The sequence below is a fragment of the Lampris incognitus genome, chromosome 4, assembly GCF_029633865.1.
Source record: "Lampris incognitus isolate fLamInc1 chromosome 4, fLamInc1.hap2, whole genome shotgun sequence".
NCBI classification, from domain to species: Eukaryota; Metazoa; Chordata; class Actinopteri; order Lampriformes; family Lampridae; genus Lampris; species Lampris incognitus.
The window spans coordinates 10690789-10819511 of record NC_079214.1 but is presented as its reverse complement, the minus strand read 5'-3'; the positions used below and the strand labels follow the sequence as shown (position 1 = coordinate 10819511).

Below are 128723 nucleotides of genomic sequence, written 5' to 3'. Positions count from 1 at the left end.
AACCTATTTATTATCTTTTTTTTTTTTTTTTTTGTTCATTTGTTTTGTTTTTGATCCTGACACCTGTGGTATGTTCTTGAGTTGAAGTTGGTCTCCGCTGTGTAAATTTTCCTCCTTGTGATGTGTGAAAGAGACATACTTGTACATAGCTTTGTAAATAAACCTCCCAGGACATTTTGCACCCTCCTCTTTGTACTAGTCTAAAACTTGCGTAGAATGTGCGGTTCGAACAGCGACGAGTCGAGCCGAGTCTGATGTAACGATGTACCTTTTTTTATTTGTACAATGTAGTTAAAAACTCTGTACATATTGTTGGAGCAGCTATGGGGGCGGGGGAGGGGGGGGGGAGGGTATCTGAGGTGGGGAGGGGTCGATGCTATTGTCAGTGCTGTAACAGAATCCAGTACTTTCACCTCTTAGCTGTTGTTGATTTCCTGCAAAAAAAAAAGAAAGACAAAACTGAAAAAAAAAAACAAAAAGAAACGCGAGAAACCTTTGATGAGGATGGGGAAAAAGAAAAAAAAGACTAAATTGTTATTTTCTACAGTTGCATGTACAGAGAGCGCAAGAACTGCTGTTGTTCCTCAGAGATTATGTTCGTTAATAAAACTTTTGAAATATTACGCCCCCGGGCTCCTGGCGCTTTCTTTTGGCCTCCTCTTCTGTTTCTCAGCAGGTCCTCGGCTTCGTTTCTCCTTTGTCTGCAATCTTTTTGAGATTGTCGTGGCGGGCGGTACTGGTCCGTGAATATCCACATTGTGCAGCAGCTCACAACTGAAAGTACTGTTGGACACTGAGGGCGGCGCAGTGGTTAGTGTGGTCACCTCATAGTAAGATGGTCCTGGGTTCGAGCCCCGGGGCTGTCCAACCTTGGGGGTCGTCCCGGGTCGTCCTCTGTGTGGAGTTTGCATGTTCTCCCCGTGTCTGCGTGGGTTTCCTCCCACAGTCCAAAGACATGTAGGTCAGGTGAATCGGCCATACTAAATTGTCCCTAGGTATGAATGTGTGTGTGTGTGTGTGTGTGTGTGTGTGTGGGCCCTGTGATGGCCTGGTGGCCTGTCCAGGGTGTCTCCCTGCCTGCCGCCCAATGACTGCTGGGATAGGCTCCAGCATCCCCACAACCCTGAGAGCAGGATAAGCAGTTCAGATAATGGATATATATATATATATATATATATATATATATATATATATATATATATATATATATATATATATATATATATATATATATATATATATATATATATATATATGAATACATATGCTTGCACCTGGTCACCCATAAAAACTGATGGATTGCCGGACAGAGGCGAGACACGGGAATGTCACTGTTCTCCCCTCCAATTTATCCACATTTGCTGTATTTCTCGTACATAAACGAGGTGTCTTGTCATTTATTAGGCTGACCCTCCTGTTTAGGAACGTGACAGCCGATTGGCAGAGCAGCGCAGTAGGCTCCCATTTGTCATGCTGAGTCACAGCCCGAGGAGTCAGGAGGTCACCTGATTTCAGCCGAGTGTCTCAGCGGCATGTGACGTAGTGACGTTAAGTGTCATCCCAGTCCCGAACATACTGGACACTAGTGGAAAATTCTTTGCCGGCTGATCATTCGTATTCTTCAGAACTTGGCGTGGTCCAACTGGTAGGCCGGACTTTGGTTTCAACACCTTCCGATAACAGCCAATAAAGGAAAACCAGTTTTAAAAAAAATTAAAAAAAATTCTAAATTCCCAGTAATGAAGGATTGATGAGAGAAAAGGTGTAGAGGCCTCTGCTACCCCACCTACCCATCTTATTTTGTTTCGGTCACCTGACAATAAGCACTTCATGATTACGTCACCGGTCTCAGATCAGCAGTCCGACAGTTGTTATAATGGCCCTTAAAACTAGAGGTCCTGAGCTTGTTTCCAGATGTTTCATTGTTCTACCCGCTGTCTACAAATACCGTCACTCCCGTTCGGTAACAGGAAAGACTGACGTCACCTCCACTGACCTCCGTTGTGCTGAAAGGTGCTGCAGTACCCTGTTTCTACCACAACGTCCCCGGGGCGCAAACAATCGGCAGTGAATTGAGATAAACGCTAGAAAATCAATGTCACATTAGATTTCCAGAATTCCCCCCCCCCCCCCCCAGTCGTATCCGGCCAATTACCCCGCTCTTCCGAGCCGTCCCGGTCTCTGCTCCACCCTCTCTACCGATCCTGGGAGGGCTGCAGACTAACACATGCCTCCTCCCATACATGCGGAGTCGCCAGCTGCTTCTTTTCACCTGACAGTGAGGAGTTTCGCCAGGGGGAGGTAGCGCGTGGGAGGATCACGCTACCCCCCCCCCCAATTCCCCGAACAGGCGCCCCGACCGACCAGAGGAGGCGCTAGTGCAATGACCAGGACACACACCCGCATCCGGCTTCTCACCCGCAGACACGGCCGATTGTGTCTGAAGGGACCCCCGACCAAGCCGGAGACAACACGAGGATTCGAACCCACGATCCCCGTGTTGATACGCCCTTGTATCTCCAGTATTAATGAGTGGCTGCACCATTACTGTGTTAATAACACAATATTCCAGCATTTGTGAGCCCATGTTTTCTGACATACAGTCCTTCCCGTGTTATGATATACATTTAAAAGTAATTTCCTTGCCGTTGAGGCCACCTGATACTGACTGGTTCATCACCAGGTGTCAGGAATAATAATTAGCTAATTACCAAAGCGCCGCCGACAGTCTGGCGAGATCCACGAGAGCGTGGCTTGTTAGCTTACAGCGGAGATGGAGTCCGTTTTTCAACGCAGACCAGATGTCCTTCATCCATCTTTATCTAGCAAAGCACCGAGGGTCTCTGCCGTAAACCAGATCCACACTGTGGCGAAAAGCAGGCCTTATGAATATTCAAGATATCCTGAGAAAACGAGAGGTTTGTACCTAAAATGGTACGTGAAATGAATTAATCACACAGAAAATCACCCTTTCACACCAACTGTGTATGAATGTAATGGCATTTCTAATGAAAAAATAATAATATTCTTTACAGCTCGTTTTGTGGAAAAGTACCATTGACTCTCGTCCATTCTGCTGTGTATTGTGTTCTTGATATTCGGCTGGTAAAACAAGATCTGTGCTCGATAAAGGTCCTCTGATGTTACTCACATTATTTTGACCGATAGAGGGCGCCAAAATGTTTATATCGCATAACGTCATATTTGTTACACATGGATTGGACCAAGTATGAATAGACCAAGTTTTGTTGTGCAATTTACATTTTTCTTGTGCTGATCTTCATTTGGAGTCAGAATTGATTCAATGCCAGACCAAGGAATCCGAGCCAGAGTCAACTTCAAAATATTTGAAATCGTTCATCTCTAAGGGAACACAAATAATAGTGGCCATTGTGGGACAGCAGGCACTGCCTTGTTTGCAGGCTAGAACCAGGGCGGAGGAGGAGGAGAAGGTTGCAGTTTAAGGATTTCCGGAGCTGCACAATCCGTTACTGCTGTGAAAGCCAGTTGTTTTAAACCGCTGTCTTCTGGAAAAGCCAGACTTTAGTGAAACGTCACTATGTTTATATTGTGTTAAAAAAAACAAAACGAACGATGAGTTGGACAAAACACGAACTAACTTTTATTGCAAGCTGCTGGTTAGTAATACGCAGAAACGCCCACAAGAGGGCAGTGTGAGGTCAATGGCAATCCCGATCGGATCTATCGCTCGCAAGCGTCCATCGCGAAGTTTGCAGGCACATGACGTCATTCAAATGACGCCCTCCCCGCCTCATTTGAATGAGAACAGGCGTGGAAATCGTGCAGAGGATTATGGGAAGTTTAAGTAATCGCAAGTGAAGCAGCTAGGGAGGGGTGTTGAAAGTAGAGCAGGTTTCGGGAGCAAATGGTAGCAAATGGCCTGTTTGATGTTTGCTCCTAAAGCACACCCATCCATCTTACTCCTGTAAAAATATATATATAATAATAATAATGTAGAAGAAACTGAATATTGCTGCTTCAAGTCATCCTATCCTATAAGATACAGCAAGTGGACAGTGACACATTAAACTGCAGAAGCTGTGGGACGGGGTGGTCCACCAGGCACACAGGGGCTTTAGTCAGCTTTGAAAGTGGATGGTTTTACACCTGATGCAAGCCAGCCTTTGACCCCCAGATATGGTATAGTGTACACTCAAACTTATACAGTGTACTAAAACTTGTAAGTTAATGGACGAATCGTAAAATAATGGACGTTTCAGGTTTTAACCCACATGGTATGGCACTCACTGTGAACTTGTTTGCATTGAATAAACCATTTCCTCCCTTTGGTTTCAGGGTGGGCCGAGCAACCCGACCACGTGGTTTCCCCAAACAACTTACTTTTCGTTTGATCACAGGAAGTGGGCTGTGAGCGTGAGCCCGCCACTGGGCGCTCACGGGAGAAGGTTGCCTTCAGGGCTTCCTGTCACAAAGCTTCCGGTCTAAAGATTGAGGGCGTGGCTAAATCGAGGGTTCGCTATTAGTTAGGTTAAGAGCACATAAAGTTTAGTTAAAGGTAGAACGAGCAGGATTTTCTTAAAAAACATAAATCAATCAGTGTATCGATCATATCCTCTCAGTCATCACGTATGACCCACCAGACGTGTGGTTGTGTCTGTGTCAGCAGGGACCTTGCCGGGGGATCGAATCCCCATGTGACCTCCGGCTTGGTCGGGCGTCCCTACTGACACAATTGGCCGTGTCTGCGGGTGGGAAGTCGGATGTGGGTATATGTCCTGGTCACTCCACTAGCGCCTCCTCTGGTCGGTCGGGGCGCCCCCGGATCGGCAGACAGGAGGTGGAGCAGCGAGCGGGACGGCTCAAAAAGAGCAGGGTAATTGGCCAGATACAAATTGGGGAAATTGGGAGGAGGAGGGGGGGGGAAGACCCTTGTCCTGTGTATTTTCTTAGTTTGCTGTGTACGGGACGTTTCTGGGCGTTAACCTTCGGGCAGCGGGACTCTAAAAACGCAGCGACCAGGTGCCAGATCGAGATCGTAAGGACGCATCCACGAGGACGCATCCACGAGGAAGCTACGACTATGGCGGACACAGCGCCGAAGAGACCCACCTATAGCGAGGCGAAACGCCAAGCGGACATAGGTCGTCCCAAAACCAGAGGGAGTCTGGGGTTGGCTTTCACCCGCTAGGAGGGAGGGGATGGGGATGAAGAGCGGCGGAGCCGGCCGGTACACCACGTGTGTTCTGGCGACTGTGGTTAGGGGGCGTGTCCTGATGGTGTCGTTGCGCCGGGGAGGAGAAGAAGAAGGGCCAACCGTGGACGTTGTTTACAAACCACAACCGACAAATCAGACTCGTCCGTACCTCTACATTTAATCCGAGCCCGTTTTATTTGTGTAGCACAATATTGCAGCGAATTCGGGGGACAACGCAACCACAGGAACTGCCGCGGCCGGGAAGCGAACCCGCATCGCCCGCACCGCAGGAGGCATCGCTAACCGCTAGACTAGAGGGTCAGACCCGCCTGCCAGCGGCCAGCGTGTCTTCTTACCCATGCGCGTTACAATATCACATATTACACATTTATCTCCAAGTGCAATCTCCTGCCTGCCCTTCCGCTGTCTGCTTGTTAGCGTTTTCATAGCCGCACCCTGGGCTCGGCACCGCCCAGAACGGTTCTGATTTGTTTAAAAAAATACAAAAAAAAAAAAAGCGAGAGCGTTTTCCCTACCCCAGCACAGGTGCAGGGTCTGGCTCGTGCGGGAAAGTCTGGCTCGTGGGGGAAGGTCCGTCTATGTAAGACTAATTAGGGTGGATCCCAATTCCTTTCTTAACCCTCAATCTTAACCCTCAAGCTCAACCCTCGGTCTTACTAGCCCTCAAAACCAAGTGTTAAGGGCTATCTTGCGACTTAGAAATGGGACGCCCCTTAACTGCAGTTACGTCATCAAAAGTCGTCCATTACCGTCGACATAAAATGACGCGGCGTTTGGGCAAAGCAACAGAACCAGCAACAACGCCGTCTGCAGCCGAAGTGATTTCTTTTGCGTGGGCTTAAATCATAAATCATTTTCATACCCAAACCGTATTTTGTGTTTTCTTCTATATCATGGCAATGTTTCTACTGGCTATGTGAGAATCTAGTATGATTACATAAGAACACTCACAATCTGTCACACTCAAACTTTTTATTAAAAATAGAACATTTGTCAAAAAATACAATATATATATATAAAATTGAATAAACAATGTAAACAAACATATTTATATACATGTAAAAAAACTGGCAACAAATGGTTGAGAAAATGTAATTGGTCCTCTAGAAACTTCTCATTGGAGGCCCTGAAATCAGGGCCCGCGTTGCCTCTGTGGTCCCTGAAATGAAACAGACAGAAATGACCCTTTAGCCGAGCGGTTAGTGATGTCGCCTTGTGGTGCAGTACATGTCGTATCGAATCCCGCACTGGGCAAGAAAATAAGCGGTTACATTGGTGGCAGCGGTGGGATCCGGAAGTGTGCAGATCCTCAGAAGTCTCTTCGGAGCGCGGGAATAACAGAGGGCGCGCTTCCGGGAGAGGGTGACGACTGTAAACTACTAATAAGACACGTTAGTCCCTAGTTAACGGGTCTGACCCTTTAGCCGAGCGGATAGTGATGTCGCCTTGTGGTGCAGTACACCCCGTATCGAATCCCGCACCGGGCAAGAAAATAACCGGTTACACTGTCAAGACTGCCAGCGTAATCATAACTCACAAAAGCAGCTATCGTCGATTCTACATTATTGATGCATGGGTTCAAAAGTTTAGGAAATGGTTGTGGGCTACCTGTAATGTATTAGTTACATTATTAGTTTTTTTTCTGTAGCTTACAAGTTCATTGAGTTCGTTATGAGTTGATATTCAACCAAATAACCCGTATAAATACCACAATATTCAGCGGAAAGTCACCGCATAACACGGCCTTTTGTTTACGTTAAAGCGAAACAACAGCTGTAACTATCGTTAGATATTGTAACCGCTGATTTTGTTGCCCGGTGCGGGATTCGATACGAGGTGTACTGCACCACAAGGCGACGTCACTAACCGCTCGACTAAAGGGTCAAACCCGTTAGCTAGGGGCTAACGTGTATTATTAGTAGTTTACAATATCAATCTGTACGGCTACAGGAGACACCGCTAGCTCGGCCATCTTATGAAAACGTCGGGGCAAACATGTCATGTCGGCTGTATCTTGATAAAACAACTTCATAGCTACATTAACACCGAGAAACAAGACTTCTGTAACACCAGGACGGCAATATATCGCGTGTCCGCACCCGGCACGGATATCGTAAAAATAAAAATAAATGTTATGCTACACAGAGGTATATAATCCATAAAATGACATTAAACTAAGATAATACAGTGGTTTTCGTAATTTTTAGATCCCTATTAACAAAGAAAATACTTACATTTATAGCTCGCCGTCTTGCCGGAGTTCGCCGCCATCTTGCTTTGAATGTTGATACGCAAGGCATTGTGGGATAGCACTCACTGCCAAGGGAGGCGCTGGAAAATCTTAAAATGGAGGGCTACACAGCCCCCCAATCTTGTCCCTCAACTTAACGCAATTGGGACGGTACTAGCACTTCGCGGGAGCGCGCGTTTTTGAGACGAAGGGTTAAGATTGAGGGTTAAGATAGGAATTGGGATTCGCCCTAACTTTAGCTCAAACGTCCGTGTGACGACATTTTTGAGTGGCCAACTCTTACCTTTACCAATCAGGGGCAGGTGTTCCCGGACCCTAACCAATCAGGGGCAGGTGTTCCCGGACCCTAACCAATCAGGGGCAGGTGTTCCCGGACCCTAACCAATCAGGGGCAGGTGTTCCCGGACCCTAACCAATCAGAGGCAGGTGTTCCCGGACCTTAACCAATCAGGGGCAGGTGTTCCCGGACCCTAACCAATCAGAGGCAGGCGTTCCCGAAGTCGTTTGGGGTGGGGGGGTCTTGCGACCCGACACCTTCCTGACTACACCCAGATATTATTCGGGAACAGAGCAGCCCCCGGTGAGTCTGCCCACACTCATTTCCACACCCACAAAGGGTCCAAGATACAAACATGGACACTTACCTGATGCTTCTCTGGCGCACTACGGGCCCCCGGGCAGCTCATTAGCCGCAGACAACAAACCTCGAAGTGTTTTAATAGCGGGCTCGTCTGTTGACCCGGGCGGGAGAGGCGCGCGAGCGTCAGTTAACGTGTCTGCCGCGCGCCGCCAGGCGCGTCCCCGCCTGCCCTCCTGCGGTTGGTCGCCTGGTTGCGGGTTTCGCCCTGGAACCCGGGTTCTTCATGACGCCGACGTGGAAGGAGGCGCTCCGAGAACCGTTGAACTGATCCCGCGGAGGTTTGCCCCGTCTTAACCCCGCCCTCCCTGCCAGCTTCACCTGCCGCCGCTGCGCCGCCCGCCCCGCCCCGCCCGCAAGCGTGTCCACAGAGCCGAGTGAGCCGTCGGGCGTCGGTCGGGACTTCTCCGCGTACGATGGACTACGAGACCAAGGTGCTCCCCCAGGTCGGCGGGTACGGGCGCTACAACAGGGTGGCGGTGTTCTTCAGCTGGTTTCCCAACTTCGCGGTGACGCTGAACCTCTTCAGCGACGTCTTTTACACGCTGATCCCGGACTCGTACCACTGCAAGCCCGACCCCAAGCTTCTGCCCTCCGCCTTCCTCCTCAGCAACTTCTCCAGGGAGGGATACCTCAACTTCTCCATTCCCTGGGTCAGCGGCGCCGGCCTGAGCCACTGCGAACTTTTCAAGTACCCGACCAACGTGTCCGACTTCTCCCCGAACGTGCCCAAGGAGAGGGTGTCGTGCACCCGGGGATGGGAGTACGCCGACGCGGCGGGGCTGCGGAGCAACTACGTGACGGAGGTAAAGCGGCGAAGCCGCCGGTCGGCTGGGTGTTGGTTGACACCTTCCCTGCACAACATGTCCCCCCCCCCCCACCCGCACCCCCACCCGCTGCTGATATGCGCTGTTGTTGCCGGGGAGAAATGTTATTCTCATTTCAGCGTAATGAGCGCCAATCAAGTTCGACACATCTGTCGTAACCCGGCGGGCGTTTCATCTCACCCCCCCCCCGCGAGGCTCATAACTCACCGTAGCTTCGTGTCGAACGGGAGTTTGTTTGTTTGTTTGTTTGTTTGTTTTGTGCTTCAAACGTTTATACGACTTGGCAAAGCCGCCTGCATTCACCCGGCTCTGCTCTGGTTGTGAAACCAGGTTGACGATCCATCCATCAGTCAATCAATCAATCAATCAATTAAGCGGTCGGCGCGTTGCTATTGTGCACGTGCCCAACGTTAACTGGGGAATGTGACAACCGGCGTTTGCGTTAACTGAGTACACGGGATACATATTATGTAGGGGGGGGCAAAGTTTGACAGAACAGCGACTTGATTAAAGTTTTCCACGCCGAGTCTAAAAAGAGTTTTCGTAGGCCGACGTCGCCGAGACGCAGCAGCACGGCCCCAGTACGTGTGCCAGGCTGAGAAACGGACTTGTCCCCCCCCCCGAGACAGACGTCATACTCGTTTGAAATAGTTGAGTTTTTTTCGCCTCGCACGAATTCGCTGAACCGGCGGCCCCGCGCAGCGGAATCTGACCAATGTCCGCGTGCACAGGCTGTTTATCTCGGTGCCCACGTGACCGGGGCTGATGAATGGGGCGTCACAGCGCTCAGTCAATATTTGTTGCCGTTAAACTGCCGCGCCCCCCCCCCCCCACACACACACTTTTTAGAGCGTGTTTCGGATGGTCGGTCGATGACGGCGAGTCGGAAAACAAAACCCCCGTCATCATCCATAACCAAGACCCCCGTCATCATCCATAACCATCATCCATAAGCAAGGCCTGCGTCCTCACTGAGCATAGAGAACACGTGGAGTCTAATGCTGCCGCCGCCATCTGTGGCCCTGCATGCGGCAATAAACCAACACACAAAAAATAAAGTGTTCAACTCTCCTCCGTCTGGTTTAACAGACTTGTCGTTGTTAAGGACCATCCCATTAAGCAAATATGGGAAGAGGAGCGAGAAAGTAGTGTAACGTGCATGGATGAGTAGACACGATGGCCGCTGCCTGGCGGGTCTGACCCATTTAGCCGAGCGGTCAGCGATGCCTCCCGCGGTGCGGGCGATACGGGTTCGCGTCCCGGCCGCGGCACTTCCTGTGGTCGCGTTGTCCCCCCCGAATTCGCGACAGTATTTCCAAATCCGGCTCAGGGTAACGTGCGTAGGAGCACACTCCCCGGTACTCCCGCCGTCACACAGTGCGTGGCGTCGCACACTTCTGCGTGATTGGTGGTTTGCGGCTGCACCAGATGGCTTCGCGAGGCCGAGGATAAACGGGGCGACGTGACCAGACAGTGGGGACGAGTATCGCTGCCAACAGCCGAGGAGGAAAATGTGTTGCTATGACATCAAGTTGCCATGGAAAACAAAGGTCGGCGTAAAAATAGTTCCTGGAGGGAAAACACTGACAAATTAGTTGCATGTTTTGTCAAAATGTCCTGTCTAACCCCCCCCCCCACCCCCCCGTGTGTCCCCCCCCAACCGTATGGAAATGGACGCTGGCCGTGAGGCGCGTGCTGTATTTCCATGCTGTGTGTGCGGCAAGAAACTCCCTGACCCCCCCCCCCCCTACCTCTCTTCCCGAGACCCTGACTCCTTCCTTCCTCCAGCAGCAGCGTCCCACCGCCGTGACGTAGCTAACAAAGGCAAGACTGAATAGGGTGTCAACAATAGTGGTCACTTTGAGACGTGTTTGTATTCACTTTGTCTCTAAGAGGGCAAAGAGTGTGTGTTTGTTGGGTTTGTACAGAATGACCCGCCGCCACGGTTTCGTGCAGTGACCCGCTCTTGACTTAATGTAAGAAAACTCTGGAGGCGAGAGGGCACAGGGCACGGATTCTGAAAGGAGGGGGGCATCGGGAAGTGGACTCTTCCAGTGGGAAGGGGACTAAAGCAGGCGTCTGGAGCTGCTGGCAAACTGCGTGGAGCACAAGTTTGCTCTAATGTGATAATGCTGTCAGCAGACACCGTGATTCAATTACCGTGGACATGACTTCACCACTTCTTCTTCTTCTTCTTCTTCTTCTTCTTGGTCACCGAGAAAGAAAGGGGGGAAAAAAAACAAACCGCATCGACGAGTGTCTTTTGACCCACAACCCCTCTGCGCGTTATGCAACCAAATTACAGTGAATGCCGCGTCGCCGGGCCGGTGAGGAGCCTCGGCTTGCGTTTCTGCACCCGTCAAGGCTGCACGGCGGGTTCTGTGGTATCACTCTGAACAAACACACTTTTACAGGCTGATATGAAGACGGGCCGTACGGCCTCTAGGACCCGGTCTTCACATGTGTTTAACTACTGTCTCCTTTTTCCTCTGTGTGTTTTGACTACTCCCCCCCCCCTGCCCCTCCCCCCGTCCCAGTGGAATCTGGTTTGCAGTAACTATTGGAAGATTCCTCTGCAACACATCTGCTTCATGACAGGGTGGATTCTGGGATACGTCCTCTTGGGCGCCCTGTGTGACTGGTAATTATGACGACTGTTTTTACGCGTGTGTCTGCCGGGCAACATCTGTGTGATTATAATGCTGTGGGAACGTCACTTCAGAAAGGCGTCCCTGACTCTGGATGTGTGCCCCTCCAGGTTGGGTCGGCGGCGGTGCTTCCTGCTCTCCGTGAGCCTCTCCAGTGTGTTGGGAGTGGCAGTGTGCGTGTCCAACAGCGCTGTGGTCTTCCTCCTCCTGCGCCTCTCCCAGGGAATCATGCTGGCAGGGGTCTTTCTGTCCTCCTACATTGCCAGTACGTACCCTCCATGCTTATCACATACTCACACTTTAAAGAGCCCTCCTGTTTTCCCGGCTGCGGTCCTGTGACCTTTGTTCAGTCTTTTTTGACTGGCCCCCGTGCTTATGTAAGCCCTTAGTGTGTTTTCCTTTTGCTGCGTTGCATATCCTCCAGACATTGTAACGTCCTCCAGATAAAGTCCTAAAAGTTTGCCCTGTCTTATCAGAGAACTCAAACATGAGAAAGAGGCCATTTTGCCATTACAGGGGCAAATCCTGACCGCGTCATGGTCGCCTATCACAACTAGCTGGATCATGTGACGTTATGCGCTTGTTGCATCCCGTGTGCCGTCTGAGAATGACGTTTCCTTCCGCCCGGTGACACAAGGACAATGTCCGTGCCTTGCAGATAGATGCTGTTGAATTTTGGGGAAAAACAGTTTTCAGCCCACCATTGCACATAAGCGTTATTCCCAATAATCAATTACCCCACAAGTTTATCGTTTTGCATACTGGATAACGACGCTACCTACTCTTGGCATGCAAATGAACACTCGTAGCACAAGTGAGGTGTGAAGGTTTTGGAGATATAAAAGGCAAAAAAGAAACCAGTATATTCATCATAATTGTTGTTAAAAAATCATCTCGATTAACTTTGCACAATAGCCTGCCGATGCACGGGGTGGACGGAGTAACAGAAATGCCGCTTTCATAAGAACTTAAACGTTGCAGTAGCTAATTAGTGTGTCAGACATTACATGGGATTAACATTAAGCTAAACCACAATTAGCAAACAAAAACAAAAAAAAGGTCAAGCAATCAGATTTTCATGAGCAAGATGTCAAAATAACATAATTATCTAGTTACATAATTATGTTCGGGCGGCACGGTGGCGCGGTGGTTAGCGCGGTCACCTCGCAGCAAGAAGGTCCTGGGTTCAGGCCCCGGGGTAGTCCAACCTTGGGAGTGGTCCCGGGTCGTCCTCTGTGTGGAGTTTGCATGTTCTCCCTGTGTCTGTGTGGGTTTCCTCCGGGTGCCCCGGTTTCCTCCCACAGTCCAAAGACATGTAGGTCAGGTGAATCGGCCGTATTAAATTGTCCCTAGGTGTGAATGTTTGTGTGTGTGTGGGCCCTGTGATGGCCTGGCGGCCGGTCCAGGGTGTCTCCCCGCCCGCCACCCAATGACTGCTGGGATAGGCTCCAGCATCGCCGCCACCCTGAGAGCAGGATAAGCGGTTTGGATAATGGATGGATGGATAATTATCCATTAGTATTTCAAATAGGCCACGTAGTAGTTCAGGACACAACCACATCCGGCTTCCCACCCACACACACGGCCAATTGTGTCTGTAGGGACGCCCGACCAAACCGGAGGTAACACGGGGATTCGAACCGGCGTTCCCCGTATTGGTAGGCAACGGAATAGACCGCCACACTACCCGGACGTATCTGCCCTTTCTGACCAGGAAAACCAAAAAATGCCTTTTAATTTGTGGCTTTTGAAATGAAAATCAAACCTCTATTCTGTTTTCATCCCTTTAATATCTGTTTTCCAAAACAGAACAACAAAACAAACATCACTTCTATTAGCCTGCACATTGCAATACATTGTCTCAGTGTACTACTCCCTATACCCCTGAACCCCAATAAGCGGCCCGTGGGCCAGGTCCGGCCCGCAACAGCCAAAGTCATAACCTGGGAAATAGCGGGCAACATGGGAAACAAACTGCATGCTGTTCTACTTTGTTTTGACCTCACCCCACACCGTCCACATGACCTCTGCTGTAGAGCGTGCGTAGACGTAAGACGTACTCCACGCTCTCTGCGGTCCTTGACTAGACGGCGCCACTCGCCAGCTGAGACACAGGTGATCAATAACTGTCCTCGACCAAGAACGTGGCCTGCACAAGAAAGTGCAAAGTCGACCAGGAACCCCGACAGTTCAAGTCTGACTGCACTGGTCAGTTTTGTTTTGTTTTACTGGGCCTCGCCGGTGCCAGACCAATGTTGGGGTATGCACACAGACCGTAGCTGTCTGCCAAGAAGATGGCGGCACTTCAACCCTCCGCATGCTGCCAGTTTTAATGCCAACTTCCCTTCAAAATCAGATCGCTGCAGACATAAAATAGCAAATGTGATGACATCACACAAGCGCTCGGTTTCTGCTATCTGCAAATCAACATCGGCATGAGGGAGTGCAGCGGCTGCACCGCCGCACGTCTGACGGACCCTTGCTAAGGACGAGGAGCCGTTCACTGATGCTGAGGCGATTAAATGTGCGCAGCTGATTTGGTTGGCGAAGTTTTAAGTGACGAGGAGAAAAACAGAAAAACGGTTGTGGCGCTGTTGAGGCAGGTGCCAGAAGAGCAGAACTTTTGGCGGGGGAGTGTTTTTCCCAATCTACTCGCCGACTTGAAGAAAGCAGAGGCCATATCGGTAGCGATAGACCGGACCGATATGGATCAGCTATCTGTGGTTGCAAGATTTGTTTGATGGGAAGAGTGACTGCGTTTGCTTCCCCTGCCTGGGCGCACAACTGGGGAAATCGTCTGTAATGAATTAGCGCGGTTCTTTGAGGAGAACGGCTCGGATGTGAGCAAAATTGTGTCCGTTGTCACTGATGGGGCTCCGTCAATGGTGGGACGAGACAGGGGCTTGGTAAAGCAGGCTTGCCGCTGTTAACCCAGCGCTCTTAGCATTTCATCGTATTATCCACAAATCTGTGCTGTGCACTAAACTGTATGGGGAAAGGAAAGAGGCGATGATGTCGTGGCGAGACTGGTGAATTTCGTTTGTGGGAGTTGTAGTCTGCAGCATCGCCTTTTCAGAGCATTGCTGGAGGAAATGTCGGCGGACCACAAGGATCTTTGGCTGCATAACGATGTTCGCCGGCCGAGCAAAGGCCGCGTGTCGGGGTGTGCGACCTGCGCGATGAGCTTGTGTCATTGTTATCCGCACCGCGGAGCCAAAAAGCCCACGAATATCAGAGGTTTTTAAGTGACAATAAGGATGGCTAGTATTATTTTTGGGGGTGACATCATGGCTCGTCTAAATCAGCTTAATCTGCAATTAAAGGCAAGAACCACACTGCTGCAGACATGTACGAGGCGGTTGAAGCTTTCTGGTCAAAGTGGAAACTTTTGGAGAGAGACGCTTGCTGCAGAAAGTTGCACTTTCGTTGTCTGTGGGAGCATTGCGAGAAGAACGAAATGGGGGAGGATCCAGTGATGAAGGATTTCGTGTCAAGCCCGGCAGAAAACTTCAAGGAACGATTTGAAAGCTCTGTTAAACTCTCAGGCGACATCCTCCTCTTCCTGAGACAGCCATTCTCCCTTCTGGTTGATGGCCAGTGGACTGCAGAAACCAAAAGGCTGGTACCCTCCATAGATGAGGCAGCTCCTCAGATGGAGGTCTTGGAGATGGGAACATCTGGTTTGCTCAAAGCCCAACACAAGGATGTTGGGGTGGGTGACTTTTGGATCAAGGCGGTTCCCCGAGCTTGATTCAAAAACATGAGAGCTATTGCAGTGCTCCTACTCACAACCTTCCCCTCCTCGTACACATGTGAGTCATCGTTTTCTTCGGTGAAGAACCAGGAAAGAAACAGACTCTCCAGTGCACGTCTTGGCCAGTGCCTCAGGCTTGCCCCAACAGAATACAGGCCGGACATGAGAAGGACTGCCTCCCCCCGTCGCCCTCACCTCTCTCACTGATTGGTGAATGAACGTCCATTTATTTTTGTACATTTTCCATTATTAAATGGTTGGTTTTGGACTTATTTTGTTTCAAGAGTACATTTTTTTCTTGTGTGACCCTCAATGTAGGCTTTGAGAATCCCAGGCCTGTATTACTACTACTACTACCACTACCACTACTACTAGTACTACTACTACTGATGATAATGATAATAATCCAAACAGCAGCAACAACATCTGCACATAAACAACTTTTACTGGCACCATGGAAAAACAAACCCCCGGATGTTTTGGCCCTTGGCTTGGCGTGCCTGACATGATTTGGCCCTTGGGGGGAAGTAATCGGGCAACCCTGCCGTGTACCTTCACATCACCTCACCTGACGCTCTGTGGTTATTCAGCTGTTACGGTTGCGTGCAACGGTTGTTATTGGGCTTGCATGACTTGGTATATGGGTGTGGTGACTTTTTTAGACATACTCTAACGGTTTGGCATGCAGGCCTCATACAGGGTGTTTATGATGAAAGTAACAGTTAGCATGACGTGTTGCGTTGGAATGTGAGTTGTGTTCAGATTTGAGCGTCGGTGTAAGAGCTAGGATGGCGGTTGTGGGCCCGTGTCTATCTGTGGTGTAATAAGTGTTAATCCGAGCTTGGCAAAACACATGTGTAACAGAAGTCCGGTTTGACTTCCAAATGCCAGTGGTGGCAGACTAGCCTGGGCTGGTTCCTCTGGGTTCATTTTGGGTTTGCAAGGGCCGATATCAACGGGCACAGACCAGAATGCCTCTTGATGCCATTGGATAGACGTACAATCAGTCAGGGCAAGGAAACGTCAAGTGAATTTATTTGTACAGCTCAATATCACAAATTAAGACTTTGCCTCGGGGGGCTTCGGGTAAGGAACAACTCCCTAAAAAAGAAAAAAAAACTGTAACAGGGAGAAAAATAGGAAGAAACCTCAGGGAGAGCAACAGAGGAGGGATCTCCCTCCCAAGACGGACAACGTGCAGTGGATGTTGTGTTTACACAATTTACACAATACAACACTGAGAGAGGACAACAGAATTATAATGGACTTATAAAATATACGAAGAAGACGATGAGGAGGATGCCAAGCAGTGTCCAGATGCCACCGGAACAGCCCAGGACCTGAACCACATGACCTCCATCACCATGTAGAGCTGACCGGAGGACAAACTGCACATGCACACGGGGGGAGACTCGCATCACACCATTCACACACACACACACACACACACACACACACATGGGAGAAGAGACGAGACATCGGTCACACATCAGAGGGAGAGAGGAGGAACAACATTGAAACAGGATGACTAAATTATATGGATTCACAAGATATATATAGAATCTGATGTGGAGGATGTCAAGCGGTGTCCGGGTGGTGACCATCATCACCATGGAGACCAGGTGGGAGGACAGACTACACATGCACACAGGAGACTCGCATCACACCATTCACACACACAGAAGAAGAGACAGGAGAGGACCTCATTCAGAGAGAGAGAAAAGGTGTGAGAGAAGAGAGCAGTTTGCAGTAGTCAATAATCTATAATCTATAATCTCGTCAGCAGAATATCTTATCTATCTATCCATCTATCTATCTATCTATCTATCTATCTATCTATCTGATAGATAGATTATCTATCTATCTATCTATCTATCTATCTATCTATCTATCTATCTATCTATCTATCTATCTATCTATCTATCTATCTATCTATCTATCTATCTATCTATCTATCTATTATCCGAACCACTTATCCTGCTCTCGGGGTTGCAGGGATGCTGGAGGCTGTCCCAGCAGATGTTGGGTGGCAGGCGGGGAGACATCCTGGACAGGCCGCCAGCCCCCCCCCCCATCCCCCCCCCCACACACACACACACATTCACATCTAGTGGCAATTTAGTATGGCTGATCCACCTGACCTACACGTCTTTGGACCGTGGGAGGAAACCGGAGCCCCCGGAGGAAACCCACACAGACACGGGGAGAACAGGCAAACTCCACACAGAGGACGACCCGGAATGACCCCCGAGGTTGGACTACCCCGGGGCTCGAACCCAGGACCTTCTTGCTGTGAGGCGACCGCGCTAACCACTGCGCCACCGTGCGGTTCTTGGTAAGCTCACTGAGACAGAAACCGACCCACCATGCAGGACAGGTTGTGAAGCGCTCAACTTAAAGACAACTAATTGTAGGTTAAGACAAAAAGACGAGTTTTAAGTTTGGGTTTAAAGGACTCAACAGACTCTGATTGTGTGATGGCAGCAGGCAGGTTGTTCCACTAGAACGGGGCCGATAGGAAAAGGCCCCTGCCGCCGGCTGACTTCTTGCACACGGGCGGCCTGTATCTTGAGAGCGAAGAGCTCGAGAGGGAATGTGTAGTTAAAGGAGTCCAGACGGGTGAGACGGGGCAAGCCCATTTAGGAGTTTATAAGTCAGCAGAAGCCCCTTGAAATCTGATCTAACACGGACAGGAAGCCGGTGAAGGGAGGCAAGAATTGGTGTAATGTGGTCATATTTTCTAGATTTACTTTGGATTCTGAACCGTCTGAAGACTTCCAGTCCTAGCACGTGGCAGACCTGCAAACACAACATTACAATAGTCAAGTCTGGATGAGCGAATGCATGTACTGGAGTCTCCGTGTCAGCCGCGGACAGGAAAGACCACGTTCTAGCCCCCCCGGCTCTGTTACATAAGTGGAAAAGGCGGTCTGGGTGATTCCTTTACAGTGCTTATCAGAGGAAAGGCTGGGATCAAACGTAACACCCCGATTTTTGGCTGCCGCGCTGTGAAATCCAGTAGCATACCGTGGGGTTTCAGTCAGGGCCTTCAGTAATGGACTGCAACCCCCCACCCCACCCCGCGACCCCCCCACACACACACACATGAATTTCTGATATTGGTGCTGATACAGTCAACACAGCCACATACAAAATACACACTAGCAGCTGTTGCAGCATCGCCATCAGATCTTCCTTTGTGTCACTCAGCAACCAGATTACACACACACACACACCACATGGCACAACAACAACTAGAAGAGTGCACTCAGACGGCGTCCAGGTGGCGTGGCAGGGTATTCCGTTGCCTACCAACACGGGAATGACCGGTTCGAACCCCCGTGTTGCCTCCAGCTTGGTCGTGTCTGTGGGTGGGAAGCCAGATGTGGGTATGTGTCCTGGTCGCTGTCCTAGCGCCTCCTCTGGTCGGTCAGGGCGCCTGTTCGGGGGGTGGACTGGGGGGGAATAGCGGGATCCTCCCACGCGCTACGTCCCCCTGGTGAAACTCCTCACTGTCAGGTGAAAAGAAGCGGCTGGCGACTCCACGTGTATGGGAGGAGGCACGTGGTAGTCTGCAGCCCTCCCCGGATCGGCAGAGGGGGTGGAGCAGCCACCGGGACGGCTCGGAAGAGCGGGGTAATTGGACGGATACAGGGGAGAAAAAAAAAGGGGGGGAGGGGAGAAGAGTCTCCACCTGGGGTATCTCCCCTATTCTGGTGCTCCGACTTGGTGACAACCCCCCCCCCTTGTTTTGCCACCCAGGTGAAGGGGCCCTTGCGTGTTCCAACGTTGGCGGTTTTCGTGATATAAAATGAATGTAGTCGAAGACTTTCATTCATTCTAAGGCAGTAAAATAAGGGTAAGAACACATGGCTGGGGTTGTGTCGTAGCTACTGAGGTGATTTCCAGCTCTGACTGGGATTAATCCTACTCTTACAATTGTAATTTAACATTGGAGTCCGGCACCCCCCCCTCCTTATCCCCCCTCGTGATGTCTGTTAAACAAACACGGCGGCGAGGTGAATAAAGCGGATTATTTGTGGTTCGTCCGGTGCTCCTCCAGTTCTCCTGCTTCGATGGTGTTTTAAGCCGCCATCGTACTCTTCCAGGCAGCGCTGCATGGAAGGCACTCCCCGCCCCCAACAGTTTCATCCAATCACAGCACTGCTTAGGGTTAGGGTTGGCGCCAGTGCTGTGATTGGTTGAAACTGTTGGGGGCGGGGAGTGCCTTCCATGCAGCGCTGCCTGGAAGAGTACGATGGCGGCTTAAAACACCATGGAGCGTTCCCCTGTGCGGGGATCAGTAGTGGACGATTTGCTGATCTGCGAAACGCGATCGACGTCTCGTTTACGTTCAGCACTCGCACCCGGACACATAACGGGCACCGGCGCGCTAAATCAGCACTGCGCATGCGTGCAGCGTTGGTCGAGCGAGCTAGAGAACGAATGAGGGGAGAGAGAGGCGATAATCCAGAGGTTTTTAATCACCGCACCCACAAGAGTTTCGTCATCGCTCAGTCATAAGTGTGCGTGAAGCGCTTCAGGCTGGTGGGTCCAGTAGTGTGCCAGATTAGCTGCGGACAGCCCCTCCAGGCTTCCGGCGGAGATGACGGGTTTCCGCAGGTGGCGCCGCTGTACAGCCAAGCAGTGGCTAAGACAGGTTGTGCAGGAGGAGCTGGAGTTGAAGAACTAGTTTTGTTCAAGACCTCATCCACCTTATTGCAGAAAAACTCTAGACAGAGCAGCTAACAGACGGCTGCCGTTTAGTCAGTTTAGCTACAGTTCCTAAGGGAAATCTGGGGCGACGTTTATTAATTAATGGTGAGTAAGTGAGAGAGAGAGGGGCTGTTTTTGCAGCAGATAACTCACACTTGTATTTCAATCAACACTCGGGGGCCAAGGTGGGTAAAACGTCCAGTTTTGATTTTCACCATTTACGTTGCCGTCCCCCGCAGGCCGGCTTAAGAGCGCGTGTCTCCCCATTAAACCAGGGTGTAGGCCTCTGTAGTCGCCTAGCTCTGCTAGTGAGAGGTGCAGCTGAATCAAGGGGACCAGAGAGGGCCACATTTAAGTCACTAGTGACAGTTTCATCAGTCAGTCTCTACAGCCAGAGGGGCCGAGGCTGCAGGCCAAATGCTGCCACAGCGGAGGGGCCAGTGTGGCGAGTGGCAATTACATCTGTGCCGACATTAACGGGGCAGGTCAGTGATGTGTAGTTTTTAAATTTCCCCCCCTTTTTCTCCCCAATTGTATCCAGCGAATTACCCCGCTCTTCTGAGCCGTCACGGTCGCCGCTCCACCCCGCTCTGCTGACCCGGGGAGGGCTGCAGACTACCACATGCCTCCTCCCATACATGTGGAGTCGCCAGCCGCGGCTTTTCACCTGACTGAGGAGTTTCACCAGGGGGACGTAGCGCGTGGGAGGATCACACTATTCCCCCTCAGTTCCCCCTCCCCCCTGAACAGGCGCCCCGACCAACCAGAGGAGGCGCTGGTGCTGCGACCAGGACACACATCCACAGACACGGCCAGCTGTCGGGACGCCTGACCAAGCCGGAGGTAACACAGGGATTCGAACTAGCGAGCCCCGTGTTGGTAGGCAACGGAATAGACCGCTACGCCACCCGGACGCCCCGTTGTTTTAAGTGTTTAAGTGGAGCGGTGACCGGGCGGTGTTTTCCTCACTGTCGCAGCATGAGGAGCACGTCACCATCGCTCATTTATTCCTCTTGATGGCGCCGCTGTTGCAGAATACACAACACGGCCCTTCATCACACAGGGTGTGTGTGTGTGTGTGTGTGTGTGTGTGTGTGTGTGTGTGTGTGTGTGTGTGTGTGTGTGTGTGTGTGTGCTTATGTAAGACAGCAATTATCAGCAAGGCCGAGGAACAGAAACGGGGATTTTCAATGGTATGGATGATTGACAGGAGGCAGCTGGATGGCAATTCTCCTTTGCTGATACCCCTCAGCTGACTCCCATCCCACCCAGGGGGCTTTCCAAGGTAAACACACACACATGACTTGTGTGACTCGGTGAATGGGCATAGTCCCAATCACCGATGCATGTTTACCCCCCTCTTGCCCCCTCACAGAGGTCGTTTTACAGAAGGACATACACATGAGTGCTGGAAGAGCCTTGAAAGTGTCCATTGTTACGGGTGGAGTGTTTTCCCTGGAAACTGGTTGGGATTGTGTGTGCGGGCGTGTGCGCATCTGGAAACTTCCTGGGATTGTGTGTGTGTGTGTGTGTGTGTGTGTGTGTACATAGTCGTGTAGGTGGGGGTGAAGCATGCGGAGGAATCTAGTTTCAGTCTCGATTTAGGAGACCGCACGCTGCTAAGCGGGTGTGGGAGACGGTAGCGCCTGGTACTGCTTCTTCAGTGAACACACACACACATACACACACACACACACACACACACACACACACACATTTTTTCTCTGTTTTTGCCATATGTACACACTGGTACACTCCTGCAAGGTCAGGGCTAGATGGAGTCCAGATTTTCTTTCATCAGTCGGACGGCCCTGTGGTGGCCTGGCATCCTGTCCAGGGTGTCCCCCCCCCCCCCCCCCCCTGCCGCCCAGTGACTGCTGGGATAGGCTCCAGCATCCCCGCCACCCCGAGAGCAGGGTAAGCGGGTTGGATAATGGATGGCTAACGGACAGTTGGAATGCTGTTGGACTCTTGATGGGTGTGTGTGTGTGGGGGGGGGGCACAGGAAGTAAGCCCCCCCTTTTTCCTTCACTTGTCTGTGAGGAAGGATGCACCAGTTATTTCTATGAGCCCCTCCTGACCCGCCTCAGTCATTCAGTCTTCAAGCTGCTGTTGGGCCCCTTCCCGTCTTCCATTCATGTTGCACTCTGCCTGTAGCTGTTGGAAATGCATATTTAAAAGTGTAACAGGAAAAACATATTTTTACGTACAGCTGCAACATGAATTTTCTAAATCCGTGCAGCCATTTGCAGCTTCTTCTTTTTTTATTTTTGTCCTGCAGTGCAGAGGTGTCGGACCACTAGCCGATCAGCTATGCTTTACCTTGAATTACAGTACTTTCTCAGGTTTGCTCATAGCGCTCCCCCTCTGCTCCTCCTCTTGTGTCTCCCCCCCTGCAGGGTTGGAGCTCTGCGACCCTCCTCATCGCCTCATGGTTGCCATGGTCAGCGGCTTCTTCGCCATTTGTGCAGAGCTGCTGTTGCCGGGGATAGCCGTCCTGTGCCGCGATTGGCCCGTCCTGCAGGCGGTGGCCACGTTGCCGCTGCTGCTGCTGCTTTCTTATTGGTGGTGAGTCAGGAAGCCCCGCCCACGCTTCGCAGGATGGCGAGACTGTGCGAGGGCTTGTAGTGTTGTAGAGATTAGATTATTCGATGGCTCAATTAACCAGAAAGTTAGAAAAAAAGAAAAAAAGTCGAGCCTGTTTTACCATGATTGCGTTTCATTCACATCTTTCTACTTCTGGTTTTATTTCAACTGGATTTTCTGAGAGGAACGACGCCCATGGTAACCCCAGGACATGGAAATACGGGTACTTTGTCCCCGTAGATGATATTGGGGGTCTGTAGGGCTGGGCAGTAAATTGATATTATGGCTTATCATGTTTCAATGGGGGCGGCGCGGTGGCGCAGTGGTTAGCGCGGTCACCTCACAGCAAGAAGGTCCTGGGTTCGAGCCCTGGGGGGTCGTCCAGCCTTTGGGGTCGTCCCGGGTCGTCCTCTGTGTGGAATTTGCATGTTCTCCCCATGTCTGCAGGGGTTTCCTCCAACAGTCCAAAGACATGTAGGTCAGGTGAATCGGCCGTACTGAATTGTCCCTAGGTGTGTGTGTGTGTGTGTGTGTGATGGCCTGGCGGCCTGTCCAGGGTGTCTCCCCGCCTGCCGCCCAGTGACTGCTGGGATAGGCTCCAGCATCCCCACAACCCTGACAGCAGGAGAAGCGGTTTGGATAATGGATGGGTGGATGTTTCAGTGGCATTATACGGTTTTATTGTCTAAATGAATGATTATGAGAATCTATTAACTAAAGTTGCTCAGAAAATGAGGTCTGAAATGTGTAATATTCATCACGTGAAAGCTGGCTTTGGTTTAATACTGTGCTCTGCATCGCCGGACAGTTCAGTGTGACGAGCATCGGCTGCATGTAAAATTCCCGGTGGTTGTCGTGACAGTAATGTTTTCCGTTTTGCCCAGCGCCGGGTGTCCGTGTTGTGTGTTTCTGCTAACGTTGTGCTGTTCCTCAGCTGTGCCTCGGTGTTCCCGGAGTCTCCGCGCTGGTTGCTTAGCACAACCCAGATCCAGCTGGCAAAGAACAGCATCCAGGAGTTTTCTTCCAAGAACGGAGTGTGTCTGAGGGACGAGCTTTACCCCGGCGAAGCCCTGCTGTCAGGTACACACACACACACACACACACACACACACACACACACACACACACACACACACACACACACACACCTCACTCGCTCAGAGAGAAATTCACTCATTTAGTCGCAAACTCAGTCCTATCTCTCTCTCTCTCTCTCTCTCTCTCTCTCTCTCAATTCAATTCAATATGTGCTTTATTTGTGTACATATTGCCAAAGCATGTAAAACAACAACACAATACAACAATGATTATAATAATAACAGCAACAACAACAAAGATTATAATAATAACAGCAACAACAACAATGATTATGATAATAATAACAGCAACAACAACAATGATTATAATAATAATAACAGCAACAACAATGATTATGATAATAATAACAGCAACAACAACAATGATTATAATAATAATAACAGCAACAACAACAATGATTATAATAATAATAACAGCAACAACAACAATGATTATAATAATAATAACAGCAACAACAACAATGATTATAATAATAATAACAGCAACAACAACAATGATTATAATAATAACAGCAACAACAACAATGATTATGATATTAAACCACAACAGTAGCAATAGGTGCCGTCCCCCACTGTCTCTCAGGTTGTGGCAAGATAATATAAATCTTGCTGCAGTGCTCGCCACCGGCCCCCCTCCCAAGACCCCCCGCAGCTTACCTGCGTCGTCCATTTCCTGCTACTCTGGAGTCACATGTTCCAGTTCCTGGACAAAAGCCCGGCGCTGTTTTTCAAATTTGTCACATTTAAGGAGGAAGTGCACCTCTCTCTCTCTCTCTCTCTCTCTCTCTCTCTCTCTCTCTCTCTCTCTCTCTCTCTCTCTCTCTCTCTCTCTCGCTCTCTCTCTCTCTCATGCCTGTGAATTATTGGATTCACCGGGTCCTTTGCTGATCCTGAGCCTTACCGACAGAATTGACTGCACACAGCAACTCTGAGGTGGTGTTGTGTGGTCATGTCGTTGTTGGTAAACGATCATCTGTGTGTCGTGTGGAGCAAATAGTCGCACTCTTGTCTTCCATCACTTCAGACAAAAGGTCTCGATAGACGACGGTCGTGGAAATCAGGCCATGGTGCATCCACTGTATGGCTGTGTCTGTTGGTGTTTTTTTAAATTTTTTATTGCCCCTCGCTGCTCCACCCCCTCTGCCGATCCGGGGAGGGCTGCAGACTACCACATGCCTCCTCCCATACATGTGGAGTCACCAGCCGCTTCTTTTCACCTGACAGTGAGGAGTTTCACCAGGGGGGATGTAGCGCATGGGAGGATCACACTATTACCCCCAGTCCCCCCCCCCCAAAACAGGTGCCTCGACCGACCAGAGGAGGCGCTAGTGCAGTGACCAGGACACAGACCCACATCCGGCTTCCCGCCTGCAGACACAGCCAGTTGTGTCTGTAGGGACGCCCGACCAAGCCGGAGGTAACACGGGGATTCAAACCGGCGATCCCCGTGTTGGTAGGGCGTCTGTTGAAGTTTAAGAGCATGAATGTAATATTCGTGACCGTGAGCGCTGCCGTGTGGATGATGAGTTATTTAAGAAAAGGGAACGATTAAACCTGCAGTGCGGAAGTTTTGTCTCCCCCGTCTGACAGTGAAGAGTTTTTACTTCTCTTTTTCCAGAAGTCTGAGGAAGAGCTACACTAACGGTTATTCGTGTTTGTCCTCATCGTCCATTACTTTTGTTATTTGTTTGTTTTGTTGGGTTTTTTTTTTTACTTTAATCCTTCCTCTGAACGCTGAGGTTTTTTTTTTTCCTCTGGCACATCAGAAACTTTTTTCTTGGTCGGTATTTAGGTTTTTTTCGTCATAACTTCCAAGCCCGGAAGCTTTCTGGCAGAAAGCCCAGCAGCCAAGCCAATCAGAGGCATGCAAACACTTTCGTCAAAAAAAAAAATAAAATAAAAATCCTTGCTTTTTTTCCCCCCCTTTCAAATTTCACCCTTTTCTCTCCCCAATTGTATCTGGCCAATTACCCCACTCTTTTGAGCCGTCCGGTCGCTGCTCCACCCACTCCCCCCCCCCCATCCCCCTCTGTCGATCCGGGGGGGCTCCCCGACCGACCAGAGGAGGCACTAGTGCAGCGAGTGTCACTGACATTCATTTATATGGAAAGTCCCACATTCTAGCTTTAAGTAGATTTGTGTCAGCGTGGTTTGTTCTCTGTCTGTCTGTCTGTCTGTCTGTCTGTCTGTCTGTCTGTCTGTCTGTCTGTCTGTCTGTCTGTCTGTCTGTCTGTCTGTCTGCCTGCCTGCCTGCCTGCCTGTCTGTCTGCCTGCCTGTCTTCATCGTTCTTTTTTCTCTTGTCTCCAGACATAGATGCAGTGTATGGGGAGGACTGCCAGCCAAAGTACCACACAGTTCTGGAGCTGCGTCGGACACGGGTCATCTGGAAGAACTGCCTCATCCTCAGCTTCACTCTGTGAGCTTTTTTTATAATACACACGGAGGAAAATATGAGGATCACATGAATGTTGTTCAGATTAATTCCAGGCAAAGCTTTAATCTCTCCCTAGCTGAATGCACCTTTTTAAAACTCACTTTAGTCATGAAGTGAATCGGAGCAGGACATTGAAGCCTTGAGATAAATTATTAGATTTTGCAAAGAGGTGGTGCAACCCTTTATCAGGGGGGTGTTTTTAATTTTTCTGGGCATGCGGTGCACATAGTGTAGGCTACGTCACGTAATGTTTAAGTACACCCAGAAGAAATCTTTTGCATTCCATGCAGTTTGTATGATTATGTTGACTTTCTCATCGTTTCTATACTGGCATAAATCACGTCTGCACAAGCTCTTTTTTTTTATTATAATTTTTCTACTTCAGGTTAATTGGAACAGGCATCCAGTACTGTTTCACCAGAAACCTACACAGCTACTCCGCCAACTTCTATTTCAGCTACTTTCTCCGGGTGCTAACCGGAGCGTTGGCCTGCCTCTTCCTTTGCTTGACTGTCAACCACTTTGGCCGTCGCGGTATCCTGTTGCTGTCGGCTATCATCACCGGCCTGTCCTCACTGGTGCTGCTGGCCCTCACTCAGTGTAAGAAACACCTCGTTATTGTTCGCGGCCCTGGCCACCAAGCCACCTAAACCGAAACTCGTGGCATTTGTTTATTTTCTGAGGACACAAATCAAAATAACAGTAAACGGTAACACTTTCTAATAACTACACACTATGAAGCATTAGTTAAGCATTAGTTAAATGTTAGTAACTACTGAATTCCTCATCTATGCTAAATGGTAATCTGTGCTTATTTGTCTGGTTGTGTTTTAGCATATCACTGCTTAGAGTAGATCAAGTTACTTTGGCAGCACAGTGTGTAAGGCAAAGTGCTTTACATAAAACATAAAAGGCATCAAGACAAAATGTAAAAGCAACATAAGGCAATAAAAAGATATTTAAAAACAAATGAAAAGTTTGTGCAGATGATAATTAAAAGCTTCAAATTTGATTAAAAAAAATGCAGCTGCAAACAGGAAAGACTTCAGCTTTGATATAAAAGATCAGACCTGCAGTTTACTGGGAATTTGTTCCAGTTATGTGGTGCATAAAAACTGACAGCTGCCTCTCCGTATTTAGTTTTGGCTTTGGGGACAGAAAGCTGACCTGTCCCAGACGATCTGAGATGTCTGGATGGTTCATAGCGTTGCAGAAGATCAGAAATGTATTTTGGCCCTAAACCATTCAGTGCTTCAAAAGCCAAGAGCAGTATTTTAAAATACATTTTTTTGACTGGAGTGATGTGATCCATTTTTTTTTGGTCTTAGTAAGGACTTGAGCAGCAGCATTCTGAATCAGCTGAAGCTGTTTGATCAATTTTTCTTTTTTCTTTTTGGAGAGACCTGTAAAGATGCTGTTACAGTAGTCAAGGTGACTGAAGATAAATGTAGAGACAAATTTTTCTAAATCCTGCTGAAACATAAAACCTTCAATTCTTGATATATTCTTAAGGTGATAGCAGGCTGACTTTGTAATTCTCTTAATGTGGCTATTGAAATTCAGGTCTTGAGTCCATGACTACACCCAACATTTCTGGCTTGGTTTGTGGTTTTTAACATTACCGGTTGTAGCTGAGTGCTGGCTTTTAATCATACTTCCTTGGCTCCAAAGACAATTACTTCAGTTTTATCTTTAATTGAAGAAAATTCTGAGACATCCAATCATTGATTTGTTCAATGAGCTTACTCAGCACTTATATAGGATTATTGTTCCCTAAGGATATGGTTATGTAAATCTTTGTATCGTCTGCATAATTATGGTATCATATTTTGTTGTTTTCCATAATCTGAATAAGTAGGAGCATATAGATGTTAAACAGAAGCAGCCCCAGAATGGAGCCTTGGGGAACTCCACACGTCATTTTTGTCTGCTCAGATTTGTAACTACCTATAGACACAAAATAGTCCCTGTCCTGTAAGTAGGATTCAAATCAGTTTAGCATTGCGCCAGAAAGTCCCACCCAGTTTTCGGTCAAGTAATATGCTGTGGTCGACCTTTTCAAATGCAGCACTGAGATCCAATAATACCAGGACTGAGATTCTGACACTATATGTGTTTAAGCAGATGCCATTAAAGACCTTAACAAGAGCAGTCTCAGTGCTGTCTTGTGGTTGAAATCTTGACTGGAAGAAATCAGAACAGTTGTTCACTGCCAAGAAGTTGTTCAGCTGCTGGAAAATGGCTTTTTCAGTTATTTTACTTAGGAAAGGGAGGTTTGATATGGGCCTATAATTGTTCATTTGTGAAGTGTCTAGATTATTCTTTTTTAAGAGTGGCTTGATGCTTGCAGTTGTCAGGGCCTGTGGGAGTAAACCTGCGAGAAGAGATGTGTTGACAATATGTAGAAGATCTGAGGCCATGTAATTACAAACATTTTGGAAAAAGCCTGTTGGTAGAATATCAAGGCAGCGGGAGGAGGATTTCAGATGTTGCATAATGTCCTCCCAGGTTTTTATGGTTCCTCTGTCCTGGGGGTTGTCAACATGGATGTTTAAATCACCAGCAGTAACTACACAGTCGAAGTCAATACAGATTATAGACGGCAGTTCAGTTAAGTCATCAAAAAAAGTTTACATTGTATTTAGATGGCCTATATATATTTAGAAATATAACTCAACAAGAGGAGTTCAACTGAAGAGACACATATTCAAAAGAAGCAACATTTCCATAAGATAGCTGCATTGGAATGGATCATTAAACAAAATGGCAACTCCGCCTCCTTTCTTATGCGCTCTGATTTCGCTCTCAAAACTGACGTTGGGAGGGGTTGAGTCGATGAGAACAGTCGAGTACCGCTCGTGGAGAAGTAGCGAAAGTAACAAAAAAGTAGGAAAACTTGGAAAATCAAAGAACAAAGTGGAAAGCAAGAGCGAAAGCGTGTGCACTGTAGCGTGGGTGGGAGCAAAAAGTCTTCTCATCTCCCAGCGTTTCATTCATGATGTGCTAAAATATGGTTTAAAAATGTAGTTTTCACGGACTCTTCTTTTTTTCATCAAAAGAAATGAGGAACAGATGCCCGGAGCAACTGCTATTTGTGGGCGTTAGGGGAGCCAGATTTTCATTTGTGCATGTGCCATCCATGCACTATAGTTTTACACTCATAATTACAGATATGTTTAATTTATTATTCCATTTGGCATTTAGACAGTGTCGGTACAGACCAGTGAAGAAGTAGTAGAATGAGTACTATGACAGGATAAAAACCCAAATGAGGACAGATAAAACTATCAACTTCCCAACAACCACCAATTTTAGAAATTAAAATGACAGAGGAAAGAGGATCTAATTGTTTTTGCCATAATACACTTGACACTAGGTCTTGAATACATGCCTATAGGCTATTCACAACGTGACACTGTTTTGTTTGTTTTTGTTTTTCTTTCTGATTACCATCCATGCAAATAGTTGTTATTCTCAAAATGGGTGCTGTCACTTAGCTGTATGATGGATTGAAACCCAATTCTAAGATTATGAATTCTGGAATGAAGAAAAAACCCAGATCAGATGTGTGTGTTTTAGACTTAGGAATTGTAGATATCATCTGCGGTTATTGTGTCACTGGTCAAGTTAATGAATTGTCCTGTGTGTGTGTGTGTGTGTGTGTGTGTGTGTGTGTGTGTGTGTGTGTGTGTGTGTGTGTCAGATCTGCGTGGAGGCCTGGTGCTGATGCTGTCTGTGATGGGTCTGCTCTCCTCCCAGACTCTGGCCATGCTCAGTGTGTTCTTCGCCTGTGAGGTCATGCCCACTGTAGTCCGGTCAGTACTGTTCCACTAACTCTGTGTGTGTGTGTGTGTGTTTTCCTGTACTTCTATCTTTTTGAGGACTCGTTTGATTTTTTTTTTTTTTTTTACCCATCAAAGGGAGGATATTTTGGCCGGTCCTCACTTGTTTTTTTGGGATTTTTTTCCCTCCCTTTTTCTCCCCAGTTGTATCCAGCCAATCACCCCACTCTTCTGAGCCGTCCTGGTCGCTGCTCCACCCCCTCTGCCGATCCAGGGGAGGGCTGCAGACTACCACATGTCTCCTCCGATACATGTGGAGTCGCCAGCCGCTTCTTTTCACCTGACAGTGAGGCGTTTCACCAGGGGGACGTAGCACGTGGGAGGATCACGCTATTCCCCCCCAGTTCCCCTCCCCCCTGAACAGGCGCCCCAACTGAGCAGAGGAGGCGCTACTGCAGCGACCAGGACACATGTCCACATCCGGCTTCACACCCGCAGACACGGCCAATTGTCTGTAGGGACGCCCGACCAAGCTGGAGGCAACATGGGGATTTGATCCAGCGATCCCCATGTTGGTAGGCAAAAGTATAGACCGCCGTGCTACCCGGACGCCCAGTCCTCACTTCTTTGAGGGTCTATTTTAGGGTTAGGACTTGGGTTAAGGTTAGGATTAGGATTAGGTTAAGGCTGGGGTAAGGGTTAAGGGTTGGCATGCAGTTCTGATGGTTAGGGATAAGGGCTAGAGAATGAATGTCGTAAACGAGGGGTCCTCATAATGATAAAAGTTACGTGTGTGTGTGTGTGTGTCTCACGGGTTCCTATGCATCCTGGAAGACCTGTAGATTCACAGCCTCGTTTTTCAGTCACGGAGAACACCTGGAAAACGGCAAAGTCGATCAAATAACCTGGAAAGAAAACTGAGGTCATGGAAAATGAAGTTATAAAATTGTATTTCGACATGTTGAGACTGCTGCTTTTAGCCGAGATCGCATGTTTTCGGACACATGTTTTAACCGCTGAGACGTCGCATCACTGCGTGAAGTTTGGGTGGCATGTTCAGTCCATTTAGAGACTGTTGAGGCTTCAACTGATGGTGAATACTGAATAATATGACCTCCTCTGAGCAATGGCTTCCAGCTAAATCCAAACAAAAGCCACAGAAGCTGTCCTTGAGAAGTCCTGGCGAATGACTTCCTAAAAACAGTGGGAGCAGTGTGTGGGTCCATGTGAAGGGAAAGCACATGTCTCTAATGCAGCTTGCTGAAGGCCATATATTGTTTTGATAAAACAATAATTCTGTGTTGGTACTTCTCATCCGGTTAAACCTACTCACCACATCTATCCACTCTCTCTCTCTCTCTCTCTCTCGGTCTCCCTATGTCCAACTTGCATGCAGTGGTGGATGTCTGGGACTGGTGCTGGCGGCGGGCTGCGTCGGCATGGCTGCCTCCTCTTTGATGGAGCTCCAGAACAACGGTGGGTACTTCCTCCACCATGTCATCTTCGCTTCCTTTGCGGTCCTTTCCGTGCTGTCCATTATGCTCCTGCCCGAGAGCAAACGCAAGCCCCTGCCGGACTCCCTGAAGGACGGCGAGAGCCAGCGCCGGCCGCCACTCTTCCTGACGCGGGCCGACAGGGACAGCCTGCCGCTGCTGTGCACGCAGCCCCGCGTCTCCGAGTACGACTCCGACAACTACTCCCGCCTGGTCTCTGCCACGAGGAGGATGCTGAGTAAAGATTCTTTGCCCTATAATATCGCTGTGCCGGCACACCCGCCGCTGCTGGCAGCCAACCCAGGGCCAACAGAGGGGGTGGGAACGGGGTGCTGAGGGATGAAATATCATAGCAGCTCTCCCCCTCCTCTCCTGTACAGACTGTGATTATCCAAAGACTACATTCAACCAACACTCCTGGTATCATCCAGTGAATTATCTCCTCGTGTGTCAGGTGGTTGTTACTCACCACATGAACTGACAGCTCACTGTACGTTGGGAATGGTGGCAGTTGGTGTCAGTGATATGAGTGTGGGTGTCAGTAATATGAGTGTGGCTATGTCAGTCTTTGTGTCGTATGTGGTATTTTTAAGCAATTATCCCAGGCATAGGCCACCATGTGCCATAGAGTGCCATTGAGTAGGCAGGGTTTCCATCCAGCCAATCGCAACAGCAGTTGATGTCACTGAGGAGCACACCTTCGGACTCGGAGGACAGAGTCACCGGTGAAATCGCATCATGTAGTGACTGGCTGGATGGAAACCCGCTATTCTCAAGGCACACCGTTGCATACACCCTATTGTGTCATTGTGCTGTGGCTCCTCTTCAAAGTAAATTAGAGTTCTGTGGGGCGAAACGACGCACTAAAACTAAGGCAGACTTCAGTTCCCCATTTCTTTGGGGGCCGAAAAAGACCCTCTGTCAAAACATAAAACAGCATTTGCCATTTCGTCTTAAGAAGCGCAACCCCATTAGAACGAGTGCGTTGTCCATAATGCTGGCCGACAAAGTAATGAGGAAGTGAGGTCACACACATTGAGCCGGGTGGTTTGTCGCCAACCTGAAAAGAGAAGAGCGTGGTCACGCCATGCGCGGGTTGCCGTCACGTGAGCAGTGAGGCCCGTCCACTTAGCTGTGACTCACACACTTCTCGTTGATACACAGTCTTTGTTCTAATGACCTACCTGGTTTGAGGAAATGGTTAATTCGGTTGGTGAGTTTTGGGACATGGCACCGTTGTAGCCGGGTGAACGAAAAAATTCTTTTAACAGTGATGATTATGAATTGTTTCCTTGAACATGGTTCTTGAATAACAAGGAATCTCATTTGCCAAGTATGACGTTCCGTATTCCAGCAGCTGAAGAACTTTAAGAGGACGATCTCAAGTGAAGGGCATCAAACATTTTTACAGCGCTTCACTTAGTCTGAGGTACCCTGAATTTGTTTTTCTTTGTTACTTGTCTGTCATTTAATGTACTTTGTGTTCAGCATTAATGCTGCTTATTACCATCTTGTGCAACATAAGATGTAATACACTGAACTTTATTTGCATGTTTACTTTTTACACCAGTGGATGGCGCTGTTCGCTCAGAAATGTGAATTTAATGGTTGCCAGAATTTGACGTGTAGGGAGTAGTTTTTTGTGTTCGTGTGTCTCTGCAATTCAAATTACAATCAGTATTTGTAAATTTGTCTAAAAGTGACCCCACAATAACGTACCTTTATTCTGCCTCTCGTCAGCTAAGATGAACCTGATGCAGAACAGGTGAAACCAGGGCTCCGTGTAAAGAAACCTGACTAATTTTGAGAAACCTTACCATATTTTTTCATGATCCCGATTAAGTACCACTACCACGTGTGACTTATGAGGATGTTTTTTCTATAAACCTTATCCTGAACATGTGTCCAACAGCTGGGAAACCACTACCAGGTAGTCTGGACTGTCACAAGGGGAACTCTTACTTGAAGTTCAGAGTTTCTAAAGAGCTGTGATGTCTGGAAGAAAAGTGTGCCATTTTACCTCCAGGTGTCCTGCTGCACAAAATAAACGAACTACAGGTGACAAGGTCCTAATGTGTGCTTGCTGCGTCTTCATTCAAGCTGCCTATTGTACACTGCTGTGTAAAGAAACTGGGTAGGTTATCTAACAAACCTGTACACATTTTCGAGGCCAAGGCCGGCGTGGCTTTTGAGCAGGAAGCACATCCCACTTGTAGCTACAAACCAGCTGAACTGCATTTCCGCTGCAAGAGCACTGCCGCTTTATAAAAGATCTGGGGTCTTTTTCTACAATTACCCTTTTAGACTTTATTTGCTGTATCTTTACACAAACGCACATGTTAATCGATGAGTGCAAGTGATGGACATTTACACAACCTGTGTGCACACAGTGAGACGAGGTACTCAAGGAGTCTACAGGGTGTCTGTTAATGTGATGGCGGTGTTGGAAGCCAGGGTGAGCAGAAGAGCCAGCAAACTGAGGGACGGGATGGCACCGGCATTGCCCGGGTCAGGGTAACCATAGCTGGTCCTGCAGGAGTTCTTCACCTCATCATACGGGATGGGAACATCATCTAGACTGGTGCCACTCAGGCTATCACGGATCTACGGAAGAAAATAAGACCGTAAGACACCAGATTTATATCCATATTTTTTTAAATTTCTCTTTCTTGACTCATTAGTCGAGTCAGGGCATGTCAACTGAAGTATTCAGTAATAACAGACCCGTGATGTGTGATAGGACGGACAGGCTCAGCGACACAACTAGCCGTTGAGCAAGACTTACGGTCTGCTCCATTGCCAGCACCTGTGGTATTGCAGTCTTACTGCCTGTTTACATCCTGGATATCAAGTGTGTCCCGATCCCGGAAACTACATAGCTCAGCAAATTCAACACGCACCTGATATGCCCCTCTGCAAATACCGCTCCGATCCGGTCTTGTGTGCCAAGCGTGTATCTCTTAGTGGATCGCCTCTGTGACATTTTAAGAAAGTGCGGTGGATGTTGCAAACGACTTTGATCAGCATGGCAGCTAACAGTGATGCTGATATGGTCACCGTTCTTGCAGGCTCGTTTCCACGGCGTCCGCTACTTTAAGGCAGCATTTGGTATGCGATGTCATCAAAGCGTGTCCCAACTGTTTGGTTTTCCTCACAGCACGATGGCTACACATGTAGACTGGAGCGCTTCATGGAAGACAATAAGTTTCCTTATACTGTGTGTGTGTGTGTCTTTAATGTGTGTGTATCGTTAAGGTAAATGTCCATGTCTTTAAGGTAAGTGTCTTGTGTCTTTAAGGTAAGTATGCTTGTCTTTAAGGTTAAGTATGCTTGTCTTTAAGGTAAGTGTCCATGTCTTTAAAGTAAGCATGCTAGCACTGAAATCCAAAACTGCAGGTGTGGTGAAATGGAACAGGGCATAAAGCTGCTCAGCCTGCAGTTCTGGTTCTGGTTGCAGTCCCCATACTAACGTGCGTCATTACCACAGCAACCAACGCTGCTGGCTAAATATTACTGTTGACATTAATAATTACTCAACAAACCGATAACGTGGTGTTCTGTTGTGTTCTTATGTTTGCCTACTTCAGTATTTTATTTTTTTTACATAAATCAATCGGCATTGAAAGTGTTGCTGGTTGGGACCAGAACAGAGCTGGGTGTCGGCCATAAAGAAAACCGAAGTAACTAAATATTATTTTAATGCAACATCTTCTGAATTTCTCTCCAAATCATTGCTTCTAACACATTCATGACTTTGAAAACACAACATTAACATGCAACTGCACTGTGCTGTAGGCTGAAAGGCATCAGGCACCTTAACACTTGTGGCAGTGGGGATCAGCGGGTTTCATACACTGACAAGCTCACATAAGAGACCCTATATATTAAAGTTTGTTTTTTTTCCTTAAGGCAAGGTTCCGTTTAACCCGAGCTGTACCCCACCAACATCTTTCATAGCCTCCCCTATCCGTGTGGTCTAGAACTGGGTCCAGTTGAAAGTCGGCTAAAGAAAGGCAGCAGCATGTTCGCTGTTTGCCAAAAATGGTCCGTCTCCTGAACCAGCTCCTGCTGTGGCCTACTGGTTATCATGAGTTCAGACATTCTGTCAGCATGTGAGCAAAGAGCAAGATCACCTCTCTGATGCATTTGAGCACTCGATCGTTCTACTGTCTTGTCAGTACATTCGATACGGTTCGGTGTGTGTGTATATATATGTATATCATGCGGACGTACATTTGAGGCCCAGTTAAAATCAAATCTGAAAATGATTCATTAAACATGATTCATGTATTTCTTTTGCCCTCCACTAAACCTTTAGATGACAGCACATCACATAGGGGAGATGACAGTCGGGCCTTTGAATAGCTAATGACAACCAAATCTATTCTTGCAAGAACTTGAGCAAAAAAACAAAACAAAAAAAAAACTGATAAATAAATAAATCCGGCCCACAGAATAATTTTCCTGAATGTCATATACTTATTGGTTGCTACATAAAGACGTATCTGTAACACATTGCTATGCTACATGTGGTGATTGCATCAGGTTTTGAAATTGTGATAACACAATTGCATCACCTATGCATTTCTACCTGAATATCCAGCGGCACCAAATAACGGGGTGTTCCCGTGTTATCTATAATCATCATTCTGCCAGTTTTCTCCCTAAAATCCAAGAGGAAGAAGGCTTATGCCACCCTGATAAACCCCCCCTTTTCTCCCCATTTGTATCCGGCCAATTACCCCACTCTTCCGAGCCGTCCCACTCGCTGCTCCACCCCCTCTGCCGATCCCGGGAAGGCTGCAGACTACCACATGCCTCCTCCCATACATGTGGGGTCACCAGCCAATTCTTTTCACCTGACAGTGAGGAGTTTCACCAGGGGAACGTAGCACGTGGGAGGATCACGCTATTCCCCCCAGTTCTCCCCTCCCCCCTGAACAGGCACCCCAACGACCAGAGGAGGCGCTAGTGCAGCGACCAGGACACATCCGGCTTCCCCCCTGCAGACACGGCCAATTGTGTCTGTAGGGACGCCCAACCAAACCCGAGGTAACACGGGGATTCGAGGATTTGAACCGCTGATCCCCGTGTTGGTAGGCAACGGAACAGCTACGCTACGCAGACGCACCTGATAAACTTTTCTACCATTTTGTTTTCCCTTCTAATTTACTGGCTACTCACAGGGAGTCTGTAGCGAGAGGAGCAACTACACTTGACAGAAACACATACAGTAAGGGGAATGAATGGATTTGGGATATTTCAAATTTAAAATGAAATTCAGAGGATGTTACATCAATTTTTTTTTATTGATATCTGTATTTCAACACGTCACTCGTGGTTTGTGAAATGTCTAATCCTTGAAAGCCCGCAGTGTGCAGAGTCATGCCAGCATTGGGGTGATGTTGGTGTTTTGTCCTTACCGTCTCTACCTCTTTGAGGACCCGAAGCAGGTTGTTTCCCAGGGCTGCTTTGACCTCCTCATCCGTCCAGCCTCTCCTCAGCAGCTCAGCCACCAGGTCAGGCACCTTAGACACGTCCTCCAGACCCATGGGTACACTGAGAGGAGGGCACACTTGGGAAATTGGGTCCAAACATGCTATATGTATGTACACATGCGTGCGTGCGTGCATATATGTGTATGTCTGGGTGTGCATGCATGCAGGCATGCGTGCGTGCATGTACGTTTGTCTGTGTCCACACACACACATACAAAAGGATATATCACACCATCATGGATTGCATTTTGTGGACCATTGTTTCGGTCCAGCTAACTGGGTTTGTCCGAAGAGAATATGCTTTACTTCTGTGTCCCTCGCTCTCGACCATCTGCCAGTGTGCGTTCATAATAGCTAACTTCCTCGCTCTTGTACTTCCCACCCCAGACGTCCACTGCTTTGACTTGAGCAAATGTTTAAGACACAGGATTTTCCCATTTACCTCGACACCCCGTCATAGTCTCCACCAAAACCGATGATATCGGCTCCAGCCACTTTCTTTATGTGGTCAAAGTGATCTAGAAAAGAGTAGACACGAGTGTTTGCAAAGGTTTTTGAAAAAGAAAAAAAATTCTTCTGGTTTAGTTTTAGGTTGACGTGTTGACCGTGTGACGGTTACCGGCTACATCAGAGAGGTTGGCGGTCCCGCTGCAGGTGATGTACGCGTTGTAAAAGTTCACCATGACAATGCCTTGCTTTTCTCTCTGGAGGCAGAGAAATAGAAACTAAAACGTCAGTCACCAACAAGAAGAACTTGCCAGATGCTGCTCTTTGTACTTATTTTGGAACAACTCAGGATGAGAAGGTTAAAAAAAAAAATCACATAAAAACAAAGAGGAACGCGCATGTATACACATACTTGCATACGACCCCCCCCCTCACACACACACACATATAAAAACCAGAGTCACTAATCCACATCAGACTTTACACACACACCAGCAGCCTCAAGGACTCTGACTCTGAGTGCAATACTTCATATCTGCCCCATCTGCGAAGCGATCTACTTCCATTCACAGGCAAAATTAACCCCAAATTTTCAGATGATATTAAAACTAAAGACAAATTAGCGGTTGTGGTACCCCGACAGAGTGGATTTCTGATTTAAAAACAGATCGGATTTGTTAAAGACCCCCTCCAGTCGTGTTTTAAGACATATAAAATGCTCTGTTTGATATAATAAACTGTCTGACGTGTTTTTCTTTTCTGCAAAATAAATCCAATTATCTTGTTAAAACCCTGAAAATCACATCTACTCCTCCCTCATTAAAAAGTTCAGAATCTACGAATATGCAAATTATCCCCGCCTGCACCTCCCCACCTGCTCACCGTCGACTCTGCTCATCAAACAGTTAGTAATATGGTTTTCTTTTTGTACGCTACACAATGGCAAGCGGTAATATAGGAGTAATTCAGCCATACATGTTCGAACCAGAAACAGGAGAATGAGAAGAAAAAGGAGAAGAAGAAGAATGAGGAGTGTAGGTAGACAATCGGTATACCCTAGAGTAGACGATCCACATACCCTTAGGGTTAGGTGTGTCTTCACGTTTATTAATAGCATTACACGATTATTATTGATATTATTAGTATTACACTATCAATGTGCCATTGGCTACTACTACTACTACTTTGCCGGCAACAACCACTCAAAGTAGGCTGGAAGGCCCCTTTAACCGACTGACCAATAGAATTGCTTGGTAACAACATCCGACTTCCGGGGTTTACCGATTGTCTACCTACAAGGAGAAGAAGAAGAAGAGGGAAGAAGAAGCGTACAAGAGGGCGTATCCGTTATCGGTCAGCTAACAATGTGTTGCTAATGTTAGATAAATCTTGGCTTCGCTCGCCAGCGCAGACAAGTTATCTGCCTTGTGAAGACAAACACTCAGATGTGCCGTTAGGAAGAAACGCTTTGAACACCAGAGAAGGTCTCTGGAGAAAGAGAAAGAAAATAACTACTTTTTAGATAGATAGATAGACAGAGATGGGTGACAAATGAAAGTAAAAGCCTGAATACTTGACCCCTACAGTGAGGGGGTCTAGGGGCTCTGTTATGCTGTGGGGGCATTTTCCTGGCATGGTTTGGGTCCACTTGTCCCCTTCAGGGATCAGGAACAGGAACACTTTTTCATTTCACCTCATGTACTTGTGCACATGAAGTGAAAAGAAATGCCGTTTCCCCCAGCCCACAGCAGTGCAACAGACAGACGAACACACATATTCAAACTAACACATATAGCCAAACTAAAAAAAAAAAAAAAAAATAAAATCACTGTCCAAGGGAACAGTCACCGGTCTGCATGGGCTAGCAGTTAGCGTAGCCTGCCCCGATTATGCGTTCTGTCAGATCGCCCTCCGTGTCTCCTCCTTGGGCACAGCTCCAGGCGGGGGCTGTGGTCCCTGTGGCAACCGGACAAAGCAGACCAAGCCCTCCCCGCCGACCCAGCGTCAGCTCTCCCAGGCACACACCCTTGACACTCCACACGACGACATCAAAAACACCAGTCAACGCCAGGTGAGGCCACCGCCAGACTGCCCTCTGGGTCACGGGAACTGCCAATCTGCATGGGCTAGCAGTTAGCTTAGCCTGCCCTGCTTCCGTGTCCTGTCAGACCGCCCTCGTTGTTACTTCCTCAGGTGCAGCTCCGGGCAAAGTCGCGGTCCCTGGGCCCACAGCGCAGCAGACCGGGCTCTCACAGCCAATCCAGCCAACAAACGAAGGCAAAAATTTAGACGTAGATGTGGACAAAGACACTGCACCGACGGCACTGGGTGAGGCCGCTGTAAATATGAATTCGCACCGCCATCTTACCACACCGGTACTGGGTGAGGCCGCTGCGAACGTGAATTCGCACCGCCATCTTAGAGGGAAGGGTCATTGCAAATCACCACAAAGTTATTCTGAGGCATCACCATTGTCCTATGATGAAACATCTCTATCCTGATGGGAATGGTCTCTTCCAGGATGACAATGCCCCCATCCACATGGTCACTGGATGGTTTGATGAGGATGAAAACGATGTAAATCATATGCTGTGGCCTTCAGTCACCAGATCTCAGCCCAACAGAACACCTATGGGAGATCTTGGACCAACGTGTTGGACAGTGCTCTCCACCACCACCATCATCATAACACCAAATGAGGGAATATCTTTTGGAAGAACGGCGTTCACCCCTCCAGTAGAGTTCAGAGACTTGTAGAATCCATGACAAGGAGCACTGAAGCTGAGGCTCGTGGTGGCCCAGCACCTTACTAAGACACTTTATGTTGATTTTTACTCTAATTTGTCACCCGTCTGTAAATCTGACGGAGTAAGAAACACATTAAGCACACAGAGTCAGATTCAAGGTCAACACAACATCACACAGCTCTCGTCTTGTTTGTGAGTTTTTCACCTTGTGCAAAGAACTTTGAAAAAAGGTTGAAAATTAATCCTTTTGCCTCTAATATAAAGATAAAAACAGAAAGTTTATATTGGATTGATGGTGCTTCTGAGTTGGAAAGCTGTGATCTGTTGCAGTAAACACATTTACCATCATCCTATATATGATAGTTATGCAATGCCCTGGGAGGATGTGGTTTTTAACCTGCACGAAACGGCTGCAGAAGTAGTCTGCTGTCATTTTATCACTGTCTCATCATTTCAAGGCACTCGTTTGTCCTCTCTTCCCCTTTTTGCTTTCTACCAGTCCTTCTTTCAGTCACATACGCTTGGTTTCAAATTACGCCCCCCCCCCCAGAGGAAATGTTCTTTTCTTTATTTAATTTCTTTTTTTTAGAATTGTAGACATGGAGTATATGAGGATAATCACCAAACTTGACAGTAAAGAAAAGAGGGCAAAAATCAGCGACAACAAGGGATTGATGCAACAAACACAATATGGGGGCTTGCACGTGTTTGGAAGTGTGTCGGTGTGTTTGAAGATGTTACTATGTTTGAATTACTCTTTAGTCTTCCTCAGCCCTCTTCTTCCTTCCTGTCTCACAACCCCCCCCCCCCCCAAAAAAAACTCAAGACATACACACACTCAGACACACACTTACCACTCTCTTAAGGATGTCGTCGGGGACGTTCCTCTTGTGCGGACAGACAGCGTAGGCAGAGGAATGGCTGAAGATGACCGGTGCTTTGGACATGTCCAGCACCTGGTTCATGACTTGCACGGGGACATGGGCCAGGTCAACCAGCATCCCCAGACGGTTCATCTCCAATATCAGTTGCTGTTGTACGTACACAAACATTGTCACCAGGTATACTCATTTTCATCACATGCATTATATATCACTTCTTATTCAACATGTGTTTTTGTCTTCTTTTTTTTTTTTACATTCCTAGATGTTGAAAAGCAAAACCTGTGTATTTCACTATTTATGTTTATTCATCATGATCATCATCACTATCATCCTTATCAATGAATGACCCTTCTCTGACGAGAAGTCTCCGATGTTTTGACCTACACCTGGAATATGCAAAAACTCTTTTGCGGAGGGGGAAACGATTTCATTTTTATTGTAAGACTATCCGTCTTGATAATAAGATCGAGTTTCGACACAGTTTTGATGTTTTTTAAGGGTTTTTAAGAGTCCTATTAAAGATTAATGAAGACTTTGGCTGTTCGTGCCTCTGATGAAAGCGTGAGCAGTGCTTTGTATTGTGCAAATGCTTTTCTTATGGTATTTTGATTGCAAGTGTATTCAAAATAATCTAATGAGGAGCAAAATTGCATTAGGATTAAACCAGTATACTCTGTCTCAGTTAACAGTTTTAAACAGATAATTAATCATCTGTAACAGAGTGCATAGACTAACCTTGCCAAACGGAGACAGTCCATTGTGTTCAGATGGCTCTGATCCGGTGTCAACGAGCCAGTTATCGGCCCTGAGGGGACATTGTCATCGTGAGTAAACCAATCCCATAACAGAGGACATCGGGTGAATTCTGTGCCGTGGGTGGAGGTAGCAACACAACCGTCAGTCACATCAATGCCCTGAGACACCTCAAATTTGAACATACAGCGTCTCACTGTTGTCTTTACTCCCCAGTGGATTTGATGATTTTAAGACCACTGGTCAACCCTGATGCTTTGCGAAATGGAGTAAACACATGTACAACATTGGCGTTCATACAAACATACATAAATATGTAATGTGTGTTTACAGGGCCATGATCTGCACGCTGCGCAGCCTTCTGGACCTCTACTACTACTACGACTACTACTTTTGGCTGCTCCCGTTGGGGGGCGCCACAGCGGATCATCCGCTTCCATCTCTTCCTGTCCTCTGCATCTTCCTCTGTCACACCAGCCGCCTGCATGTCCTCCCTCGCCACATCCATAAACCTCTTCTTTGGCCTTCCTCTTTTCCTCTTCCCTGGCAGCTCCATATTAAGCATCCTTCTCCCAATATACCCAGCATCTCTCCTCCACACATGTCCAAACCATCTCAATCTTGCCTCTTGCTTTGTCTCCAAACCGTCCAACCTGAGCTGTTCCTCTAATATACTCGTTCCTAATCCTCTCCTTCTTCATCACTCCCAATGAAAATCTTATCATCTTCAACTCTGCCACCTCCAGCTCTGCCTCCTGTCTTTTCATCAGTGCCGCTGTCTCCAAACCATACAACATAGCTGGTCTCACAACCATCTTGTAAACCTTCCCTTTAACTCTTGCTGGTACCCTTCTGTCCCAAATCACTCCTGACACGCTTCTCCACCCACTCCACCCTGCCTGCACTCTGTTCTTCACCTTTCTTCCACACTCCCCGTTACTTTGAACAGTTGACCCCAAGTATTTAAACTCATATGCCTTCATCACCTGTACTCCTTGCATCCTCACCATTCCACTGTCTTCCCTCTCATTCACGCATATGTATTCCATCTTGCTCCTACTAATTTTCATTCCTCTTCTCTCCAGTGCATACCTCCACCTCTCCAGGCTCTCCTCAACCTGCACCCTACTCTCACTACAGATCACAATGTCATCCACAAACATCATAGTCCATGGAGACTCATGCCTGATCCTGTCTGTCAACCTGTCCATCACCATTGCAAACAAGAAAGGGCTCAGAGCCGATCCTTGATGTAATCCCACCTTCAACTTGAACCCATCTGTCATTCTAACTGCACACCTCACCACTGTCACACTTCTCTCATACATATCCTGCACCACTCCTACATACTTCTCTGCAACTCCCCACTTCCTCATACAATACCACACCTCCTCTCACAGCACCCTGTCATATGCTTTCTCTAAATCTACAAAGACACAATGTAACTCCTTCTGGCCTTCTCTATACTTCTCCATCAACATTCTCAAAGCAAACATCACATCTGTGGTGCTCTTTCCTGGCATGAAACCATACTGCTTCTTGCTAACCATCACCTCTCCTCTTAACCTAGCTTCCACTACACTTTCCCATACCTTCATGCTGTGGCTGATCAACTTTATACCTCTGTAGTTGCTAAACTTGTCAGATAGTTCTGCAACTGCATCAGAATGCCTAGACTTAATTGACATTGTGCAGTATTTGCACTAATTTTTGGGCACATAGAGATCCAGTCAATTTTTTTTACCATACCTCAGGGTCACAGCAAGCAACGGTAAAAACTTACTTGAGCAACTAAAACTGGATCTGATTCAGATACTAAACAAGCCAATCGATAGGCCCCTGAAGGCATGTGGCTAACCGGTGTCCGTAAAACCTTGTACATTCCTGAGTAGCTAATGAGGTTTCCCATGAATAGTGGTGTCAGGTCGAACACCCACCTAAGCACCCCTTCCAGGGAACATATACTGGAAGAGTATATGTTCCAGAGAACATATACTGCCTGCAGGTGACAGACTGACAGGAATCCCCGTACTCTCCACAGCACAACAGATAAGGTTGGCCTGCTGTAATCCATTAACTTTTCTCTGTCCGGTGTCAAATCTCTACCGCACGGCGCGACCACAAACGACTGGAGTGAGAAACGTGGCATTGATATGGTGTGTCCAAATGGTGTGGAATAATGAAATGACATTATGATCCTTTGTTTTAGGCATAGAATAATATGTTAATAATGCTTACGTGAAGCACAGTCACAACTCATTCATTATAAGGTGATCAATAGAAGCTACTGGACCCCATGTAAACTGGCCAAACTGAAACTAAGGGACAATGATGCTTGCTGGAGATGTGGGAAGGAGTCTGGGACTTTAGTACATCTACTGTATTATTGTGAGAAGACAGTATGTATGTGGGACAACATTGTTGTTTTTCTGAACGGGATGTTGAAGTTGTCACTGATTAAAACCCCAGCACTGTGTCTTTTGGGGCTGTTACCAGAAAATGTCAGAATGTCTAATCGGATGAAACTATGGGTACAGCTGGCTCTGATAACTGGCTTTAGAATCAACCTGAGACACTGGAAATCCTCTGCTCCTTCAACCTACAATGAATGGATGGAAACAATGTATAAGATGGCAACATATGAATGAATCACTTATAGAGTGGCGGGTAGAGAGAACATGTTTAAGGAGGTCTGGGGCTTATTCTTCACAGAAATGGAATGTGGACATTGAAATAGATGATTACTCTGCATGAATATTCATATGGACTCTATGGCTATGTGTCTTGTCTAATTGTTTTTTTTTAAATTTGTGTATGTTTACTTTGTTTTTTTTTGTTTGGGTGTATGTTGTTTAAAAACAGGAAAAGAGGACAGTTGAGGTTGTTGGATATTTGTGTTATGATGCATTGTGTTTGTGGATGCAATTGTTGATCTGTCCAGAAAAATATCAATTAATAATAAAAAAAGAATAATATGTTAATATGCTTATTTGTGTGTTTCTGCATAAGGACGGAGGATGTTCAAAGGGACTATGTGTGTAATTTCTACCTGAATGCTGGCCTCTTTTTTTTCAGTGGTGTGACAAATAACTAAAAATAGAATAAAACAAATCATAAACGAGACAAATAGGTTCAGGTAGAATTTAAAAGGAAGGGGGTACATGACACATTTGTCAACACGTGCCATTTTCAGTATCGGTGGACATCAGTTTGCTGCAGTTGCTGAATAGTGGGGAGTGTAAGCAAGTCTTTTGTGGTGGCAGGACCTTCAAACAATGATCAACACACCTCATATTTGCTAAGTATGTTATGCTTCAGGAAAGTCAAATGATTACACACTGTGATAGGAACAGGAAATTAGCGCCATACTACTGCCCCTGTGTGTGTGTGTGTGTGTGTGTGTGTGAGTGAGTGAGAGAGAGAAAGGTTGCAGCCCCCTTACCAGGGTGTGTTGCAGGAGTGTGTGAGGGTGAGGTAGCGCACACCCAAATGGTACATGGTGCGGAGGGTGCCCAAACTGCTGTCCAGGGAGTGACCGCCTTCCACCCCGATCAGACTGGCTGTCCTGTTTTGGCGGAATGCTTCCAGGATGTCTGAGGATGGAAGATGGAAGAATTTACGGTGGCGTTTCCAAACATTAACCAGTGAGGAGTGATGCACATATAGCTCAAAGCACTCTGGCACATTTCTCCGTGCCAGAGTGCTGAAAAATCATAGTTCCTTATTCATTACCGCAGTCTGTTAGTGGGAACCGACTGTGAAATGTAGAACGAGGCCCGGAAGTGATATTTCTCAAGCTGGTCTGTCTGATGATGTCAAAAGAGGATGATGCAATAGAAGAACTTAAACATCAACTGATGTTGTTCAAGCTGAATGTTACAAGCTAGTAAGTAACATTTATATAACACTTTTAAAAACACACAGATACAAAGTGCTTTACACTCAAAACAGAGAAAATACATGAAATAAATTGAATGAATATAAAACATGGCATAGGGAGTAACAGACCAAGCTGAAAACGAACCAAAGCAGAAGGCAAGGATGGGGCTCTATACAAAAGCTTGCCTGAAAAGATGGGTTTTTATAAGCCGCTTAAAACAGTCCAAAGATTCAGCAAATCTAATGGATTGAGGAAGATTATTCCAGAGGCTTGGGGCTAAAACTGCAAAGGCGCGATCACCTTTTGTTTTGCAGTTGGAGTGGGGGTGGATAAAAGACCGAGGTTTGAGGATCGGAGTGGTTGGGAAGTGGAATGAGGGATGAGAAGATCAGAAATGTAACTGGGGGCAAGATCACGCAGTGCTTCAAATGTAATCAATAAGATCTTACAAATTATTCTGAATTTTACGGGGAGCCAGTGGAGGGATGCAAGAATAGGGGTAGTATGGGACCTACGGCTAGCTCTAGTTAGCAGTCTAGCAGCTGCATTCTGAACCAACTGTAGACGGTTTAAAGCAGCTTGGTTGAGGCCAGAGTAGAGGGAGTTACAGTAATCTAGACGGGAGAAAATGAAAGTGTGAATTAATATTTCGATATCCTTAAAAGACAAAATATATCTGATTTTTGCAATATTTCTTAGCTGAAGAAAACGGGATTGGACAAGTTTAGCAACATGGTGATCAAGACATATTCTGGTCAAAGATGATACCAAGATTTTTAGAGGTAGGTTTTGATGTTTGAATGAGGTGGACCAATAAACTCATCAAATGTGGTGGCAAAGTTCTCAGGACCAATTAAGAGAACTTCCATTTTGTCAGGGTTTAGATGGAGGAAATTAAGGGACATCCAGTCTTTGGTGGCAGCTACGCAATCATGGAGGGAGGACAGTTGATTCAGGTTATTGGGTATGGCAGAGAAATACATCTGAGTATCATCGGCATAACAGCGGTATGACTGTCTTGAAAGTGACTAAACAAATGACCCAGAGGAAGAATGTATAAAGAGAAGAGGATTGGCCCAAGGACAGACCCCTGAGGGACTCAATAGGGGGAGCTGACGAGAATACATGATTGTTAATACAAACATTAAAATATCTATAAGTCAGATAAAAGTGAAACAATTTAATGCTGCACCAGATATGCCAACCCAATTCGCCCGTGATGCAGACGACCCGGGTTCACATCTCGGCTGCAGCGGATTCCCGGCTGCCTCCTGAATTCGCTACAATATATTGTCTTGCATACACTGACCCATAGCATCTTTTGGCACAGAGTTGCCATCTCGAGACTCCAGAGAGACATTTTGGAGATCTGCCGATGTATATCTACAGTAAAAACAATGTAAACTGGAAGAGTGCACTCAGTAGAGCTTAGATCTCCATCAGATGTATCTCCCCTTCTTCGGTGCTTGGACTTAGCTGAGGAGTTAGAACTCAATTTCGGTATAAAACAGGTTTTTCAAAGGTTCTGAATCACCGCAACCACGAGAGGTCCTTGATCATACAGTCATAACTGTGCACAAAAGTTAGTAGGCTGACAGGCCCAGTAGTATGTGAGATTAGCAGCGGACAGATACGCACACACGCACAGAAAAACAAGTGTTTTTCCTGCCATTATAAGACTTTTGCTCAGCGCTCAAGTTGATTGAATGGGAAATATAGAAAAAAATAAGTTTTTAATATGCAGCACTCAAGCTAAGAAATCTACCTAATCAAAACGTTTTGCCTGTCAAGTCTGTGGATTTGCAGCCTCCTAGGTGAACCCTCGCACAAATGTGACCGAGTCTAATATGAACTTGCACTTTCCAAAACCAAACGTTTTGCAGTGAGACAATTTTGGTCTAACCCTGTCTTTATTTTCCTAGTAAAGTAAAGATGGGTAAACCGTTTACGCTCGCGCATGTGCGACTCACAGCTATGGTTGACTCAGATCGGGCAGTGATGAAAATATGCAATACTTCCTGTTTTGACTGCCACCTAGAGGACGTTTTTCCTTTATAACCTTCACATTTTTGGATAACCAAAATTCTTCTTCTGATCATGTCGCTGCCTGATGAGTCAAAGGTAGTAGATGTAAGTCGTGCATGTGCACTGCTGACTAAGATCAGGCAGTGACGGAGAGCAGAGTTGGTCAAGCGAGCTACAGAGTGAATGAAGAAGCCTAACCTTAACCCTTACCCTTACCCTAACCTAATCCTAATTCTACCCTTAACCCTAAACCCAAATCCTACCCCTACAATACACCCTTTTCCTCATGGGGACCCATGAAATGTCTCCATAAGGTAGGTGGTTTCAGGTTTTCCATCCCGATGGGGACATTTGGTCTACATCGGGATAGATAAACCTGGTATGTGCATGTGCATGTGCACGCACACACACAAACACACGTGACCAAACCTATAATCCCCTCCAGGCTACCCGCCTGGCAGGGATAAATATTCATATTTTGGTACATTAAAATCAAAGTTGAAAAGGCAACCGATAAGACTTGACATGCTATGACAATAGCACCACTGAGTCGTAGGCTCAACACACAAAGCCAAAGGAAATGACTTCCGCTCAAATAATTTCTGTTTTAGGCAAAAATAAAATTCAATTCGCACTGTGGTTTGAACTTCTGCAACTCCATCTCAGTAATACTGAGATTAAATCTGACACTTCAAAACTAAACTACTCAATGACCATCGCTAAACAGAATGTGATTAAATATATTGTAGCGAATTGTTGGGGCAGTCCAGGAACTACCGCAGCCGGGACGCGAACCCGGGTCTCCCGCACCACGGGCGACAACGTTAACCAGTCCACTAAAGGGTTAGTGAGTCTATTTATCCATGCACGTTACAATATATTCTCACACACGCACACGACTTCCTCAACTTTCAACATTCTTCAGCTCTACAGTCCGCTGTGAAACAGGTCCCACTGCTACTGTACAGCATCCATCCTATACAATCACACCATCATCTGCATATAGCAACATTTCTGTTTTCTTAGTAAACTCTGTACATATTCTATTATGGCTCAAACAAACAGACAAATAAATGTTGTAATTTGACAGTAAATAATGATGAACTGAGAAGTGAGTATAAATAAATGTCGCACAAAATGTATGCAATTATTAATTTATTTATGTATTTGGTCATATGTGTATTCATTTAAATCTGAAATATTTCTCCATATTGTAAAGACAGGGTATATAATCCTATGCATTTAACGTTATATTTCACTCACTGTAATACTCTCAAAGTAAATACTGTACGCATAATGTGTGAATACTGTTTAGCTGTGGAGTCACTATGTTCCTGCGATTTTAAAACGATCACATTCTTCCTGTAGCATTCTCGATATTTCTGCAAACTTGCCAGATAGTTCTGCAACTGCTTCAGAATATGTAGACTTAATTCACACTGCGGAGTATTTGCACTAATTTTTGGGCACATAGAGATCCAGTAATTTTTTTTTTTTGCCATGCCTCAAGGTCACAGTGAGCAATGGTGAAAATGTACTTGAGCAAATAAAACCGGTTCTGATTCAGACACTAAACAAGCCAATCAACAGGCCCCTGAAGGCATGTGGCTAACCAGTGTCAGTAAGACCTTTTACATTCCTGAGTAGCTAATGAGGTTTCCCATGAATAGTGGTGTCAGGTCGAACACCCACCTAAGCACCCCTTCCAGAGAACCTGATGCATATGTTACGGGTAACGTGAAAAAGTGGTTAATGTGCAAACTACCCGGTTAATGTGCAGATTACCCAACGGGGCGGTTAATGTGCACAGTACCCGCCAGAACGGGTTATCTGCACATTAACCGGGTAGTCTGCACACTACCTGCTTCGGTGGTTAATGTGGATAGAACGAACCACATTATCCACATTAACCGGGTAGTCTGCACACCACCCGTTTGGATGGTTAATGTGGATGGAACGAATCCACATTAACCGGGTAGTCTGCACACCACCCGTTTGGATGGTGAGGCCATCTGAGGAATCACAAGTTGTGGTAAATTAAAGAACAGACTTTGGCGATATCATTCTGTCTTCAGATCAACGTTTTCCCCCACTTGTATAACGAGGCTATTAGCATCAAAGAACACAAAAATGAGCCCTCCTCGCTCTCTATCTGATCCCTGATATGAATGAATAGCCTACAAATTTGACAAGGGTGGAAAGAAATATCAGTCTCGGCCATCTCCCATTAGGCTGCTATAGCCTACTCTCATTGGAGACATGCGTCATTCAACCAATCCCAAATGGCAATCACTTGTCTTTTGTCTTTTTTGGTGGTTGTGTTAAAGTGCATCTGAAAGGTATCGCCTGTTCATTCATTTTTCTTGCCTGATTGGCAGACAGGAATCGCATTTTGACATATTTTTTCGCTGTTTCTGCTCCTACATACTGGGCTTATAAAACGAATGTTGTTCTGTTTTCATATCATCTAGTCTTAGTATTTTTCCCCGCCAGTACAACCTCTTCCATAAAGTTTTATTTACCAGTCTGTCCACGGAGTGATTGCCATTTGGGATTGGTTGAATGACGCATGTCTCCAGTGAGAGTAGGCTATAGCAGCCTGATGGGAGATGGCCGAGACTGATATTTCTTTTCACCCTTGTCAAATGTGTAGGCTGTTCATTCTTATCAGGGATCAGATAGAGAGCGAGGAGGAGGGCTCATGTTTGTGTTCTTTGATGCTAATAGCCTCGTTATACAAGTGGGGGAAAACGTTGATCTAAAGACAGAATGATATCACCAACGTCTGTTCTTTCATTTACCACAACTTGTGATTCCTCAGATGGCCTCACTTCATGAGTCATTAGGCTAAAGGCCTATTGCTGATTTAAATCAAAATATCGTAAAAAGATGAGTTGCAGGTTCGTTCCATCCACATGAACCATCCAAACGGGTGGTGTGCAGACTACCCGGTTAATGTGGATAATTTGGTTCGTTCTATCCACATTAACCGCCCAAGCGGGTAATGTGCACATTAACAGCCCCATTGGGTAATCTGCACATTAACCGGGTAGTTTACACATTAACCGTTTTTCACATTACCCGTAACATATATACTGCCTGCAGGTGACAGACTGACAGGAATCCCCAGACTCTCCACAACACAACACAACACAACACAACACAACACAACACATTCAATTTTCACTGTTTGAACTCCTGCAACTCCATCTCAGTAATACCAAGATTAAATCTGACACTTCAAAACTAAACTACTCAATCACAATCTCTGGAGAGAATGTGATTAAATATATATTCAAAAGTGCCAAAGAGCTACAGCCATTTTAGCTTGTGTTTGTCATTTTTGGGCTTGGGCTCAGAAATCCAGAGACATCTTAATGGGTTGGGTTTAGCCGGGGATCAGGGGAAGCATAATGTACAACACAAGTCAAGTCACTCTGGGTCGCCGTAGCATCGTTACGGCAATGAACCCAGTCCCCTTTGCTCTGCATGTAATGAAGACGTGTCAGAAAATAACTGGGCTTTATTGGGCTCGGCTGGCCCAGCATGGCTCAGTTCTGGAACGTATCCTGAGGATCTGTTTTCTGTGTTACCGAGAGAAGACGCTTTAGCAGCATGGGTCCACTTCTAGTAAATACCCTTTAAAGTTGTAAAACACACACACATGGTGCCAATTAGAGGAATGGATGGAGATCTAAAATCAGAGCACTTTCCATGTTTTTAGATGTATTGGGAGATAATTGGAGCTAGTGTAATTTACACAATGTCCCTCTGTTTGTCTTATATCCATGTCCATGGCTTATGGAACAGTATTCAATGGTCTTTACGGGTTTAGCCTGAGATCCTCCGATGAAGCCCTTCTGGCCATTTTAAAGTTTTTGGTTGAAGAGTAAAGGTGTCCATGCTTTTAAAATGAGGGCCATCCCGGTCGCTGCTAACTGTGAGTGCCCAAGAGCCATTGGACACACACCTCCAGACCTGGTTGCCCTTTTGGCTTGACTAACTGTAGGGTCTTACTCACTGTACAAGAGAATCTTACATTTTATTCATTCATTCATTTTATTTTTTTGTGGATCCCCGCCCCCTTTCTCTCCCCAACTGTACTTGGCCAATTACCCTATTTTTTTCTGAGCCGTCCCAGTCGCTGCTCCACCCCCCTCTGCCGATCCGGGGAGGGCTGCAGACTACCACATGCTTCCTCCAATACATGTGGAGTCGCCAGCCGCTTCTTTTCACCTGACAGTGAGGAGTTTCGCCAGGGGGACGTAGCTTATGGAAGGATCACGCTATTCCCCCCAGTTCCCCCTCGCCCCTGAACAGGTGCCTCGGCCAACCAGAGGAGGCGCTAGTGCAGCGACCAGGACACATACCCACATCCAGCTTCCCACCCGCAGAAACGGCCAATTGTGTCTGTGGGGACGCCCGACCAAGCCAGAGGTAACACGGGGATTCGAACCGGCGATCCCCGTGTTGGTAGGCAACGGGAGACACTGCTACGGTACCCCGACGCCCCGTTTTCTTTGAATTTACATTTCAACAAGGGGGAAAATAGCTGACGTGCCGACACGCCTTTGAGTAATACCAAACTGTCCCACAACCGGCCATCTCACCTTGGCTGCTGGTGGCGAACATGAAGGCGTCTGGGTACTTCTGACACATCCTGTGGATCACATCTATCTGCTCCAGTGTCTGTCTGACGGCATCTTTATACTGGGCTTCACACGGCACAAAGGCAGACCAGAACTACAAAGGAACCAAAGGCAGTATGCGGAGAAATACTTTCAGAATGACCAACACCAGAATGCATTTCAGTGCATTTACAGTAAATATAATCTTTACTTGTGTTTATTTTTCTTTTCCAACCACCTGCTTCACGGTCGCAGTTTGGATTACTTAATTTCCAGGCATGACGCCAACGTTCAGAGGAACCATCCTGGACTTATACCTGAACTTTAGACAAGCATGCATATGTTGTTCAGTGAGCCGTCATCATGACATGAACTTTCTACGTTGGTGTTTACCTCTCATTTGACCGTGCCTGGTATTTTCATGGACACTTTCTTGTGTGTGTGTGTGTGTGTGTGTGTGTGTGTGTGTGTGTACCTAGTTGATCATATGTGTGTGTGTGTGTGTGTGTGTGCAGTGGCGTTGCTAGGCATAGGCAACCTAGGTGGTCGCCTAGGGCACCACTTACGGGGGGAGATTGGGTGCCCCCCAACTGCCCTGCCTCTAGAATATATATATCCATCATCTGAACCGCTTATCCTGGTCTCAGGGTCGGGGGGATGCTGGAGCCTATCCCAGCAGTTATTGGGCGGGAGGCGGGGAGACACCCTGGAAAGGCCGCCAGACCATCACAAGGCCCACACACACACACACACACGCACACACACACACACATTCATACCTAGGAACAATTTAATACGACCAATTCACCTTTATCTATTTATTTATTGGCAGCTGATGATTGCTTATGGCAGGCCTAGTCAACTGGCGGCCCGCGGGCCAAATCCGGCCTGAGGATTATTTTTTCCCGGCCCTTTGATCAATTTTTATTAGAACATTAAAAATTGTAATGCATTTTGGTGAGAAGGTGAGAGATGATCATAATATTTTAACAAGTAATTCAATGTTTCTTTGCCCCATCTGCCAAGGTAATGTAAGTTGTTTTGAATGTATCTTTATTTAGGGCCTTTTGATCATCAGTATTGGTGATGGTAAGAAGTGGTTCATTAGATAAAATAAACGTAGCCTAGATAAATGGATAAATGTATGAAATGGCTGCCCTGTTTTGTATGTTACATAAACACATTGTTCATAAACACTTTTGATACACAGTATTAAGGTTATTTAGTGTTGTTTTTCATATTCACATGTAAGTGCTAAGATCCAATAATTACTCTGGAAAAAAGTTTGACCTCCTTACCATTCACATTTGAATAAGTTGGCCCTCATAAGAAAGTAGTTGACTAGCCCTGGCTTATGGCATGAAACAGGCTTGTACTGTCTCATAAAGAATTTACTTGACTCACTGGATTATTTTGCTCCTTATTTGTTGAGCACTTTTCCTACCGGCTGAGTGTTTCTTTTAACAAAGTTAACAGGCATTAATACTTTTTTCTATTCATTTGTTATGAGTGAGATGATGAGAGAGATGCACCTGTTGTTAAAGTCGTCAAGTCAATTTCATTTGTATAGCCCAGTATCACAAATTTGCCTCTGAGGGCTTTACAGCAACACAACATCCTGTCCTTAGACCTTCACATCGGATAAGGAACAACTCCCTAACAAAACAAAAAAAAAAACCTTTAACAGGGAGAAAAAATAGGAAGCGCAACACAGGATGGAGCTCTCTCCCAAGACGGACAACATGCAATGGATGTTGTGTGTACAGTGTTTCTTTATATTTCTTAAATATTTGATGGTACACCTGCAACCCACATGAGACTGGTTTAGCCTCGGTGGCTCATTTTCTGGCCCAACGCGATCCCCAGGCCCTACCTCCAAATGAGTTCCTTTTAGAAATCCTCCATCTTGTACTATCCAAAAACTCTTTCAGATCTGAGGATCAATACTATCTTCAGGCCAAAGGGACGGCAATGGGAACACTGGCAGCGCCATCATTTGCATCACTAGTAGTGGCACACTGGGAAGAAAACATCATCTATAATACGACTACCAACACCTTCCATGCTAAAATCAAGCTGTGGAAAAGATAGTTGGATGATATCCTCATCTTTTAGGGTGGTACAGTTGAAGAGCTCAAACAGCTTCATGACTATGTCAATTTAAGTAGCTCCTTTTTAAGATTCCCTGTAGCACATCATCCCACCTCTATCAACTTTCTAGATCTCACAATCTAGATCTCACAACGTTGAGACCACCATCTACAGAAAACCAATGGAACGCAGCACAGTTCTTCATGGCTCAAGCAGCCATGTAAAACATCTGAAAACAAATGTACCAAAAAGTCAACTGTAGCGATTGAGGCGAAATTGTTCAAGCATACTGGATTTTGAACAAAAAGCAGAGGACATGAAAACTTGCTTCAGACAAAGAAATTATCCAGCTGAAGCAATAAAAAAGCTCACCAGCACGCCTCCGGTGCCTCCAGACCTGATCTACTCAAGCCAAAAGAAAGACCTTCAAAAGCATTTTGAAGGTCTTTCTTTTAATCATTGCCACCAACAATTGCGCAATATCATCACCAAACACTGGCATCTCCTGCAAGCTGAGCCTACGCTTTGTGAACTGACTAAAACTCCTCTCCTCCTCACCTTTCGAAGAGCACCTACCATCAAGGACAGTGTTGTCCACACCTTTCAACCAAACACGCCACAACGGTCTTGGCTTGACTTAAAGGGCAACTACAGATGCAGGAGATGCAGCCGTTGCAATAATACAACAGATGTGAATTCTTCATACACCCGCATACTGGGAAAAATGTCTTTATAAAATAGTTCATTAACTGTAGCACCACCTCTGTGGTGTATAAACTAACCTGCCCTTGAGGAAAAGTTTGTGTTGGCCAGACAAGATGCTGTCTGAAGCAAAGGGTGTCTGAGCACAAAACAGCTATACGCACCAGCAGCATGGACTATGCAATGGCCAAACATTACCATGAAGCCAGCTGTGGCTCGCCGGCTTCTTTACGTGTTGTTGGACTTGAACAGGTGTCCACTCCAGTTAGAGGTGGTAATATTGCAAAGCTACTCTCTCAAAGAGAGATGTTTTGGATTTACACACTAAATGCAATGGCTCCAGCTGGCTTAAATGATGATTTCACTTTGAATGGTTTCTTCTAAATGTAATTAAATAACCATCAATTATTAACTATCACTCAGATTTATCGTATATAGACTCTGCAGCAATGGGAGTAATGGTTGTGATTTGCCCCTTGAATTTTTGCTTTGTTGCTGGCCACTACTTCCTATGTGGTTTTGGATTGGTTACTCGGCCCCCTAGGGTTGCTGATGGCTACTGCATGCTCTGTAAATTAATAGCAGTAGCCTACTGTGTTTTTTGTATTTCTTACAATTTTGTCTATATTGTCTATTTCCCAGGTGCCTAATCTTTATTCTGTGATCAATAATTGCTGAACTAAGTTTGAACCTTTTTACCTTTTTATTGGTCTGTCACGTGACCTTTGCTGATCTGTCATGTGACCCTTTCATGTCCTGTATCATGTGACCACCATGAAGCCCTATACAGATCACATGCCATTAGTTACACTCATGCTCTGATGAAGGCCTGTAGTAGTAGACCCAAACGTTAGCATGTTTTGCTGGCCAAAAAAATTTGTGAAAATGAGGCACTGTCCCTGTCCTTTTTCAAACTGGTGAGCGCTACCCTACATCCTTGGATGTGGTTTTTGAAAGATTTGATTGTACATTAGTAAACAATTTTTGGTTTTTATTTTTCACTTATTTTATAATATTTTAATTATTATTATTATCATTATTATCCATCCATTATCCAAACCGCTCATCCTGCTCAGGGTCGCGGGGATGCTGGAGCCTATCCCAGCAGTCACTGGGCGGCAGGCTCCTCCGAGAGCAGGAGAAGCAGTTCAGATAATGGAGGGATGGATCGTAAAATTAAAAAGTGGTATTTCCCCTGAAAATTGCACTTTTTTGGGGGGTGGGGGTGGAGATTGCCCGAAACGCAACTGTGTGTGTGTGCGCGCACGCACTTACCTGGGCTCCCAGTCGCCCTTCCTTAATTTTGGGGATGTTGGTGTGTGTAGTCTGGAGTGTGTTCAGATCCACCTTATTGAGCTGATTGTTAAACTGCACCCTAAGCTGCCAAGGCAAGTCATTGTGGCTGCAGCATCCAAGGTCACAGAGCACAGAGACAAAATCTTTCACAGATCACCGACTCTTCATGAATACAATTCATTCAAAAGGAAAAAAAACTACCCCCAATCTGACAGATCAGCACGAGGAATTGCCTCTCAAAGTGTACTTTTACAACAATATAAATCTTTACTGCCATTGCTCGTAAAAACAAACGGGGTAGATCACACGGTGTAAAGTGGCAATGAAACCACACTTATGCATTAGCTTCTTTTTGCTTCTATGGCTGTCCCTTAGGGTCTGTCACAGTTCTCTCACTTACCCGTCTATGAGTGGGGTCTCAGACATGAGCCTCAGCGCCCTGGCCTTGTGCGTATCCTCAGCTGAGATTTGGGCGAGGACGGCTGACACGACCCACAGCATCCCATATGTGCACGTTTTACCTCCGGCAAGCATGTTTCACACAACTCTTATCTGGACGCTTCTGTTCACCTCCTCTCCTGACCCCCTCCCCTTTATGTTTAGTCCCAGTCACCACTGAATTACTATATGACACAAGTCGTCTGTGATGTGACGGGCTTGCTGTTTGTCCCTAACTTCTTGCTCTGTTTCTCTCCAGATTCCTCTCGATCCTGTGGTTTCTCTCTCCAGATTCATCTGTATTTGATTTGTGCTTTAAAGCGCCGTGCTTGCTGTTAACTCGTTGCTCCTCCTTCGTCTTGGCTCTTCTGTCTGTGTTTACAGCACTGTCAGTCATAAACGCTGGAGTTTAAGGTGTCTTGATTACATCCTTGGTTGTCAACCAAACACCTGTTGGTTAATGTATAATATAATATTTAGCCGAGGACAAAAGCTGATTACCAGACAGTGCTGCTCACTTCAAGATCTCAAATATGTCACTCCTGTGGCCCGAGAAAGGTCATGGCCTGAGCAGGATTTGCCTTAATGCATGCTCAATAATCCAGGTAAGAAAATCAAAGAAGGTTGAATCAGTTCAACTGGACACAACGCTTATCGACAGATATGTTCCATCACTCAACTAAGTAACCTCTTCGGTCGAAACTGACTGCAGGTATCCCCACCCTTATAAACAATACAGTGCCTAACGACCGAAACCAACGACCAGTTTCATATGCAAATATGGGTGTGACCATTAACTAGAGTTACAATGGCGATGTGTACAATAGGCTAGTTGCGTAGCGACATTCTACCACTTCCGCTTCCCATTTCCGGAGTGCATTTCCATTTCCGGTCTTGATGCGAGAAGCAGGGAGATGCGATGGCATTTTACACAAGGTGTCTTCAGGATTTACCAAAAATCACAGTCAGTGATGTTCACCGGATCGTTCAAGCCTCCTCGGCAACACCGGGGAGTAAGCAGGAGAAAGGCTTCAAGACGTATATTTCGAGCTACATTGATAATTATGAAGGTAAGTTAGCGTTACCTCAGAAGCTAGCTAGCTAATGCTAACGTAAACGTCAAGAGAAAATTCAGGTCGCTTGCACTTAGTACGTTACTATTATCAGTCTTCTAACCATCTAACGTTTGATGATTTGATTATATGAATAACACTAGTAAGTGACCTGCAACCAAGTTGCGGTGATCATGACGTTTATTAGTTATCCACCCGTCTAAATCTCCCTCCTCTTCATCCTGCCAGCTAACCGCCTTCCCCCTGCCCCTAACCCCCCCCCACTTGCTCAGAATCACTTGAAATGCCGAGAAAAGTGGTTTTTTAGCCATTTTTAGAAAATGCATATTTTGCATAATTATTATAATTATATTGTAATTTTCTGCTATTTTTCTGGTCCTCTCTGGAACAAATACCTACCACCTCCAAAAAGAATTAGGATCATAAATGCTTTAGTTTTCGGTCCCGCTATCTACAACAGAAATAGACCATCTTAGACCACAGGCTACCCTGACTGCTCAACTTAGATGATCTTTCTTTTGTTTATAGGTTGTGCTTGCCGATTCTTCCCCAGTCCAAATGGTTGAGGCTGAGTGTTCATGTGTGGCTGCAACAGCACTCTGCAATCATAATGTTGCACTGCTGTTTCAGACTGCACACTACTCTCAGTTAAAACTCACAGCTGTTCCCCCGGTGTTGCGCTGTACAGAGACGGAACAGCGCTGGCACAAGCCACGGAAGATGGAGAGTCTTCCATAGTCGAGCGCACTTCCGCGTTGTAGTTTCCTGAAACACTACATTACCCACAATGCTCGCGTGTTTACACTCTTCTGTCATGGCGTCCGACACTGACGACGAGGAAGAGATGCTCTCGCCTGCTGGCTCTACAAGACAATGAACTGAAGAGACGTTGGTATGTATCCTCTCTGTGACGTGTCGTACAGGTGTGGCTACTTTCGCACCTTCGACTCATATATTTTCGGAATGTGTGTGTGTGTGGTGTTAGTGTGTGTGTTAGTGTAGATAGCGGGACCGAAAACTAAAGCATTTATGATCCTAATTTCTTTTGCAGGTGGTAGGTATTCCAGAGAGGACCAGAAAAATAGCAGAAAATTACAATATAATTATAATAATTATGCATAATTATGCAAAATATTCATTTTTCTAAAAATGGCTAAAAACCACTTTTCTCGGCATTTCAAGTGATTCTGAGCATTTTGGGGGAGGGAGTTGGAGTGGGGGGGGGTTAGGGGCAGGGGGAAGGCGGTTAGCTGGCAGGATGAAGAGGAGGGAGATTTACACGGGTGGATAGCTAATAAACGTCATGATCACCGCAACTTGGTTGCGGGTCACTTACTAGTACATACATAATTTAACTAAATAAATAATTTAACTGACTAACATGTTCATATTATTGGGGTGTGAAGGCAGGTCGGGTCAGCGATATGGTGGTGCTATCAACCAAGCCGAAGCAGAGGACCGCTGGCAATGGTGTCAGGTATTTATGTTTCATTATAAACTGGAATGCAACACATCGATTAACTTCCAGTGTGAAGTTATTATTTCTAATTCCAATGCCCAAACTATATTCAACACAGGAGCACACTTTATAAAGCAGTGCGGGGGGAGCTGCCTGATCCCGACGTCCTTAAAGTAGCAGAGGCTTATAAGGACTTTCCAGCTGATATCGCACCGCTGATCACCAACATGTCAATTAGTGCTGAAGTCCCACTGGTCAGCTCAAAATTTGGTGATGTTCAGGAGGGGAGTCCAGTCTCTTACCAACACCCGGTGCCTGTGAGCCGTGTGATTCTGATCCACCCAGATGCCCGTCCACCGCCACCTCTACCATTGGATAATTGTAGGCTCGCACCCACCAGTTGCTAGTATCGGAGTAGTCTTCAAGAGCAGCTACAGCTGCGATCGCTATGTATGTATGTATGTATAGTAGCTATACAGAGTACAGCATAGTGTAAGGCTACACCCCTGCACATGCACTGAAATCACTTTTAAACTGTCTCATTTTATCTTTATATTTATCTTCTTCTTCTTATTATTATTATGCTGTGTGTTTTTTTACTACTATTACTAGCACCTTGGGACTGCGTCCAATTTCACTGTACTTGTAAATGTACTTGTTCAATGACAATTAAAGGTCTTATCTTATCTCCCTAGCAAACAATCTTGATATGGCGAGGAAAATAGAGGCTGCTACGAGGGAGCAGAGTGCATGTGTGGAGTGGCACCGAGTCAGGAGGGATAGGGTGACATCTTCCCACTTCAGAGAGGTTTGCCATGTTCGGGGTGCCAGGTCGGCAGAACACCTTGCTGAGCGGATGATCAAGGGTGTGGTTCAAACTCCACTGATGAAACGGGGGTTGGCATTGGATCCTGCTGCCATACAAGACTATTGCCGGGTTAAAAATACCAATTACTGGCCATGTGGGTTCATCATCCACCCAGACGCTCCCTGGTTAGGATCCTCTCCTGATGGGGTTGTGTTTGACCCAACAGAAAATCCACCCTTTGGCCTGCTGGAGATAAAATGTCCAAATGTGAAAAGCTACGTTGGCTGTAAGTACTTGAAAGTGGAAGGTGACACCATGACATTGAAAAAGCAGCATTCCTACTTCTGGCAGACGAAAGGCCAGCTCCTGGTTTCAGGGATGTAGTGGTGTGACTTTGTAGTGTGTGCGGAAGAGGATATGGTGATCCAGAGGCTCTACAAAGATGCTGATGTTGCTACAACCATTAGGGAGAAAGGGGATTACTTCTTTTTCAACATTTACATGTCTGTTTGCTTGAAGGATAAGCAGTAAGTGGTAATGTATGTAAAATTTGTATGACTGCCATGTGTTCTGTCAGTGGAGAATAGAATTGCTCTTTGGTTTGTAATATGTTTTTACAATAAATCTGTTTTTATTGACCATTTCTGAGTGATTCCCCTGTTGAAATTTGTCAAGCACCAACAGACCAAATACTCTCGATGTTATGACCAGAGGAATAGAAAAATAAAATAACAGATAGATAGATATGATGTAGGACAAGTCAATTTCATTTATAAAGCGCTTTTCACAAAGTGCTTTACAGAATAAACAAGCAAGCATAGATGAACAACAATTGGTTGTCAGTAGTTATAAAATAAGAACTTAATCTGTCAAATAAAATTTTCTCCATCACTTTAGATACCACACTGGCTAGAGCAATCGGTTGATAATTATCTAAACTCCCTACTTTGCCTGCTTTGTCCTTAATAACAGGAACAAGAGTGGCAGACAACATGGAGTATGGCAAGATGCCATGTGACAAAAAGCTTGTGAAGCATATGGCTAGTATGTACTATGGACTATGTATTATGAGCTGCGTACTATGGATAGACAATATTATACAACAGGATAAAGCACTTGAGTATGGGCACTATATACAATGGATGGACAATGAATACAACAAATACAATACAGGTGAGATATGATATGTTTGAATGGAGAATTGGTTCACTGGGACAATATGCTGACATCTGATTAGGTAAACGGAGCAGTAGCTCACATGTATGCGATTGTGACCTCTGGTGACAGCGGTCTGTGTGGCTGTGGGCTGATGGTCAACCTACTCCTGGTGACAGAGGTCTGTGTGGCTGGCTGTGGGCTGATGGTCCTCCTGGTCCTGGATGCTTGTGAGGTCAGCGTGGGTTTGCTCCTGAGGGCGTCTCTCTCCTTTTGGAATTAAATGCATAATTATTTAATGTCAAATTTGCTTTATTACTAAAATTATAACCTTAACCCCGCTAATGTCTGCAAATGTGCCATTATTCCATCAATTTATATGTAGTAACTGCAAATACTAGTTACACATTTACCTGCCCAGGCTTTCACCAGAGGTCCATTCTGGTAGTTCACCAGGATGCAAGCTACATTGAACAGCTGATCGATACTTCCACACACAGACAGCGGTATGACCTGGCTGAACAGCTTGTTTTCTTTGACCCTCCGGATACACCTGTCCAGGTTTGAAACAAAGAAGAAAAAGTAAAAATGAACAACATAAGGATACCCATAAGATATACAATATACATTTCTTGTAAGAGAAATGAGCAGAATATTTAATTCATGAGATACAGCATATCATCATCAAATCTTAACCATGTAAAATACACTGCTCAAAAAAATAAAGGGAACACATAAGCAATGCAATGTAGCTCCAAGTCAATCACACTTTTGAGATATCAACCTGTCCAGTTAGGAAGCAACACTGATTTGTGAATCAATTTCACCTGTTGGTAAATTGTCTAATTTCCACCAGGTGGAAATTAGACAATTTGCAAGACAACCCCTATAAAAGGAATGGATTTGCAGGTGGTGGCCACAGACCATTTGCCTGTCCTCATCTTTTCTGGCTGATCTTTGGTTAGTTTTTCATTTTGCTAGTGCCCTCACCACTAGAGGTGGCATGAGGCGGTATCTGCAACCTACAGAAGTTGCTCAGGTAGTGCAGCTCATCCAGGATGGCACATCAATGCGTGCTGTGGCAAGAAGATTTGATGTGTCTCCCAGCACAGTGTCCAGAGCATGGAGGAGGTACCAGGAGACAGGCCAGTACACCAGGAGACGTGGAGGGGGCCGCAGGAGGACAACAACCCCGCAGCAGGACCGCTATCTGGTCCTTTGTGCAAGGAGGAACAGGAGGAGCACTGCCGGAGCCCTACAAAACGACCTTCAACAGGCCACTAATGTGCAGGTTTCTGCTCAAACAGTGAGAAACAGAATGCATGAGGATGGTATGAGGGCTCGACGTCCACAATTGGGGCCTGTGCTCACAGCCCAACACCGTGCAGCCCAATTGACCTTTGCCAGAGAACATCTTGGTTGGCAGATTCGCCATTGGCGCCCTGTGCTCTTCACAGATGAGAGCAGGTTCACACTGAACACACGTGACAGACGTGAGAGAGTCTGGAGACGCTGTGGAGAACGTTCTGCTGCCTGCAACATCCTCCAGCATGACCGGTTTGGCGGTGGGTCAGTGATGGTCTGGGGAGGCATATCCTTGGAGGGCCGCACAGACCTCTACGTGCTAGCCAGAGGTACCATGACTGCCATTAGGTACCGGGATGAGATCCTCAGACCCATTGTCAGACCATATGCTGGTGCAGTGGGCCCTGGGTTCCTGCTCATGCATGACAATGCTCGTCCTCATGTGGCCAGAGTGTGTCAGCAGTTCCTGTATGTCGAGGGCATTGATGCTATGGACTGGCCTGCACGTTCCCCAGACCTGAATCCAATCGAGCACCTCTGGGACATCATGTCTCGTACCATCCGCCAATGCGATGTCGCACCACAGACTGTCCAGGAGTTGACCGATGCCCTGATCCAGGTCTGGGAGGAGATCCCTCAGGAGACCATCCGTCGTCTCATCAGGAGCATGCCCAGACGTTGTAGGGAGTGCATACAGGCACGTGGAGGCCACACACACTACTGAGCCTCATTTTGAATCGTCTTGAAGAATTTCCACAGAAGTTGGATCAGCCTATGTTCTCATTTTCCACTTTGATTTTGAGTATGATTCTGAATCCAGACCTTAATGGGCTAATGATTTTGATTTACATTGATCATTCTTAGGTTATTTTGCTCTAAACACATTCCTCTGTCTAATAAATAAAGATTTTCAGCTGAAATATTTCATTCATCGAGGTCTATATTGTGTTTTTAGGTGTTCCCTTTATTTTTTTGAGCAGTGTAGAATTGATATAAATATTAGTATTCAAAACAAAATCACCTCTCAACATGGACTCTCAAGCGGGCAATGGACTGCGTCTGCTGGACATCCTCCCTGCACTTTTGGGCATTCTTCGACAGAAAGGCGGGTCGGTAGACCTTGCAGGGAACAAGGCAGTCCACCACAAAACCTTTGTCCACCATAATGGCTGTGTCTGCTGTGAGGAGGTTAGTAATGCCGGATATCTTGAAGATCTCTCGGTCGCTCATAGAGCCAGCATACAATGCAGAGATAAACGTTATGGGGCCGTGGGGGGCAATTCCTATCAAGGCCTTGAATGTTGTGTGAGATTTGTATGTTGAGAAGACCTCACTCTGCAGAAGGAGAGAGGAGGGAGTTTGGCAGTAGATCTCTGTACAGTCAAGGATCACCTGTGTGTCAGGGTAGGACTCAAACTCTGGTGGCAAAAGAGCTTTCACTTCATCTTGTGGTATCCACAGGCGGATGGAGCCAAGGACAAAGTAAAGAAAGTTTGTCCATGTTGTAATGATCCTCCTGGCTGTGGTGCGGTCAATGTCAAAGTGTTTGGCAAGATCTCTGAGAGGCAGACCAACAGACAAGTACATCAAAAATAGCAGCAGTCCGTCAATGGGTGCCAGTTTCTGTGAAAATAAATGAAAAGGGCTTTGTGTTTTTATCATGCAGAGACCAGTTAAATCACAACAGCAACAGCATGACAGTAAAAGCAATTAAACCATCAAAAAGTGCCACTAGAGAGATGTTGCCTATTCACCCATGATCACACTGAGGCAGTCTTGGCCCCAGTAGCCTATGTCCTATTGTATATTGTATATAGTGCCTATTGCCCACATGTGTGTGTAACCACAAACCATTCTCAACATGCAGTACATGCACATACATCCGTCACATCAACATTGGATACAACAATGACCATCATTTCCCTTCACTGGATTTGATTCTCATAACATAACTTACTGTTGCTTTGTGTTGAGTGGAGTTGAAAGAGGCAGCACTGGTGACCCTTATCATCTTGGTTTTTACGGCTGGCTCTATCAGTTGCCAAAAGGTCAAGAAATGCTTGTATGATGCAAATCTAAGAATAAAAAGATAAGCACATTAGACCTTCTTTCTATTACCGTAAACACACGGCAGTGTACATACCGGTAGACACATCATTTATTTTATAGTCCAGAAAATGGTTCATTTACCTTGTGTAAAAACGAATGTCCTCGTCTGATCCTGCGAGACGTTGCAGACCAAAACGGGACTGTAGCTGCAACCTTTCCAGACAGTTTTGCAGCTCCAGTACTTTCCTTTTCAACACTTCGTTTTCCTCAGCCAACTGATCAGCCCTTACGGTGGTCACCGGTGCAATGCAGTAGTCGTGATCGGGTACCCGTGCTTCCATGTCAGAGTTGGAGTCAGAGACTGGTAACGCTATGTCCGGGGCATCTCTGGCGGCGTTGCCAAACATTGAGCCTTGGGGCTGGAGTAGAATATTCGTTCTAAGCAAAAAGAGATTGTACACTACCTTTGTTGAGTACTTTCTTTCCCCCAGTCATACCTACATCGCCTTTCTTGAAATGCCGACTACAGACACGAGTAGTCTCGGAAGGAGTGAACTCGTCTCTACGGATCTTAGCTAGCCACTGGGCTCGTAGCTCAGGGTTAGCTGGAAATCTATGAAAGCTAATCATCGAATTATACCGAGATGAGTTAGCACACTTAGGTACACAACAGTGGTAACTAGTTGTCGCTGTCTGTTGTCGCTGATAAGTAACCAGTCGCCTCCTCTTTGCCCCTAAGACACTCATCTTGAAAGATACAGCTAGCTAGCTATCCAGTCTCCTCACAACAAATCTGACCGGAAATGGCTATGCACTCCAGGATGCCCGGAAGTTTCAATGATGACCGCTTGTGCACTTAGCCCGTTCACAGAGGATTGGGGAATAGTTGCAATCGCAGCATTGTAAGATGGTGACAGATGTACTCTTAGACTCCTCCCTCGGTTCAGGGACAGTCGTTCCCTCCTCACATAGATGGCCTCTTTTGACTCCCCGTTCAAACCAGCGTTCCTCCCTATCAAGGATGTGCACATCCTCATCCTTGAAAGACTGGCCTGTAGGTGGGTGTAGACTGCGGAGTCCTGGCCTGACGTGTTAGCTCTCCTGTGTTGCGCCATCCTCTTGGCCAGCGTCTGTTTAGTTTGTGAGCAGGATTATTTGCATGGGTCAGAAACCAGATAGAGAAACCCACACAGCAGTCTGGGTTATCTCTAACAATCATAAACTAGGGACAGACTTTTTTTTTTGGATTTATGTTTGTTTGAGCGTTGCAATGTTTAAGCCCTAAATCAACAGTTTGGTTTTTTTTTTGTTTTTTATTCAGGACTCTCTAAAGCCACCACGAAACAAAACCAACGCTGGATAAATCATAGCATGTGTGTACGATAGTCTATATGAAGCTGCAGGACTTTTTCAGGTGATCACCAACAGATCCCTGACTAACGATTATTTTCAAAATTGATTATTCTATCGATTATTTTTTAATTAACTGATCCATAATATAGTGTCATCTCAAACCTTTTACATAGTCGGACCAACAGCCAAAAAAGCTCTTAAGTATTAATTGTTTAATGAAAATCAGAGAAAGGCAAGCAAATCTTAGCATTTGATTCCTGAATTAAAGGATTACTCGATTACAAAACATTATAATAAATTGATTTTCTGTCAGGGGCGGCACGGTGGCGCAGTGGTTAGCGCGGTCACCTCATACCAAGAAGGTCCTGGGTTTGAGCCCCAGAGTAGTCCAACCTTGGGGGTTGTCCCGGGTCGTCCTCTGTGTGGAGTTTGCATGTACTCCCCGTGTCTGCGTGGGTTTCCTCCGGCGGCTCCGGTTTCCTCCCACAGTACAAAGACATGTAGGTCAGGTGAATTGGCAGTACTAAATTGTCCCTAGGAATGAGTGTGAGTGTGTGTGTGTGTGTGGGCCCTGGCGGCCTGTCCAGGGTGTCTCCCCACCTGCTGCCCAATGACTGCTGGAATAGGCTCCAGCATCCCCGCGACCCTGAGAGCAGGATAAGCGGTTAAGATAATGGATGGATGGATTTTCTGTCAGTCGACTAATCAATTAATCAACTAACAGTCTCATCACTGATTATCAACTGAGAGTCCGATACAAGCGGAGTGTCTTGATGCATGCTCAATAATCCAGGTAAGTGACCTCTTCAGTCTGAACATGTCCCTCAGTTGAGTGATGAAACATATCTGTCAATAAATGTATCCAGATGAACTGATTCAGCCGTCTTTGAGACTAGCGGAGGTTCACTGTGAACTCATATATGTTTGACATGTTGTTTGTGGTGGCTTTAACAGCCACATTCTGGTCAAATGACAAGAAAAACAGACAGCCCCCTGTGTTTAAGTACAGCAAAAATGCATAAAAGTTAAATTTATCCTCAAAAACTCACACTTGCTGAGAGATCATTAAAGGCCACGGTGGTTGGTTGTGGTTAAATCTCTCCCCAAACAAAAAGCACACAGACACAATGTTTGTCATTCTTGCTCAGTTTGGCTCTTTCATCTTCTCTAAAAGAAAACTGTTAAGGAATCATAACTCTATTTTATTGCTCCTTTGCATTTCAACAGATTGACACGTGATTTAAATTGGTAAAGAATTATTCTGAATATGCCCGTAAGTATTTGATCATACCAGGGGTATATGTAGCTTTTAGCTGTTCCAATGAGAAATACAGAAAGACCTAGAACTAGAAATAGAAGACGCAGGGGGACTTTGGTTCTTTGCCTTTTTGTTTGTCTTGCAGAAATGTACTTTACCAAAGTAGCGTAACGACTCCAATGTTACGTCAACATCCTCTGATCTGCAAGGCTGCTTATTAAACTGACTGATAAGGATGTCATTCTTCAATAAATGGAAGTTATCCTGCTGAAATAGGCAAATGATTAACGTTTATGATGTCAGTAAAGCGAATTTGCTTTTTGATGTCCTTGCTACCTACCATGAATGTAACAGCCTCCAGTTAATCAAGGCGATAATCATGTGACTCCCCAATTACCATCACTATCTGACTTGTATTATACAAATAAATTTGCCTTGCCTTGACTGTCTGACTTGCATGGCAACTGCCAGTTTCATTCCCAATGAGAACCAATAGTGAGAGAGCTTCCTGTGTGGGGCAATGCTTGGACAACAGATCAAAATACTGAAACGAAATCGAGTCAGCACCAGTAGTGGTTGCTATGGTTACCAAGCCTCCGTTCCGGTCAACCTGCGTTGCAGCCTCGGTTGTTCTTCCTGTTTTAACTAAACAGCTGCTGCCGCACGTTTCCATCTGCATCGTGTGATTCATTGATGTCGTCTCTCATTACTGGCGCGGTGTCATTTAAAACGCTCTTACAGAGAACACCTCTGGTTTCCTCATCCACATTAATGACTTTGATTTTAATGTGGATTAAAAATTATTGCGTTAAAAAAATCCCCCCGTGCAGCCCTGGGACTCTGATCACTGATTCATCATGGATTAGATCAGTGGTTCTCAACCTTTTTGGGGTCCTGGACCCCCTGCGTATTTTTGATCTACCCTGAGGACCCCTCCACCTGATCTTGGGGGAGAGGGGTTGCAATTTGATAGAAACAGTAGAAACTGCATTTTAAATTGCATTATAGCATTTATTCACTCTTTGGGGCAAAAATAAGAGCTTTCAGTTGTAACTTAGATATAGTTAACAAAACAGAATTCTTATGCAGTAACTTTCAGATATATGTAACAAAACAGAATGTGTATTCAGTAACTTTCAGATATATGTAACAAAACAGAATATGTATTCAGTAACTTTCAGATATATGTAACAACAGGATTTTTATGCAGTAACTTTTAACAATGCAAACGGGAGCGAGATCTCTTATTAAAATACAATAAATGACACTTGTAAAACAGATGTAATTAGAGAAAAAAGTCCTGTTACCCTTTATAGTTTAGGTAGATAAAGGTCTCAGTCACATTTGAGTAAAATAATCCTATTTCTATAAATGTCATAGGATCTTTTTTTTTTAAAGATATTTTATTTTCACGGACCCCTTGCAATTACACCACGGACCACTAGGGGTCCGCGGACCCCCGGTTGAGAAACACTGGATTAGATGATTCATGGTTATGTCGTCGAGCGGCGCCAAATACGGTAGACTCAGTTTTGCGCTCTCTCTCGTACTTTTTCTGTTTTTGTTTAGTCGTTTAGTTTCCAGTGCCCACTCGCTGGTCACATACAGCATGGAAGAACGTTTAAGTCTCTCCAACTGTCCACTGGACAAACTGAACAGACTTTGTTTTTACCGACTTTAACTGAACATTTTAACGAAAGTCTTGCCGAGGTCTTAATCGGTCTTAAAGCGCCGAAGGGGGGAAGCGAGCGGGAGCGCTCGTTAAACTGCGACAGCGGGGATTTAGAACCGCGCTCCCGTCAACCCGCCTGGCCAATGTCCGCTCTCTGGCCAGCAAGATGGAGGAACTGCTACCCCTAGACGGCAAACACTCGGGACTTCTCCATATATGCCGCCCTGTGTCTCACTTAGCTGTCGAGCGGAGGGTGGCAGGCTGCATATGCTTCTACATAAACGAAGGTTGGTCAGTGTTGGAAGAAATCATGCAGCCCTCAAATAAGAGGCCTTCTTCATTGAATGTAAACCATTCTATTGACCGCGGGAATTTTCATCATTTATTCTGGCAGGTGTCTATATCCCACGCCAGGCCTGTGATAAAGAGACGTTAAAACACCCGGCTGATCAAATTACAAACATGGAATGCAAATATACTGACGCCCTACTCATTATCCTTGGGGATTTTAACAGAGCAAACCTCAGCCATGAACTGCCAAAATACACACAGCATGTTAAGTCCCACCTGTCACGTGAAGCGAACTCAATAGAGTATTGTGACGTGGACAAATAATGGACTTCCCAGCCAACCTTTCAGAGTTAACCAGCAAGCTTTGAAGGACCGTACGCCAAGCCAGTCATAACAGACACAAGTTAGTATTGGTCTCAGCTCATCTGCTTTTCTTGGCCACAGAACCGACCTTAACCTATTTGCCTACTCTTCACACTCATGGTGGGAAATAGCATGCTGTCTAATACAACTTCTCTCATAACGTCCCCATTACCTTCCACCACATCCCCCGCTATCTGTAACAGATATGCCCGTTTTTAAGATGTTCAATATCCCACAACATAACCAAAACATTAACACTTCAATTGCATCGTGGGTAATATGCAAATGAACCCCGACTTCGAGCAGGAACACTCCAGTAGAATTCGCCACACTGCCCCCTTCCTTGAAAGACCAACGTCCCGTTGGCCTAACCCAAAGCCCATGTGGATGGGTCCATCCACCATGAGGGTTTCTTCCGCCGAGCACCTCTCCCATCCTCGGCTGCTCCTTGCCGCGGGCTGCTGATGGATGACGGGGGCGGCTCTGTATCCGCTGGGTCCGAGCCCCCACCCTCGACGTCGCCGCTGTTTCCAGTCCTGGCCAGCTCTGTAAACCCAGTGTCCCCGCCCCCTCCCTGGCCCAAAACCAGGTGCTCTCATGGTAGCTCCTTGCTGACATCCAGGGAGGTTGGCTCTGATCCAGCAGTGTCCTTACCCCCTCCCTGGACCCCGGTAGCCTGGTCTACAGAGGAAGAGGGATCTGGCACCCCACCTCCTCCCACCGCACTTTCAGTCCCGGCTTGGTCGCTGTCCTGGCTGAAGTAAGGTGCGAGGCGATCTTGGTGAAGGATGACTATCTGAGGGCAGCTGTGCAGCTTCATTCTATAGGTAACCTCTAAGATCCCACTTCTGACGTGGACAAATAATGGACTTCTCAGCCAACCTTTCAGAGTTAACCAGCAAGCTTTTAAGGACCGTACGCCAAGCCAGTCATAACAGACACAAGTTAGTATTGGTCTCAGCTCATCTGCTTTTCTTGGCCACAGAACCGACCTTAACCTATTTGCCTACTCTTCACACTCATGGTGGGAAATAGCATGCTGTCTAATACAACTTCTCTCATAACGTCCCCATTACCTTCCACCACATCCCCGCTATATGTAACAGATATGCCCGTTTTTAAGATGTTCAATACCCCACAACATAACCAAAACATTAACACTTCAGTTGCATCATGGGTAATATGCAAATGAACCCCCTGACTTCGAGCAGGAACACTCCAGTAGAATTCGCCACAATACAATTAAGTTGTCCACTGTTGCACACATATGAAAGTGTCCGAGTGTCTTATCTGATAAATCAGATTAAGCCAGTAAGCGTACGGAAACGCCACATGGTGTCAGAAGAAAAGTCGTTAGTGAGCAAGTGTGTGCATCGCCATGGCAAAGTTCCCCACGGATGCACTGGACTTCACAAAGCCTGCGAGCTGGCCACCAAACAGGACAGGACAGGGACGGACTACAATGGACAGTTAGGTCTGCCGAGAAAATCATTGGTGCCAACCTGCCCTCCATTCAGGACTTACACAACTCCAGAGTCAGGAAACGGGCAGACAACATTACTCCAGAGTCCAGATCCATCACACCTTGGTCACAACCTGTTCCAACTCCTCCCCTCTGGCAAAGGCCAGAGCACTGCACCCGAAATCCACCAGATATAAAAACAGTTTCGTTCCGCGGACTGTCATTCAAATGAACACTTAACACTGTCAATAAATAAAGCCATTTTGTATATACTGTACTGTACATTGTACATATACTGGTACACTCTGTCATGTCCATCTACCTCAGGCATGTATGTAAGTAACCTGCTAACATCTAGTTCAGCATCTCTGATATATTCTCTGCACCATTGTACCTCACCACCTCTTATTTTACCTGTATATAGTCAAACCTTGTGTATATATCTGAAGATTATTGTGTTGTAGTGTTGTTATTCCATGTTAAGTACACTGAGAAAGCCATGAAACTGGAGTCAAATTCCATGTTTGTGAAAACCTACATGGGCAATAAACATGATTCTGATGTTATCCCAGCCTACAAGCAGAAACTAAAATTGCAAAACCTGTGGTTAAAACTGTGAGGAAATGGACCAGTGAGTCACAACTGGTTCTCCAGGCCTGGCTGGACTGCACTGACCGGAGTGTTTTTGAGGCTGCAGCTACAGACCTGGACGAACTTACCATAGGCCGCGGAACCGGTATGGCCAGTAGGGCCGTGGCCATACCTACTTTGGCGTGCATCAAACATAAACGTGTAAAAATTCAAATCGCAAATACGTTACATTCTTAATGTATTGCACTTTTGCGCGCTTCCCGGGCTAATTTCCACTAGCTGTGAGTCTACGTACAGTAAATAGCCTATCACAAGCAGCAAACTCTGTTTCCTAATGATTGATTGGTTATTTGTGTCACGTGAGCTTAGCGTCACACGGACGTGAATTTCACAGAACAAAATACCAGCGCTCTATGTAAGTAGACTAACTGCTAGTGTGTTCGGTAAATTTAAGCAATAGTAACGTTCAAATGAATGATGAAGCGTCGAAAAATAACTGATTTCTTCGGGTCAAAGTTAACCAAGGTAGCTGAGACAACCACCGTCACTCCAGCCCACAATGAGCCCTCTGAGGAACCAGAAGTAGAATGTCTAACTGTTGCTGCTCCAACTAGCCCCTCTGCCGCCGCTACCCTCAACGTTATGAGCCTCGCCCCAGCTCACAACGAGCCCTCTGAGCTTGAGGAACCAGCAGTAGAATTGCTAATTAGCCCCAGAACTTGACTTTGACAGTTTACGTGCAGTTGAATATGCTGCCAGATGCGATCCGAACGTCTGAAATTACCGTCACCACGGTAGCATCAGTAACATCGGCAATGAATGCTGCCCTGGTAGTGAAAACCCTATTGCCAGATGTACACAGGCTGTTGAAATTGTTTTATACAATTCCCGTGTCAACTGCCAGCGCCGAGAGGTCTTTCTCAATCCTTCGTCGTATGAAGACTTATCTAAGGTCAACAATGACCCAAAGGAGACTCTGACTTGAGGTGCAGCCACACACACAAGGATGCTTTGGCCAATGTGGATGGTCTCGCCATTGCCAGTGACTTCATCCACCACAACGAGAGACGGAGGAACGTCTCTGGGAACGTTTAAGACAGGGTGGTGAGCGTTGACATTTTTTAATCCTATGCAACTGGACTTGACGTGTCAAATGATTTATGCTTTCTAACCATACTGATTATACTATTTGATTGTGACTCAAGTGTAGGCTATAATCAGGACAAATAAAAACGGCAATAATGAATAATAATAAATAAAGTTATGCGTTACGAGTGTGGCTTGGGGGGGGGGGCGTTACGTCATTCGTGGCCCTACCCATTCGAAATGCATTTCGCGGCCTATGGAACTGTGATATCTTACATCAGCTTTTGTGAGGGCATGTGTGTGCCCAACAAAACTTTCTGTACCTTCAACAACAATAAACCCTGATTCACAGCAAAACTCAGGCAGTTTTGTCAGGGCAAAGAAGTAGCCTGCAGGAGTGGAATCAGGATCCAGTATAACAAAGAAATACACTCACAAAGGAGATCAGAGTGGCAAAAAGGTGCTACTCTGAAAAGTTGAAAAACGGGTTTTCTGCCAATGACCCAGCATTGGTCTGGAGTGGTTTGAAAGACATTACCAACTATAGGAGACCATCCCCCCACACTGCAGGGAACCATCAACTGGCTGACAATGTAAATGGGTTTTACTGCAGGTTTGATAAGCAAACGTTCACACCTCTCCCCCTCTCCGGCCACAACACACAACCAACCGCACTCCCTGCCAGCCACTCTCCCCTCCCCACCAAATCCCCACCTGCACCCAGGATCTGTGTTGAGGATGTGCACCAGCTCTTCCAGAGACAGAAGACCAGGAAGGCACCGGGTCCAGATGGCATGTCACCCTCCTGTTTGAAAGTCTGTGCTGACAAGCTGGCCCCCATTTTCACATTGATCTTCAACAGATCACTGGAGCTGTGTGAAGTCCCTCCTGCTTCAAGAGCTCCACTATCATCCTGGTCCCCAAGAAACCCCGTATCACAGGATTAAATGACTACAGGCCCATTGCCCTAATGTCTGTGGTCATGAAATCCTTTGAGAGATTGGTGTTAACCCTCCTGAAGGAAATCACAGGCCCCCTGCTCAACCCCCTGCAGTTTTCCTACCAAGCAAATAGGTCAGTGGAGGATGCAGTCAACATGGGATTGCAGTACATCTTCCAACACCTGACTCCCCAGGGACATACACAATTGTCCTGTTTGTGGACCTCAGCTTCCATTCATCTTCGTAGTAAATGACTGACAGGCGTCGTGGCACGCCCCCTTGATTCGCTGATCATGAGGGCTAAATGAATTTAGCCCTCATGCCACTGACTTTTGACAAATGACAGTGTACGTACAGAGTAGCGGTATGTACAGTGAGTTGCTACTGGTGCGAGAGCGGGGAGGGGAAGGTGAACACGTGCGTTAGCATCAATGAGATGGATTATTTACTTTATCATCCATTTTCTTCAATGTCTTTGTAGGAATAATTGGAAGTGGAGAGACTGGGGACACATCGTCCAAACGATGCTCAAATAACACAAAAGGACAAACGAAAAAAAATCACGTTTGTGTTACCTGGTTTCAACGAAGGCAAGTGTAGCTATGAATTCACTTCTGTTTCCCCATGCTGGTTTTTTGGAAAAGACACAACTTGGACCCAACAACGAATTGTGGATTTGAAAAATTTATTCGACAAAATTAAGAAATGTGTGTGTGTGTGCGAAAAAGAAGATAGATACAGAGTATGTTGAAGAGCACTTGCTATAACAAGGTATATAGTGTCATCGCTATAACTTGGTATCTTGGATATGATGCTGCTGTTGCTGCAGTGTGAACTATTGATCGTTATAATGCATTTGTAGCCCACCCACCCAATATCACCACCAGCTGTAACTGGCTGTACCCGAAAATCTTCACAGGCCTGGGACACCTGCAAGGGGAATACAGAATTCAGCCGAAGGAGGGAGCCAAGCCCTGCACTTTGGCACTGCCACGCCATGTACCACACGCCATGTACCACTACCGATGATTGACAGAGGTAAAGAAGAACTCCAGAGGATGGAGAAAATGGGAGTGATTACACGCATGGAAGAGCCCACACATTGGTGCAGAGGGATGACTGTGCTGCCCAAGTCCAATGAAAAGCTCTGGATCTGCGTAGATCTAACCCACCTAAACGAGCACATTTGTCAAGAAAGATACATCCAGCCTGACATCGACGAAATCCTGGCCAAGCTTTTAGAAGCAATAGTTTTTACAAAACTTGATGACACAGCTGGATTCTGGCAGGTGCCCCTGCACCCAGAATCAGCCCCAGTGACCATGTTCATCATGCCTTTTGGGAGGTACTGTTTTCACAGATTGCCATTTGGCATTTTGTCGGCACCCGAACACTTCCAGAAGTGGCTAACACAGATGCTGGCAGGACTGGAAGGAAACATCTGCCATGCAGATGACATTCTCGTCTTTGGGTCATCTCATGAACAACATGACCAGAAGCTGTGCAAAGTGTTGGAGCAACTCCAAAAGGATGGGCTGACTCTCAGTGACAAATGTCAGTTTGCTGTGGATCAGGTCACATTCCTCGTTCACGTCATCAGTGAACAGGGCATTGAAGCAGACACAGGTAAAATTAAGGCAATCACAGAGATGCCCACACCCAAAGATGCTGCTGAGATGAGAAGATTTTTTCAGCATGGTAAACTATGTCGGAAAGTTCTTGCCATGTGTCACAGAGCTCATGCAGCCGATAAGGGACCTGCTCAAGACAGACAGAGACTGGGCCTGGGGGTGCATGCAACAGCAGGCCTTCAAGGAGCTGTGTCAGGGTCTGAGCTCACCCACTGTCCTGGCACAATACTGCCCGAAAAGAGAGACAAAAATTACAGTGGATGCTTCCTCATTTGAGCTCGGAGGGGTTCTATCTCAGAAGCAATCGTTGGGTGACTGGCGTCCAGTTGCCTTTATTTCACACAGCATGCTAGAGGCAGACTATGATGTTTGTGGATGACATTGTGATCTGTAGCGAGAGTAGGGTGCAGGTTGAGGAGAGCTTGGAGAGGTGGAGGTATGCACTAGAGAGAAGAGGAATGAAAGTCAGTAGGAGCAAGATAGAATACATATGCATGAATGAGAGGGAGGGCAGTGGAAAGGTGAGGATGCAAGGAATAGAGGTGATGAAGGCGTATGAGTTTAAATACTTGGGGTCAACTGTCCAAAGTAACAAGGAGTGCAGAAGAGAGGTGAAGAAGAGAGCGCAGGCAGGGTGGAGTTGGTGGAGAAGAGAGTCAGGAGTGATTTACAACAGAAGGGTACCAGCAAGAGTTAAAGGGAATGTTTACAAGATCGTTGTGAGACCAGCTATGTTATATGGTTTGGAGACCATTGCACCGATGAAGACAGGAGGCAGAGCTGGAGGTGGCAGAGTTGAAGATGCTAAGATTCTCATTGGGAGTGACGAAGAAGGACAGGATTAGGAACGAGTATATTAGAGGGACAGCTCAGGTTGGATGGTTTGGAGACAAAGCAAGAGAGACAAGATTGAGATGGCTTGGACATGTGTGGAGGAGAGATGCTGGGTATATTGGGAGAAGGACGCTGAATATGGAGCTGCCAGAGAAGAGGAAAAGAGGAAGGCCAAAGAGGAGGTTTATGGATGTGGTGAGAGAGGACATGCAGGTGGCTGGTGTGACAGAGGAAGATGCAAAGGACAGGAAGAGATGGAAAAGGATGATCCACTGTGGCGACTCCTAACCGGAGCAGCTGAAAGTAGTAGCAGTAGCATGATAGAGGCGGCGCATAGATATGACCAAATTGAAAAAGAGGCGCTGGCGCTGACCTGGGTGTGTGAGTGGTTTCAGTCCTATCTGGTTGGGATGGACTTTCTCACACACACAGACAACAAATGCCTCATCTGTCTGCTGAGCAGCAGAACCCTTGATGACTTGCCCCCTCCAATTTTGAGATTCAAACTGTGACTGCTCTGCTTTACATACAGGATTGTATATGTGCTCGGGAAGAATCTTGTCATAGCAGATGTGCTGTCCAGGGCTCCAATCCAAGCTCTGCCAACAGTGGAGGACATGCTGCTGGAGAACGATGTCAGAGTTTACATCAATCATGTTATGGCGCACTTACCTGCATCAGAGGGGAAGCTGGCTTAGCTCAGGACCACACAGGACACAGATGATAGCTGCAAATGACTAAAGAAACCAATGCAAACAGGATGGGCTAACAGAGAGGCTTGTCCACAGTACTGGCAGTATCACCAGGACCTGCTGGTTGCAGATGGACTACTGATGAAGGGCGAAAGACTCGTCATCCCTGTTACCATGCAAGAGGAGATGCCCAACAAAATTCATGAAGGTCACTGGGGCATGACAAAGTGCATTGCCAGGGCACAGCAGTCCATATCATACGGTGGTCAGTTCTGACTAAACATGTAAAGCAGAAAGTGGAAAACTGTGTGATATGTGCAAAGGAAGCTCACAACGCACCAGAGTCACTGCTGACTAGGGTTGGGACTGAAATATCTCGGTCCTACCGAGTATCAAACTCTTTCGAAAAAAACGGTGCCAAATTTCGATACTTTACGGTAGACGACGTGAACGCTATCGCAGCCAGCCAATCACTGCCGGCGTTGTTGTACACAGACTGACAAATCAGCATGAAGCCATTTGGTATGCATGTGCGTCTCGTGAGTGACTGGTTGGAGCTGAAAACTCACGGGCAAGATGCGTTCCAAAGCGTGGCTACACTTTGGAAAAATAAACAGCAAACCTGACACAGTAAAATGCAACCGCTGCAAAGTGATAATCAAATGCAAGTCTGGGAATACGTCGAATATGATGAAACATCTGATCACGCATGGGATAAATTTAAATTGGATAACTGTTCTGTGTTTGATACCGTTAATGTCCGTGCTGCTGCCAACGTTAGCTCTGGGACAACTGCCACTGGGTCTTCTGGTGCCACTGCTAGCAATGATGAAACAGGTAAGGACGGTTCTGTCAAGTGTTTCTGGTTCTAACGTTAGCAGTATGTCTGAGGTAAAAAATAAATTAAGCTAGTCTAACGTCATAGAACGTTAGCTACGCTAGGTTATAAAAATGAAGCTAACGTAGCTAGCACTAGCTAACTTTAGTTAACAGCAGTCTGAGGTTCAAAAAAAGATAACGTTAGCGCTGCATTTTCCTGACTTTATCTCCTATTTCATTCGTCCTTACTCCAAGCCCGCAGTAGTGTAGATCGCCAAGTCGAGCCAAGTCAAGTCTCCGTGACTCCATTCTCTTTGGCTAGTCCCAATGCTATGATGAGGAAAGAAAAGAGGGGAATGTCACTGGGCTGTAACCTGCTTCATAGTTGTTGTTTTTTTTTTAAATTCATATCTGATTTTTCCCTATTTAGTGGCCAATCGATCCCTGTTTTAATTCAAACACCCACCCTCGTACTGCATATGTTCCCCCAACTGCATCTCTCTGGCCGGCAGTCTTGAAGGAGACGCCTCGCCACTTTCGTGAAGAGGTGAATCCAGGCCGAACCACTGCTTTTTCCGACACACCCAGAGACGCATTCATGTGACGAACACAAGCCGACTCTGCCCCCTCCCAAAGACAGCGTTGCCAATTATCGCTGCTTCATCGAGTCCAGCCATAGTCGGATCTGACGAGACCGAGGTGCGAACCCTGGTCCCCAGTGGGCAACTGCATCGACACAAAGCCGATGCTTAGACCGCTACACCACCGCGGACTAACCTGCTTCATAGTTAAGGGGTTGCAGCCCTTCAGTACAGTTGAATCTCCATCTTTTAGGTAAGTTACATTTGCAATGATCTACTAGGAAAAGTAACAGTAAATATATGAACTCTTTGAGGAATAAGACAGGGCCCTAACCATCAGCGGAAATGTGGAGGGTGTCAGCACAAACGTGCATACTGAAGCAGAGAGGGTAAGAAAGGAGTTGGAGCTGTATAGAAGTCTACCTAATGTGTTGACCTCAACAAATCCAGTAATCTGGTGGTTTGAGAGAAATGAGACTTTACCAGTCTTGTTTGGTCTAAGTGCTAGGTATTTGTGTCCTCAAGCATCCTCCACTCCGGTTGAGCGAACATTCTCAACAGCTGGGGACACAATTAGTGTAGAAAGGGCCCGTCTCCTGCCAGAAAGGGCAGCTATGCTTATCTTCCTGCATAAGAATGCTAAATGAGAATGAGCAAACATACATTAAAGATGTCAGCCTGCACGTTAACCTCATTGTCATTGTATCCTTTCAATCTCAAAGTGCTAGAGTACAGAACCAAAATAACACAATGTGTCAATGAATTATGGTGGTCGCTGTATAGAAAAGTAGTTTGCTGATAATCCCATAAGGTTTTCATAATATATAGCATCGAAAAAAGTATCGTTTAGGCATCGTATCGAATTGGAGGTATTGGTTTTGGTATCGGTATCGAAAAATTTCGGACGATACCCAACCCTACTGCTGACATTACCTGCCAGGCTTTGGTAGTGAGTTGCATCAGCTCTTTTCCAATCAAGTAGTGCAACGTACCTGGTTGTAATTGAGTACTTCTCATGCTATATTGAAGTAGCTAACCTCACCTCCACTACTACACCCCATGTAGTAGTTAAGTTGAAGTCTATTTTCACACGCCATGGAGTTCCAGTAACTGTTGTCATGGATAATGGCCCCCAGTTCTCTGCAGCTGAATTTGCAGACTTCTCCAGAGAATATCACTTCACACGTGACCAGCAGTCCCCGTTATCCTCAAAGTAATGGGGAAGCTGAAAGGGTTGTGCAGATGGTGAAATCTCCAGAGAAAGGGAGAGGATCCATACAAGGCCCTCGTGACTTACAGGGCAACCCTTTTGTCACATGGATCATCCACTGCACAGCTGTTGATGGGTCGAAATATCAGCACACCCTTGCCCGTCAGTCTGGAAAAGCCACAGCCTAGGTGGCCTGACCTCCAGGCTTTCAAAAGCAAGGGTCACAACATGAAGGAGAAACAAACATCATGGTTCAACAAAAGACACCAAACAAAGAAAAGACAAGAGCTCAGATCAGGACTAAGAGTCTGAGTGAAAAACACAAAGCAAGTTGAAACTATCAGAGCTCCAGCCCAAATACAGAAGTCTTAGAACATCAACCTCTGGATGTCTACAGAGACACAGATCCCACATCAGGGTCATTCCAGAAACTCATAGAATGACAAGTTCAGGGCAGACCATAAGAACCTCAGTCAGCATTGACTTACAATCAACAGTCTCATAGATAGAAAGCTGTGAGTTATACAGGGCAGAATAATCCCTGCCCAGCTTTGGGGGCCCAGGTAGTCCATGCCTAGATAGAGAAAACGTTCCATGTTCTTTATTTTGTTTAAAGAATGTCACACACTGCACAAGCTAAGTTAGTCTCAATGGTTTATAGTGTTGAACGTAAATGTTATCCTGGAAGGTATGGTAACAGTTGATTACATACACTCACTGGCCACTTTATTAGGTACACCTTGCTAGTACCAGGTTGGACCCCCTTTTGCCTTCAGAACTGCCTTAATCCTTCGTGGCATAGATTCAACAAGGTACTGGAAACATTCCTCAGAGAGTTTGGTCCATATTGACATGATAGCATCACACAGTTGCTGCAGATTTGTCGGCTGCACATCCATGATGCGAATCTCCCGGTCCACCACATCCCAAAGGTGCTCTATTGGATTGAGATCTGGTGACTGTGGAGGCCATTTGAGTACAGTGAACTTATTGTCATGTTCAAGAAACCAGTCTGAGATGATTCGAGCTTTATGACATGGCGTGTTATCCTGCTGGAAGTAGCCATCAGAAGATGGGAACACTGTGGTCATAAAGGGATGGACATGGTCAGCAACAATACTCAGGTAGGCTGTGGCGTTGACACGATGCTCAATTGGTACTAAGGGGCCCAAAGTGTGCCAAGAAAATATCCCCCACACCATTACACCACCACCACCAGCCTGAACCGTTGATACAAGGCAGGATGGATCCATGCTTTCATGTTGTTGACGCCAAATTCTGACCCTACCATCCGAATGTCGCAGCAGAAATCGAGACTCATCAGACCAGGCAACGTTTTTCCAATCTTCTATTGTCCAATTTTGGTGAGCCTGTGCGAATTGTAGCCTCAGTTTCCTGTTCTTAGCTGAAAGGAGTGGCACCCGGTGTGGTCTTCTGCTGCTGTAGCCCATCTGCCTCAAGGTTCGACGTGTTGTGCGTTCAGAGATGCTCTTCTGCATACCTCGGTTGTAATGAGTGGCTTTTTGGGTTACTGTTGCTTTTCTATCAGCTCGAACCAGTCTGGCCATTCTCCTCTGACCTCTGGCATCAACAAGGCATTTTCGCCCACAGAACTGCTGCTCACCGGATATTTTCTCTTTTTCGGACCATTCTCTGTAAACCCTAGAGATGGTTGTGCGTGAAAATCCCAGTAGATCAGCAGTTTCTGAAATACTCAGACCAGCCCGTCTGGCACCAACAACCATGCCACGTTCAAAGTCACTTAAATCACCTTTCTTCCCCATTCTGATGCTCGGTTTGAACTGTGGCAGATCGTCTTGACCATGTCTACATGCCTAAATGCACTGAGTTGCTGCCATGTGATTGGCTGATTAGAAATTTGCGTTAACGAGCAGTTGGACAGGTGTGCCTAATAAAGTGGCCGGTGAGTGTATATTCTTAATTTTTTTTAAAAAAAGAAGATTAACTAACATTTGTAGGTACAGGGAAAGCAAACGACAGCAATCTGAAAAAAAAAATGCTGATCGTTCATTTAAAGGGGGAGATGTAGTCATAGTATTATATAGACGAAGGAACGAATGTAAGTATGAATGTAGGGAAAAGAGAGGGAGAGGGACGCCCTGGGGGGGGGGGGGGGAGTAAAGTTGTGGCAAGACTAAACATGCCTCCCATCTGGCAGCTCTTTACAGTACAGTAATAAAACATTACACTGATTGGCCAAAAAAAAAGAAAAAGAAAAAAAGATCGACAGTTAGCCTGCCCTACCCGCTTCAGCGGTCTTTTTTTTTCTTTTCTACTTTTTGCCACATTGTTGATGTTATTGTTATCTGAAGTGGTAACGTTAGGTCTCATTTCATCAATTTGCTGTGTGGACATCCCTATGTAACTTCACAATACTGCCTGTAAAACTGAAAGAATGCTGAACAAGGGTGTTCACGCGAGAGAAAAAGATTAGACTCTGTGTAAAGCTGTGTGGTTATGCATGGGTTTGTGCGTGCGTTTGGGGGTGTGCGAAAGAACACAATAGATCAGATGTGGGCAGAGAGCTTTATCCGCCCACGGGAAAAAAGAAGATGTGGCCTTGAATGCATAGCTCCAATAACCTGAGGATAAAATCTTTTTCTTTATAAGGCAATTCAGAGACTCTCCTCAACCTCCGGGGGGAAAAAAAGAGACTTCACAGCTGTGGGTCCTTTAGAAGGGGAGGGGGGCATTGACAGAAAGCACCAAGGCCAAACCTGTGCTTGTTTCTAGAGAACAAAATTACTTTGTTAGTGGTTTGTTCCCGGAACATTGTGAATGTGAAGAAAGCAGCCGTAAAGTGTTTCCTTATTTACTTGAGCCGTTGCTGATGGGGGGAGGACTCCATACCTCACAGTGACTGAGTGGCAACGTGCTATCAGTGTAAAAGTCACATCGCTTATTTTCCCCATCGCTAATTTATCTTTATTTTGCCATAGGTTGTAAAGTTCAAAAGCAAAGTTTTCGTGATTTGTTGTGATAAAGCCATAGCCTGCTCCTGTTAACTTCTAAATATTATATAAAAATGTAAAATTCACCAGTTCGAATCCCCGTGTTACATCCGGCTTGGTTGGGCGTCCCTACAGACACAACTGGCCGTGTCTGCGGGTGGGAAGCCGAATGTGGGTATGTGTCCTGGTGGCTGCACTAGTGCCTCCTCTGCTCTGTCGGGGCGCCTGTTCGGGGTGGGGGGCTGGGAGGAATAGCGGGAACCTCCCATGTGCTATGTCCCCCTGGTGAAACTCTTCACTGTCAAGTGAAAAGAAGCAGCTGGTGACTTCACATGTATCGCAGGAGGCATGTAGTAGTCTGCAGCCCTCCCCGGATCGGCAGAGGGGGTGGAGCAGCGACCGGGACGGCTCAGAAGAAAATAGGGTAATTGGCCAAGTACAGTTGGGGAGAGAAAGGGGAGGAAATCCACAAAAAAATAAAATAAATGAAATAAATGAATGAATGAATAAATAAAATGTAAGATTCTCTTGTACAGTGAGTAAGACCCTACAATTACTGAAGCCAAAAGGGCAACCAGGTCTGGAGGTGTGTGCCCAATGGCTCTGGGGCACTCACAGTTAAACAGTTAAACCACCAGCCATCTTCAATAAGGAGCATTTAAGTGGTTAGATATGCAAACAGAAAAGACAAGTGAGGAAGTTTATCTGTCTTTATGAGTCTGATACCCAAGTTTAATACCTCTTTTAGCTAACTGTTAGAGCTCATTTCCATGATAATTTCCATCTCCATGTTGTGCAGGTTGATCACTTGGTTATGGTACATTTTTGGCAACTCATTATGCTGGATAAAAACAAAGTAGTTCAACAATGTGGACCGATGGCACACACTCACAGTGATGCTTCCCATCATCATTGATTACTGTTGCCATATAATTCTCTTCTTCATCCACTTGTTCTTCCTTTTCCCCCCTCCACTTTCTTTTCTTCAACAAGTGGGATATATTTCTATGCAATGACCATGGATTTATTTGGTATTGTTGTTTTAATGTTTTCCGTCCGTGGTGAAAAAGAGAGGGATCAATTTGCATGTTGCTCAATTCTTGGTTGTCTTTATTTATTTATTTTTTATTTACTTTGGGCATTCACATAACTCTAGACAAGACTTGAGCAGATCCGCCCCCAGGTCTCATAAGAGAGAAAAAGAGAAGTGCCCTCAGAAAGGCAGTACAGACACAGAGTCTCAAAAACAGACAAGTAAGCTAGACAGGCTAGTGGCTGCCAGATAAACAAGTACAGATAGGTAGGAAAACGAGCGGACGGAGAAGGATATTGGGCTATACAAATAAAATTGATTTGACTTGACTGACATGGCCAGTCTGGATGTCACAGAGACCTTTCATGGCATTGCTTACCCTGGACACCTGTGCACCAAGGAGACCTTGCAGAATGCTCTCAGATTCCCATTCCAGGACACGGACATACTCATCGCCACATACCCCAAGTCAGGTGAGAAGGGAGAAGATTCTGAATGAACTTGATCCATCGTGGAGACTGGCTGGAATTTAGATGATGATGTGGCAACGTGTCTCTGAGCAGACTTTTGTTTGCCAATGATCTACTTCATAGTTTACAAAGGGAAGCATTCATTAGTAGATATATTCCCATGCCAACCTATGGGCATCTTAGAGGCACCGAGCTTTAATCACATCATAGCAGTGAGCAAGTGTTATACGATAGCAGGGCCACAGGAGAACAAGGGCAATTAAATGGCAAATTGAGTTGAAAAGGGGCGAAAAATAAAAAAGGGAGTTCATCCAACTATTTGTTGGCCAGGACAGAGAAAATTCTGTACCTTTCGGGCTCAGCTCTCATAAAATGGGCATAGACAGTAGGCTTCCAGAAGAGAAACAAAGAGTATAGGCAACAATGCAAATGCTAATTTGACTTTGCAGTTAGCCTGGTGTAATTACGTGAATTGCCCAGAGAACCGACACTAAGTAGTGAAAGGTTTTGACTTTACTGATTGTGAGCATTATTATAAGTCATTTCCCATGCACCCCTGCTTGCCCCCTTCTCCTCCCTCTGTAGGGACCACATGGATTCAGGAGATTGTAACTCTAGTGTGCAACAGAGGCGACCCTCACTTGTCCCAAACTGTTGAAAACTGGGCAAGGGCACCATGGCTGGAGCATTTCTATGCTCCAGCCTTACTGGAGACCTCCTCCCAGTGCCCCAGAATCCTCACCACTCACCTGCCCTACCATCTGATGGCGTCCGCACTGCAGGGCTCCAAAGCCAAGGTCAGTTTTTCACCGTGTCAGACTGATGAGCACAGCGCTGAGCAGGGCTACGTTACTATAGAGGAGCATTAGAACCAGACAGGACAAACATTCCCAGAGAGAGGAGTTTAAATACATATATATATATATATATATATATATATATATATATATATATATATATATATATATATATATATATATGTATTTAAACTTTGTAATTTGTGAATATTGGGCTATACAAATAAAATTGACTTGACGTCTACAAGCAAACAGTGCAGGAAGGAACTGAGGGAATGTTCTGAAGTACAAAAAGGTTTTAAACTGTTGTCTAGGATATATAAGATGCAATAAAAGACATAAGCATAAGCTTACACATATAAGATTTTAGAGACTTAATTTTAAGCATGACATTTTGACTTTATTCTTGAGACTCAATTTTGACTTTATGCTCTACATTTTGAGTTTGATCAAGAAAATTTCACCTTCTTTACTCGTAATTTTGACTTTGATCCCAAAATGCATTTTTCCCCTTCCCTCTGAATCCCCCCCCCCCCGTGTTGGTCCCAATATGCTTCTGTACGTTAAAGGGTTTCAGACTGTCGGTGTCATTCTGCCAACAGGTGATCTACGTGAGCAGAAACCCCAAAGACGTGGCGGTGTCCTTCTACCACTATCACAAGCTCGCCAAGTTTCTTCCAGAGCCTGGCTCATTTCAAGATTTTCTAAATGCGTTTCTGGACGGAACGTGTGAGTTGACTGGGACAAATGTTTTTGGTTTATTTTGGGTGTCCAATTAAGGTTTTCATGTTGCTCTCAATTCTGCTCCCAAAAAATGCTGTTTTTGATCATTTTAACAGTAATATTTAAAATTTCACATTATTTTCTTTTTTTTATAAATCATTATTCCATTAGTGAATTTTGGCTCCTGGTTTGACCATGTAAAAGGATGGATTTGCCCGACTGTGGCTGTGGACAATTTACTTCACATAACCTACGAAGAAATGAAACTGGTAATAACACGCTTAATTATAGTTAAACTTGACAGACTCTCAAGACTTCAGACAGAACTGTAGAATATCAAATATTAGATAAAATATCCTCCACAAATTATACTCGTGAATGAATATGCCAGCACCAAATCCACGACCAAGAATGGGTTTTCAGATGAAGCAGAGGTTTATGGGGTGAAAACTGAATTGCTTACTTTAAATCGGAGAGACCAGAAGGTTGAATTCCAATTCAGGAAAGATTTAATGAGATGTAATGAGTGGAGACATGTGGACAGCATGACCTCCCTTTTGTACTGTCGCCAGGACCTTCGTTCCTCCATAGAGAGGGTAAGCTCTCTTTTGCAATGCCCCCTGGTGGAGGAGGAAATGAACAGCTGCCTGAAACACTGCAGCTTCGACAGCATGAAAAACAACAGGATGGTGAACTATACTTCCGTTGCCCCGGAAATTATGGATCACACCAAGGGCAGTTTTATGAGAAAAGGTGAGTCTCTCTCTACCTTTTTCTGTTCTCTTATTTACTTTCCTTTGTTCTTCTACTGTATTCTGTTGTATGGCATATGATTCTATTCTGCTGTCTAATGCTCTGTCTTATTAATTTTCTGTTCAACATTGTCTTGCTTCATGCCCTGTGATATACCTGTAACCATTCCTCATCGTTCTCTTAGGTAAGGCTGGTGACTGGAAAAACCTCTTCACAGATGAACAGAGTCGTCATTTCGATAGCATCTTCAGATCCAGGATGCAGGATTGTTCCCTTAACTTTGTTTGGGAGGCGCCCACTGAGGATGAAGACTAGGATCCGCTCAGTTCACCAAATCAGCCTGAGGTGCTGAGCGCCCCTGCAAGTGCATTCAGCTTCATCACACGCCGTTTGCATCGTGTGGGCCGTGGCATATACAAAATTACCTTCGTTTTTGTGTATCAGTGAATTTGTGTGCTATGTGCGATCAAGTATAGTCTCCAATTCAAGTTTCTGTTCAGTTTGCAGGGTAAAGGTGTGGCAAAAACTATCAGCTTTTGTTCCTTGCTGGAGTCAACCAGGTTATTGCTAGATGCATAGGGGACGGGAAAATAAACCCAAACTGAATATTCATCAATGTTTTCACTAAATAACGATATGAATAAATGTCTATTAAACTGATTTTTTTGTATGGGTAGTCCACCACCCTGCACCTGCTCCCGCTATGGTGCAGGGTGGTGCATTGAGTAAGAAGACCTCGTTAAACTTCAAGGGCTGCAGCTCAACACTTTCATGAACTTCCCCCCTGCTGGTGGTGATAGTGGTGGCGGGCAGCTGCTCTCACTCCATTTCACAGATCACAGTATACTTCCTCCAGTTTCCATTGTTCCAGCTGCACTATGGGACAGCCACCTGGACTGTTTTGATCTCCTGTGTGTGCGAATGTGTGCGAGTGTGCTTGTCTTTCTGCTGTCAGGTGCTGTGTCTCACCATGTCTGCAGAACTGATCAGTCTTCTTTCTGCAAAATATGCTTGCTACCACCGGATCAACCTCTAAATCTTCTCCCAATGTGATAATCAGGGTTGGACTAGGAACAAAATTTGGCCCTGGCCATTTCTGTCTGGACTGGCCGCCTTTTTCCCCAGTTGACAACGGGCAACCCATCTCTCGGCACACGTATGCTACAATCCATAACTAGAACGACCAAGACGGTCGTTATGACCGTTTTGGATTTTCAAACTTTCATAACTTTGTGGGGAAAAAAAGATACAGACCTGCTGCTCCCTGAATGCTCCTAAAACTCCATATATTTGCATTAAAAGGAGTTTTAGATCTATTGCACAAAAAAAGTTTTGATAAGATCTACCTAAAACGACCATGAGTGGTTAAAAAAATGACCGCACATAATATGCACGTGATCGTGCGCATCATGTCACTATTTACAATGTGTGTTGGTCGCATCATTTCCTTCGCGAAGTTCATTGCTCTGTCCTAGCGTTCTCCAGTGCAGAGTAATAGTCTAAATTTGATTTTTGCCAACATGTCTGGTTACCAGGGGCGATTCTAAGATCAAACCTTTAGGGGGGCTCAGCCCCTTATGAGAATTACATGCATACAGTGCCTTGCAAAAATGTTCAATCACCCACGTGTCCCAATCCCAAAAGTGAAGAATAGATTTATACTCTGTCGCTTCAATTTTCGAGTGGCAGTGATACTGTTCAAGCCATGTTTAGAATGTTACGAAGAGTCTGTGCTGAGACTTGGAAAATCCTATCTGTACATGTGAAGTACAAGCAACTTGATACAGCTCAAACTGACTTGCCAATGTGCAGACAACTAACTGCGTGTGTGTTACTGTAATTAAGAGTTGTCAATTTGTTCAGCTGCTCTCTGTTGACCATTTTAGACCTGTTAATAAAAGCATTTCCTCTTATGCATCAATTATTCAATTATGTGACTACAAAGACATCAACAAATCTGAGAAAACTTACCTTAAATGTTGAGCCACAAAACCATCACTTGGTTTACAAAGGTAGAAAAATATTGACTAAATGAAAAAAAGTTTAAAAAGTCACTTTCTTCATGAACTACTAGCATCAAAATAAAAGATAATGAGTAAACAATAACTGAATAAACAAAGATTGTTTTAACATTGGCTCAGTTCACCCTTAAACCCGACCCATCGTACCCTAAAGTACAATGTCACTTAAGCTGTGTCACCCCACCTTGAGGGTGGCAAATATATCAAACACTTTTTGTTGACTGACTCTCTCAAGCAACTCCTTCTTGATTGACATCACAGCCTGGTGCTGGCGTCTACTTTGCCCCATGGTCCTCCTGAGCCAGGTATGGAGCTGATGCAAGGCACTAAAAGACCTTTCACAACTACAGCTGCTAAATGGTATGGTCAAGGCAACCTGAATAATAGCTTTCAGCGAAGGGAACATATCAGAATCCAGTAGGTTGTACACGGTGAGCATGTGTTGAACAGCACCAGCCTCTCTCTTGCACCTCAATCGTTTTTGGCAAGCATCCCTTCCTCTAACTTAAGGTCAATATGGTAATGCAGTGCCAGTTCTGACAAATGTGGCTCAGGCAAGAAGTGGTCTGAAGTTAGACTGTATGCCTGAATTCCATCAAGCAATTCTTCATTCACATCAGAAAAACGCTTCTCAAGTTCAGAGATCATTCTGTCCAGGCAAGGAAATAACAATTTCCTTTCGAGTTCTTCTGACTCTGAAGAACCACTGATTTTACCATCTGCACCACAAGTTGACTCAACAACAAATCCATCCATTCGCTTTGTCTTGCGCCTCTGTCCAGAAGATGGCTCTGGGATTGCTATCTGGTTAGCCTCTCATAAGGCCTCTGTTCTGGCATGAAGATCATTTCTCCTTAAGGGAGTCAATCACTGCATCTTTATATGTCACTGCTTGGGAAAGATCAATGGTCTCCTTCTGTAGGTATCTGTGTAAACATGCTGTTACAGACAGGAGAGCCCTGAAAACAAACAGCAAATACACTGAGGAGAATTTACTAAGTTTTGCCTTCAATCCCACTGCCATAGGTGTGTTGATGGTAGAGATGATGGCACTGATGGCAGGGAAATGGTCAAGCCCTGCATTTACTGAACAAAGCTGGCATGCCCAACATGTGTTTGACAACTGCACAAGTTCACTTGGCTGCAATCCTAACTTGCTTTGAGTGTCTTCAAACTTATGTTGGTTCACAAGCAAGACGCTAAAAAAAGAATGGACACTTTCCAGCATGCTAAAAAAATTCTGTGGCCTCAGAAACCGCTCTGCATGTGTGACACGAAACAAGATTCAACTCATGTGCATAACAATGCACATACATTGATGACTGCTGCTCCATCGTAAGTTTGTGCCACACATTTCAACTGATCAATTCCTTTCTCTACCAGTTGATTCTCAAATGCAGCAGTTACTGATGTAGCATCAAAATGTGTCATCTCTGTAAGGGCTAGGAACCTCTCCTTCACTGTACTCTCCATAGAAACATACCTCACACAGTGCCAACTCTTCCGTCTAGCCATCTCTGGCTTCATAGCCATAATGGCATACATCTGTGATTCCCTCATCTCTTCGACAATAGTTGCAATTACCTCTTGGGAGCAACACTCTATCATCTCATTATGACTGGCAGAGGTAGGTGCTGATTGATGGGAGTGTACACCTCTGCAAGAAAGGATCAAACTGTCTCAAAAGTGTCATGCACTCAAGGAAATTGCCCTTATTTTGGCTTTCAGCTGTTTCATCATGACCTCGAAATGGTATTCCTTGCTTCCTCAACATGCAAGTCACCGCCACAACACATTGAAGGTACTCTCTTCTTTTACTAATTTCAGCAGAACTTGCTGTCTCTATCTGCTGTACAACACCGCCTTGTGATAGACTTGCTTTGTAGCTATTCCAGCAAACTACACTGTCCTTGGTGTGATTGGGTGGTTTCATGCTTTTGAAACATGTTCAGTGCTTTTCTCCAATTCTTAACTTCACCAGTCACACAAATACCTCCTTTTTAAGATTTTTACCAAATACCCAGCAAGCGAAGCAGAAAGCAGCATTTTTCCTAGTGGAGTATTCCAGCCATTTAAAACTCTGAAACCAGTTTTGTTGGAAGGCTCTTTTTTGCATGCCAAACTGATCCTGTGGGTACTGAGACAGTTTTAACTGTTTAGGACCTGTGTCCTTATACCCTAAATCAAAACAAACCTCTTAACATCCTGCTGCTTCAGCTTGATGGTCAGTAGGCTGTGCTCTCTCTGTCTCTTCAGTTGTCTCTCTAGTCTGCTCTCTCTTTCCCTCATCTCCTAGACTCTCCCTGTTCTCTGTCTCCTTTTAAACTGAAATGAAACAAATAACATATATGGTTAAATAGGATAGTGTTTTAACCCCAGCCACTGAGGATGCACAAGCCAGTGCATTCTTAGTGCCGGTCCCAAGCTCGGATAAATGAGGAGGGTTGCGCCAGGAAGGGCATCCGGTGTAAAATCTTTGCCAAATCAAATATGCAGATCATAAATAAGATTTCCATACTGGATCGGTCGAGGCCTGGGTTACCAACGACTGCCACTGGTACTGTTAACCAGCATGGTGCCAGTGGGAACTATGCTACTGTTGGGCAAAGGAGGCTTGATCTGCTGTAGCAACCCCTAATGGGAGCAGCCAAAAGTAGTAGTAGCAGTTAAATAAGATGGTGTTTTAATGAAGATGTCATGTTTACACTGACATATATTCAAAGTGTACTTCTGGAAAGCATTTTATGTGGGGAAAAAACACATAGTATCCATGAAATGCATATAAAATTACATTGTGAATGGAATGCTTTTTTCTTGGCTTAAGTTACTGTTTTGCCACTATAACAATTTTGACTTCAGTATCTGTCCACTTTCTTACCTGGTTCTTCTTCCTCCTGCTCTCTCTCTCTCTCTCTTCATCCTCTTTCTCTGCATCCTCCACTCTCCCTCTTTGCACTGACAAATAAACCAAAGGTAAAGGTCAGGTATTTAGCAGACGCTTTTATCCAAAGCAACTAACAAAGACACAAACAAACAGAGTATTTGCGGTGTAAATAAATGTCAGGGAAGGCTGGGGAGAATACACATTTAATAACAGTATATCAATACACCGCTTACTGATGTGAATTCATTGTAGAGTCCACTGCAATGAATATGTGCAATGGAGCAGCTGCCTTGGCCTTATAAAGGGTCTTTCTTGACTACCTGTCCATTTTCTCACCTGGTTCTTCTTGCTCTCTCTCTTTCTGCTGACTCCATCCTTCTCTCCCTCTCTCCCTCTGTGCTGTCAACCAAAAGGAAACGTAGCAACCAAACAGAGAATTTATAACCCAATAAAAACCAAATGGATTGCTGTGGGCAATATAGTGAGATAACGTCTTTTTGACCTTATGCTGCTTTCAAGTGCGTGTCGGACTGGTCGGGTGATAGTTTTCTCCGAGTGCGGAAGTCGTTCACACGACTTGCGTGCATTCAAGTCGGTTTGGGTCGGAACCCGGGAAGAACAAAACGCCTGCTCCGTTCATGGCTTCTGCTAGCGTACAGCAAATACACCCAAAGCTGGTACCAGTACCTGTATGACGCCGAAGAGGAGAGGAAACGCACACGGCGATTATTACATATTTTATCTGGCCAATTATTCCGTTTCTTGAGTCTACCTGAATTCCTTTGATTATTCATCAAATGTTTCAACAAGATATTATCAGCTCACCCTCTGCCTTATCTTAGTGGTCTGCCTTTGTTGGTGAAAAAATTTGGCTTTTACCTCATAAGTTCCTCTTGACTAATAAAGTAAAAGAAATATCTTTCAAAATTATTCATAGATTCTATCCAACTAATCATTATTTGCAGAGACTTAAGAAGGACATTGATGCGAGTTGTTCTCTCTGTGGTTTGTTTAATGAAACATGGGTTCATTTATTTTGGTCTTGCCCACACGCTAAACAACCGTGGAATAGGTTGTCTCGTTTGATTATTGATCATATTTACCCTCATTTCCCCCCCCGAGTTGGAAAAATGTATTGTTCGGATATACTGAATTTGATAGGAACCTCGATTCTCAGTATTATTTAATCAATTCGCTAATTATCTTAACAAAATCTTATATTCACAGATCTAAATTCTCCAGCAAGAAACCTAATTTTCCTGAGCTGTCTGCGTATATCAAACAATATATTTCATCAATATCTGACAGTGAAAATAAAAAAAGCTGTAAAAACATATATAAGCACTTTATGATTTACAAAATATTGAGTTATGTATGTAATTTTTTTGTTTTACTTTATACAATGCCCCTGGCGTATTTATGTTAATGTTTATGATAACGTAACCGGTTAATTTCTTGCCCGGTGCGGGATTCGATACGAGGTGTACTGCACCACAAGGCGACGTCCCTAACCACTCGGCTAAAGGGTCAGACCCGTTAGCTGGGGGCTAACGTGTCTTATTAGTAGTTTACAATAATATATGTGTTAATGTTGTATACATTTGATAACGTGACTATTGTTGATTGACATTGTTGTATGCTATTTTTGTACACTTTTGTTAATAGTTATTTAAAGCTCGTATATCCGATAAACCCGACACCACTTGAAAGCACCTTTACTCTCACCTGAACCTGGCTGTTTTCTTTTTCTTTCTTTCTTTTTAAAAAAAAATCGTCTATCTATGAAAAAACAGACATTTCCAATGCGGGATTGTTCCAACGCTTCAATCCACTGTCCATAAAAGTACTGTAACATCGGTCAGCTCCTTAGCTGGAAACTGTGCAAGCCGGCTAGCTTAGAGAGCTAACGTTAGCCGATAACCTCTAGCGAACTGTCAGCTAATGTTCTTTGACACAAAATGGAACTACAAGCAGTCCGGACACTTCCTGTTATAAAGCCGACTTGACTCAACGTGCTCAGAACATTCAGCCGTTTTATTTGCTAACGTTTCAACTTACTCGTGCTTTTAATCCGCGCCGTGAAATTCACCGGCGAGCTATCTCAGAGTAAGTGGCGCACTCTTCTTTGTGGTTTATTGGCGGCTGGCAAAGAATCGCGGGCTCCTCTTTCTTCTTCTCCTTCCACCGACGTGGAGGGCTACAGGTTTGCATGCCGCCACCTATTGTAGCGGAGTGCGCAACAGCGTGACTTTTATGATACGAAAACGTCACTATCCTTCCCAGACCGGTCGCCTCCTCTTTACGTGTGCATGGACACGCTTCTGCAAGTCACTTATACGCGTTCATTGACACGTATCTCGCAGATGCCGCTAGGGGCGCCCTGTAGCCTACTAGGTCTGTCGTGACCATGGTCATGACGCAATAGAATGTCAGAAATATTGAACAAAGATGGCGGAGCCAAGCGAAGCGAATGTTCTTAATATGTGAGTCGTAGCTAAATTTGCCTGTCAGTATTCACGAAAGTGGCCTAGGTAAATCAGCCTAATGATGAATGTGCATGTCATATTAATGTTATATGCGAGTGGATACTATATTTAAATTGAATAAATGTGAGCTAAATAAACGAAGTCTCAATGCAATCTGAATAAATTAGTCCCCACAATTTTGCATGCGATTTACCGAAAAACAATCGGGAGTCTGGTAATGACGAGTTTGTAATCCGGTAAAATGGTGCGCAAATCTAGCTATGGGGCAACAGCCAATTCTATAAAAAGGATGTCTAAATTAACATTTTACTTAAATATGTATTAGATGTAACATTGCCTTGTGTGGTGGAGAAATTGTGGTGAATCCCGACCGATACAGCTCTGCCTAGACCTAGAAGACAGGACTGCGCCCCCAGTGGCCAGAAAACGGAATTGCGGCCCCAGTGGCAACTAATACGTGACCATATACACGTATTTCGCTCTCGCAAAAACGTGTCCTCTGACACGTACGTATTGTGACGTAGTGTTGATCCTTCCAGCAGATAAGGGGAGATGCACGGTTATCCTCAACACTACAGACCACCACGCCAGGATCACGTCGTTACTCAGCGACACCGACACCTATGAACCTCTGAGACGCGATCCTACAGGTGGTTACAAGAGGAGAATAATAGAGCACCTACAGAAACTACAGAAAGGAGGAACCATCGATCGGATACAATACCACCGTCTCTACCCACAAGATAACGTTCCATGCACATATGGACTCCCTAAGATCCATAAAGATGGAACCGCCCCCCCCAGGCCCATCGTCAGCAGCATAAACCCGGTGACGTACAACATTGCCAAACATATAGCCAACATCTTGACCCCTTTAGTGGGCGAAACACCTCACCATATCCAAAACTCCATTGACTTCGTGGACAAGGTCCAAGGCGTAAAACTGGAACCGGGTGAAACCGTGGTATCCTACGACGTGACCTCGTTATTCACCTGCATCCCAACCGTGGAGGCTTTGGAAACTGTGAGGCGACGTTTGCTACGGGACGACACCCTCCGCAATAGGACCAACCTCAGCCCAGACCAGATTTGCCAACTACTGGACCTTTGCCTGCACACTACATATTTCCAATTCAGGGGCCAGTTTTACAGACAGAAACACGCCTGTGCAATGGGCTCACCAGTATCGCCCATTGTGGCCAGCTTATATATGGAAGAGGTAGAACACAGGGCCCTGAACTCCTTCAAGCCACTGGCTCGGATATGTGGACGACACATCGGTCAAAATCCAAACCCAAGAGGTGCAAGCGTTTACCAAAACACATAAACTCAGTGGACAAGAACATTAAGTTCGCAAGGGAAGACGTAAAGAACAGCAGTTTGCCCTTCTTGGACTGTGACGTCCACATTGGGGAAGACAGGAGCCTCCACACTGGGGTTTACAGGAAACCGACACACACAGACCAATATCTACTTTTCGACTCACACCACCCGCTGGAACACAAACTGAGCGTCATCAGAGCTTTGCAACACAGAGCTGATAATGTGCCCAGCATTTCCCTTTTTCAGTTTTGCTATTCAAGTTCGACCATGTCTCTCTGAAGTTTAAATTGTTTAAAAATAGTACTGTAGTTGTTAAAATCTTAATTTTGGCGTCAGTCGTTTCCTTACAGACATGCTAATGCATTAGTATCTCAATTGGATATTCATCTTGACAGAACATAGAGTTGAAAAACCGGCCGTCATTTTGACCGCCCATGGTCGTTTTAGGTGGGAGTGAAATCCCGGTCGTTCTTAAACGAAACAAATACGGCTTAATCATATGTGGTGAATGTAGTCAGTCTATAACAAAATGCGACCGCTTATTCTTCTCCTTTTATGGCAGCCTCGATGCATTTCCTGTGTGGGCCAGCATCACATCTGAGTACATGGTGGGAACGATGGACCCCACCGGCCCCATAGCATATAGAGGAGCTCACAGAGCTCTAATACTTTGAATGGCTATTGTGTCAACAACAACAAAAAGCCACTTATCAAATATGGGATTTTCAATGAATGAAAAAATATGGACTACATTTTTATCAAACCTATCCACTTGGCAAGGCATTCTTTACGTATTTTGGCACCTCTCATGTCACTTGTTGGTCAAGCCTGTCATCGCAGCTGCAACCCTCTTGACTTGGTTCCAGTTTGAAAAGAGTTTGATGAGTCAGTCTTGGTGGAAAGTCCGCGTGTTGCTTTCGATCTGACTCTTTCTGTTGAGTTGCTGATTACAGAAATCTCCCAAGTCTGCTTTTCTCTCCTTGGAAAGCTTGCTAAAATCAGATCTGTCCTACCCATCCCCGACGCCTGGCCTCTTGTTGATGCGTAAGCATGTGAAGCCCTCTGAAACCGTTAACGTCACTTCAGCACTATACAGATAGACCTGACTTGACTCGACCTGATGGTGGAAGCCCACACACACACACACACACACACACACACACACACACACACACACACACACACACACACACACCATAACACCCTATACTTGTGGGGACCCCTCGGTGACTACGTTCATTTCCTAGCCCTTAGCCCTGACCTTAACCATCACAACTACATGCCGAACCTTAACCCTTACCCTGACCTTAACCTAATCCTAATTCTAACCTTAACCCTTACCCTGACCTTAACCATCACAACTACATGCCGAACCTTAACCCTTACCCTGACCTTAACCTAATCCTAATTCTAACCTTAACCCTTGCCCTGACCTTAACCATCACAACTACATGCCGAACCTTAACCCTTACCCTGACCTTAACCTAATCCTAATTCTACTTTAACCCTTAACCCTAACCTTAACCATCACAACTACATGCCGAACCTTAACCCTTACCCTGACCTTAACCTAATCCTAATTCTAACCTTAACCCTTACCCTAACCTTAACCATCACAACTACATGCCGAACCTTAACCCGTACCCTGACCTTAACCTAATCCTAATTCTAACCTTAAGCCTTAACCCTAACCTTAACCATCACAACTACATGCCGAACCTTAACCCTTACCCTGACCTTAACCTAATCCTAATTCTAACCTTAAGCCTAAACCCTAACCTTAACCATCACAACTACATGCCGAATGTTAACCCTTACCCTAACCTTAACCTAATCCTAATTCTAACCTTAACCCTAACCTTAACCATCACAACTACATGCCGAATGTTAACCCTTACCCTAACCTTAACCTAATCCTAATTCTAACCTTAACCCTTACCCTAACCTTAACCATCACAACTACATGCCGAATGTTAACCCTTACCCTAACCTTAACCTAATCCTAATTCTAACCTTAAACCTTAACCCTAACCTTAACCATCACAACTATATGCCGAACCTTAACCCTAACCTTAACCTAATCCTAATTCTAACCTTAACCCTTAACTCTAACCCTTAACCATCACAACTACATGCCGAACCTTAACCCTTACCCTGACCTTAACCTAATCCTAATTCTAACCTTAACCCTTACCCTGACCTTAACCATCACAACTACATGCCGAACCTTAACCCTTACCCTGACCTTAACCTAATCCTAATTCTACTTTAACCCTTAACCCTAACCTTAACCATCACAACTACATGCCGAACCTTAACCCTTACCCTGACCTTAACCTAATCCTAATTCTAACCTTAACCCTTACCCTGACCTTAACCATCACAACTACATGCCGAACCTTAACCCTTACCCTGACCTTAACCTAATCCTAATTCGAACCTTAACCCTAAACAAAAGTCCTAACCCTAAATAGACCCTTGTCCTCATGGGGACCAATAAAATGTCCCCACAAGGTAGGTGGTTTCGGGTTTTTCTATCCTAATGAGGACCAAATATCCCCATTAGGATAGAAAAACCTGGTATATACACACACACACACACACACGTCTCTCTCTCTCTCTCTCTCTCTCTCTCTCTCTCTCTCTCTCTCTCTCTCTCTCTCTCTCTCTCTCTCTCTCTCTCTCTCTCTCTCTCTCTCTCTCTCTCTCTCTCTCTCTCTCTCTCTCTCTCTCTCTCTCCTCTTTCTCTCCCCCTTGCAAAATGCACACTCCTCACTTTATCCTGCACTGTTCACTTTCTGCCGTAGCACTCCTGCAGTATGTGCAGATGGACACATGTAACATATCCATCACAACTACATCATGCCTCTGTACATACTGTTACACTTCCATGTCAACTGGTAATTCTAGGTTTTAATGTGTGACCTTAGTTTAAATTCAAGTTTAGTCTTCTCCAGCCTGTATAAACTGGGAATTTTAAACTATTTTTAGTTATTTTTAGTTTCAGTTTTTAATTTCTCATCCTGGACTGTAAATCCTGTAATTTTTTGTTAAAAAAAAGTTTTTTAAGCTTTAACTTAATCTGTTACGTAATGTTCTTTAGCTTTTTGAGGCTGAACCCATGCCTGCACGTTTCCTTTCCTGCAGTGCAGCCACGCTGTACTGTTGTGCATTTGGCAAATAAAACAACTTGAACTTCAACTTGAACACACGCAGGTCTCACTCAGGCACTTAAGAAACCACTTCACAGCACGCCATATATATGTGTGTGTGTGAGTGTGTACATACACACACACGCACTTTATTTATATATATAAATAAATAAGTGTGTGTGTGTATATATATATATGTGTGTGTGTGTGTGTGTGTGTGTATGTATATATATGTGTATATATATGTGTATATATATATATGTGTGTGTGTGTGTGTATATATATGTATGTATGTATGTATGTATGTATGTATGTATGTATGTGTGTGTGTATGTGTGTATGTGTGTATCTATATGTAGGGCTCAGGACTCAGCTGTGAAGAAGGAAGGAAAAGCTGTGGTCACCATGAACCTTTGTGAGGTGATGAGGGCCCAAATACTAAGAAAGACTGGAATAAAAAATGACAGCCATTTTTCCCCCCCCTCTCGCGACATTATTTTTCGTGTACTTGCCAGCCGTGTAGTTTAGGTACTGTGACTTAACGTTGCAATATGAGGAAATTAGACTTCTTCTTAACAGAACTAAAACATTTGGACTTCTCTGTTTTCAGGTCAAATTCATCCAGATGAAACGGAAGACGCTCAAAATTCAAAAATATCATGTATTTGACATTCTTGATGAACAGCAGATTATTATTATTTTTTTAAGTTTTACAAGCTCTTTTTTTTAAAACTCAAATCACAAATCATCTTTATTTCAGAACCTTACTCATGCTGGCTCCGTGTTACTCAACTGAGTTTTTACTGACTTATTCTGCTTGTGACTGTTTCACTTGTCTGCTTCTGTCTAATGTAAATTACTGTGGAAGGTGGTATATAAACAAAATGCATTGCTATTAGATAGATAGATAGATAGATAGATAGATAGATAGATAGATAGATAGATAGATAGATAGATAGATAGATAGATAGATAGATAGATAGATAGATAGATAGATAGATAGATAGATAGATAGATAGATACTTAATTATTGCCACGCAACAATGTTGGTGGTAACTGTTTTGGTGCAGCATGGTAGCTCAGTTCCAGTGCAAAAAGAAAGAGAAAAACAAGCAGCACCATAAACCATTACAACACACACACACACACAAAAGAGAAAACATGAAAGTGATTATATGTCTGTACAGTGAGTATATATGATATGTACAGTGAGTGTATACAAACCCCAATTCCAATTGTAACGGGGGCAGTCCTATGCTGTTCTATGCTGGTCAGCCTGCTGCATGCCCGTCACTCTCATCATTAGCTCTGCGTTGTGTTCTAGTTGGGTGGGGCCCCAGGTGTTGTGGGGGGCCCTCAGTCTCTCATCGTCATCATCATCATCATCATGATCAAAGAAGGAGGGGGGACACACAGGACTCTATTTGGCCCACCTTGCCATTTATTTTGGTTTCAAACCCTTCGACAAACGTCCAGTCCTCCAGCGGGGGCGGTGTTTCTTACGGACGTGGGGGTCGAAGTTCAACCACTGCCCGGACTTCACTCGTGTGCGTTAGAAGGAGAAACCGACCACGGGACTCCGATGTAAGAAAGGATAAACAAGTATTTTATCCCACAGCTTGCAGTATCTTCTTACAGGGATACTCAAGGTTACGTTCTCCTCAACCAGCAAAACTGTCCTACGGTAAGAAACACGTGTGGCTCGGCTCGATCGCTGCTTGAGACTCCTCCCACAAAACAAAAATGGCCTCTCCCGCGTTCCCTCTTCCGTGTACCCACAAGACCTCTCTCTTAAAGCGACAGTACACGTATATGACGGTCGTTGTAAAACATACATAAAAGTAAATAATGACATAAAATAAAATGTAGTAAACACAAATAACAGCACACAGACAGGATTTGGTGATATTTCATACTCAAACAAAATAAAATAAAAACATTAATTTTAACCTGGTTACATTCACCCCTCCTGAAATTCACCAACATCCTGACAGCAGGATAAAAAGAGAAAGAGGAAAGGAAAAGCCCATCACTGACTACTGGCACAAGTGAAAAGAAGGACCTAGTCCTCCAGTCAACTTAGGAGCTACCTCGGTTACGAGGTCCAGAAAATAATGAGGTTGATCAAGTCTCAGAATTCCCTTAGATCAATGTGACGCCTGATACGCCACACCATGCACTTGGCCCAAAACAACCCTGTCTGATAGACACCTAATAACTCACATTAAACTAGTTTGAATGACTCCAACCTCCATCAAAGTTCAAACCCTCACACTCCGTAGAAATGGCATCTGAGCCATAGATTCTATTAACCTGTTCACTGACCTCACCACCCTCCCTGTGCGTGTCCTAACCCGACCATCGCTCTCTACTTGTGTGCGTGAGACAGTGCGAGCTGCAACATCTGTATCGAGTGAGGGTGGTGCCCCTGTGTGCGAATCAGTGTGAGATATAACACCTACATCGAGTGAGTGTGATGCCTCTATGTGTGGTGCATGTGTGTTGTGTGGTGCGTGTGTGTTGGGTGGAGACTGAGCAGTGGCCCCCACAGGACTGACTACCAGACAAGACGGAATGAACTCTTCCGCTTCTGCCCACTCAGATCTAGGCGAGTCTCCAAGTGATGAGACTGCTAGCCCCACTGCATCCCCTGAGACCGTCAGGACATCTGCACTGTCCTCCTCATCGGACTCTGCGCAGTCAAGCAACTGACTGGTTGTACTGGACTCCTCACCCTGATCTAACTCAGGAAGGGGCAAGAAGTTGACCTCCAACAAACGGTTCCTGTGCACCACCCTGGTGTGCCCCTCTGCATCCTGAATCTTGTAGACGTGGATATTGGGGTTGACACCGACAACCGTGTACACTCCATTCTCCCATTTGTCAGCCAACTTTCTCTTCCCTCGCTCACTCTGGTTCGCAACCAAAACACGATCTCCGACAGACAGGACAGTGCCCTTGGCGTGTCTGTTGTACTGTCGCGCCTGATGCTGCTGCTCAGCCGTGGAGTGCTTCTGAGCGATCTCCATTGCACTCCTTAGACAGGAAAGCAGAGACTGAGCATAAGAGTCATAGTCAACAACGTGAGGGTCATGCAAAACCTGCCTGAACATAACATCCACCGGCAGTCTTGGGACACGCCCATACATCAGGAAGAAAGGCGCGTAACCCGTGGTCTCGTGAACAGTGGCATTGTACGCGAGCGTGAGAGAATGGATCTGCTGAGGCCACTGTTGCTTCTGCTGAAGCGGAAGGGAACGGAGCATATTCCCCATCGTGCGATTAAACCGCTCTGTCCCGCCATTACCCATAGGATGGTAGGCCGTCGTGTGGGACTTCGCTACACCCGCCAACCTGAGAAGCTCTGCAATCAGGTTGCTCTCAAAGTTTGTGCCCTGGTCAGAATGTATTCTCTCCGGAAACCCGTAAACACAGAATACATGATCCCAGAGTTTCTTGGCGACCTGCTTCGCTGTCTGATTGGCGCAGGGGAACGCGTGAGCAAGCTTAGTGAAGTGGTCAGTAACCACTAGGACATCGACCGATCGCTGCTTACTGTCCTCAGCGGACCAGAAATCCATACACACAAGCTGCATCAGTGCGGAGGTTTTAATGCTCTCCAGGGGCGCGCAAGCAGCTGGCTCTGGGGTCTTCCCAAACACACATCTCCGACAGCATCTGACATATGCTCTGATATCCCTCTCCATGTCAGGCCAATAAAAACGCTGCCTTGCAAGAGAGAGAGTACGGTCCTGGCCCTGATGACCAGCATGATCGTGGATGCCAGACAGTGCCTTGTCTTTCAGACTCAGAGGTAAAACATACTGAGACCTCCTCTGCTTGGACACTGGGTCCTTTGTCACCCTGTACAAGACACCATCATTGACTTCCAACTTCTCCCACTGTTTCAGCAGCCTGAGGACCTTCTGGTCAGCACCATGCCTCTCACGTCTCGATGGCCGCTTCCGAACAGCGACAAAGGGCAACACCTTGGAGATGCAGGGGTCCTGCTCCTGACTCAACCTGAGCTCCTCGGTGGATAACATTGGCAGTGTATCCTGACCACCCGACAGATGCTGAACGTGCTGGACCAAACTGAGTGCTGTGAATACTGATGCATCAGGCCAGTCACATTTGGCTTGACAAAAAGCCCTGACCTCAGCTGCATCACAAGCAAACCCAGATCGCGCACTACTCACTGTTTGGGACTGGCAACTGAGTCTGAAAACATCCTGCACAGAGTCCCCCTCAACCCCGTCGGCTTCCTGAACAAGGGCCGGGTAGGGCTCCCTAAGTAGCCTCTGACTGACGGGCTTGGAAAAAGGGTCGCGACTCAAGGCATCCGCCACCACGTTTTTCTTCCCTGGTAGGTGTTTGAGATCGAAAGTGTAAGACGCCAACTTAGACACCCAGCGGATCTCACACGCGTCAAGCTTTGGCTTCGTTAGGAGATAAGTCAGCGGATTATTATCTGTCCAAACGGTGAAGCTTTGACCCTTCAGCCAGTGGCTGAACTTTTCACAAACACTCCACTTCAGCGCCATGAACTCCAGTCTATGAGCTGGATACTTCCGCTGTGAGGCACTGAGGGACTTGCTTGCAAAACCAACAGGTCTGGCCTTGGACTCTCCTCGGGGCACTTGAGACAGCACCGCGCCGAGTCCGTCCAAAGACGCATCGACCGACAAAATGAAAGGCACCTCAAAGTCTGGATGGGCAAGCACCACACACTCCAGTAACATCGTCTTCAACAGATCAAACGCTTCCCCACATTCCACCGTCCAGTCTGCGGAGGTAAGCTTACGGAAGCTGCCATGGGGCTTCTTATCCTTAGCTGACCTCCCTCTCCTCTTTTGTCCAGCTGTAAGGGCGAACAGGGGCTTAGCCACGGAGGAGCAGTTCGGGAGGAAATGCTGGTAGTAAAATACCATACCAAGGAAAGATTTGATCCTACGAACAGAAGGCGTGCACCCATCACCTTCTATGAGATCCTGCACTGTCATGTTGGAGATGACCTCTACTTTGGAGGGATCGACAGACACACCTCCGCCATCAACCACGTGGCCCAAAAACCGCACCCGCTTCTGCAGCAGATGACACTTTTTCGGAGCCAGTTTCAAGTTGTTCTCCCTCAACCTCTGAAACACAGTGCGGAGCCTCGACAGAGCCTCAACCTCTGACGGCGCGAAGACAAGAAGATCATCAAGATAGCACAAAAGCTTCGTGAAGTTCAGATCCCCAAAGATCCCAATCATCATTCTCATGAAGGCTGCAGGGCTATTACAAAGGCCCTGTGGCATGCGATTGTATTCATGCAACCCAAGGGGAGTCGTGAAAGCAGTGTACTTCTTGTCATCTTCATGCATTGGGATGTTGAAGAAGCCAGAGGTGAGGTCCATCGTATTAAAGAGGCAGTTACCACCCAGCGCGGCAAGACAGTCCGACTGGTGTGGCAAGGGATAAGCGTCTTTCAAGGTCCAAGCATTCAGCCATCTGAAATCAGTGCAGATCCGAAGCCCGCCATCCTTCTTCCATACCATAACCAGCGGTGAAGCGTATGCGCTCGAGGACTTCCGGATAATCCCTTTCTCCTCCATATCAGTGAGAACCTGTCTCAACTTCTGATAGTGGGCTGGGGGAACCCTCCTGTAGGGCAAGCGAAAGGGGCGCTCATCCACCAGATGGATGCGATGTGTGTATCCTGTGACCTCGCCACAGTCCAGAGAGTCCCTGGAGAAGATGTCATGGTACTCGGTGAGCAGCTGAGTGAGCTGGGACTTGCATGCCTCACTAACCTGACAGGAGCTGAGGTCAATGTCACTGAGTCCGAGCTCTGACAAACTCCTAGCCGGCTGGACAGGGGGACAGGCACTATCTGTGGTGTTGGACTCACGCCTCCCTGCAACTGATTGCAGTCCCTGGAAAACATTAAAGTCCTCAATCGCCAAGCATGGAAACACATCAGCCAACTTGCAGTTCCTTTTCAGTGTGATGGCTTTGTCAGATGGATTGACAACAGTCATGGGTATCCACCTATCACCCCAGAGCGGTGTGACAAGTCGACCTACGAGGACACTGCGTGGCATGGCCTTGGAGTCTGTCGGCTCCACAACAACAGTGCTTCCAGCTGACATAGGCACCTTAGCAGGAAGTCTGCCCCAGACTAAGTGCTCGTGCCTCGGTAAGAGTGTCACGGCCTGGGTGAGCTTAACAGTACCTATCTTCTCAGGAACTGCACCACCCCTCCAGCGCTCTACATTCGTGAACATGGACAAGAACTGTTCAACGTCAGGACTAGACGGATGTTCCTGTCTGGAGGCGATGTCCCAGTACTCAGTACCACTCTTGAGTACATGGGCCACATGTTTAATGACGTTTGTGCCGACTATCAGATCATCATGCTGACCGGGCACGACCAGAGTGGGTATGACAAAGGAAACACCATAAAGCTGCATGTTGAGGTCATAAAAACCATCAGGTCTAGTCTCCAGACCACCGCAGCCAATCAAGACAATGTTCTCTTCAGGCTGCTGCTTCTCAGGTAAAACACCCCCAGAGCGGAGCTTCTCCACTGCATTTTCACTGATACTGCATGACATAGAGCCAGTATCCAACATGCCATTAAGCTGCACACTCTGGTTGACAAGAACAGGAGCATAGAACAAGTCACTGAAAGCCTGAATCCTCTGTGTCGCCTGAATGACCATACGCGAACCCTGAGGTGCTTTGGCACACTTGTCTTCATACAAGTGAGCCAGGTCGGAGACATCAGTGAGGGATACATCTACTTTACCCACACCATCCCTCTCTAGGTGTGAGTTTGGTAGTTTAACGGACGAGACTGATGACCAGCTCTTCCACCAGGCTGAGAACGGAGCTGGTTGGGCGGCTGAGGGTGAGGACAGTCCCTCTTCCAATGACCAGGAGACAAACAGTTTATACATCGGTTCTCCCGGCTGCAGTGGGAAAATGTGGAGTGATCCGGAGACTTACAAACCCTGCACAACCGCTGCGGTGCGTCTGGCACCTGCCCTGCGGCGCTAGCTGGCGGTTGAGTCTGCGTCGGTGTCCGGACTGCAGCGCTAACTGGAACCTGAGTCTGCATTTTGACCAAACGGTCTAGCAAGCTCACCAAACTCCTCATATAATCATCACCGCCAGAGACAGGTGCAGGAGACGGTGTAGGAGACCTTGCACAAAATGGTATAGGAGATGACGCATGAGCCGGGACGGGAGATGGCACCACCGGCACGGTCGTGTTCAAGTCGGGAGCCACGTCGACTACAGGGACATGAACCTGTGAATGGAACCTATGCTCTACCGCGCCTGCTTCACATTGTCCACCTGCAGCAACACGGGACTTCCTCTCCAGCATGTGCTCATCAAGCCTCTCTTGGATCTCGCTAGCAGACCATTTCCCTGCGGACTTGAACTTAAAAACATTGGCAAGAGACTGATCTGGACAGTGTTTAATAAACATCATGCTTACCTTGTGGCTTGGCTCTTCAATACTACGGCCTTGCCGCTTCAAGCATTCGTCAGCCACCTCCACTGTCTTATTAAGCCTAATCCAATACTCCATAGCGTCCTCACCTGGCTTGGGCAGCGTACTGTAAAAGTCCGCCAGGGGCATGCTCGAGTATGTGAAGTCACTAAAGTGCTGCTTCAGTACATCAAAAATAATGTGGGGGTTCGCTATGTGGTCGACAGATGTGTTGCGCAGCTTTATCCTCACCACGTCCCTTGCTTTCCCCATAAGCTTAGCTAGAATCTCATGTGACTGCTCACTAACTGGAATGGCTCGCTTCCTCAAATACAAAGTCATAAGGCTCTCCCACTCATGAACTGTAAACTTATCAGAGCTATCGCCCCTGAAAATAGGAGGCTCCCTAGCGTCTGTCTGCATTACTACTCTAACACTAGGAGCTGTCTCCAAACGCTGTTCAGCAGACCTAGCACCGTCTGTGTGTGTGTTTCTAAGCATTTGTGTTTCCTGCAGCTTAGCAGTGATTGACTCTCCTATCTTCTCTGCTAACTGAGTAATGAGCATGGCTAACTCACCCACTGGCTGCTCGCTGTTACCTAGCACAGCCCCTTCGCTGATACCTGGCCTGGCCCGTTCTACGTAGCGTGTGGAGGTGAACTGAGGAGTGCCAAATGTGGTCGGGTCTCTAGGTTCTGGTGCTCTGGTGTCTGGTTCCCCGCCCTCTAAGAGCTGCCCGAAACTCCTACCTACACCTAGCCGTAAACCCCCACCCACATCTAACTGGTACCCCCTCTCCATAGCACACTGGCGATCCAAAAGATCCTGATCAGCAATGTTACCCCCACCTACGTACGAACCACCCTCTGCCATGTTCCTACCTCTAACACTCAGATAAAATAAAAAATAAAATAAAAAAGTGAAAAGCTCAATTCATTTAAATAATTGAATCTAGAAATCACTAAGAGATTGAAACAATCACACACAATCAACAAATTCACCAATAGATTAATCACATATGCACATATCCAGTAGTTTAGATCAATAGATTATTCACACGAGTCCTTCAATACATCAACATTAACCTTTTTTCCTTTTTTTTTTTCGTGTGTTTTTCTTCCTTCAGTATATACAAATGTCCTGTTCACAAGCCCAGTCCATGGTAACCACAGCTATGACTGTCCAGTGTCCACACAGCTCAACTCCAGTCCACTGTAACATGAGCGTACAGTCTATAGAAATACCTGAGGACGTCTGGGGCTTGATGACGACAGCAGCCTCCCGTGGCGAGCAACTGATGTCACTCTCAGGATCCAGGAGGGTCACGGCACCAATGTAACGGGGGCAGTCCTATGCTGTTCTGTGCTGGTCAGCCTGCTGCATGCCCGTCACTCTCATCATTAGCTCTGCGTTGTGTTCTAGTTGGGTGGGGCCCCAGGTGTTGTGGGGGGCCCTCAGTCTCTCATCATCATCATCATCATCATCATGATCAAGGAAGGAGGGGGGACACACAGGACTCTATTTGGCCCACCTTGCCATTTATTTTGGTTTCAAACCCTTCGACAAACGTCCAGTCCTCCAGCGGGAGCGGTGTTTCTTACGGACGTGGGGGTCGAAGTTCAACCACTGCCCGGACTTCACTCGTGTGCGTTAGAAGGAGAAACCGTCCACGGGACTCCGATGTAAGAAAGGATAAACAAGTATTTTATCCCACAGCTTGCAGTATCTTCTTACAGGGATACTCAAGGTTACGTTCTCCTCAACCAGCAAAACTGTCCTACGCTAAGAAACACGTGTGGCTCGGCTCGATCGCTGCTTGAGACTCCTCCCACAAAACAAAAATGGCCTCTCCCGCGTTCCCTCTTCCGTGTACCCACAAGACCTCTCTCTTAAAGCGACAGTACACGTATATGACGGTCGTTGTAAAACATACATAAAAGTAAATAATGACATAAAATAAAATGTAGTAAACACAAATAACAGCACACAGACAGGATTTGGTGATATTTCATACTCAAACAAAATAAAATAAAAACATTAATTTTAACCTGGTTACACAATGAAGTTGGGACGTTGTGTAAAACGTGAATAAAAACAGAACACAATGATTTGCAAATCCTTTTCGACCTATATTCAATTGAATACGCTACAAAGACAAGATATTTAATGTTCAAACTGTTAAACTTTATTGTTTTTTTTGTGTGCAAATATTCACTCATTTTGAATTTGATGCCTGCAACACGTTCCAAAAGAAGCTGGGACAGGGGCAACAAAAGACTGGGAAAGTTGAGGAATGCCCAAAAAACACCTGTTTGGAACATCCCACAGGTGAACAGGTTAACTGGGAACAGGCGAGTGTCATGACTGGGTATAAAAGGAGCATCCCCAAAAGGCTCAGTCGTTCACAAGCGAGGATGGGGTGAGGTTCACCACTTTGTGAACAACTGTGTGAGCAAACAGTCCAACAGTTTAAGAACAACGTTTCTCAACGTACAATTGCAAGGAATTTAGGTATTTCATCATCTCCAGTCCATAATATCATCAAAAGATTCAGAGAATCCGGAGAAATCTCTGCACGTAAGCGGCAAGGCCGAAAACCAACACTGAATGCCCGTGACCTTCGACCCCTCAGGCAGCACTGCATTAAAAACCGACATCATTGTGTAAAGGATATTACCACGTGGGCTCAGGAACACTTGGGAAAACCATCGTCAGTTAACACAGTTGGTCGCTACATCTACAAGTGCAAGTTAAAACTCTACCATGCAAAGCCAAAGCCAGATATCAACACCACCCAGAAACACCACCGGCTTCTCTGGGCTGAGCTCATCTGAGATGGACTGACGCAAAGTGGACAAGTGTGCCGTGGTCTGACGAGTCCACATTTCAGATTGTTTTTGGAAATCATGGACGTCGTGTCCTCCGGGCTAAAGAGGAAAAGGACCATCCAGATTGTTATCAGCCCAAAGTCCAAAAGCCAGCATCTGTGATGGTATGGGGGTGCGTTAGTGCCCATGGCATCATGGGTAACGTGCACATCTGTGAAGGCACCATTAATGCTGGAAGGTACATACAGGTTTTGGAGCAACGTGTGCTGCCATCCAAGCGGCGTCTTTTTCAGGGACGTCCCTGCTTGTTTCAGCAAGACGACGCCAAGCCACATTCTGCACCTGTTACACCAGCGGGGCTTCGTAGTAAAAGGGTGTGGGTACGAGACCGGCCTGCCTGCAGTCCAGATCTGCCTGCAGTCCAGACCTGTCTCCCATTGAACATGTGTGGCGCATCACGAAGGGCAAAATACGACAACGGAGACCCCGGACTGTCGAGCCACTGAAGTCGTACATCGAGCAAGAACGGGGAAGAATTCCACCTACAAAGCTTCAACAATTAGTTTAGTTTAGTTTATTTATCAGGATCCCCTTTAGCTGGGCCCTAAAGCACCGCTAGTCTTACTGGGGTCCCCATAAAAACAATACATTAAAACAAGACAGAGAAAAACAAAGCAAACAAAAACAGCAAAAACCTGCATTAAACTTTACAGTACACATAAGTCATCATCCAACAGCAAAGAGACGTACATGAATCCCTCCAGTGTACAAACTGTTGAAACCATCCAGGCTGTACGATTCAGTTCCCATCACACCTCACCCTGTCCTGTGTGTGTGTGTGAGTGTGTGATATGTGTGCGTATGACCATGTATTGTGCATCCTACAAATACAACATTCCAAGGTGTTTCTTTATCGGCTGTTTAAATAGTGATTTCTGTGTCAGCGTAGTCGTTGGCGACGGTAAGGAATTTCCCTGCTTTCACTGATCTGTATTCTACCGGACGCTTCAGACGATCAGCGTTTGGCTTAGGAAGTGAAAACCGGCCTTCTGTTGCCTGTCTAGTGGCATATGTAAATGATTCTGAATCGTGTTTTAACTGATTGTGCTGATATAATGGGAGTTTTGTGTGATATAATGGGAGTTTTGTGTTGTAAAACCTTCCCTATTGACGATAGAAGTGCAGCATTCATTCTGTCCTCAACTTCTAGCCATTGTAGACAGAATCCAAAGGAGTTGCACTTGATTCAACTCCTTTGGATAACCATGACCTGGAGGAATGACAACATTCACAGACATCGTAGACAGAAGTGCACGCTGTTGATGTTTGTTTTGTATGGACGTTGGAGAGCGAGGCGCCGCCGCCGCCTTGCTCTGCGGCAACTGGAGTTTGCTTAAATCTTTCTCCACGGCATTCGCCCATTTTATCTGGCAATGGTCAAGCTGTGAGAGAACAATAGTGTTTATTACCATTTTAGTCAATTGTGGTGTAAGGTATTGTCTGCATCGCCGTACCGCTGCCAATGCCTCGCCCATTCTGTTTACAACAGTGTCAGTGTGTTGGCCCTCGGCTCCCGAACGCTTACTGAGTGTTGTGTTAAAAGGAAAGGTGATGTAACACAGTGGTGAACGTCACGCCCCTGTCCCAGCTTTGGTGCGACGTGTTGCAGGCATCAAATTCAAAACGAGTGAATATTTGCACACAAAAAAAAAAAAAAAAAGTTCATCGGTTTGAACATTAAATATCTTGTCTTTGTAGCGTATTCAACTGAATGTAGGCCGAAAAGGATTAGCAAATCATTGCGTTCTGTTTTTATTTAGGTTTTTACACAACGTCCCGACTTCATTGGAATTGGGGTTTGTATGTGACATGTACGGTTCGGTTGCCCGGCATATCACGTAGCCCATCAGACAGAGAGGACAACGTACCAGTGCACCCCAGTCCGGTGTGAGTCCGGTCCAGTGCATCCAGCGCGTTCAAAAACCACTTCTTTTCTACACTCAACATCCCTTGCTAGCCCCCCTTGGGCACAAGACCCTAAAGTCCAGTACCCAGTAACGCAGAGCTGGGTTGATGCTCGCGTCTGCAAGTCTGGTGAAGGGTGCGAGAGGACTGACGGTGCTGAAAGCCGAGCCGAAGTCCAGAAGCAGGATGCGTGCGTAGGCGTCGGTTGCTTCCAGGTGTAGCAGAGGGAGGTGAAGAGTCAGGTTTACAGCGTCCTCCATGGATCCGTTAGCCCGATAGGCAAACTGAGATGGATCCATCAGCGGGGATGTACAGGACTTCAGGTAGGAAGGAACTCGGCGCTCAAACACTTCCTGTCATTGTTGTTATCGTACCTCGTTTCCCTCGGACCCCCGGGCCTGCCTCTTTTCTGTTTTGCAAGATATAAAACAGCCGTGTTATGGGCCCCGGTGACCAGAGTTCACAGCCACTTCTCGATATCAGCAATGGCTTAAACCCAACCTGAAAGGAAAAAAAGAGAAAGTATTATCCATTTTCCAGAAAATATGTAAAGATGTTCTGTTCACTGAGGCAAATTTGTAATTTGTGATATTGGGCTATACAAATAAAATTGATTTGATTTGTTCTGTCCTGTCCTTTTCTTTCTTCTGTCCTGCCCTGTCCTGCTCTGTTCGGTTCTGTCCTGTCCGGTTCTGCTCTGCTCTGCTCTGCGGGCTACAACCCATGGGGTAATTTTGTCAGCTGGCCCTCTGGTTCACCTCATGTATTCAGAGGAAGCTCCAGCTCCCACCGTGTGGAATGAAAGCTTCTCGTTTTATCCTCAGATGACATTCATCTGTGACAGACACGGATATTCGCAGCATTTCAGCCGCTCTGGGCGGTTCTGGTGGAAGCCGCTCTGTCTGGCCGGCCAGCGGAGAAAATGTGTCGAGGTCCAGAGAGCTGGAGAGCTGTCAGCGTGGCTTCGGCACTGCCCTACACACAGGAAGGTGTGACCAGCGCGGCATTTGCATGGCATTTAACCCGTGTCAACTTGGATTTAGACCATCACCCCTGGCCATGGTGTCAGAAACCTGGGAAGGCACCTAGCTGCCGAGGAAGACGCAAAGAAGGCAAGAACATGTGCACACACACACACACACACACACCTGTACTTCTATCTTTGTGAGGAACCCTCATCCTCATTGACTACGTTAATACCCTAGCCCTTAACTCTAACCTTAATCTAATCCTAATTCTAATTTTAACCCTAAACCCAAGTCCCAACCCTGAAAGTACACCCTTGCAGAAGTGAGGACTGGCTGAAATGTCTTGACTTTGTTAAAACGTTCTGACTGTTGCAGTGAGGAGTCTCCCTCTCCCTCCCGGGGAATGTCACCAAAGGTAAGAACGAGGGGCCTTTTCGTATAATAATTGGGTCTGCAAAGTGGTCTTCTCTTCGCCTCGCATTAAGATACCGAACTGACATTAACCAGACAGGAAAGTCACCAAGGAAACCCTGTTTGTTGACATGATGGTCAGATGTTTTGACGTGGTGGTCAGATTTACATCAGGACACGTCACCGCTGAACGGCCTTTCCAGGTAATCGTCAGTGTTGATCACAGGAAGAAGATTTAATCTCACCTTCACACAAGGCAAGAACTGTTTCCCATGTCGGAGGCGGTGCCCCAAACCTACAGCGAGAGCATGAGTATATTGTGGCTATTCCTCCTACACTGTGATGGTTAGAAACTCAAATTGGGGGGGGGGGGGCGTCCGGGTAGCGTAGCGGTCTAATCCGTTGCCTACTAACACGGGGATCGGCGGTTCGAATCCCCATGTTACCGCCGGCTTGGTCGGGCGTCGCTACAGACAGGGCCGTCTTAACAGCATTAAGGCCCCTGGGCAAAGCAGTGCACTGGGGCCCCTACCTACACAACCACTCACAGGAATAAAAATATAAATGGTCAATAAAATTTAACATGTATTTACTGGTACTGCCAACAAAATCAGTGTTTAAACATTAAAAAAAAACATGCTGTACGGCAAAGATTAATCAACACATGAGCCTTGAAAAACACAAAAATTTCAGCATATAATGATACTCAATTGGTAAACCATACAGACAGAGATGGCACAGTACGAAATTACTCTCATCTCATCTTCAGCCGCTTTTCCGGGGTCGGTCGCGGTTGCGGCAAGCTAAGTAGGGCACTCCAGACGTCCCTCCCCCCAGTAACACCCTCCAGCTCCTCCTGGGGGATCCCATGGTGTTCCCAGGCCAGATTGGGCATGTAGTCCCTCCAGTGAATTCTGGGTCTACCCCAGGGTCTCCTCCCAGTTGGCCGTGCCCAGTAAACCTCCGAAGGAAGGCGCTCGATTCTGTTTGTCATATTCATGGACAGGATCTCAAGGTGAGGAGTGTGTCTGTTTTGGGAACCTCAGAATTGCATCTCCGCTCTTCGCAGATGATGTGGTTTTGTTGGCTTCATCAGAACGCGACCTCCAGCACACACTGGGGCAGTTTGCAGCTGAGTGTGAAATGACTGGGATGAGAGTCAGCACCTCCAAGTCTGAGGCCATGGTTCTCTACTGGAAAATGGTGGATTGCTCCCTCCGGGTTGGGGATGAGTTGTTGCCTCAAGTGAAGGAGTTCAGGTATCTCGGGGTCTTGTTCACGAGTGAGGGTAGGATGGAGCAGGAGATCGACAGGCGGGTTGGTGCAGCATCAGCAGTAATGCGGACGTTGTACCGGACCGTTGAGGTGAAGAGGGAGCTGAGCTGGGAGGCAAAGCTCTCAATTTACCAGTCAATCTTCGTTCCAATCCTCACCTATGGTCATGAGCTTTGGGTAGTGACCGAAAGGGTGAGATCCCAGATACAAGCGACTGAAATGAGTTTCCTCCGTAGGGTGTCTGGGCTCAGCCTTAGAGATAGGGTGAGGAGCTCGGACATCCAGAGGGAGCTTGGAGTAGAGCCACTGCTCCTTCGCATCGAAAGGAGCCAGTTGAGATGGTTTGGGCATCTGATTAGGATGCCTCCTGGATGCCTTCGTTTGGGGTATGAAATTACTATGTATTATTTATTATTAATCAACTGTTCAACACAGACATTTGTGAAATTTCTTTGCAAAGAATTGCTTTATAACTGGCTTGAAGTCAGTGGTCTTCAGGATGTTATTTTCCTTACACATGAGTGAAAGCCAGTTCAAACGCTGCTGCCCCGTTGTGCTGCAAAGCTGATTTTTTTATAAGTTTCAGTCTTGAAAATGAAAGTTCTCCTGCAGTTGGTCACCATCATGCACATGAACACTGAGTGCAATTTCAGCATTGGGGAACACAGATTTCAAGTTGTCCGAAATTATTTTTTTCTGTACAATGCAGGGAGAGTCTCACAATTTTCATCAAGACCCATGTGGTGCTTGAGATGTTCCCATTCATTTAAAAGGTCACCATAGCCAGATGTTCACACTTATTGTTTAGCTCATCAGAACCAATTGTTTTTAATTCACTGAAGAAGGGAAACAGATTTCCAATCAATGAATTAGCTTCTGTACGTTTTGTCGGGTCAGAGATTAGAGAGTCCAGAACAGAATGTTTGATTCACTTGATTCAACTCCTTTGGATAACAGAATGTTTCCACCTTGAACTTTTCACTTTTACTGAGAAGTACCTCTTCTTCTGATCCGTCATATCTAGTAAGACACACTTTGCTTTCGTTCCCGTGTTTTCACATTGCTATAATCTGAATCTGGACACCTACTCCTCGCTTTCAATTCGTATTCACTAAATTTGCCTCTAATTTCCTGAAGATAGATTTTCAGAGACTCAAGAAGATTCATGGCAACAAGTATGTTCACATCCTCTGACTGCAGGACCTTACTTGTTTTGTTCACTCTTTCAAGAATGTTGTGAGAAAGATCGTTTCCAGGTTCTCCATTTTCTCGCTCCATCCTTCTACCTTTCGCCTTGAATTCACTTCCTGTTGTGTCAGCTGATACAGAATCCAGTGCATGTTCAATGTTCTCGAAACCCCCATACAGAGCAAGACCAGCATCAAAATGTGATGACCATCGCGTGTCAGACCACATTTTTTCCTAAAGATGATGCCAGAACATTCCATCGATGTGTCGAAGCAGAGCAAAAGGACCACAGACGCTGAATAAAGTCAAAGAATTCTACAGACTGTAGACAACACTGAATATGCATCTTCCAATAACAAACATTTATAGTTTAGAATAGTATTTATTTATTTATTGACAGCAAGTCACAACATACATCGATTAGCTTGGGGTCCCTATGCTCGTGGGGCCCCCGGGCAACTGCCCAGTGTGCTCATGCATTAAGACGGCCCTGCCTACAGACACAATTGGTTGTGTCTGCGGGTGGGAAGCCGGATGTGGGTACGTGTCCTGGTCGCTGCACTAGCGCCTCCTCTGGTCAGTCGAGGCACCTGTTCGGGGGAAGGGGGAACTGGAGGGAATAGTGTGATCCTCCCACGCGCTACGTCCCCCTGGTGAAACTCCTCACTGTCAGGTGAAAAGAAGTGGCCGGCGACTCCACATGTAATCAGAGGAGGCCAGTGGTAGTCTGCAGCCCTCCCCGGATCTGCAGAGGGGGTGGAGCAGCAACCGGGATCACTAGGGAGAGTGGGGTAATTGGCCGGGCGGGTACAATTGGTGTGTTTATCATACTGAGAACATGTATGAAGAAAACTTGTCCGGGAAGGAGCGGCACTTTAGAATAATGATCTCCGACGTGCTGCAGAAGACAAGCGCAGACTCAGAAAGGAGGGAGTTTCCACCAAAAAAGCCCAAACCAATCTCATGATTACCACCGCCCACACCTGCCCACACTGCACCAAAATATGTGGCTCCAGGATCGGCCTCTCCGCCCACCTGAAGACCCACAAGGACCAAGAAGGAGGACAGTCATTCTCGACCCCGAGTGACCGCCGATGATGACTGAGAAAAGTACAGTGTGTTTATCATACTGAGCACAATACAGTGTGTTTATCATACTGAGCACAGTATAGTGTGTTTATCATACTGAGAACAGTATTAAGAACAATATAGTGCATTTATCATACTGAGCACCGTATAGTGTGTTTATCATACTGAGAACAGTATAGTGTGTTTATCATACTGAGTACCGTATAGTGTGTTTATCATACTGAGAACAATATTGAGAACAATATAGTGCATTTATCATACTAAGCACCGTATGTTTGTTGAGCATACTGAGAACAGTATAGTGCGTTTATCAAACTGAGAACAGTATAGTATGTTTATCATACTGAGAACAGTATAGTGTGTTTATCGTACTGGGAACAGAATAATGCGTTTATCATACTGGGAACAGTATTAAGAAAAATATAGTGCGTTTATCATACTGAGTAGCATATAGTGTGTTTATCATACTGAGAACAGTATTGAGAACAATATAGTGCGTTTATTATACTAAGCACCGTATGTTGTGTTTAGCATAGTGAGAACAGTATAGTGCGTTTATCAAACTGAGAACAGTATAGTATGTTTATCATACTGAGAACAGTATTGAGAACAGTATAGTGTGTTTATCATACTGGGAACAGTATAGTGTGTTTATCATACCGGGAACAGTATAGTGTGTTTATCATACCGGGAACAGTATAGTGTGTTTAACATACTGAGAACAGTATAGTGTGTTTAACATACTGAGAACAGTATTGAGAACAGTATAGTGTGTTTATCATACTGAGAACAGTATAGTGTGTTTATCGTACTGGGAAAAGTATAATGCATTTATCATACTGGGAACAGTATAGTGTGTTTATCATACCGGGAACAGTATAGTGTGTTTAACATACTGAGAACAGTATAGTGTGTTTAACATACTGAGAACAGTATAGTGTTTATCATACTGAGAACAGTATTAAGAACAATATAGTGCGTTTATCATACTGAGTACCGTATAGTGTGTTTATCATACTGAGAACAGTATAGTATGTTTATCATACTGAGAACAGTATTGAGAACAATATAGTGCATTTATCATACTGAGCACCGTATGTTGTGTTTAGCATACTGAGAACAGTATAGTGCGTTTATCATACCGGGAACAGTATAGTGTGTTTATCATACCGGGAACAGTATAGTGTGTTTAACATACTGAGAACAGTATAGTGTGTTTAACATACTGAGAACAGTATTGAGAACAGTATAGTGCGTTTATCATACTGAGAACAGTATAGTGCGTTTATCATACTGAGAACAGTATAGTGTGTTTATCATACCGAGAACAGTATAGTGTGTTTATCATACCGGGAACAGTATAGTGTGTTTATCATACTGAGAACAGTATAGTGTGTTTATCATACCAGGAACAGTATAGTGTGTTTAACATACTGAGAACAGTATAGTGTGTTTATCAAACCGGGAACAGTATAGTGTGTTTTACATACTGAGAACAGTATAGTGTGTTTAACATACTGAGAACAGTATAGTGTGTTTATCATACCGGGAACAGTATAGTGTGTTTATCATACCGGGAACAGTATAGTGTGTTTATCATACCGGGAAAAGTATAGTGTGTTTATCATACCGGGAACAGTATAGTGTGTTTATCATACCGAGAACAGTATAGTGTGTTTATCATACCGGGAACAGTATAGTGTGTTTATCATACTGAGAACAGTATAGTGTGTTTATCATACCGAGAACAGTATAGTGTGTTTATCATACCGGGAACAGTATATAGTGCGTTTATCATACCGGGAACAGTATAGTGTGTTTATCATACCGGGAACAGTATAGTGTGTACATCATACCGAGAACAGTATAGTGTGTTTATCATACTGAGAACAGTATAGTGTGTTTATCATACCAGGAACAGTATAGTGTGTTTAACATACTGAGAACAGTATAGTGTGTTTATCAAACCGGGAACAGTATAGTGTGTTTTACATACTGAGAACAGTATAGTGTGTTTAACATACTGAGAACAGTATAGTGTGTTTATCATACCGGGAACAGTATAGTGTGTTTATCATACCGGGAACAGTATAGTGTGTTTATCATACCGGGAAAAGTATAGTGTGTTTATCATACCGGGAACAGTATAGTGTGTTTATCATACCGAGAACAGTATAGTGTGTTTATCATACCGGGAACAGTATAGTGTGTTTATCATACTGAGAACAGTATAGTGTGTTTATCATACTGAGAACAGTATAGTGTGTTTATCATACCAGGAACAGTATAGTGTGTTTATCATACTGAGAACAGTATAGTGTGTTTATCATACTGAGAACAGTATAGTGTGTTTAACATACTGAGAACAGTATAGTGTGTTTATCATACTGAGAACAGTATAGTGTGTTTAACATACTGAGAACAGTATAGTGTGTTTATCATACCGGGAACAGTATAGTGTGTTTATCATACTGAGAACAGTATAGTGTGTTTATCATACTGAGAACAGTATAGTGTGTTTATCATACCGGGAACAGTATAGTGTGTTTAACATACTGAGAACAGTATAGTGTGTTTATCATACCGGGAACAGTATAGTGTGTTTATCATACTGAGAACAGTATAGTGTGTTTATCATACTGAGTACCGTATAGTGTGTTTATCATACTGAGAACAGTATTGAGAACAATATAGTGCATTTATCATACTGAGCACCGTATGTTGTGTTTAGCATACTGAGAACAGTATAGTGCGTTTATCATACCGGGAACAGTATAGTGTGTTTAACATACTGAGAACAGTATAGTGTGTTTAACATACTGAGAACAGTATTGAGAACAGTATAGTGCGTTTATCATACTGAGAACAGTATAGTGCGTTTATCATACTGAGAACAGTATAGTGTGTTTATCATACCGAGAACAGTATAGTGTGTTTATCATACCGGGAACAGTATAGTGTGTTTATCATACTGAGAACAGTATAGTGTGTTTATCATACCGAGAACAGTATAGTGTGTTTATCATACCGGGAACAGTATAGTGTGTTTATCATACCGGGAACAGTATAGTGTGTTTATCATACCGGGAACAGTATAGTGTGTTTATCATACCGAGAACAGTATAGTGTGTTTATCATACTGAGAACAGTATAGTGTGTTTATCATACCGGGAACAGTATAGTGTGTTTAACATACTGAGAACAGTATAGTGTGTTTATCATACCGGGAACAGTATAGTGTGTTTATCATACCGGGAACAGTATAGTGTGTTTATCATACCGGGATCGGTATAGTGTGTTTATCATACCGGGAACAGTATAGTGTGTTTATCATACCGAGAACAGTATAGTGTGTTTATCATACCGGGAACAGTATAGTGTGTTTATCATACCGAGAACAGTATAGTGTGTTTATCATACCGAGAACAGTATAGTGTGTTTATCATACCGGGAACAGTATAGTGTGTTTATCATACTGAGAACAGTATAGTGTGTTTATCATACCGGGAACAGTATAGTGTGTTTATCATACTGGGAACAGTATAGTGTGTTTAACATACCGAGAACAGTATAGTGTGTTTATCATACCGGGAACAGTATAGTGTGTTTATCATACCGGGAACAGTATAGTGTGTTTATCATACCGGGAACAGTATAGTGTGTTTATCATACTGGGAACAGTATAGTGTGTTTAACATACCGAGAACAGTATAGTGTGTTTATCATACCGGGAACAGTATAGTGTGTTTATCATACCGGGAACAGTATAGTGTGTTTATCATACCGGGAACAGTATAGTGTGTTTATCATACCGGGAACAGTATAGTGTGTTTATCATACCGAGAACAGTATAGTGTGTTTATCATACCGGGAACAGTATAGTGTGTTTAACATACTGAGAACAGTATAGTGTGTTTATCATACCGGGAACAGTATAGTGTGTTTATCATACTGAGAACAGTATAGTGTGTTTATCATACTGAGAACATTATAATGTGTTTATCATACCGGGAACAGTATAGTGTGTTTAACATACTGAGAACAGTATAGTGTGTTTATCATACCGGGAACAGTATCGTGTGCTTCTCAGGTATTCATGACATCCAGGGTCAGAGAAGAGAATAAATTCTCAGAATAAATGATCAGAGTCTGATCATTTGAACAGAATGAAATGGATTTTTCTGTGACAAGCTCTGTGAGTGTGTGTGTGTGTGTGTGTGTGTGTGTGTGTGTGTGTGTGTGTGTGTGTGTGTAAGAACCAAGTGGGGGAAAAAGCACCTGGAGACAGATTCATTCAGATGGACACGGCTAGCCTTGCTTACATCATCGATTAATGGATCGTGACGCATCCGTCTCTCAGGGCTTTTCAGGGAGGCCTTCAAGCTGCAACAATACATTTTTTTTAATTACCGCAAAATAAAAATGTAAAGAAAAACAAACTCCACGACAATGAGACTCTGATCAGTGGTAGCACTGACTCAAGAGATAACTTTCTGTTCTCTTTTAATCGAGAACAAAATGGACTTGGAACGTTTTCACGGTTTTCTTTTCTTTTCTTTTCTTTTCATTGTGGTGTAGCACGGCTGGCCCCCTGGTTGTGTAACTGATGGGAAATGGGATGCTTTTGTAGTATTTTGTTGAGGTTAGAACTAGAAACAGGAAGGTAAGGGATGGTGAAGTGACAGGCTTGTGTAACATCCTCAGCTTTGATACAAAGCCTTCTACTATTGCCCAAGGTTAAGCTGAAACAACCACACTGGACTCTGCTTTGTGTCGCTGCTAACAAGAGGAGGTGGGCATTGGGGCAACTGAGGCAACACAAACTAAAGCAGAGAGGTATATATATATATATATATATATATTGCTTATGGCATGAAACAGGCTTGTACTGTCTCATAAAGAGTTTACTTGACTCACTGGATTTTATATATATATATATATATATACATACATACACAGTGTTGGGGAGTAATGGAATACATGCAACGGCGTTACGTATTTAGAATACAAAATATGAGTAACTGTATTCAAATGCAGTTACAATTTAAATTTATGGTATTCAGAATACAGTTACATTCTTGAAATTAATGGATTACTTAATTTTTTTTCCCTTTGGCGCCGTTCTTATTTTAAGAGGATTGTGACACAAAATGCAGTGAACGTGAGACCTAAATGTTAGTTCAACAGTACATTCAGTAAAACCGTATGCTGTATTTTCATCTTTGTCTAAGGATTTTCATTCTAACAGCTACGGAGATAAAGAAAAGGACATGGAAAAGTTCTCTTCTTTCTTTCTTTTTTACCAGATAAAAAAATCATAGCTGTTTTGTGTTTACATACTCTTCTAGCCTTTGTTAATATATATTTAAGGTGACTCAAATGCATTCAGCCAGTTGATACAATAGAAGAAACAGAATAGTCTGCTCAAGTAAGTAGCATTGTGTGAATGCTACATATACTGTTACACAAAATGTAAGAAAATATTAAAGTAATCCAAAGTATTTAGAATACGTTACTCACATTGAGTAATCTAACGGAATACATACATAAATTGACATGTATTCTGTAATCTGTAGCGGAATACATTTTAAAAGTAACCCTACCAACACTATATATATATATATATATATATATATATATATATATATATATATATATATATATATATATATATATATATATATATAAACTTAGCACAAAAAGTAAGGAAATGTGTGTTTGGTAGGTTATGTCTTTGTTGTAACAATCCTTCTTGGCAATAAATCTTCTATCAGGCACCTGATTGTCAGCTCCTGGGGTACTAGAAGCTCAAAACAAGAGTCAATAGCAACAGCAAAATAAGCTGTTTGGCATTGGCGGAGAAGATTTGGCAAATTTGTCATGGGCTCAACCCCCATACTCAGCTCTGCTGCTCATCCCACAAATGCAGGTTCCTTACAAATGTGGCGCCATTTAAAAGGGAAATAAACAGGCTTTCCAACGGTGTAAGATTTAGTGCCAAGAAGCATTGTTACAACAAAGAAATCATCTACCAAACACACATTTCCTTACTTTTTGTGCTAAGTATATATATATATATATATATATATGCCATATGCCCTGTAATGGCCCGGTGGCCTGTCCAGGGTGTCTCCCCGCCTGCCACCCAGTGACTGCTGGGATAGGCTCCAGCATCCCCGCGACCCTGAGAGCAGGATAAGCGGTTTGGATAAAGGATGGATGGTATATAGTTGGTGATATACACCACATGATCGGATGGCTGGAGATCCGCTGTGACCAATATTCACCCCGAGGAGAAAAAATATAAAAAAAATTCCCCCCTTTTCTCCCCAATTGTATCCGGCCAATTACCCCACTCTTCCGAGCCATCCCGGTCGCTGCTCCACCCCCCCCTCTGCCAATCCGGGGAGGGCTGCAGACTACCACATGTCTCCTCCCATACATGTGGCGTCACCAGCCGCTTCTTTTCACCTGACAGTGAGGAGTTTCACCAGGGGGACGTACAGCACGAGAGGGTCACCCTATTCACCCGTCCCACCCCGCCCCGAACAGGCGCCCCAACCGAGCAGAGGAGGCGCTAGTGCAGCAACAAGGACGGGGGGGGGGGGGGGACGTGAGTTTGAGAACCTTTTGAACTTCCGCCACCGACCCCGGTAAACTGAGGCGGGGACAAAGCTGCTGGGAGCGTTGGCGAGCGTGTGCATTTTAAAACAGTGGCTGGCTTAACAAAACAGCGCTACGTCACGTCGTCGGGCAACACACGTGTTTGCTGTTAAATCCACACGAGCTGCTGTCTCATCAACACAAAACCAGCGCCCGGAAGATCTGCCCCTTTCCCTCTCGGCCCAGTTGTTCCAGTATTCCCACGTTTATCGACCATCCTGAGACTGGAGGCCGCGCTGTCCAAACAGACGCCGAAGGCCGTTCGTTCAGCCTCCGCGTGTTGTCCGTCTCTCGATACGGCCACGCACGTTTGATACTGGGAGGAAACGTGACTTGTTTCCGAGACGGCGTATCTAAGGCAAATAAAGCCCATCTATGGCTACTAAGCACACGAACCCCGTGCCGATGAGCGGTGGAACAGCGGGTCGATGGTGACGACAGGCCTCGGGTGACACTACTCGTGGTATCTGTGGTATTGTCGCCGGCTGAAAAGCCTGGTGTGTGTGTGTGTGTGCCGGTAGTGTGTAAACATGAGCGAGGGAGCCTCGGTTTCTCAGCACCACCCGAGGGTGGAGCACACTGGATGGCAGCTGAACCCACAGCGCTCCGCATCTTGTAGCAGCGGTCCGGCTCGCGAAACAGCATACGTGTGTTTGTGTCACTTAGATCCTCCGCAGGGTTTTAACCATTTATCTGAATCGCTGTCAAGCACAAAACAATACTTTCACTTTTAACGAAGCCACCTCATTTGGGCCTTGTATTCTAACCACGAATTGTATTGTCATAACGCGTTTGTTCTCCGCATTTAACCCCTCCTATTGTATAGGAGCAGCGGGCAGCTGCAGCGCCCGGGGACCAGCTCCAGTTCTTCTTTCCACTGCCTTGCTCAGGGGCACAGGCAGGAGTATTAACCATAACGTGCATGATTATTTTTTTTTGATTTGATAAACGTCTCGCGTCGTAATAATCCCTACGCGGTCCCTCGGACCATTGCACTCTTCGCTATAATGAAGATCCATAAGCAGTTTGATCTGCCTCAGTCCCCTGCAGGAGTGATGGGGCTGGAGAGTGCACACTGAGACCGGTAGAGAGTAACGGCCTTTGACAGGAATATTAATAATTTAGGTGCCAGAGAGGAGCACATACTGCACCCTGCTGCCAGCCTGCTAAAAAAGGATGTGTGGCCGCCTTCAAGAGCAGCATTTGTGTTTCGGCTGAAAATAATGTTGAATTACTCTAATGTCAGTGAAATGGTGATGCACTCCTCGAAGCCCAGGCCGACGTTCTTGTGCTGTCAGCAGTAAGTTTGGTTTATCTCATAAAATATTTATCAGCAGCCAGTTCGATTTCGTACCACAGACCGCAAGCCACGGACATGCCACTCAGGATATGCATTATATGTCTGATAATAATGAAAACTGTAACAATCAAGACTTTATATAGTGGCATCTGGGTGGCGTGGCGGTTTATTCTGTCGCCTCCCAACACGGGGATCGCCGGTTCGAATCCCCGTGTTACCTCCGGCTTGGTCAGGCGTCCCTACAGACACAATTAGCCGTGTCTGTGGGTGGGGAGCCGGATGCGTCCTGGCCGCTGCACTAGCGCCTCCTCTGGTCGGTCGAGGTGCCTGTTCAGGGAAGAGGGGCAACTGGGGGGAATAGCGTGATCCTCCCACGCGCTACGTCCCCCTGGCGAAATGCCTCACTGTCAGGTAAAAAGAAGCGGCTGGCGACTCCACATGTATCAGAGGGGGCATGTGGTAGTACGCAGCCCTCTCCGGATCGGCAGAGGGGGTGGAGTAGAGCAGTGTTTCTCAACCGGGGGTCCGCGGACCCCTAGTGGTCCGTGGTGTAATTGCAAGGGGTCCGTGAAAATAAAATATCTTTAAAAAAAAGATCCTATGACATTTATAGAAATAGGATTATTTTACTCAAATGTGACTGACACCTTTATCTACCTAAACTATAAAGGGTAACAGGACTTTTTTCTCTAATTACATCTGTTTCACAAGTGTAATTTATTGTATTTCAATAAGAGATCTCGCTCCCGTTTGCATTGTTAAAAGTTACTGCATAAAAATTCTGTTGTTACATATATCTGAAAGTTACTGAATACATATTCTGTTTTGTTACATATATCTGAAAGTTACTGCATAAGAATTCTGTTTTGTTAACTATATCTAAGTTACAACTGAAAGCTCTTATTTTTGCCCCAAAGAGTGAATAAATGCTATAATGCAATTTAAAATGCAGTTTCTACTGTTTCTATCAAATTGCAACCCCCCTCCCCCAAGATCAGGTGGAGGGGTCCTCAGGGTAGATCAAAAATACGCAGGGGGTCCAGGACCCCAAAAAGGTTGAGAACCACTGGAGTAGAGAACAGGACGGCTCGGAGGAGTGGGAGAGTGAGGTAATTGGCCAAGTACAATTGACAATTGGGGAGAAAAAGGGAAAAATCCCCCCCCCAAAAAAAACCTTTACATTGTAAGTCATAGCCTACTTTACATAGCATTTTTAACTCAACTAAGTGACTCTCTAGACTGAAGATGTCACTTATGCCCCCTTTACCACCACATGGTACCAGCTCAACTTGACTCGCAGAGTGTCATTTTCCATTACTGTAACAGTACCCCCTCAGAGTAGCTGGTCTGCATTGATTTTGGTACCCACTACAGTTTTTTTTGGAACCTTGACAAAGGTGGTACCAGAAAAGTGGGAACAGTTACCAAAATGCCGGTACTTTCCAGTAATGGAAAACGAAAAAGTCGAGTTGAGCCGGTACCATGTAGTGGAAAAGGGGCATTAGTTGAGTGATGAAACGTATCTGTCAATAAACGCTGTATCCAGATGAACTGATTCAGCCTTCTTTGATCATATTACGATATCCAAAATCCAAGACAATACCTAGTCTCATATCACAATATCAATATAATATCAATATATTGCCCAGCACTAATTGATGGTAACTCCATGCCTGAACCTGTATCCATATCCACTCTTTGTGATGATCTGACTGAGGGGGTTCAGGCCTATGCAGAACAGCAGTGGGGATAGTGCATCACCTTGGCATATGCCACGTTTGATGGTTACCTGTGTGACTGTCTTTGAGTTGGCCTCTAGTGTTGTTTTCCACTGCCGCATTGAGTTCTTGATGAGGACTAATTGTGTCTTGTTGGCTTTGTATAGTGCCAAGCACTCCAGTAACCATATGTGGGGTTTTAAATGTTAGTCTTTCTTGTAGTCAGTCACGGCTGTGCTCATGTGGGTCTGTCTGGTCTTAAGAGTCTTGGGTGACTGCTCTATCAACCAGTAGCTGATGCTTTGACCCTCTGGTGCTGTGCTGGTGGTAAAAGTATAAAAGGTTATATATATATTTAGATATCACCTTATATAATTAGTAAGTAATAAGTAATAGAATAGTAAGATTTTGTTAGTTTTTGTTTTTCTTCTTTACAATTTTTGCCGTTTGTCTTTATGGTAAGCATTCTGCTCAGACAAATTCCTGGTACACATAAACATTCTCGGGGCTCAATAAATTTAAATTTGTAATTTGAACCAATCCTACTTCGGTTACAGCTCATATTTAAAACAGGTTGTAGTTATCTAGCATTTTCACTGGAAATGTTAATGGCTCTCGGCATTGCTGTTTTATGTCACTGTTAATATTAATTACTGTTAATTGCACTATTCATTTTTTTAACTTCTATTAGTTTTCATCTTAAAGGGTCTACAAATGCATTTTTCCCAAAGCCATGTGCTAATTAGTTATTGTTAGCTCTGAATTACTTCAAACTGAGCGAACCCAAAAGAGATGACAATAATTCAGTTTGATCACACATACAGGAAGAATCATTAAACAATAATTCATATTTATGCATATTGTTAAAAAGCAACAGAATATGTAATCTCAACCATTAAAAACCATCTGAATGTTTTTCATACTCGTGACTGAAATGATCATAGTGGTCCGCTTTCAGTTCAACGATTTGGCTTTTCTTTTCCTTCAGCCTTTGGTTTCCGCTGCACGACGGCAGTAATCCGTTTTCCCGCAAACAGGGCTGATGGTGATGAGTTGAGGCATGGGCCGCCGCTCCACCTGGCTGGATTTGGCCCACCTAAAATTGTCATTGCCAGTAAAAGCCTACAGCTCAGAGCTCAACAGATTAAAGAACTTCTACACCATGGCTGGTTACGAGCTTCACTGCCCCGCCCGGACTAGTTCTGGCTGACCCACATACATATTTGCTGGTCAGAGCTTCATGACTTCCTGTAGACCAGCCTTTGTTCTCCTGTGTTAGGGGGACCTCATCATTTGTAGCACATTATCATTGGGGTTTACCTGCCCAGACCAGAGAACTACTGATCTGGGGAGAAATCTTCTCCAAACCCTTTAAACTTTAAAAAAAAAAGACATTCTCCGTTCACTCTAGATCCGTCCACATTTCTTGGCTCTGTCACATGGAGAGCGCATGGTAAAATGTTGTCTCGAACGTGGTAACCCTCTGATGTTCTCCTGGTTCTCCCAGTGAACCAAATGCCTTCAAACTGGATGGCTAAGTTTTGGAAATACATTTTTTTCAACACAAGAAATTAAGTTTCAGACACAACGAGACACCTTCATCGGTACGTGGACAAGAAAAAGATTTTGCTGAAGCAATAGAGTACACGTAGGGCTGCTAGTTATATAACATCAATTATTTGTACTTTACGTTGTCATTATTAGTGTAGTGATGATGACGATAACTGCAACAGTACACTGATGCAAATAATCACCCAGACAGCAAAATGAAACTGGACCAGATCTGGGCCGGATGTATCACAGCAACAGGCGCGGAACTGCAAAACGGATCCAACCCAGTGTCTTTTTGCACAACGGGCCAATAGGAGGCCACACCCTGGCCAGAGGCGGGGGGCGGTCTAGGAGCAGATGTGATTGATCTGCCGGAATTGGCGCAGAGGCGGGGGGCGGTCTATGGGCCGATGTGATTCCTATGCGGATCTGCCAGACTGTGGGCGGATCCGGCCCAGTGTCGGGTGCTATGAGGAAGACGAAAAATAAAAGGAGCGTGTCGAGTATGTTGTACTGTGTGCTGTGTAATTTTGGTTGTGTCATTGAGTAATTTAACTTATATAGTTATGTCTTTGGTACTTTTTGTATGTTTTCTTGATCATATTCTCTGTAATGTTCGTTTTCTTAAGTGGATCCCAGAGAGAATAGCTGCTGTTATGACAGTTGCCTGACGGGGATCTCAGTCTACATAAATAAATAAGAATGTGGGCACCGCAGCTTTGTGATGAATTGTTAAATATTTTCTGGCCAAAGAGATGACAACTCCTCAAAGTCACCGATACGACAAATACTTTATTCCAAATAGTAATTTATTTTCATTTTTCAAAATTACTTCGATAAACCACAACATCTCCTTTCGTGTCGTTTTAAGCACTGACAGCACACATTAAAGTTACAAAATGAGATCACTCAGACGGCAGGGAGGGTTTGAGGCTGCCTTGAGTACATCTCAGCCATCACTGTGGAACGCAATTTAGCCGATTCCGTTGTGTCCCCCCTGATGACATGGTGGATCCACGGCAGGTAAGCAGTGAGCTTCATGTACACTGCATACTTCGACGTTCTGCAGCATTTGTCGTAAGACAGGATCCCCACAGCATACACGTCGCCATCTATAGGGTCTCTGACGGCCAGAGCCCCCCCGGCATCGCCGAAGCAGACGTTCTCTTCGTAGACGGTGGGCCCCGTGCAGAACATGTGGTCGTCCACCGCTGGAGTGTGCTTCTGATGCTCGTACTCCTCCTTGCATTCGGACTGATTTGCAAACGGAAGCACGAGGTGTTTGATTGACGATGCCGGTGTCAGCAAGGCCCCCAGGCCCCAGCCTGCGATGGCCCCTGACCTTCCCACCTCGGTCAAATGGGAACGGCTGCTGCATGGCAGGGGGATGGGAATCAATGTCTTGCTTAGGACCACGGGATCTTTTAACTGGATCAGAGCCAGGTCGTTGTCCCAGTCGGACTGGGCCTGGAAATGTGGGTGCAGAACCACCTGGAGGGCACAGATGATGGGAAACACTTACGAGATGAACGTTTGGATTTTGAATTCTCATTTCAGATGGCCCTTGTGTTCTCTCTCTCTCTCTTTTTATATATATATATATATATATATATATATATATATATATATATATACCTATAAATACCTATATATCTATATCTGTCTATACCTTATATTTATAGCATGGTAACACAAAATACTGGTCTCTGACTGGCTGGAGGGTGTGCGTTTGATTTTCTTTGTTCCCCATTACTCAGTTACCTTCTGTACTGCGTGCTCTTTGGCGGCAGTTGCTTGTTCCTTGCTTGAGATGTCCAGGTACACCTTGGGAATGGTTGGAGCTTTTCCCTGAATGGCCTGACGGCTCTTATTGACAAACAGGTTCCTGCCGGCCGTCAAAATCCAACGGTCACAGATGAGGGCACCTCCGGCAAAGCCACCATCCAACAAACTGTCCCCCAGATAGACCATGGCCTGCCAGGGCACATGAGGTGCCAAGGTCCCCCCAACCATACGCCTGGAACGGGTCGATGCTGATCTGTGGGCTGAAAAGTGAAGGTAGGAATGACTTTACATGCTACAGTTTGTTTTAGGCGAAGGTTATGTTCATAACAACTATTATACCCCCCCCCTACACACACACACACACACAATACTGCAGTGATATTCAATCAAATACCAGGTTTACTTTCCGAACACTTTCTGATTTTGTTGTCCAAAGGTCT

General features: G+C 45.6%; 5 protein-coding genes across 6 annotated transcripts in view; 3 read left to right on the top strand and 2 right to left on the bottom strand.

The window, feature by feature from the left end:
* Positions 1-8477: 8477 nt before the first annotated feature.
* On the top strand, positions 8478-31996 carry slc22a31 (solute carrier family 22 member 31). Its single transcript, XM_056279153.1, has 9 exons — positions 8478-8891; positions 11450-11553; positions 11671-11825; positions 22430-22598; positions 23551-23696; positions 26022-26130; positions 26534-26748; positions 29852-29963; positions 31327-31996. The coding sequence occupies exons 1-9, from the start codon at positions 8502-8504 to the stop codon at positions 31757-31759; spliced, it is 1833 nt and encodes a 610-aa protein (XP_056135128.1). The 5' UTR covers positions 8478-8501; the 3' UTR covers positions 31760-31996.
* Positions 31997-33722: 1726 nt separating this feature from the next.
* On the bottom strand, positions 33723-57035 carry dpep1 (dipeptidase 1). Its single transcript, XM_056278999.1, has 10 exons — positions 56775-57035; positions 56354-56480; positions 52268-52400; positions 45195-45345; positions 41735-41804; positions 40970-41146; positions 37541-37625; positions 37364-37439; positions 36847-36982; positions 33723-34027 (listed from the first exon to the last, which is right to left on the bottom strand). Exons 1-10 carry the CDS (start codon positions 56906-56908, stop codon positions 33836-33838), a joined length of 1281 nt encoding a protein of 426 aa, XP_056134974.1. The 5' UTR covers positions 56909-57035; the 3' UTR covers positions 33723-33835.
* A 1632-nt stretch (positions 57036-58667) lies between these two features.
* Positions 58668-60787, top strand: LOC130111926 (uncharacterized). Of its 2 annotated transcripts, none has more exons than XR_008810187.1 (4): positions 58668-58777; positions 59292-59362; positions 59463-59794; positions 60040-60787. XR_008810187.1 is itself a non-coding variant. In XM_056279227.1 (4 exons), exons 2-4 carry the CDS (start codon positions 59310-59312, stop codon positions 60534-60536), a joined length of 813 nt encoding a protein of 270 aa, XP_056135202.1. In that variant the 5' UTR covers positions 58668-58777; positions 59292-59309; the 3' UTR covers positions 60537-60787. The 2 variants fall into 2 exon arrangements, 1 of the variants encoding a protein (XP_056135202.1); XM_056279227.1 differs by having other exon boundaries at positions 59463-59725.
* Positions 60788-83630: 22843 nt separating this feature from the next.
* sult5a1 (sulfotransferase family 5A, member 1) lies at positions 83631-87993 on the top strand. Its single transcript, XM_056279111.1, has 6 exons — positions 83631-83923; positions 84506-84717; positions 85320-85446; positions 85612-85709; positions 86013-86193; positions 86378-87993. Exons 1-6 carry the CDS (start codon positions 83785-83787, stop codon positions 86506-86508), a joined length of 888 nt encoding a protein of 295 aa, XP_056135086.1. The 5' UTR covers positions 83631-83784; the 3' UTR covers positions 86509-87993.
* Positions 87994-127270: 39277 nt separating this feature from the next.
* hp (haptoglobin) overlaps positions 127271-128723 on the bottom strand; it is a 4701-nt gene continuing 3248 nt past the window's right edge. Inside the window, exons 3-4 of the mRNA XM_056278820.1 lie at positions 128260-128543; positions 127271-127989 (exon numbers count right to left, since the gene is read on the bottom strand). Coding sequence (XP_056134795.1) covers positions 127408-127989; positions 128260-128543 — 866 coding nt within the window. The 3' untranslated portion in view covers positions 127271-127407. The remainder of the gene's footprint in view (positions 127990-128259; positions 128544-128723) is intronic.

What these genes read in the sequence shown, in the direction of transcription:
- dpep1 (XM_056278999.1), bottom strand. Translation starts at nt 56,908, where the DNA reads ATGCTTGCCGGAGGTAAAACGTGCACATATGGGATGCTGTGGGTCGTG. An exon ending in GTTCGCCACCAGCAGCCAAG is followed by an intron (nt 45,346 to 52,267) that starts GTGAGATGGCCG and finishes TTCCATCCTCAG; the next exon opens with ACATCCTGGAAGCATTCCGC. An exon ending in GACTGTCTCCGTTTGGCAAG is followed by an intron (nt 41,147 to 41,734) that starts GTTAGTCTATGC and finishes TACGTACAACAG; the next exon opens with CAACTGATATTGGAGATGAA.
- LOC130111926 (XM_056279227.1), top strand. Translation starts at nt 59,310, where the DNA reads ATGGTGGTGCTATCAACCAAGCCGAAGCAGAGGACCGCTGGCAATGGT. An exon ending in ACCGCTGGCAATGGTGTCAG is followed by an intron (nt 59,363 to 59,462) that starts GTATTTATGTTT and finishes TATTCAACACAG; the next exon opens with GAGCACACTTTATAAAGCAG. An exon ending in ACCTCTACCATTGGATAATT is followed by an intron (nt 59,726 to 60,039) that starts GTAGGCTCGCAC and finishes TTATCTCCCTAG; the next exon opens with CAAACAATCTTGATATGGCG.
- slc22a31 (XM_056279153.1), top strand. Translation starts at nt 8,502, where the DNA reads ATGGACTACGAGACCAAGGTGCTCCCCCAGGTCGGCGGGTACGGGCGC. An exon ending in CGGCGAAGCCCTGCTGTCAG is followed by an intron (nt 23,697 to 26,021) that starts GTACACACACAC and finishes TCTTGTCTCCAG; the next exon opens with ACATAGATGCAGTGTATGGG. An exon ending in GTCATGCCCACTGTAGTCCG is followed by an intron (nt 29,964 to 31,326) that starts GTCAGTACTGTT and finishes ACTTGCATGCAG; the next exon opens with TGGTGGATGTCTGGGACTGG.
- sult5a1 (XM_056279111.1), top strand. Translation starts at nt 83,785, where the DNA reads ATGGCCAGTCTGGATGTCACAGAGACCTTTCATGGCATTGCTTACCCT. An exon ending in CCTACGAAGAAATGAAACTG is followed by an intron (nt 85,710 to 86,012) that starts GTAATAACACGC and finishes TACTGTCGCCAG; the next exon opens with GACCTTCGTTCCTCCATAGA. An exon ending in GGGCAGTTTTATGAGAAAAG is followed by an intron (nt 86,194 to 86,377) that starts GTGAGTCTCTCT and finishes TCGTTCTCTTAG; the next exon opens with GTAAGGCTGGTGACTGGAAA.